This window comes from Podarcis filfolensis, assembly GCF_964270895.1.
Source record: "Podarcis filfolensis genome assembly, chromosome: 8".
In the NCBI taxonomy this organism is placed as follows: domain Eukaryota; kingdom Metazoa; phylum Chordata; class Lepidosauria; order Squamata; family Lacertidae; genus Podarcis; species Podarcis filfolensis.
In genome coordinates, this window is record NC_139611.1 from 40,481,008 (window position 1) to 40,616,843 (window position 135,836).

At 45.3% G+C, this 135,836-nt stretch overlaps 1 protein-coding gene and 1 long non-coding RNA gene across 7 annotated transcripts; one reads left to right on the plus strand and one right to left on the minus strand.

The window, feature by feature from the left end:
- Nucleotides 1–6,638: 6,638 nt before the first annotated feature.
- ACSF3 (acyl-CoA synthetase family member 3) lies at nucleotides 6,639–76,203 on the minus strand. 6 transcript variants are annotated; one of them, XM_083626290.1, is made up of 10 exons: nucleotides 75,944–76,172; nucleotides 71,748–72,476; nucleotides 70,410–70,565; nucleotides 59,335–59,489; nucleotides 57,061–57,206; nucleotides 51,886–51,998; nucleotides 33,885–34,011; nucleotides 11,987–12,121; nucleotides 11,155–11,266; nucleotides 6,639–7,001 (listed from the first exon to the last, which is right to left on the minus strand). In XM_083626290.1, the coding sequence occupies exons 2-10, from the start codon at nucleotides 72,444–72,446 to the stop codon at nucleotides 6,884–6,886; spliced, it is 1,761 nt and encodes a 586-aa protein (XP_083482416.1). In that variant the 5' UTR covers nucleotides 72,447–72,476; nucleotides 75,944–76,172; the 3' UTR covers nucleotides 6,639–6,883. The 6 variants fall into 6 exon arrangements, 5 of the variants coding, with proteins under 5 accessions (XP_083482416.1, XP_083482417.1, XP_083482418.1 ...); XM_083626291.1 differs by having other exon boundaries at nucleotides 75,842–76,172; XM_083626292.1 differs by having other exon boundaries at nucleotides 75,716–75,949.
- A 23,414-nt stretch (nucleotides 76,204–99,617) lies between these two features.
- Nucleotides 99,618–114,037, plus strand: LOC310768004. Its single transcript, XR_014551158.1, has 2 exons — nucleotides 99,618–100,732; nucleotides 112,611–114,037. It is a non-coding gene; the product is annotated as an uncharacterized lncRNA (long non-coding RNA).
- Nucleotides 114,038–135,836: the final 21,799 nt, after the last annotated feature.

Below are 135,836 nucleotides of genomic sequence, written 5' to 3' on the forward strand. Positions count from 1 at the left end.
CTCTTTGGTATAAAATGACTGATAAATGTATAGAGTGACCATAATAACTAACTAACTAACTAACTAACTAACTAACTAACTAACTAACTTTGACGTCTTGGGTCCCTCTGTACTTTTTAAAAACCAAGCCGCGGTATCCACCCGGATAATAAGGCAGGCTTGATAGAGAATGGCACTGATCTGCTAAGGGGGGAGCGATTTGGGAGGTTGGCATGTTTTTAATTGCTTTTATTGCATGGTGTCACTGAAGACTCCTGCAGGCAGCAGTGAAGTAGACAGATGACTTAATAGCCTGTCGACGTTGCAGTCTAAGGGAAGGGCTGGCTGCATATGATCCGACTGTCAATGGGGCACATGGGTCACAACTAGAGAGGAGGATGGCAACAAGCAGGAGGGAGGAAGAGGAATGAGCTGGTGGCTAATGGCAACAAGAGTTCATGGGTCATGGCTGCTTCCAAAGGGGCAGCTTATAGTGCTACCCAGGCTGCAAGTGGAATTGAACTCTACACTAAGGAGAGCACTGTGCTCTGAGTGTAGAGCCCACTATGTTCCATCCACACGGTGTGACATGGGGTGTGTGCGGGCACTTGAAACTCAGCACATAGTCACTTTCAGCCCTACAACCCTTTTATCACCCCATATATATTTAAATTCCATCTTGTAATAAAAGGCTTATATGTTGTTATGAGTTTGCGGGGGAAGGAAGTGGGCCATTTGTGAGAACCTTCTAACCCCTGGATCCAGCAGGTATTAAAATATAGGCCAGGCTAGCTTCCCGTGTTGAGGAGATTGCCTGGGTGGTGGGCCATTAAGAGAACAAAGGAAGGGGTACTGCGCAAGATGGCAAATTAGGGGGCTCCCTCAACTCATGGATAGTTAGAAGGAAAAATCCAGAGTTCATAGCTGAGTTGAAGAGATGTCACCTAGAAGTAAAGCAGCAAGCTGGAGGGAGAGTCAGAGCAAAGTATGAGAGCTGCGTTTGATGTCTGTTTGAATCACGCTTTGGGGTGTTGATGCTGTGAACCCCTCCATCACAGGCTCAAGTTGTATATATGTGCATCATAAAGACACAAGTGTCTCTGTTGGGCTTCACTTCAAAGGAAACACAAACTCTGAGTAAGTGCCTGGAACCCCAGGAATCTCACACCTCTCAGAGATTGGGCTAGTGTGCAGTGATATGTGTGTAGCAGTATAACACCATAACAATATAGTGTTAATTTGTTGTGTTGTGGTGTTACGGAGTTATATAGCACTATAATGCTAGAGTAGAATAATGTAAATTTAAATTTATTTATATACGGGGTGTGTGTGTGTGTGTGTGTGTGTGTGTGTGTGTATGTGTGTGTGTATATATATATATATATATATATATATATATATATATATATATATATACCCCATGTACACACATTCTCTGGTCATAGCAATTTTATCCACACTATTAATGGGGAGATTGGAAAAGAGAACTTTTAAATATAAGATTAACATGATACCCTCATGGTGTTATTTAATTAATTACTAAAGCAAGAAATTGGAGCTAATAATAAAAAAAGATAATAAATGGGGGTCCTAAAAAAATGGTTCCTGTTCCAAAGGTTACACTTAAATCTGTTCTGCTGCTGTGGTAGGTTCACTTTTAGAGCTATAATTTCTAGAGTGTTTTCAAGGCCTCTCCACAGGGAACTCTAGAAACTGTTATCTCAGTGCAGGGAACAGGGGTCTCCTAACAACTCTCAGCTCCCATAATTATTTGGGGGAAGGCATGATTGTTTAAAGTGGCACCACAGTGCTTTAAACGTATGGTGTGAATGTGGTCTTCATGTCTGGCCAAGTCCCTCATGTCGTCTGCTCTGGAGATGGGGAAGCCTGTGGTCCTCCCATTATTCCTGCCAACTGACTGTGCTGCCTGGGACTGCTGGGAGCTGGAGTCTAGCAACACCAGGAGAGCCACAGACTCTGGCCAGGACTCTCCAGTGCCTCGGGCAAAAGCCTTTCACTCACCTTTTACCTGGCAATGCTGAGGGTTGAATCTAGGGGCTTCTGCAGATGCCCTTCCACCCAGCTACTGCCTTCCCCTAGGACAGCAAGCCCAGCTGGACACAGCTGCTGTCCCTTTTGGCACCTCCTACTGCAAGGAGTAGAAATGATAAGCAGGGGCAGAGACAGGAGGGAAGCTCCCTCTCCTTCCTGCTTTAACTACAACACTGTCCCCTCCCCGCCTCACTTGGCACCAGCAACAGTCTCCCACCCAGGCAGGGAGCTCAGGCGCTGAGTTCAAGTGTTCATTGGCAAACGCTGAATGGCCTTTAAAGATCTTGTTTTTCCTCCCTTTCAAAAGAAAGCCCCAAGGAAAACGGCGCAGCCTACCAGCAAGCCCCCTTGGCGGAGCTCACATCCCTCACCCAAGCATGACAGGCAGCTGTTTTACTGTATTTGCTACCTGTGCTCATCCATCAAACCCATCGATCGGGCAACGGCGGAGTTTTATTAATGATCTTGTCAGTGGCCTGGTGCAAGGTGCAGAGGCTTGTCGGGAATGATAGATCACGGAGCGCACCGGCTGCTATTTATTCTCCAGTGACCTTGTCTCTCCCCATTGTTGCTTGCTTAAGAGTTATGAACGCGAGACATGATAATTTGATATTGATCTATATGGTAAGTGAAAAAATTTACTGCGTCGTTGATGTTTTAACCAAGGGGATGGCACGATAGCCCCAAACAGAGCGCTCCTTCCTGGCACCCATGGCTTGGTGATGTGCCCCAATGGGTAAATGGGGGTGGGAGGAGAGGAACTAAGGATGCTTGGCTCCTGACCCCCCACCTCCCCCATTTTTCACAATAAGCTCTATGATGCCGCTGCGATCGGCAGGATCTGTTATAGCTTGGCAACAGAACTGCAACAGAAGTCAAAGGGAAACCTGGGATCCCCCCCATTCTGGGTTTTTGGAAAAAAAATGTTGCCTGGGAGAGGGATTCCCTCCCCCCCACTTTTAATTATTTTTAAAACTGCCTTCTTCTTGCAGACCATATGCTGCAGCTATGGTTCCAAGATTTTCTCTACAAGCAGAAAAGCTGGAAAAGGGGCTGGAAACAATCTGCCATTATCTTTTTCTGCAGAAAGAACCCCAAGAAAATGAATGGTCTCCCCACAGCCCTGGAAGATAATAGGAACAGGGAGGGGTTAGCGTTATGGCAGGGAAGAGGCTAACCTTTGGGGGCCTGGGGGCCACATTCACCATTGGCCAACCCTCAAGCGGCTGCGTGGAAGCACTGGGTGCTTCCGAAAGTGCATGTGGTCCCCTCTCCCCCCCCCACAGAGCCCCCCCTCTGTTCATCAAATGATCACTCCAATATCTGGCAAAGCAGTGATTATTTGCATTCAGGAGGCTGGGCAGGGCAGATAGGTTTAAACCTGCACCATCCAACACAGCACTCCAATCTGTTTATTTATTGCAGCTCTGCCAAAATCATTAGGGTCTTGGGGTAAAGGGAAGCAGGTGGAAACGAAAGGCATCTGGTTGGCCACTCTAAGAACAGGACTCTGGACTAGATGGGCCATTGGCCTGATCCAGCAGGCTCTTCTTATGTCCTAAAAATTTTTCTCGGAGGCTGGATCAGGTCCCTGGACCAGGAGCTAGCCAACCCTGCTCTATGGACCCTAGAAGAATGCAGCTACACCCTGATCTAGATAGGCATGAATAACTGCTGGTGTTGGGGTTGTAAAAGGAATCAGGAGAAATCTATGGAGCAAAATGCGTTTCAATGGCCAGTGTGGTTTGAATCCCTACTCGGCCATGGCAGTCCCTGCCTCTCAGCCTGTCGTACTTCACAGGGTTGTTGCGACAATTACACAAGGAGGGGAAGAACCATGTACAGCACCTTGAGCCTCTTGGAGGACTGAAAATTTTGAATATATATATTTTTAAAGAGCCTCTTGGAGGAAAAAGCTGAGATACAAATGTCATCAATAAAATAAATATTGGCTGTGGTGGATTGACAGGTGAGGGCTATTGCTCTCATGTCCTGCTTGTGGTTTCTCCTGGAGGCAAAGGCTCGTCTGCTGAGCTCGACTACCTGAAACCTTCAGATTGAACCACAACGGCTGTTCTAAAATTATTTTGCTCTTAAGTGTTTCTGGGTTATCTCAAACCAGAGTCATCCTTTGAAATCTTCCGAGTATGCAGACTGAAGTGGGTTGTGGATTGGCCTTATCTTGGCATGTGCATTAGCTATACTTGAGCAACACTGGCAGGAAGCTCATGTGTGCAGAGCCAGCCCCATGGATGAACACTAGCATGAGCAGGTCTAGGCCTGTGGGGTCTCCAGGTTGAATTGACTCACCCTAGGAAGCCTGTTGGGAGCAGCGCAGAGAGAGGGGGGAGAGAGAGGCGTGCCTGGGTTATTAAGAGAGGCTGACATTTATTTGCTCTTCCCTAATGACTACTCCCTCCCCTCCACCACCCTGCATCTGTAGCCAAACAGAAGGAGAGTGTGGCAGAGCGTGCAAAAGGACAGATCGCAATTTACGGTGGGTTATTAGCCGTCCTCGCTCTGAGATTACACTCCCCTAATGAAGGACTCTTTTACGGCACCATAAAAATAGAGGGGGAAACCCCTCAAAAAGGAGAGAGAGAGAGAGAGAGAGAGAGAGAGAGAGAGAGAGAGAGAGAGAGAAAAGCAGGGAGCGTTGGCTGGAAAGAGTGGAATGAAGAGGGGCAGGAGGGGACCAGGGTGTGGAGCAAAGGGTGTTTATATGCATCTGTGATACCTGCTGAATGAGATATTATTTCATCTGAGATGGAGCCGCATGCAGGGTGAAGGTGAAGCGGATCGAGGACTGATGACAGAAAAGGAGACCAAATGGAAGAGTCTCCCCGTGGGGAACATTTTCAGCTGTAGAAGAATGGGAACTGAGTAAAAGCATTTTAAAGCACATTGGTCAGAGAAGCAGAATCCCCAATGATGCTCATTCCACAGCACACGCGAGAGCTGCGATGCTCGTCTCTTGTGGAAGCACATGATAGGCAGAGCCACTTAGGTCCTGTCCACACTTCCGCATGTGCCTAGAAAGAACGGGTCTGATAGGTTTCCCCCTTGTTCCACTCCTTTCCAAGGGAAAATCGCTCTTTAGTAATAGATTGGGACAAATGGCAATCGGGGGAAACCAAAATTTCTGTTTGCTGAGTGCTAAAGAGCTGTTTTCCCCTGAGGAATCAGCAAGAAAAGAGGAAGTGTGGATGAGTGCAAATTGAGATGTTGCTTTAAAACAGAAAAGCAAACAAAAGTGGATAGAAAAGAGTTCAGAATTAAGTAGAAACTGCCAATTTCATATGGGGATTCTGCACCCCCCCCCCCGGTTAATGTTGCAACACCCGAATTTGTAACACGGAATTTGTAACACGAAAGGTTGCAGCTTGCAGCTTTGTCACTTTGTAACATTCAGTTATGGAAAGCATATGAGCATCAGTACAATGGGCTCTCATAACATTCCAGCTTTCTAAACCAAGTAAGGTTCACAGTCTGAAGTAGGCTGCAATCCTGCACATATTTGCTAAGGTGTAGAAATTGTGCGGGGGGGGGGGAGGGGATTGATCTGGTACCTCATTTGCAGTTCTCAAACTAATACACAAACTGAATTGCAGCTATAGTTCTAAATTCCCACTTCTCTGAATTCTGCAATGCAGTTCTCCATCAAAAAATAAAATACGTAAATAAATGCAAACATAAAAAGCATATATTTAGTGGGAAATGTGCAAGAAAAAATTGTTTATAGCAGTGAAAACAAAGCACAAAAATGCATATTAGGAAAAACTGTTTTTTAAAAAGTGTGTATATTTAGCAAAAATGTGTCTATTAGACATGTGCATGAGCATGTACACATGTTCATGCAGACTTTTAAAATAAAAAACTCAAAATGATGCAGAAATAGGGCAAAGTGAACTTAAGATGGAAAAAACGAAAAACTGAGAGAAACTGAAATTGTTGTCAGATGCATCCACCCCTAATATATCTACTTCTGAGTAAATATGGACAGGGTTGCATTGTTAATCTCTTCCAATTGTGCCATACAAGCCAACACTTTCTGGTGGCTGTTGTAGCACAAACGTTGCCTGCATTATACATTGGGGGCTTGGGTGGATGCTCAGCCCCACAGGTGAGATTGCTGAGGAGGAGAGAAGGGGTTGATGGAATACACCCTCTTCTGGACTTCAGGATGTGTGTGTGCACGCATGTAGGAGGGAGGGAGGGGATAGCAACAATTTTCATTGTCATTCCCTTTTTAGGAACCCAAAAGTATACAAGAACACCTAAAGATGGGGGTGGATGATGACAGGAGCCACTGGTTTGTTTTATAAAGTCTAAGTAAGTCCATGTTTGCAGAACAGACAATCAGTTTGCTTGTACATGTAATTGTTCAACTGATGAAAACAGGAGCCTTCCGTGGGTAGGGGTGTGTGCTCTTGGGTGGGGCCCAGAGCTTCTGTTCAAAATGCCTTGAGTTCCCACAGGCCCTGGAAGGTAAAGCCAGCAACCCTGATTGACATGGAGCTCGAAATTGCATCAGTGCCAAACCCTGAACTCGCTGCAGGAAGAACATATTGCCAGCCAGAAACAAAAAAACAAAAAACAGACCGAGCAAGAAGAAAGCCAGATTTTATGAGACATTGATTCACAAGTTAAGAAAATAAATCGCAGATCCTGTCAAACCTTACTCATCATGAGATAAGGACTTGTCAAAATGCAAGGGTGGCACCAGGGAGTTGGAAAACAGAGCACTCAGTCACACTTTTGGAAAAACCTCACCACGCTGCCCCACATTTCCCTGCCAGGGTGTTGTCACGAAGCCTCCCCGTCCTGCGTGACTCCCGCCAGGCGCCCATTGCTAGGCGGAGTAGAAATGCTTGAGAAGCTGCTTCTTGTCCACTTTGCCCATTTGGTTTCGCGGGATCTCCTCCACCACCAGCAGTTCAGAGGGGATGGTGTAAGGTGCCATGAACTCTCTGGGACACACAAGCACATGTTCTGGTTAAGAGACTGCTGCTGCAAATGTCCATCTCCTCTCTACTCCTGCCCAAGCGCTGAATCATGGCTTCCCTTGTGATACAGAGCTGGACAGGGACACTGGAAGGTGCCTAATAACAAATCAGACCCTTGATACATCTAGCTCAGTGTTATTTACTGGCAATGGTTGCCCAGTATTTCAGTGGTGAGTCTCTCCCAGTGCGGTATACCTGGAGATGCTGAGGATTGAGCATGGGACCTCCTGCATGCAAAGCAGTACCTTTCCCACAGAGCTACATCCCTTCTCCAAAATACTCTCAAGGAAAGGACTGTGCACCCCTCAGTATAAGAGTCAACAGATATAAACTATGCAAACATTTGAGCCTGGAAATAATCCAGTGAAGTCTTCCAGTCATTAAGAGCAGGGAGACACTGCCCTGTTCAACTTGGGCCAGGTGAAGTGCTCACGTTTCTACTTTCCCTCCCTACAAATATTCCGTATATACTAGAATACAGATCACTGTGTCATGAGGCCTATGGCCCTCTGACCAGAACAAGCAAGGACAGAAGTGTTCAATCTGGAATCAAAGCAAGAAGTGGGGCAGATGAAAAGAATGCACTTCTGTGCACAGTGCAAATTCCACTTCTGTCCTAATGGCCACTGGCATAGATGGGCAAAGGAAAGAGTCTCCTATAATAAACGTGTGAGCCTTCAAGGTGTTGCAAGACCTTTTATAGCTTTAAAAGGGGATTAGAGAAGGTTAAGGAGGAGGAGGAGGAAGTCTTTCAGCAGCTGTCAGCCATCATGGCAAATAAGAATTTTCATGTTCAGAGTCAGCGTACCACTGTTGTGGATGATCAAGGGCTGCTGTTTCTCTCATGCTTGTGAGCTTCCAGGGGAGGACATCTAGCTGACCACTGTAGGAAGCAGAACGCTGGACTAGAAGGCGATTTGGCCTCATCCAGCACAGCCCATGTTAGGCTCCTATGCAATCGGTTGTGCCTATTATGATGGAACGCTGTCCTTCAACCAGGAGGTTTAGATCAAGGGTGGCACAGGAGGAGCAGCAGCTGCTTGGTGGGCATTCTGTACCCACATATTGCTCTGGGTCACCCAGCCATGCACATGGATGCTTAAGGCTGAGTAACAACGTACCACAGTGGTGTGTGTGTGTGTGTGTGTGTGTGTGAGAGAGAGAGAGAGAGAGAGAGAGAAAGTGCCCAGACAAAGCACCTCCAAGAAGCAGAATGGATCACTTTTAATGGGTTCTCATCAATCCTTGCAATTAGATATGGCAGGAAGAGCAAATGACAAATTGTCAACATAAGCGCTAAGGAGCCTTGCAAACTCCCGGCCCTCCACACAAGCCCCCCTCCCATGTGCAACCCCCTCCCCCCATTCCTCTTGATCACAGGCATGCATGATGGGGAGGATGCCAAACAAGTTCAGCTTCTTATTAAAGCCCCACAAGGGGACTGTCTGAGCACGAAAGAAAGTCACCTTGCCCACTGCAAAGTGTGCGTGATCATATGCATGTGGAATGCTTTCCCTCACTAGACCACTGGCTGCAGGGCATGCCCTGCTCTGACGGGTACCTCGTGGGCACAGAGTCTGGAGTGACATGCCAAGCCCGCCCAGCATGTCAGGGCTCTTCTCCTCCCTCAGTGCCTCCACTGTTTTCAAACTAGCGATGCCTTTCTGCCATGTGGAGGAGGCCTCAAGCTCAGGACTGGCTTGTCACCGGGAGCAGATTGGAGGCGAAAGCCACAAAATGAATCACTCTGAAGAGGGACATGTGTCTCCTGCCAGAGAATGTGGCGGGGGGACGAAGGGAGGCAAGTGGCGTGGAAGATAAAGAGGAGAGACAGGACGAGCGGCAGTGGAAGAAGCCGGCAGGGGTGTGAGACCCGGGAGGCGGCGTGCGGAGAGAGCGAGAGCGGGCCAAGGACCCTTCCCGAGGTGCTCAAACGCTGTTGCTCCAGAGAGACGCATTGCATTCAGGCTGGATTTCTCCTCTCGCAGCCTGCCCTGCAATCTTGGCTGTGGGAGACAGGCAGGAAACTGAGGCACAAGGGCAAAGAGGGGAGATGTGCAAGGGGATAGCACTTGTTCCCCTGCTGCCACCACCCTAACAGCTCTGACTCGAGAAGTGATGGAAGTGAAGGAAGTTAAAGGCTTGATAACAGCTATGCTGGGCCCTCTGCGCTTGACGCGGCTGGTTTTCAGCTTTCGCGCCCTCTTACAGCCTTTATGCAACACACCTTATTCTCCCTGCGCAGCCTGCTGAAGAAGCTTTGGTAACACTGGTATACCATTCCCTCTTCTGGCCATCACTGGGCTGTTCTTTCTATTGAGGAGCTGGGCCTTTATACACAGATAATCTTTGCTTGGGAGAAGGAAGTGGGGCTGTATGTGAGCACACATGTTTGGTGGTGATGGGGAACCCACCTCCATAGCACAAGAAGCAGGAAATGACCAATAACCAACACTGCTGGGCTCATAATCAGCTCAACCAGTTTCCAGGGCCACACTTTCAGATGCCACATATACCAGTTCCTAGGAGAACGCTAACGTGGGCATGGTGTAGTGAGCACCCCAGGTTGGTTGCAGCGGAACTATGGGAAAGTAGGAACCTCATTTACACTGTCCGTCTGGCTCAGCACTGTCTATGCTGACTGTTGGTGGGTCTCTAGCGTTTCAGAGAGAAGAGGTCCTTCTGCATACAAAGCACATGCTCTGCCACTGAGCTACAGTCCTTCCCTAGGGAAGCAGAAGGCTAAACTAGATGGGCTTTTGGTATGACCCTTTAGGGGTCTTTCTATTTTGTTATGTTTTTAAAAAAATGTATGGGTGCTGTGCAAGTGCCCAGCTAGCCTCTCAAGTGTTATGCGAGGAAGCTGGCATGCAGGCAGGGGAGTGAGAGGCCAGGGCTCAAGGCCTCCACACCTCTGGATTTCTTTGTGAGTTTTCTTTGCTGTTTATTCAGAGCAACAGAGGCTAGCAAGAGTATTCCTCACATTTGCTAAATTGCAAACCTCCCACTGTGATTTTTGCAAATCCTGGGGACTGTTTAATTGGGCAGCTGTGCAGCCCTGGATGAAACAAGAATGCCTGTGGTTTGTGAATAGCACCAGTTTCACATACCCTCTAAAAAAGCATCCAATATGTTTTTGGGAGTGGGGGGTGGAGTAGCCACCTGGGACAAGGGAACCCTTATTCAATTTGTATTAGTTGAACTGATGAAAAATGGTGTGTGTATGTATTCTGCTTCTATCATTTCAGCACACCTTGGAGACTAGCTCTCTAATATAGGCCCAGCTTGGTAGCAGGGGAGGTCAAGAAAGCGCATAGGAATACCATTGCACACAAAAGATCTAGACCCATGTTTGTAGCCTCATGAGTCAGAAGGAATTAACTGTGTTGTTCCAGACCCATTGGCCTAGAGGGAAGTAGCAATAGATAGTCCAACAGCAGCCCAGCCTATACTTGAATAACATATACAGACTAAATAGCTAGGATGCAACCAGCAGCTTTATAGAACCAAGTGGACCCCTATTGGCTCCTGGTGTCACCTGACCCCCTCTACTAAACACTGATAGCTGCAGTGCCACCCTCTGGTCAGTGATGGCATTAAACTGCAACAGAGGACAACTGTCCCCTCTTGGCTAGATAATCGAAACACAGACTTCTACAACCAGATGAAAGTCTGATGTTCTGGACCACAACTCCTATTAGCTTCAGCCAGCAGAGTCATGGTCTTGCTGGCTGGAGCTGATGGGAATTATAGTACAAGATATCCAGCGGTCACCAGGTTGGAGAAGGCTGAAGTAGGAAATTCACATTGGAGTAAAGTAGAGAAATGAATGGCATTCTACCAGGATATTTACTTTTTCATTTACCTGCTGAATATATTTTCATTCTTACCGTAGGAAAAATATCTTAAAATGTTGGGAAGTTCGGAAACCAGCTTGTAAATAACCTTAGTTTGTATCCACTGGTTTGGCTACTGTTCATCCTGCATTTATTCATTTTACTTATTTAATATATTTATACCCCGCCTTTCTCCCAAGTAAGTATTCAACTGGAATAGACAATGGCCTGCCCTAGACCTTCCCATGACACCCCATACCCAGTGGGTGCTGCCATGTTACCTTGCCCATTCCTTCAGGTCCGTGAGAGACAGTGCCTGGCCCTCATGCAGCCTGACCACAGCGCTGATCTTCTGACCCCACGTCATGTCCGGGGCACCAATCACAGCCACATCTGGAGAGGGGGAAAGTGTGAAAGAGTCACACAGAGAAGGTGGGAAGAACTCCCTCCTACAAGAAATTCACCTGGCTCTGCCTTTACTTTGTCCAAACTTATTTTTGGTCTTTGTGTTAAACTTGGTGCCTGTTTCAGTTTGGTGGGCAGGCTGCTAGAACTGTTTTAATCTGAGATGACTTATTTAATTTATTCATTATGCTATTATTTATTTCAAAAAATTTATATACCACTTGATAGTAAAAAATCAAGGAAGATTTACAACCCTACTTTAAAACATATTAAAATTACCTAATTTGCAATAGCTGCACTATTTTCTCCCTCTTTCTTTAAACACTCTGCAATATTTTGCCTTAACTACAGCTCGTTAGCTGCCCTGAGTGCCATTTATGGGAGAATATGTCTCAGGTTCAGGTCCTGATGTCTTCAGGTAGGGCTGGGAAGGACCACCTAAAACCTCAGAGAGCCACTGCCAGATACTGTTTACAATCCTCCAAACTGTCTTTCTCAGTATACAGGGCAGTTTCGTTTGAGATGGTGGGAGAGAGAGAGAGATTGATAGTGTGTGTGCGAGTGAAGGAGGGTGGGTGGGTTTACCTGGAATGTGGAATGCCATTGGGGGACCTGTCAGACCTTGCTGCGCGTTGTAAAGCGCTAAGTACATGAACTGAACTATGTTAGCAAATCAATAAGTAGCTGCAGGGCGTGGCTAGGCTTTACCAGCAATGCTGGGGTGAGCCAGCAGGTGGCGCTCGACTTCCAGGGCACTGATTTTGTAGCCACCGCTTTTGATGATGTCAACTGAGGTCCGTCCTCTGATCCAGTAGGTGCCCTCCTTATACACAGCGGTGTCACCTGGAAAAAGAAAGGAGCTGGTAAGATGAGGCAGGTGACATTTCTAGGGGTGGAACAGCAGAGCGGAGATTGACACCTGAAAGCCACTAATAATGAAAGAGGAAGAGGTGTGGCAGCAATGGCAGAGAAGGCAAAGACAAGAGGCAATGGCTAGCGAGGGCAGCTAATAGGATGAAAAAAGGAGGGATAAAAATAAGAACGAATGGATGTTGTGCCTGTAATATATTAAAAGCATTTTAATACCAATTAAAAACAATGCATGTCTATGACAATGCACATACAATATTTGACTTATTATTTGCTGTACTGTAGTTATTTGTTCTGACCAATCAGGGATACCTCGAGTGAAACATATTTGGCTATGGTAAACATTGCTAACTTATTGGTTTCGTTTGTTTTCATTCTTTTATTTTATGACAGATTATGAGCCATACCTAGCAGTTTGTGGACACCTGGCTGCTCTAATTTGGAAACTTTTTTTTTATAGCAGCTGCTGATCCATACCAACTGGATGGCAGCACCATCACCAAGGAAGACATCACTTGCCAACTCTAAAGCCTGAGATGGTTGCATTGGGGAAATGTGCTCTTTAGGTACTTGGGTCTCAAGCCACAGGACTTTACACACTAGAACTAGCACTTTGAATTGGGGTTGGTAGCTCAATAGCAGCCAGTGAAGCTTCAGGACCAGTGTGACGCATGGGACCTCCATGTTCACAGCCAATATGCCACTGAGTACTTTCATGGCTTGCCTGTTGGGCTTCCTGGAAGAATCTGGTTGGCTGCTGTGGCAAAGAGGATGCTGGACTAGATGGATCTTAGGGTTCTCATCTAGAAAGGATTGGTTTGGTTAGATTAGATGAGCTTGACCAAAGGCTTACCATTGTCCTTTCCGCCATGAGGGAGTCCACCCTGGCCCTGACCAGGTTTCCTTTTGTGGCTTGTCTCCCAGATCCTTCTGCCTGCTCTCTCTCTTACCCTCCCCTCACATCCTCCAGGGCTCTGGGAAGCTGCAGCCTCCTAGGCAAGAGAAGCACAAGCCCCTCTCTCTTGCCTGTGCCATCCGCTGCCATTCTGAAATGTCAGCTGAACACAAGGCTGTTCTCTGAAACATCAGCCCAGCGGAGGGTCTGCCCTCTGCGGACTGGTCATAATGGTCCTCTTGCCTCAGCCTACAACTGGCTACAGCTTGTTGGCATTCGAGGTATGAGGCAGCAGAGAGAAATGGGATGAACTCACTAGGGCCAAATCTGCACAGTACATTTCAAGCATCATGTCACCATTTCAAACAGTCATGGCATCCCCCAAAGAATTCCAGGTGTACTTTGTTATGGGTGCTGTTAGGGGGCCCCTGCCACCCCTTCCCCAGCTACAATTCCCAGAGTGGTTTAACAATCAATCTCTCTTCATAGGGAACTCTGGGAACTGTAGCTCTTGGAGGGGAACAGGGGTTTCCTTACAATTCTCTGCACCCTCAACAAACCACAGCTCCCAGAATTCTTTGGGGGAAGCCATAGCTGTTTAAGGTAGTACAGTGGTACCTCAGGTTAAGTACTTAATTCGTTCCGGAGGTCCGTTCTTAACCTGAAACTGTTCTTAACCTGAAGCACCACTTTAGCTAATGGGGCCTCCCGCTGCCGCCGGAGCACGATTTCTGTTCTCATCCTGAAGCAAAGTTCTTAACCCGAGGTACTATTTCTGGGTTAGTGGTGTCTGTAACCTGAAGTGTCTGTAACCTGAAGCATATGTAACCCGAGGTACCACTGTATCATAATGCTTCAAATGTATGGTGTGGATGTGGTCTAAAACTCTAAATTGCCTTATACTGAGTTGCATCACTGGTTCATTTCACTCAGTATTATTTGACTGGCAGGGGCATTCCAGAGTCTCAGGCAGAATTCCTTCCCTGCCTTCCATTGCTTCCTCTGGAACTAAACTGGCTATCAGGAAAAGCTCCCAGACCACATAGTTGCATTTCTCCCTGCTGGTGCTCCTGTGGCAGCTGACTCAGAGCGCTCACTGCTGGCCTCCTTCACCCTGGGTGGGGGAAGGACCTGCCATGTAATTGATGTGCAGGACAAAAAGGGGTTGGATTGTGCTCATCTCCCCCTCATTATCTTAAGGGGAAGGAAGCTGTGGATGCAGCAGTGTTTCCAGAGTGGCTGTTTTAAAATTCTTGCAGGTTTTATTAAGAGTGCCTGAGATGGAATTTGCATATGAAGATGCAGAGGTGTCAAGTAGTATAGCTTTGTGAAGGAGAGGTGTAGAGATGGCAAGCGAAATCTTCTTCCAAGGAAGGGTTGGGGAGGTGGGCTAGAGTACTTTCCAACATCTTTCTATGCAAGGCATCTTTCTAGACAATTACAACAAAAATAGCATCTAAGCACTTGTAGCAATCTCTATTTTTATGAAGGCCTCCCAGAACAGAAGCTTCAACAGTGAGGTTGTGTAGTGAAGGTACTGGGGGATATTTAGTTCAATCCTCCTATTGAACTGCAGCGTTCAGTTAATTGCTTTGACCTTATTACTGGACTGAGCATAGCTGTGCAGATGCACCCCTGCACCTCTTCATTCTCCCCCAGTGCTGCTACATTTTACAGGCCTCTTGTCATTACACTGGTGACATGCCTCTTTGAACTTTTTACACCTGAAAATTTGTGGGTTGCTTTTTTAAAATCAAAACAAGAGAGGGAAAGGGCTGATGGCTTCTACATGATCATAGTAAAAGGCTCAATAGTGCCTAATGAATACCCTCTTTTTCTACCTAGTTCCTTGACTAGGTGCAATCCACATACACCTGCTATATTCTGTCAAATATATTCCTAGATGTACCAAGCTTCAACAAGCTGTGCAACAGGAGAAGTCACAAAGATTCCAGTGCAGGCCTGTGATATCATTGAAAGCAGATGTGATCTGCTGTTGCAACTTCCTTCCTTTAGAAACAACGACACTTTGAAAAGGGCTCCCCTCTCTGCTTCTTTGCACCTTCCACTCTAGGCTCCAAAGTGTTGGGCGGTAGGAGCTTCCCTGGAAGCGAGAGAATTCCAGGTCCCTCTTCGACTTCTGAGAATGTCTTCCTTTGCTTGACAGACTCTCCCAGGGAATTCCCAGCTGCCAGACTCTTTCAGTAGCACAGAGATCATTCACTTTGAGCAGGTACAGACAGAATGAGGCATCTTCCCTACTGGATTCCTTTGCAGAGGCCTGCTACTTGGAGAGCTCCCTTGCTCTCTGAACTAGCATGTTGACAGGATAAGGCTGGGCGTTTCAGCACAGAGACATCTCCCTTCCCACCCCCACCCCCTTTGGGGAAGGTCTCCTCTGAAGCAGTCAGAAGCAGAAGCAGATCTCTGTGCTCCTCTGGTGGCTTTCATCAGAGAGATATTGAAATTATCCCGCAAATGCAACTAATTAGTCTGAGAGGGGAACAGCTGGAGGGGCAGCTCGTGGAGGATGTGATGGGTGGAGAACAGACTCCTCAAGTCTTTCATGGCACCAAGTGAAGGGCATCCAGCGGTGTGCAAGATGCTTTGAACTGGAGAAACATTCTGGTTCTGTTGGCGGGTGGAGGTGGGGGAGGAGAAAGGGTTGTTCCTTTTGTCTTTGCCACCTCAAGCACCTGCCTGGGGGCAATGGTGACTAGTTCCCACTGGGACAGGTAGGGCAGAAGACAGGGAAACCAACAGTCAGAGGAACCAAAGAGGCTGCAACAATTAATTCTAGTTTTCTCCTCCTCTTCCTTGTGGAATTCTAAAAAAGGGCAATACTGAGACTGAGGAGGAGGAAGTTGATGGGCCCTGCCATCCCCTGGACTGGTTGGAAGAAAGAAGGCAGGCAGGTGGGGCAGGTTGAGGTCAAAGGGGCAGTGACCATTCATCCAAATGGATCAGCCTCCAGTGAAGAGCAAACCCTGGGCAGCAGGACAGTGCTCCAAAAGGGATCCTTTGCCGGGGTTATGCCAGCCTCCTGCTGGACTTGACAACAACCACGGCTGAAAACTGCCCCAGGAGGTGTTGGTGCCACACTCTGAAAATTCCAGTGCAGGGGCAGAGTCTCAGGGCTCACATATAACACAGAGAGAGCAGCAAAGCCCTTGGATAAAAGGCACTCTGTACAAAAGGAGGCTTGTGGAGAACAGGTGCGGGAGGGGATGCAGAATGACAAACAATTAGAGGGAAGGAGTAAGAGATTAATGACGGGATGGGAATCGGTTGTCCCCACAACAGCCATGCGAGGTGCAGAGTTTATGGCATGCAAGGGTCTGTGATGTGTGTACGTGTGTGTTACGGACATAAACCTCCCCACACTCCCCAAATGAAAGCTGCATCAATAGTTCCCCATCTGCTCACATATATCACACACTTCATTCCAGTTTATTAGCCGGAATAAATCATAAATATTTCATTATACATCAACGGTGCTCGACTCCGGGAAGGCACAATCCATCACCCCGATGCTCCCCGCGACCCGCCACCGCGCATTAAGCTTTCCAGTCTATTAAACAAGATTGATACAGTGTGCTGGGATGGACTGAGGGAATGTATTTATAGCACACTGGGGGAAAGGGAGGGCACCGAGAGCACGCAAGCAGCCTGGACAAGATGAAGCTCCCCTCAATGGTACGTGGGCCACGCAGCTGCAGGAGAAAGTGCAGCATCCATCAGGGGCCGAGTCTCCCAGGCACTCGTGAATGATTGCATCAGCCTGGTTTTCTCTAGTGCCATGTTAATTAAATTGTGGGGCACACAGGACACCCCCCTGACCTGTCAAGAGGCTGTCACCTCATGCTAAAAGAGAATATGGAAAAGAATTGGGGAGGGAGTGAGAATCCAGTGGACTTTCCCTCTCCCAGTCCAACAGATGTCTGGTCAACTTTTCCATCAAACAAAAGCCTGGCAGATTTTGTAACAATAATTTGAAATGAAATTGGTCCTATAGCAGGGAGGTTCTTCCTTGCATTTAATCTCCTTAGGGTTCAGAAAGCAACATCTTATTTATTAGTGGACAATGTGAACAGCCATAAGTAAATATGTAGGGCCCTGCTGGGTCAGCCAAAGACTCCATTACTCTGTTCTCCAAGTGGCCACCCAGATGCCCACGAGAAGCCTGCAAGCAGGATGTGAGATGCAACACTATATCTCACAGGAGCGTGTTCCATATTTTACCATGTGCTTTGTGAATAAGTCTTCCACCAGCTGCTTCTGATCCACAACCCTCTTGAATATCCACGAGACGTTTTTGCCTATGTCCTCTTTTGCCCTCCTCCAGTACCCCAGTTGAACTGTAACTCGAAATAAGACCCAGCAAGCCAAAAGTGAAACCAATGTTCACTGTGTCAAAAGCAGGGGACCATGTGATGTTGCATCTCCTGTTCCTGTGCATCCAAGTCCCGAGTTAAAATCCAAAATAAGTGAAGAGGAAGAGGGAAGAGAAAAACTGACAGATCTCTGCAGGTGACGACTATGCCTCAGAATAAGAAATTATATCACTCATCAATTTGCAAAGCTCCAGACCTCTGCAGGTGACACAATGCCTCAGACTAAGAAATTATACACCACTCATAAATTCACCAAGATCCATTTTAATACTAATCAGACTTCTTTGCTGTCCCCTGACTATCTCTGGGGCAGATTTTCACTCCCCTGGTGGTTCAAATCTTCCTTCTAATTGCTTAATGTACATTTCCTTTAAGATTAAATAACTTACTCCCACTCCTGTTCACAGTTCACCTCTACCCCTAATATGTCTAACTATGGATCCCCATCATAATTCCTGGCTCTGGGTGGATGACACAGTTTATATTTCATTTATGCAGGGCCAAATGTTTGCTGTAGAAGACAAAGAACCAGTATGGTATCTGCTTGGAGGGCTTGCAACCTATATTGCTGGACATGGCAGGGAAGAGAGAAGTGAGTTGGCAGGGAAGGAGATAAAAAAAAAACATTCAGGAAAGGCTTAGCTAGGCAAGCAAGTCTTCAGGGAGAGGGATGTAACTGAACTGGGAGTGCAGGGAAAACGAGAGATGAGGAATCCAGTTTCTTAAGAATTTGAACAACAACTTCTTCTTCCTCCTCCTCCTCCTCCTCCTCCTCCTCCTCCTCCTCTTCTTCTTCTTCTTCTTCTTCTTCTTCTTCTTCTTCTTCTTCGCAACTAATATCCTAGTCCTTCTTTAATAAAATTAACTCTGAGATTACTGTATGGAGGCAGAAAGATTCCTACATGCCCCAAGGAATGCAGCTCATTTTCAGTAACACCACTCTGAGAAAACAGCCAGTGTTACCAACTGGGGCTCTGATTCCTTCCTCCTTGAGGAGAAAAAGAAAAACTCTCAGGAGAGGATTTGACTTTCCAAATAATTCCTGATACCCCTATTCTCCTCTGAACTCTCGTCACCAGGAAGGACCATGAGGCCAGCCCCATTTTGGCCTGCATTCTGTCCTCAGACTCCTGCTCCAAATTCACCACCACGCTGCAGTCAAAGACTCCCAGAGCAAACAAGGTCCCTTTAAAGGTGAAAGCCTCATTCATTGTGGCAACAGAGCCAACACCCTGAAAGAAGCCAAAACCCTACTCAAGGCTCAGTCAGAGGAGACTAGTTGCTGGAGCAACATTCAAATATAGCTTGACTAGCTTCTAGTCCAAACTCCACTTGGAACTCTCCATGGTGCTGACCGTCTCCCTGCTCTGCATATCTTAGATAAGGGGTTCCCAGCTGTGGTCTGCTGAGATGTCCATGAGGGTAGTCTGTATACACACAAATAAAAACAACACAGCATCTAGCACCGTGCAATACAATGATTACAACAGGCATGAAAATCCACACAGATCCTTAGCAATTTTCAAGTGGTCCATTGTTGGGGGTGTGGTGGGAAACCCGGTCTTAAACCTGACTTTCCAGTTTGTCTGAACACGTATGTCAGAATCTGACTCCTGTCTGCTAATCAGCCTTGCTGGACTTTGACCCTGGCCTGACCAGACTCTGATCACCAGACTGTGGATCTCCTAGCTGTATCCCACCTAAGCAGCAGGCACTGCTGCCTGAAACATAACACACTGTAAGGAAAGTTTGGCTTGAGGTGGCTGCTAGAGATTCCCTCTACATCTCTTCCTATAGACTCTTGGTGTCTTCTGGATTCCTACTGCTGCAACGACTAATAAAGCATCAAAGGCTTCTGTGGGGAAAGGAGACAGGACAAAAGGACAGTCCAAACCTTCCTCAAAACCTTGCCATCTGCTTATTATCTATCAATACTTATAAAGAACTTGATTCTCCATTGTAGTCGTCCATCCTCTCGTAGTATCTAGGTTTCACCTTGCTGAGACTCACTTCTGGCCAGCAGGCTGCACAGAAGACACAGCCATTCACAGGTTCCCCCAGATTTTAGGCAAGACGAACTAGGCAGGATTATCAGCTAGGAGTGGGCATATTTTTTCCCCTTTCTTTGCGGTGTGGGGGGTGCATGTCACCTTTCTATAGGCTATGAGATATTGAATACCAATCACAATTGGCAGGTGGGACAGTAAGGCCTGTAGGTTTATTATGTATTTATTAAAATAAAGTTTATACTGCTTAACATAATAAAAATCTTGAGGCCAAAGACGGGGAACCTGCAACCTTTCAGATGTTTTTGGACAGAAAAAAGAGACACCTCTGACATATGTCCTGGTCACAGTTTTTCATTTATGAACTCTATCTAATCAATAAAGCTGTGACTGTATTTTAAACCCAAAGGCTGGTGTCCACCTCTTCTATGCCAACCACATATATTTATGAGTGCCCTGTTTTTCCTTCCATTTCTCACACTCTCCATGAGGAGAAGCTGTGCTCTGCTGCCCTTCCTGGATGTCAGGACTCCGTGGCCAGGAGAGAAGGAGTTAACCAGGGAAGCGGATCTCAGAAGCTCTCGCAATGGAGGACCCTGGAGCACACAGCATCCTGCCTGCCTGCAATGGAATTCTTGTCATGCTCCGAGCTCCGTGAGTTTGTTTGTATTCTGTGCACAGCAGCACAGAGCCTGCTGTCGGAGTCATGCTGCGAGAAAGGGCAAAGCCCTGCCGAGATGAAAGAATGCGAGGCGCTGGTAGAGCCTCCCCTGGCATTTACACCTTTAAAAAAGAACAACAGAAAGACAGAAAAGGAAACCCACTCAAGAGCTTCTCTCTCTTTTTTTTTTTTTGCAGAGAACTCTGCTAATAAGCTCTTCCTCAACAAGAGGCAGGATGGAGGCAAGCCAAGAGTTCTGGGAGAGGCTGCAGAGGAGCTCTCTCTCACACACCTGCTTCAGGTACCTAGGAGGCAGGAGCCTCAGCAAAGGTAGCCTTCCATTGACGAATGCCAAGCCACTCACTCCTACATCTCCATTTGGCTACTAACCACTAATAGTGCTGTTGAGGGACCTGCATGGCAAGCTCCCTGCGCAATAGGGTTTGGGCACACAAAAGTCAAGCTGGTAATTGAGGAAGTGGGCAAAGCAAGAATACCTGCCTTGAAGCACAGGTGGTTTTTTATAATGTGCCAGAGCCTTGATTCCTTGTTGTGCAGATCGTACTGGCCCTGTCACCTCTCCCTGAAGGCAGAAAGGACAGATCAGTCACTGGAATGTGCAGAAATCTCTGGTGTGTGTGTAGACTGCAGACCTTAAAATTAGATCAGGTGCAAATCTGGTATCCTAAAAGGATGGGCCTCCAAAGGGCTATACCTGCACTGGGTGTTTAATGCACCCCCATTGTTCAGCCTGGACACTGAGGTCCTCCTCCGAGGGTCTTCTGTGGGTTCCCTCACTGTGAGAAGTGAAGTTACAGGGAACCAGGCAGAGGGCCTTCTCGGTAGTAGCACCCTCCCTGTGGAACACCCTCCCTACATATAAGCAACTATCTGACTTTTAGAAGACATCTGAAGGCAGCCCTGTTTAGGGAAGTTTTTAATGTTTACGGTGTTTTTACTATTCTGCTGGGAACCGCCAAGAGCGGTTGAGGAAACCCAGCCAGATGGGTGGGGTATAAATAGTAAAATTATTATTTTTATTCTTAAGCGAGAGCTGACTGAACTGCCAACTACCCAACCCTCCTAGGAATGCTACATGGTGATTTGTCTCTTAGCTGTAGGGCAAAATATTTTACAATCCATCTCTCCACCCCCCATTAAGCCATATCCATCCATAGAGGCACATAGCCCTCTCTTCAGACTAGCTGTTGCTCCCCAGCAGCATACTGCCTCTAAACATGGTTCCACATGGCAAACTCATTCTCTGAAAGAAGCCTTATGCAGTCAAGATAGCACCATACAAGCACAAAAAGATTTACAGAAGTACATTTTTTTGGGCGGTGGGGGTCTCTAAGGAGAGGTGGGTAGGAGACCCAAAACATCCCAGGCCTGAACATACACAGGGGCCATGGAATGCTGGCTGACTTTTAGAACTTAAGGAAAGGAAGACTGAAAACAAGCAAAGAGGTGGAATGGAATGGACTATTCTGAAAGAAGACATGGCTGGCTGGCTAGCAGGCTGAAAAGGAGTACTTTGCATTGCAACATTCTGTTGCATGTCCCCCTTATGATGACTAACAGCCACCAAGAGATCCATCCTCTATTAATTTGTCTAATTCCCTTCAGAGCCACCTAAGCCAGTGGACAAGACCACATTTTGTGGCAGTGAGTTCCATAAATTAATTATGCAATGTACTCTGGGATGCAGATAATTTTGGGCAGTCCTGAAGTTCCAGCCATCTGATTTCATTGCATGACCCTGAGTTCTTGTATTATAAAATAAAAATGTTCCTCCCTGTCAACTTCCGTCAAGGTGCTGTGGAGAGTTTCTAGAGAAAAAAACAGGTCACCATAAATAGGAAACTTCCTTCCTTCCTTCCTTCCTTCCTTCCTTCCTTCCTTCCTTCCTTCCTTCCCTCCTTCCCTCCTTCCCTTTTTCTACTTTCTCTCACATTAGCATTTAAGTATTTATAGGCATCCCTGCAGATGGTGAAAAGGAAAAAAGAGAGTCTGCCATGCCACTCAGCAGCTTGAGAGGCTGAAGCTTGGCAAAAAGTAATTGCAATAACCAAGATGCTGGAGTTAAAACCCCTTTGCTCCGCTCCTGCCCTTTGCAGAACAGCTCCGGGATCAATTACACGTCTAGCTAAAGCAAGCAATAACTCTCTCCCCGCTACGCCCATGCAGTGACCTTCCCGTTGTCTCTCGTGAATGAGCAGGATTGTTAAATAGTCCACCAAGGTAGCAGCGGGTGGGCATAGTGGCAGCGGTGCAGAGGATTCCCTGCAAAAGGTGTCCAAGTAGCCCTTTTATTTAAAAATAGAGAAGCTTCCTTCTCAACCACTGTAAGCAAAGCGCTGCAGCCACCCTCCCTCCTCCCCCCCATTTCTGCTTCCATCACAATGCCATTAGTTCTGAGTAAATATGTTCTCAATTGTCTTGAGTGAAGCCCACAGGGAGGCTTCTGTTGAAAGCAAAGAGCCTGGGGCTATCACTCCCAATGATGTTATCTGCCCAGGATTACAGAGTGGGAAGGAATTGGAAGCCCTTAGAAGTCAGAGGCTTCTTCTTCTTCTTCTTTCACATGTCCTTATCAGCTGGCTGGGCAAAACACAGAGTTAAATAAAAGGCTAACTGCTTACAAGGCATTTGGCCTTGAACTGGGGAGGTTGCAAACAAAGCCACTGCTTCTGGACACTGGGGTGACAGAAGGCAGCATGGGGAGGAGGGGGAGAGGGGATGAAAGCTTTAAAAACTGAGAAAACAAAGCCCTGGATACTGTGCTATTATTTCTTATCAGATTCCACCCCCACCTCCATTTTTGGGATGCTGTTTTTCCTTACATGCAAGGAAGAGGAGGATCAGAGGATGTTGCCTGCTACAGAGTTGGCTCAATATTCTTTACAGTGCTTTCCAAGAGTTTCAGACTGGGGACATTCCCACCTCTACCTCTGAGCCACAGTGGGCCCTTGCCAACCAACCTGCCAAGTCTTGAAGATATGAGTGTGCTACATGAAATAACAGAAAATGAAAAAAGAAAGAAAACCTTTATCAGCTGTATGAATGGAACTCAATGTGTACGGTTGTGTCATGACTCCAGAATACTATGGATTCAGAGGAAGTTTCTGCATGGAGGAGTGAAACACCTTCAGAGCCAGCCCCTGAACTATCACGTTCTACAACCCTAAAAATGCTGGCACAAAAGCAGCCCATAGCAACAGTGCCTTTCTGGCTTGAGGAGATTCCATTGCCTTTCTCTGACTCCAGGCCAGAGGCCTCAGTGGAATCATGGTCACCTCTGTGTGGCTAGAGTCAACACACGTTAAAGCAGGCTAGGTAATTTAACTGATGAGACTCCTCTCACCAAAGGCACAGCTGGAGATGGAGCTGTGTTTCATGTTTCTTTTGGGGTTGCCTGTTACTGAAGCAAAATTTGAGTCTTGCTCAGCTACCTAGTCCTAAGCTCTCAGTGGAGCTGTCCAAAGTGCTATCTGCATCTTGCTAATTTCCTTCTAACGTGGAGAACCTTTGGCTCTTCAAAAGTACACTCCCATTAAACAAGTTAAAAACCAAAGTTCTTGAGAAAAATTTAACACCGATTGAGAAAGAGAGGTTTCAGAAGGAGACAGGTTTAACACTGGTCAAGAAAGTAAAATACCTGGGGGTTAATATGACTGCTAAGAACTTAAACTTATTTAAAGACAATTATGAGAAATGTTGGTCAGAAGTGAAAAAGGACTTAGAAATATGGTCAAAATTGAAGCTTTCCTTGTTGGGTCGAATTGCTGTTATAAAGATGAATGTATTGCCAAGAATGTTATTTTTGTTTCAATTATTGCAAATTTTGGACAAAATGGACTGTTTCAAGAGGTGGCAGAGAGACATTTCTAGATTTGTCTGGCAGGGCAAGAAGCCCAGAATAAAATTTAAAATATTAACTGATGCAAAGGAAAGAGGTGGATTTGCTCTGCCAGACCTTAAACTTTATTATGAATCAGCAGCATTCTGCTGGTTGAAAGAATGGCTGCTTCTTGAGAACACAGACATTTTGGATCTAGAAGGTTTTAATAATGTTTTTGGGTGGCATGCATATTTGTGGTACGACAAGGTTAAAGCACATAAAGCATTTAAAAACCATATTGTCAGGAAAGCATTGTTTAATGTCTGGATAAGATATAAAGACTTACTTGAAAATAAAACCCCAAGGTGGTTGTCACTGATGGAAGCAAAGGCTCAGAAAAAGCTCAATATGGAGGCCAAATGGCCGAAATATTGGGAAATTCTGGAGCAAGAAGGAGACAAATTGAAATTGCAGAGTTTTGAGAAATTAAAAGACAAAGTGCGAGACTGGCTTCACTATTATCAAATAAGGGAGGCTTATAATTTGGACAAAAAAATTGGCTTCCAGGTGGAAAAATCAAAATTGGAAACAGAGCTGTTAGATCCCAAAACTAAGATACTTTCAAGAATGTATAACTTGCTGTTGAAATGGAATACGCAAGATGAAACGGTTAAATCTGCTATGATTAAATGGGCACAAGATGTTGGACACAACATTATGTTTGCTGACTGGGAACAGTTGTGGACCACAGGTATGAAATTTACGGCATGTAATGCCTTAAGAGAGAATATTATGAAAATGATATACAGGTGGTACATGACACCAGTCAAGCTTGCAAAAATATATCATTTGCCCGATAATAAATGTTGGAAATGCAAAGAAAATGAAGGTACATTCTTTCACCTTTGGTGGACGTGCCCAATGTTAAGGCTTTCTGGGAGATGATCTATAATGAAATGAAAAAGGTACTTAAATATACCTTCCTGAAGAAACCAGAGGCCTTTCTCCTGGGCATAGTCGGCCAATTGGTGCCAAAGAAGGATAGAACTTTCTTTATGTATGCTACAACAGCAGCAAGAATACTTATTGCAAAGTATTGGAAGACACAAGATTTACCCACCCTGGAAGAGTGGCAGATGAAGGTGATGGACTATATGGAACTGGCAGAAATGACTGGCAGAATCCGAGACCAGGGAGAAGAGTCGGTGGAAGAAGATTGGAAGAAATTCAAAGACTATCTGCAGAAATATTGTAAAATTAATGAATGTTAAAATGATGTTGGATCGAAATTAAGTGGCATTAGCAACAAGGCCAATAAGAATATGTAAAAATGGACTGATAATGGATGAAAATATACAGTTATAATATGTTAAGATATAGAGTTAAGATAAATGAAAGAGGGTAAGGATTTGCTGAACTGACTATGTGAGCGGGAATACAAAAAAGGGAGGTGTGAGGAGGTCAAGGAAACAAGCAAACAAGCTTAAAGATATGAAAAAAAAATGGATTTGTTTTTAACTTTTTCTACTTATTTATTTTTTGTATTTTGTATTTTCTTTTTTTATGTATTTTTGTATTTTTTGTATTTTTTCTTTTTTTTCTTGTCTTCTTTTTATTCTGTTAATTTTTGCTTTTTGTAAAATCCTAATAAACATCTCACTCCCATTAGTTACAGCAAGAATGGCCAATGGCAAAGGATGATGGGAGTTGTAGTTATCAAATGCCAAAGGTCCCCCACACCAATTATATGTGAACATAAAGGTAAAGGTAAAGGGACCCCTGACCATTAGGTCCAGTCGTGACCAACTCTGGGGTTGCGGCGCTCATCTCGCTTTATTGGCCGAGGGAGCCGGCGTACAGCTTCATGTGGCCAGCATGACTAAGCCGCTTCTGGCAAACCAGAGCAGCACACGGAAACACCGTTTACCTTCCCGCCGGAGCGGTACTTACTTATCTACTTGCACTTTGAGGCGTTTTCAAACTGCTAGGTTGGCAGGAGCAGGGACCGAGCAACGGGAGCTCACCCTGTCACGGGGATTCGAACTGCTGACCTTCTGATCGGCAAGTCCTAGGCTCTGTGGTTTAACCCACAGCGCCACCCGTGTCCCTTATTATGTGAACATACCTGGCTTCTATTACTAAAACCTGGGAAAAGTAAACATGTCTTCTTTGACCCTGCCTTGTTGAAACCAGAACTTTGCACTGCTTTGCCCTGCCTGACCCTGAACTCCTGCTTGGGTCAGAACCTCCATGCTGCTGTGGCCATTGCTTGGAAAAGAACAGCTGAGGTTATGGCATAGCTGGTTATAACCTAAGTTGGAGAGAGAAGACCATATATTCTGATAGCTGGCTTTTGAAAACGTAAATATAATGCACAATCTAAACATAAATTTGTGCTTGCTAGTGCATCAAAGCTTGAACAGTAAATGAGGGACAATTACATTTTCTTTGTGCAGTAACTACCCATACTATCCTGAGAGACTGGATAATATTATTCAATGAATTCCAATTTTGCAGCTGCTCATTTCAATGGTCTCAGGGTTTCTTTTGGTTGAAGTACAGCAGCTATAAGGCCAAATACAGATTTGCCCAGGGAATGTCCATCTTTAATGTCCTATTTAGGAATGCAGGGAGCTGCCTTATATTCAGTCAGACCATTGATCCATCTCAGTGCATACTGTATACACTGACTGGCAGCAGCTCTCCAGGGTCTCAGGCAGGAGACATTCCCAGCCCTACTCAGAAATGCCAGGGATGGAACCCAGACTGGTGGCCTCTTATGTATTTATGTATATATTTGGGCATTTAGAAATGGCTTCCAAGACAGTGATGTCCTTCCTGTGGAACCGAGGAAGCCCTGGTGTTGTTATTGGCCCAGTAATGGTATTCCTCATTTGCTTCTATCATATTCCCTTGCGAGAAATCTATTGGGGACTGTGTGCCAGTGATGGACAGGGGCAGAGTCAGTGGTGGGCAAGCCCTCCCCATTCCTGTCCCTCCCCCACAACCAACAGGAAATTAAGCTGAGGTCTGCACGTGACCCCTAAGCCAGATGTTCCCATCCCTGGGCAAAGCTAGAGTTCAGTTCCTTTCTGCTGGAGCTAATTAAGTTAGGGGACCATCCATAGGCAAGGATATGTCAAAAGAGACATAATCTTAGAGGTCAAGGCTAAGCAGATCTTCCCAGTCCATCTGAGTTAATCACATCATCCCACCAGGCCACTCTCTGGATCTCAACCTCTAGCTACTAGAAAGCTCCCCCTCTTCCCAGCCTTGGGCGTGTGTATTTCATGCAGCAGGCTTACCCTGCTGATAAGTCATATGCAACATTTGCAGGAGCTCATAATTAAGCAATAATTTAAAACAAAAAATAGTATTAATCGAATTTATGACTGGGAGAGACAATGTAAACAAACATGGGGAAAATATTGCATGCTAGGATTTTAATTAGACATGTTCCTATTTATAGCTTGTGCCGAACAGGCGCAAGTGATTTCTATCTCAGGTGTGAACGCCCATGAATGGAAACAAATGCCCACCCCGGAGTGGGGAACACCTGCTTCTCTCTGGGGATTGGAAGGAGCCAGAAAAAGCCACTGCCAACTCAGTGTAGTGCCATCTGCTTAACCTTCTCTGTGCTAGCTGGCATTGAAGGGAACAGAACAAGACCAGCCAAGCTCAAGTGAAGGGGTGTTTTTGTTTTGTTTTTTTGGTCTTCTATCCTCTTAGGGTTGAAGGGCAAAAGGACTCACAGGGGAATGAACAGAACCTTCAGGGCTAACCACAGAACAGATTGAAATTCTGTGCCAATATGACATCTATTCTACACCTGAATGGATTCTGCAAATCAGGCACATCTGCAAATCTTGCATAATTTATCCTTCTTCTATGAGCCATTGGGGGAGGGCCAGGAGTTTAGCAGAGCACTGGCATTCTGCCCTTGAACCGCTAGAAGTCCTGGTCGGTTACCTTCAAAGGTCCAAACATTTTAAAACTTGACCTGCCAGAAGGAAATCCATCAATGATTGAAGTGGATACTGCCAAGTAGTTCCACAGGTGAGGATAATTATGTGGACTCTACCAGATTTACTTTCCTTAGGTGAAGGGGGAATTATCTGCTGTGAAAATATATTCTGAGGCTCATGAGGAATACAGTGACAGCTGTTTGCTTTAGTAGTTCCTGAACTGCAAAGTGTTAAGAAATGTTAGATTTTAAAATAACTATCATTGCACATTAGTGCCATGTTCATGATTTGAAAATCCCCCGCTGCCCCCTTTTTGGTATTCTCTCAATTGTGCTCACAGTCCACCAGCAGCAGGCAGCATCCAAATTTGGAGAAATGTGAAAAGCAACAGACAGAACCTGCATCCTACCTGAACAATGGAATCATCCACACTGCAATCCACACTCCAAAATGTGTCTGATTTACAGCTGTGATCCCTAAAAGCAATGATATTCAAGGTGCTCTGTAAAATGTCAGAGAGTGTTGGGTAGAAAAGCAGAAAACTGCAGAAATAGCAGGAAAAAAATTCTCGCATCCTCTGGGTGCCTTCGCTACTTAGAAACAACAATTAAGATTCTCAGAATGGTGAAATCAAGCAGTCTGTTCTGTGTGGTGCACAATGCATTTGCAGAAACTTGCCAGGCAGCCCCATTATTAGGCAGAGAGAGGTAACTGCTGCAGGCTGCAGAATCTGGGCAGTGGGACGGTATCCCCCTGACTGGAAGACAGATCACTGTGTGTTATACAATCTGTCTTGGGCCCCTTAAACTAGCTTGCTACCCTCAGGTATCATGGACAATGTTGTCTCATCATCTGTGTTCAGGCAAGATTCAACCACAAGTCCGGTCAACTCCCCTGTGTGTGCATGCACCATCTTATCCTTTGCCTCAGGCTGCAAGATGTCTTGGGCCAGTCCTGGAAGCGTAGGGTATGCAAATATTTATTTTGGACCTAAAAGAAATGCATTTGAGAGGTAGAAACAGGGACTTCAGTAAAAGGAACTGTAATATAAACTCTGAATACCAAAATACAGGATTTGGTTACATGCAAAAGAGCAACATTGATCGCATTTATGTTTTCTGCACAGCTCAAAAGCAGGGGAGCTTAATAGAAATGAGTCATCGGTTTAAAGCCCGCATCAAACAAGTTAAATAACTCTTACTTTCTTAACGACATATTAATCAAACTGCATTGATTCTTGAATCAGATTCCGTTACCAGCCAAGGCCTCTATCTTCCTGGCCCTGATGCAGGCATTAAGGGAGTTTTATTCTGACAGATACAATATAGCAATCAATAAAGTCTTATTATATGGAGCTGATATACATGGATTTGCTTGCAGGATTTATGCACCACTTTCAAAGTCGGCACTATTTCATGTCTCTGCCTCAACCTGTAATTGAAAATAAATCTCACCAAATACTCCCAGGTTCTACTTTCCTAGACGTGTGGGCAAATGTGAATGGAGCGAGCCTATCCTCGGGGAGAACATAGCTCTATGATCTTGCCTCTCCCTGCCACTCATGCTGCACAGCGTGCTTTTCCTTTGGGAGAAATCCTTTGCACAGCGGGAGGGGGATGCACACAGACACTCAAGATGAAAGCCCATCTTTCAACCAAACTAGTGTAGCCACTCTGCGCTCTTATATTCACTTCCACAGAGTTACAGCAGGAAAAGCTCCTGGCAGACCATGTCCGTATTTCAAGGTACTGGGAGAACACAAAAGCAACAGCTGGATTTATGAAACCGTGGACATGATGCTAATGCACAAGGAGTGCTGCTTTTCACCCCACCATTTCGTAGCACTTTGCAATTTAGGAAGTACCATACTCTTCGTGAACTTCAGAATGCTGCATGTAACTGCTTGAGTGATTTTGTGACTACTTACACTGAATTCACCTGGGTCACTTCTTCTTGTGGAGAACAATGGTCTTGGTGATGTGGACTGCATTTATTCCATTTTATGGGGCTCATGTATAAAGGTCTAGCTGAACCAAAGTGACCTTTCACATCCCTCACAGGAACACGCAGTTTCTCATCATTCCATGGATAAGTCAGAGTGTTAGTGAACATTTCATGACACCACAGAAGCTCAGCCAATGACAGGGAGAGTGTTGTTCACGCACAGCTAGGCAACCATAAGTTTTTAGCCCATCATATGTGGGATTGTTTACTGGCATGTCAAGACACAGAAGAAGATGCTTCTTTATATAAGTAAGAGCCTGAACAGTTGCAAGGTGAGCCAAGGCCAGCTGCATTATTTCCTTTCATAAATAAGCACACACAGACACACATCATTAACAGCCCTCCATTATATCCATGGGGCATTTGTTCCCACCTCTAGCTCTCTTTCTGACCCTGACAGACTTTAGCTACCCTACCTGCCTAGAACTTTGGAGCTCCATCTTAATGTGGCTCAATTCATCACCAAGTGCAGCGTGTTAGAATCTGCATGTGCTTTCTCTGCTAGCGATTATTCTTCATTTGCTGACCTGCTGGTTTCTAGGATTGTCATTAGCAATAAGCAAAATGCTCAATTATGGCTCAGAAGTTATTAGAGGCAGAGCAGCGCACCGTCGCCAGGTTTACTTTGCTCCAGTTGTGCTCCCACCCCAACTGAGGGCCAGCTTCCACATGCCCTTGAAGAATGCCTCATCAGCAGCCTTGCCACATTGGGCCCCATGCCCAGGATGGGAAGGGGGGACATAAGTAGCCATATTCAGACCTAAGGTGGGTCTGGTGGGCCCAGGTTGCCTTTTAATTGTGCTTGGGGGTGGGTAAGAGTACAGTTCCTTCCCTTGTTCACTGCTGCCTTTCTCTATCTTTTCTCTTTATCTGTGACTAGGACTGGAAAAATCCTGAGTGCCTGGTTGCACGAGCAGTTAAGACTCTAATGCTGGCAAGTAGGATTTTAAGGTATTTTCCCCAAGCCATGATAGAGCTGTGTCAGTAAATGCCCCTGTTGCAGTTATAATCTGCTTCATTTGCATTCTTTGGAACACCATGGCAGTAATTAACTCTGTTTAACTCATTCAAATGCTTCCTCTAGAACTCATTTTGCTGCTGCTACAAAATGCTTTGGAGTAGGTACCTCTCTGGGATTCATAAAGATAGAAGAGGAAGAGCATGCTGCTCCTTAGTCTTTTGTGTGTGGCTAGGTATGTTCTGTGCACCCACAGCACAACAGCAGAATTCAACCTTCTCAGTATTTGCTCAATTTCTTTTTTAAAAAGTTTGTAGACCTCATTGCTACGGGGATCAAGTTTCAAGACACAAGGACAGTATCTACTAAAACTGCAGAATACAAGTGGGGAGCACAGGACGACTTTCAGTTTGAAGAGCTGGTCTTTTCTCGGTGAAGCATTTGTGTACCGAAGGACTGTGATGCATGCTTTACATGGAAAAGGCCCCAGGGTAAATCCCTGGCATCTCCAGGTAGGGCTGAGGAAAGCTCCTGCATGAAATCCAGGAGACTGGCTGCCAGCCTGTGTAAACAATACTGAGCTTAATGGACCAATGGCCTGGCTCAGTTGAAAGACAGCTTCCCTATATTCCTTCCTATGCCTCCATACAAAATACATAGTTTTCTGAATAGCTAACAAGGCAGTCTCACCTGCAAACCTGCATCTCACTGTGGATTAAGAGGTGTCAGCTCTGGAAATATGTTGCCTACCATATTCCCCCCCCCCAAAGAATCCAAAAGGGGACAGGAGGAAAATTGGGGGGAGGGGAAGGTGGGGTGCAACCAGAGGGAAACAATCAAAATGCCATCACTCTGTGTCAAATGAGATTAACAGTGGTAGGACGGAGGGTGGCTTCTGAGGCTTCTCCAACTTGCTTCTAATTCAGAAGAGCTGTCATTTTCTCCCACCACCGCCCCGCTGCCAGCATTTCTTGCTTGGAAGTTAAAATTTGCCCAGCGAAAGGGTTAAGTTTAATTTATACTGATTTCCATTTAATATCATTCTCTCCCCGTAGGAGCCAGCAGCTGTGAGCTGATTGTAGTTTCTCATTATGCAGTCTGTATCGCTAATGGTCTGTGACAAAGGCATGGCATCTTCCAGGCCATACCCCCGAGAGCCAATTAAACACACATACTCCCTTCCTGTTTGCAATGCATTACAATGAAATTAAACTGAATTTCAAAATCATTTTCTCCTAAAGACATCTCTTTACAATAATTAATGCATGCCATTCGTTTGCATCTGAAATATTCATCAGGAGGGTCAACTTTTAAAAAATCCTTTCGTTCTTTTTTTTTTTTTAACGGATTGCCCCACAACGCTGCATTGCCCACTAACATCAAGCCGCAAAATCTCGCTGCTCACAGGAGAACTGCGGCATGAGCAAAACTTGCCAAACTGCAGCTCTCATTTAAGTCACAAAACCAACCAACCAACCACAAAATGAATAGAATACACACAGTAAAGCCACAGAGAAGGCACCAGAAAGTCAGGTTGAAACACTTAAGTCGGTTATTAATGTTATTATCATATAGCATTTTACTGTCCAAAGTGCTTCACATATCTTATCCTGCTGTAATCCATACAACAGGCCTGCATGGTAGGCTAGCATATTATTCTGATACTGCAGATGAGACGCTGAAAGCCACTTGATCTAGAACACTCAGCAAACTATCACAGCGATGAGATTTGAACTGGGGCCATTGTTGGTTTGCAGCTCATTTTATTTGGTGCCATGCTGCATGATAGTTGTCTTCCTCTCACATTCCTCCTCAGCCCAAATTACATTAAACAAGCAGCGATACAGAAAGGAAGTGCCCCCTGTGTGCAAACAAAGACCTGGGCAGGGGTGGGAATAGACTGAGTGACAGGAATGAAATTAACCAGACACCCAAGCTTTCTGCAGCCTACAAGATTAATGACAACCAGGGCTGAACGAAGAGAGAACAAATGTCCCATGTGTACACACTTACACTGTCGCTAGTAACAGGAATAGGAAAGAGTCAAAAACAAGATGGCTTTGGGTCAAGAGACTTAAGAGGCCAAAATGTAACTCTTAACAGGTCCCCCTACATTCCAAGGCTCTGCTGAGGGATGGAGAGGGATGGAGGAACCATTCCATTTTTAGGGAACAACTGTATGGCGTCCCCATCAGGGAATGGGCATATTTAGTTCCTGAGACTCAGCTCAGCCAAGGGTTCATACGATCAGCAGAGAATCCTTGACTGAACCCTATGAGCAAAACACCACTTAACCATATTACTGCTGCAGACAGAACACAAGGAGGTCTCAGCAGGGCTTGGGTTCAAATCCCTGCTCAACGTGGAACAGGAAAGGTAAGTGGACACCGAATGGGAACTATGCTACTCTTGACTTGTTGCAAGGACAAATTGAGTTAGGCAAGTCCAGAGTTATTTGCATACAAGAGATATAAATGATATATTAATTTATGCTTAGCTAACACTGTGAACTGCAGATGTTGCTGAATTACAACTCCCATCATCCCTGACCATTAGTGACGCTGGCTGGGGCTGCTGGAGATGGAGGACACCACAATGTTTACTCCTGTATTAATATATCAATATTACTAACACTAGTCCAGTAACTCTGCCCGAGCAGCAGCCAGGCACAAGTGCTGCATCAGCTCCTGGTCCCCAGCCAAACAACCAGGGCTGAAGATCTTTCCCATAGTCTTGTGCCATGAACCAATATAGAGGAGTCTTGCCACAGGGCACACTGCACTAAGACTCTCTCACTTGGGGGTCCTATAAAAAATGTAGTTAGTAGTCTTATGTCAGGTCAGTTACTCTGTCCATCTCATCTCTCTGACTGGCAGTGGCTCTCCAAGGTCTCAGTTACAGAAGGGACTGCCCTACCACTGGCTACCTGACCTTTTTAACTGAAGGTGCTGCCAGGGATTGAATCTTCTGCATGCAAAGTGAGGCAGTCCAGCACCTCCCCAATCAAGGTACCTGTTTTAAACCAGCCGTCAGGAGTGAAGGCATCCCTGGTCTCCTTAGGTCTGTTCCAGTATTCCAGAAATACCGTAGGCCCCTTCACAAAGAGCTCCCCTTCTTTGTCGTCCAAACCTGGGGTCACCTGGGGAAACAGAGATGCCATGTACTCCACTGCTAGCACAAGTTGCTTGCACCCATCAACCCAAAACAGCTGCACTCTAGCAATGAAGCAAGGGGATCCTGACCCTCCCAAGGCACCTGCATGACGGAGCAACTGCAGCCTTCTCAGACCTATCCTGCTTCACAATACTGGTCCTAGAGCAAAGATGGCAGGTCAGCGTCCGGATGTGGATAGCCAAGTCCCAGGCTGCTGACTCTTCATGACAGGGCTGATGTGTGCAGAAGATGACCAGGCTTCAGATCCTGCCTTCCCCAGCTCTCCTGGAGTTTCAGGACCTAAGTGCTGCTGACCTACATAATGTGTCATCTTGCACTGCAGTGAGCAGAACAAGCTGACCCTTTCATTTTCATTTTTATTTAAATGCAGCATGTCCTATGCCCTGGGAATATGGTGTGGGGATAGTGGTAGCAGCAGCACAATTCCCCAGCCAGATGGGCAAAAGGGAGTTTCAGCGGAGTTTGTGCACCCCTGCTTGTCTGAATCAAAAAGCTGGATGGGTTCCAAATTCCTTATCACCTGAACTTGGATACTAGCAGAGGTTCAATGCTCCCCCCCCCCATCTTATCTACAGCACGGCTCCTTGGCAGCAGGCACCTCCCTGTTGTGCCATTTTGCGATACTACAGCTGGCTTGCAAACAGTAAAACAGAAAACCCGTGACGTTATCTTAATAGGATTTTGCTTCTTGAACTCGCAGGGTTCGTAGCTGTGCTCCCCAGTGCCTGGGAACATGTGGACCAGTTTGGCACTATCAGCTTGCAATGCCTGAACACTACAGGCGGTGGCAGGGGGTGGGGTGGGGGGAGAGGCAGAAAGACCGGGGTGTGTGTGTTAAAATGGAGGTTCAAGATGCTTGTGCATCTATGGCACATCCACAAACTTGACATCCCTTCAAAACAACAACAACAACAACCCCTTGAAGTTCCCAATGGAGGGCTTCTTCTGCAGCCAGTAAGCTTGCTTTCCTTTCTTCTTCAAAATCTCCAAGGTACCCTTTTGTTGATACACCGGATCTAACTTACAAGCAGCTGTTGAAAGCATCAGATGGCTAATTGCATAGATATCCTATTCTCCAAGTGCCATATTTTAATGCACGTTTCAGCTGCTTTAATGCGTTCAAGCAACTTTAACATGCAGACACGGTGTGCCCTGGAAGACTGGCGTTTGATAGCTTTCCGCCGCAAAACGGATTCAGCAAGCTGAGCTAGGCCAGCCGGCGCGCCAGATAAGATTACATTTGCCACGCATGAAAATAAAAAGGTTGTAATAAACTCTCTGAAGGAATAAATCCGGGTGATTATAAAATGCATATTTTCAATGCTTCAATTTTACCTCTCTATTAGCAGGCAGCCAAGGTGGCTAGTAGAGAGGTGAGAGCTTTTCTCTGATACTTTCCCCAGGCAAGGCTCAGTTGTTTACGGGTGAGTTCCAGGATAGCCCTAAAGCCTGCTGCCCTGAAAAAACCGCAGCAGAGGAACTGGAGATGGACATCAGTGCTGCTGGAGGCAAAGGACTTGGCTAGACAACCTTTGCTCTGGCCCAGGAATGTTATGGTCTTCACTTGTTTTACAGGATGTCTATGTCTAAATGTAACATTTGCATAAGCCCAATATTCTTGTAAGTTACAGTGGAACAGACTCCATTGGAAAGTGGTAGACTCTCCTTCATTGGATGTTTATAAGCGGAGGTTGGAAGGGCATCTGTCAGGGCTGCTTTAGTGGAAATCCTGCATTGCAGGTGGGTTGGACCAGATGACGCTTCAGGTCCCTTCCAACTCTATTATTCTATTATTCATGCTACTCAAGGAACAGATGAACTTTTGCCAAGTCATTTCATTGGTCTATCTAGCTTACTGAGTGCTAGTCCACAATGACTGGCAGAGGCTCTCCAGGAATTCAATCCGGGTTCTCAAGCAGATGCTCTACCACTGAGCTATGGCCCTTTGCCTGAGGCCTTGGCTAACACGCCCATTCACTGGCCAATAGATGCTCTGAATTTGCGTGCTGACACTGCTGTATCCATCAGCTGCAATAATTAAATGGAAATTCTGTGCACCGAGGAAGTACACCTTGGGATTCCAGATATCAGAAGCAACTAGTCAAGCTCCTTGGAGGAAAAGGTGAGATATAAATGTAATCAAATCAAATAACTATTAGCTGTGATACCTATATGGCACTCTGATGTACATCCAACATTGTGGGCTGACAGCAGGAAAGGGCTATTGCTCTTGTGTCCTGCTTGTGAGCATCTTGGAGGCACCTGTTTGTCCACTGTGTGAAAGAGGATGCTCAGCCTCATCCAGAAGGGCTCTTCTAACATTATTTCAGGCAGTTCTCATTAAAGACTGAAGCATACCTCCTCTGGGCAACAAATGATGGAGACAAACCAAAGGGAAGCCCTTTGTGTCCTGTTTCATGCTGACCATTACTGGAGAGAATGCTAGAGGAGACTGTCAGATCCACCACCAAGGAAATTTGTATGTTCAGCAGACCATGGCCTCTGGGAACTCCTCTGGTTGGGAGATGCTGCCAGTTGCCAGGTAAAAAGCCCTGTACTGAGGTGGGAGAGTCAAAATAGACTGCATATCATGAAATTTAGATAGCCAAGATCACTTACTGTCCTTGGACGTAACATGTTGGGCACATCTCCTGTGCAAGTCCCTTTGAAATCCACGAGAGTCCCTCGAAAATTCATGGCACCATGGGAACTTATGCCATTTCCTTACACAGGAGATGCTCCCTATCGGATTGTGCCCTTGCTCTAGAGAAGAGTCAAGCTTAGGCACCATGCATGGGCACCAGCATTCCCTGCAAAGAGCAAGCAAAGGCAGCAAAAAGTTTTTTTAAAAAATGCTAATCTTCCTAGTGGGACGTGGTTGTAAACGCACCAGCTGTGCTCTCCAAGATCACCGGCGGCGGCACGCAGAAAAAGCAATAAAATTTAAATTTTAAAGAAGCACTTCCAGAATGGCATATTCCCACTCCCACCATCATCACCGCCTGGCACTGGTTAAAAATGCAAAGGGTTTGCACTGCTGGTTTATATTTGCAATTAAATGATTACCTGAATCAAAGTACTTAAGGAATACTAGGAAGTTTCTTCTTGGCGGGGGGGTGGGGAGTTAAGCAGGAGAAAATCATTTCTGCTTGTGCCGTCTGCATAAATGAGTCATTTTATTAATCCATTTGCTTAACAAAAATCAGAAATCTGAATAAACAATTTCTAATCAGAGCGAAAAAAACAGTAGGGAGCTCTTAGTCGGCGCCCCCCTCCTGGTTTGACACGGCCACGTGACACTGGCCATACAGCACCTGCCATGCTGTGGAACAGGCACAGTCAGTTGGGCGCATAACATTCGGTATATGCTATTGATGCCAAGGATGGGGGGTGGAATTGACCAGAGGAGAGAGGTTAAATTCACATTAGCCAAGGGCTCACCAATGACAAACCACAAGGCACCACCACCACTGCAAAGGTCCAAATTCCCAAAACTGTGTGTGATCTATTTATGGAATTCACAGGCACAAAGTGTTATGACTTCCAGAAGGTCAGATGGTTTAGACAAACTCATGGGCAGCAAGTCTTATTAATGGGAGGAAGATACGCTGCAATATTTGGGTTGCAGGTCCTCACCTCTCATGATAACAGCAGTGCTCTCCTTCTAGGTTCCAGCCAGCCACGGCCTCTTCTAGGACGTCTTTCTTTGTAAATAGACACTCAACATTCCTTGGCTGCTCAGTCCTTCTTGGACTGTTTTTTTTTGGGGGGGGGGCTAAAAATGGTTTGTTTTTTTAAAGTAATTTTTGTACTTCTGCAAACTTCAAGAGTTCTCCCAAGCAAGTTGGCACCTCCTTCTAGTTGGCCCCATTTTGGATTAATTTCTGTTGGCACTCACCACCTGAGTCTGCTGTGAGGGGGAGGAATGGCTGTGTGGAACTTCCAAGTTCCCCTTAATACCAGTTGCCACAGTGCTTTCATGCCCTGCTGGGAGATTCCCCAGAGCAATCGAGTTGGTCCCTGTGGGAAGCAAGACACTGGACTATATGGGCATTCGGAACTGACCCAGCAGGACTCTTCTTATATTCTTGTGCATGCCTTGAACAAGAGCTGTCATCCAGAGGATGCTGTCCACAGAAGTCATTCAGTTCAACCTTCTGTACAAAAGGAGAACCATTTGCCTGCGTCAGGACCTGTTCATGCCCACCTCATCTGTCGGCATCAGGCCTATGCAGAAGAACGAAGCAACAACCAATCAACGCGTAATCTGGATCAGGATACTGCTGTTATTCCACAACAGGATGGGTGTGACTGGGCAAGTGAATAAATTGGTCACTTGCTGCCTGGCTGTTGCTGGTGTGACACCTTCTTCTGCCCAGCCACCTGCATTCCAACATGACTTCTTGCTGGATAGCTTCCCTGTTAATTCAGGACACTTTGCCTTTAACCTGCCTTTGCCTCGCCACACAGCTTCCTAGCCTCAACAGAATGATGGGGAAACCAGTCATACTACACAAGCTGGCAGAAACGGGACCCTCGCTTGCCAGCTCCCCACGGGGAAAAGTAGTAGCAGATGAAGGCAGAGGCAGCCAGCTTCTTTTTGACTTCTACAATAAACACACCTCACCTGTGCCCTGGGGCACAAGCGCCACTTGGCCAGCGGCATCCTGCCTGCTGCCGTGGCTCTGCATGGGGTGAGCTAAGAGCAAAGGGGCTTATTTTTCACAAGGCCACCAATCCAGGCATCAGATAAAGCAATAAACTTTTAATCGTCTATTCTGGCAGATTTGCTAGTAGTAAAACGCTCAGCAGCACATTACCCATCTCCTAGGCAACCTGGTCCCTCATACCCATTTGTAATTAAAAATTCCCCCATAAGCCCCCTTTCCGCACAAGCGGCATTATCTCTGCTACGAGCTGCGTGTCCTGCAGCAGAGGCTACAGAAGGCAATTGCAAGGCAGCGCCATTTCCCTCCTGCTGGAGAGAAGGCAGATTTCAGCTCCTTGGGGAGACAACACCGAGGATGAGAAGAAGAGGGAAGAAAAAAGTCACCCAGAGCCCAGACTGTAATCTGCAACAGCCACATTTCACATCTGGCTTTGCAACGGTAACTTTTCATAAAGGAGGGTTAGAATAATGCAATCAATTCGCTTTTCATTTTGGGAGGTTTCACATTTTTAAAAAATGAAGGGAGAAAACGAAATGAGAAGAGGAGGAGGAGAAAGGAGAGGAAGCATACGGGAGAGAGATCCTAAATACTTGGCCCAATCTGTAAATCATCAATAATGATTTTATTTGCATGGGTAAAGAATCTGTAATGCAATAGCCAAGTGATCTAGTTTTTGTATGTTTGTTTGTTTGTTTGTTTGTTTGTGTTTGTGTGTGTGTACACACACACACACACACACACACACACACACACACACATCTAAAAGCAGAGTCCAAAACCCAATTTTTTGCTCGTGGAACTGAACCAATTTGCATTCCTCAAGACATTCAGTGCTCACAAGTGGGGAATTGGAGGCAGTTGGAATGACCCAGAAATTCCCATGCATGGTTTAAATCATTGTCTATTCTGTTTTAAAGAGGTGATTAATTTTAATTCACAGGCATGCCTCGGAGATGAGAGAGATCAGAAGAGGACCTGTCATACTGGGAATTCAAAAGCCTGCCTATTCTTATGCCAGTCTATCCTTTATTTATTTATACTCTACTTTTCTGCTTAAAACACACACACACAATCACCAAGTGGCTTATAAAAGGTAAAAACAGGCAACCCAACACAGCAAATGGTCCTAGGAAGAAGAGAAGAGAAGAGAATACAAACATCTGTCTTCAAATATCTGAAGGGCAGAGGATGAAGCAGAAGTGCCCTGTTGCTCCAGAGAACAAGAGCAGCTGAGCGGAAATTTGTAGAGGAAGCGGAGTTAAACATTAGGGTTTTGTTTTTTAAAAAAAGCCCTAATGATAAGAGCTGTTTGACAGTGGAACTGCCTGCCTCAGGAGGTGCTGAGTTCTCCTTTGCAGGAAATACTTAAAGCAGAGGATGGACAAGCTACCTGTCAGGAGTTATATAGTTATATAGTTGCATCCTGTGTAGCAGATCCTGCACTGAGCAGGGGGTTGGATTAGGCGAATCATACTTCTTATGATTCAAAATCCCTGCCATAAATGAACATACAAAAACAAATCCCAAATACAGCAACACCCCCAAAAAACAGCAGAGCAGGTTAGCAGAATGAAATCATACACTAAAAACACACTGGAAAAACTAATGGCCTATGCCAATCATAAAGACAATACCCCTCTGCATCATTTGTGGTGCCTCCTTCTTAGCACCCACAAAATCACCAGCCCCACAGAAAATGGGCTCTCCCAGAGGGCACAAGGCCAAGTTTTGGCTCTGGACCAGCCTGCTGCTACTCTCTCCTCCATCCACCCCTGCAGGGAAATGCCATCTGCTGAGTAATGCAAAATGCAGCAGCCTTTCATTGGGGGGAAAAGTCCACTTTGCTAATCTTTCTAACCAGCTCACCACTGGAAAGGAAACATTCCGTGCACTCACAATTTGCTAAATATTTAATCCAGCTCCAGCGCAGCTCTTCAAGATGCATCTTGGTGCATCCATTTGCACTGGCCTTGAAAAAAAAAATAATGGAGTCCAATATGAGGTGTGGCAGACCTGGGCTCCTTGGAAAAGCATAGTTTCCCAGAGGGACCATAGCTGGAGCAGCTGCCTTGCATGCAAAAGGCCCCAGATTTTATTTATTTAATATTACAATTATATCCCAACTTTTCCGCCAGAAGCTCAAGGGGGCATGCACTGTTTCCCCCCTTCCCCGTTCTATCCAAAAACAGCCCTGTGAGGTAGGTTATCCTGAGAGTGTGCGACTTACCCAAGGGCACTCAGTGAGCTTCATGGCTGAGCCGGGATTTGAACCCGGGTCTCCCTAGTCCTAGTCCAATACTCTAACCACTACACCCCACTGGTTCAATCCTAGCATCTCCAATTACGTAGGAAGTAAGGTCAGACTATTTGCACATCTCAGTTGGGGCGGGGAATAACGTGTGGTCCTGCGCCCCACATGGATGATGAGAGTTATGCTCCTGCAACATCTGGATGGCCACAGGTTCCCCAGCCCTGATCAAAGCCAGTGCAGTCTGTTCTGACTGATAGCAGCTCTCCGGGGGCTCAGGTAGAGAGAGGCCTTTGGTGTCACCTGCTCCATGGCCCTTTCTTCTTCTTCTTTTTAAAAATGGGAGATGGCATGAATTAAAGTCGGGAAGAGTGTGCTCCGCCACTCATCTAGTCACATGTTGCTTCCTCTCTTCCTGAAGCCCCTGTAGCAACAAAACTGCTCACTCTCAAAAATCTCCCAGTTAGGAGACGTGGCATTTCTGTGCAGCTGCAGAGCCCGTTTTATCTGCTGACAGCGCCCCACTGCCAAGGCTCAGAGTTCGGCTCTTGGATCTAAGCAAGTGCTTCTTTTCTTTTCCCCTTTTTAAGGGGAGGGGGAGAATGGTGGCGGAGTTTGGGGGGGCGGCTTTAAAAATAAACAAACAAACAGACAGACAGACAATACCCGCTATGCTCCAAGAGTTTGCAAGCTCCTGCCAGCTGGGAAGCTACAGCCTATGAAATATGCATCCCAGTGAACAAAGCAAGATGAAATATCCAGAGCTGAGCAAGAAAGAAGAAAGGGGGGATTAACCCTTTCCTGCCCCTCAATGCTGATAAAATTAGAGAGCCCCTCCAGATGTCCTTTTTATTGTGATTTTGCATTCACAATGATTTGCGCTCACGATTGTACTGGGGCCAGGGCAGTTATATGTCATGCCGTTTACAAAAGTTCCACAGCAGTCATGCCACTTCATTTCCAGTTGGGGAATGACTAGTGATTACCTGCTGAAATCCTGTACTTTTTCATACCACAAATGTTCTGAGTTATGTTTTATTACGTGTTTATATGTGTTGGAAGCCGCCCAGATGGGAAGGGATAAATTATTATTATTATTATTATTATTATTATTATTATTATTATTATTACTATTACTACTACTACTACTACTACTACGTTCCGAGGCACCGCACGTGCCAGTGAAATCACTTATATTTGAAACATCACTGAAGAGGCCTGAAAACACACCGTTCTGCCCCAGCTCCATTCCGTCCCTTTATGTGACTTTTTGGATCACTTCTGGGTTTGGTGTGATGTCCGTGTGTGTAGTCACACACATACGGAACGTGTATAAATGGGGGGTGGGGTTTGACTGTACTGCCTCTGTGATAGGAGGCGGAGCACAGCCCTATCATGGGCTTATCCTCCATGAAAGTGTGTCAAATCCTCTTTTAAAGCCATCCAAGTTGGTGGCAATCACTGCCTCCTGCAGGAGTGAGTTCCATAGTTCGACTATATATTGCGGGAAGTACTTTCTTTTGTTTGCCCTGAATCTTCCAACATTTTGCTTTGCTGGGTGTCTATGAATTTTACTGAGAGAGGGAGAAAAAGTTTTCTCTGTCCACTTTCTCCATGCCATGCATAATTTCCTCCTACTCACCTTTTCTCTAAACTAAGAAGTCCCAAATGTCCCTCATAGGGGAGCTGCTCCATTCCCTTGAGCATTTTGGTTGCCCTTTTCTACTTTCAATTGCAGTACACAGAGCCAACATTTTCATATCTCCCATGACTCCACGAGCTCTTTCCCTGGCTAGTCACCACCAGTTCAGGCATCATTAATATATAGAATAAAACCATTTTAAATAACCATGCTTTATATAATATATGTGTGTTAGGAAAAACCAGGTTCCAGGCTAATAGTTATCACCCACTGCTTCTGTATTATAATCAAAAGAGTATTGGGCACCTTAAAAGCTGACAAATTTAGACTTCCGGAGGCGGCGCGACCGGTAATGGCTGCCTTCTCCGAGTAAGGAGAAGGGAGCTCCGCTGTAAACGGGTCGTCCGCTACGGCGAAGCGGAGACCCATTCAGGAAAACCACAGGTGGCAGAAGCCTGTGGTCTCGGGACCCGGCGGGCGCCAGAAGCAGCCCCCAAAACGTTGAAGGGACCCCGTAAGGGGCTCCGGATCGCGGAGGGGGTAGCGGCGCTGTGGGTCGTTGCGCAAACAGCGAAGTGAAGCCGCATTGCTGTTGCCGGTCAGCGCTGTCCTTTCTTCCTGCAACTTTTCTGAACTTTGGAAACTACAACCCGTGAGTAAATTTGGACATTGAAAACTTTCTGAAACTTTTGTCAACTTTCTGAAACTTTTTGAGAACTTTATGAAATTTTTAAAACTTTTTTAAAAAGTTGAAATCTGGCTGAAAACGGAGTGAGGATAAGCAGGAAGCCCATCTCCCGCTATACTGAACTTTAAGCAAAGAGCAGGAGGAGTGGAGACAAAAAGTTATGCGTTAACTAAATGCTGGCACCCTGTTAAAGCAGTTTTCTGAGTGAAAGACTTTGAGCTATTGACTTTTGCTGGTCATATTCGGGGTGCACTGATATCCTTCTTCTGTGGCACCAGTGGATTATAAAATAAATAAGAATCTCTGGTGCTGGAGCTGCCTGGATGAGCACCAGTTTGCAACTTTGGATACATTGAATTCAGGTTTTGAAACATTCTGAGTTGGAACTGGATACTTTGAAACTGTTGCAGTCAAGGCACTGTAAGAAACACTGTTTTGCTTTAAGTTTTACTCTGCTAAAAATAATACATTGTGGAGGCGATAGACATGGATTTAAAGTTATAAGTTTAACTTGGATTTGATCTTTTCCCTGAAGACGTATTAAGCTCCCTCTAGAGGATTTTGGACTTACAGCAGTGACTTTGTTTTACTTTCCCTTTCCCGGCCTCTGTTTGACTATTGCATCTGGGACTCTGCTTTCTCATGGGAACAACTTGGATTGACCTTGGATTACAGATAACTTTGGAATGAGTGGCGCAAGGAGAAGAGGAAGGACTAAACAAACAACTCTAACTTTATCTGCAGCCTCACAGCGTAGATCTTCTGTGCCGGCCTTGCCTTCCACTTTGCCTCCAGACATAGAGGCGGCCTCCCTAACACAGGCAGGGGAGGGTGAGACAGAGGAGCTGCACCTGGGAGATATGGCTTCAGGGACAAGTAGCTCTGTCTTGGAGAAAATTTTGGAGAAACTGGAGGCTCTGGACAAGAAGGCTGATTTGCATACAGCTAAAATTGAACAGAACACAGAAAGCTTGAATAAGCTGACTGGACAAGTTGCACAGAATGCCCAGTCTATTGGAGAATTAAAGGAGGCTGTAGGTGAAAATCGTAAACTGGCTGAAGATACTAGTCAAAGATTGGAAGAACTTGAGAAAGAAGTAAGACCACTCAGCAAACAAGTTGGAGAACATCAGATTTACTTTTTGATGACAGAACTGCGAAACAGGGAGACCAACTTGAGGATACGGTCAATACCAGAGGTGGAAGAAGATAATTTTATTGAATTTCTAACTAAGGAATTTGCCAAGTTTTGGAAGTTAGAGGAAAAAGACTTTAAAATTGTATCTGCTTTCAGGCTTGGCAGAGTCAGAAGGACAGAGAAGCCCAGAGATTGTTTGATAACACTGAGATCAAAGGAGGAAAGGGACAAGATTTTGGGCCTGCACTACGAAAAGTCACTAGACATTTTGGGCAAGAGAATTGAAATCTATAAGGACATTCCTAAGCAGTTGCTGGACCTTAGATCTAACTACACGGAATTGGCAAGACTGTTGAGAAGCAACGCAATTATCTTCAGGTGGGAGTTTCCACAAGGATTATCCTTTACCTACAGAGGGAGAAAGATCAAAATCAAAACAGTGGAAGGTAGAGACAAGTTTTTGGGAGCACACGGAGAAGACCTCCACAAAGGACTTGGATTGCCAGCGCCAGAACTTCCAGGGGAGCCCGCCCCCTCGGATCCTCAAGGACCGGAGAACAAGGTACCACCCCAGAAAGAATAACCAGACCTATCCAGGATGTCTCTGCAGCTTTTGAGTTGGAACATAAATGGCTGTAACAGTCCCGAAAAAAGGTCTAAAATTTTTCATATTTTAAAAAAGGAACAATTGGACATTATATGCTTACAAGAAACACATGTGATTAGGCTCCATAGAAAGGTGTTAATAAATAAAAGGCTTGGTCAAGAATTTATATCATCGGATACAGTTAAAAAGAGAGGTGTAGTGATCTATGCAAAAGAGAGCCTTTCACCAAAATTTCTCTTTAAAGATGAAAGTGGAAGAATCCTCGCAATAGAAGTACAGTATCAAGGAGAAAAAATTTTGATATTAGGAATTTATGCTCCAAATGAAGGAAAATCGGATTTTTATAAGAAGTTGCACGAGATCATGCTGGATTATCTGGATTACAACAACGTCATCATGATGGGGGACATGAACGGGGTCGTATCAACAAATATGGATAAGTCACAGAACCAGAACATTACTAAAGAGGGAAGACTACCTAAGACCTTTTTTGAAATGACTGACAATATGGACTGGGTTGACATCTGGAGAGTTAGAAACCCCCTGGGAAGAGAAGGAACATTCTTTTCTGAAGCTCAATTGACTTGGACACGAATCGACCAAATATGGATAACTAGAAGTCTGGCACCTAAGGTGAGGAAGGTGGAAATCTGCCCCAAAACATGCTCCGACCATAACGCCTTGAGAATGGATATGACATTGATCCCAATCGGCTCCTTTAGATGGAAGATGAATGATGGCCTGTTTAGAGATCAAAGAATTGTAAAGAAGGCCCAAAAAACCTTAAAGGACTATTTTGAGATTAATTTGAACACTACGGTGGAAAAAAGAACTATCTGGGATGCAAGTAAAGCTGTGATGAGAGGGTTCTTGATTCAACAGAATTCCTTAAAGAAAAGACTGCAAAATGAAAAGAAAGATAAAATTCTGGAAAGTATCAAAGAGTTGGAGAAGAAGTTAAGATCTAACCCGAAGTCCCAACCGATTCTGAGAGAAATCAAACTTTATCAGGCGCAATATTCCAAGCTGATAAATCAGGAAATAGAATGGAAGATTAAAACAATGAAACAAAAAACTTTTGAATCGGCAAATAAATGTGGGAAACTGCTAGCTTGGCAGTTGAAAAGGAGACAAAGATTAAATACAGTAACAAACTTAGAGGTTGAAGGAAGGAACATTCAGAACCCGGGAGAGATTAGAAAGTGCTTCCAGAGGTATTTTAAAAAGTTATATACTCAAGGGCCACAAGATGAAATAGAGATTACACAACTTTTGGAGAGAAATGGATTAGCAAAGCTGTCAGAAGAAAATAGAACAATTTTAAATGGCAAAATAACACGACAAGAGATTGAACAGGCCATCCTGAGTCTGAAACAGGGCAAATCACCAGGGCCAGATGGACTGACCTCTAACTACTATAAGACATTGAAGGATTATTTGATACAACCTTTGTTGGAGGTCAGTAATGAAATAATGGAGGGGAAGAAGGCGCCTGAATCGTGGAAAGAAGCATTTATCACATTGATTCCAAAGTCAGAAACTGAAAAGACACAACTCAAGAATTACCGTCCCATCTCCCTTTTAAATGTGGATTACAAAATATTTGCAGATGTTTTGGCACGAAGATTTAAGAAAGTTTTAAGTGAGATAATCCATAAAGACCAGGCAGGCTTTCTCCCGGGCAGACATATGTTTACTAACACAAGGAACATCATAGACATATTGGAACTTTTACAAACAAACATAAACACTAAAGCAGTTTTAATTTTTATAGACGCGGAGAAAGCCTTTGACAACATTTCTTGGAAATTTATGAAGGGGAATTTAAAAGAAATGGGAGTGGGACGGGGGTTTGAGAACGGGATTGAGGCAATATATTCAGAACAAAAGGCTAAACTGATAGTTAACAATGTGGTTACAGAAGAGTTTAAAATTGAAAAAGGTACACGACAAGGCTGCCCGATTTCCCCATTACTGTTTATTTCGGTTCTGGAAGTGCTCCTGAATATGATTAGGGGGGACCGGTTGGTGGAAGGGATTCAGGTCGGAGCGAAACAATATAAACTTAAAGCTTTTGCAGATGACCTAGTTCTGACATTACAGGAGCCGGAGTCTAGTTTGAAAAGAGTACTACAACTGATTCAAAACTTTGGTCGAGTGGCAGGATTTAAGTTAAATAAGCAAAAAACTAAAGTTTTGGGGAAAAACATGACAGATATTGAGTTGGAACAGCTTCAGAAAGAGACAGAACTAAATGTGGTTAAAAAAGTTAAATACCTAGGGGTAAACATAACAGCAAAAAATCTGAGTTTATTTAAAGATAATTATGAAAAATGTTGGTCAGAGATTAAGAGAGACTTGGATAGTTGGTCAAGACTAAAACTTTCTTTGTTAGGCCGAATAGCTGCCATCAAGATGAATGTATTGCCAAAAATGTTATTTTTGTTTCAGACACTGCAGATTGTAGACAAGACAGAGTGCTTCCGGAAGTGGCAGAAAGATATTTCTAAATTTGTCTGGCAGGGCAAAAAGCCCAGAATCAAATTTAAAATACTAACAGATGCGAAAGAAAGAGGGGGCTTTGCCCTGCCAGATTTAAAGTTGTATTATGAAGCTGCAGCTTTCTGCTGGTTAAAAGATTGGTTACTTCTTGAAGATACGGATGTCTTGGATTTGGAAGGTTTTAATAATGCGTTTGGATGGCATGCATATTTATGGTATGATAAAGCTAAGATAAATAAGGCCTTCAAGAACCATATTGTCAGAAAATCAGTTTTTAATGTCTGGACAAAATATAAAGACTTACTGGAGAATAAAACTCCGAGGTGGCTGTCACCCCTGGAGGCTAAGGCTCGGAAAAGAGCCAATATGGAGGCCAACTGGCCAAAATATTGGGAGATAATAGAAAAGGATGGTGACAACTGGAAATTGCAGAGTTTAGAAAAGATGAGAGACAAAGTGCGAGACTGGTTACACTATGCTCAGATTAAAGAAGTGTTTAAAAATGACAAAAAGCTAGGATTCCAAGTGGAAAAGTCAAAGTTAGAAACTGAACTGTTAGAACCTAAGACTAAGGTACTTTCAAGAATGTATAACTTGCTGCTGAAATGGAACACACATGACGAAATGGTAAAATCAACAATGATAAAATGGGCGCAGGATATTGGGTATAATATTATGTTTGAAGATTGGGAAAGGTTGTGGACCTCTGGGCTGAACTTCACTGCATGTAATGCGTTGAAGGAAAATGTGATGAAAATGATGTATAGATGGTACATGACCCCTGTTAAACTGGCTAAAATATACCATTCGTCTGATAGCAAATGTTGGAAATGTAAGGAAAATGAAGGAACATTTTTTCACCTCTGGTGGACCTGCCCTAGAGTGAAGGCCTTTTGGGAGAAGATATATAATGAATTAAAAAAGGTGTTTAAATACACCTTTACTAAGAAATCAGAGGCCTTTCTCCTGGGTATTGTCGGCCAGAGTGTGTTAAAAGAGGACAGAACATTCTTTTTGTACGCAACAACAGCAGCAAGAATATTAATTGCCAAGAATTGGAAAACTCAGGAGCTACCCACTGTGGAAGAATGGCAGATGCAACTGATGGACTATATGCAATTAGCCGAGATGACCGGCAGAATTCGAGACCAGGGAGAAGAAAGGATGGAAGAAGATTGGAGGAAATTTAAGATTTATTTACAAAAATATTGTAATTTGGCTGAGTGCTGAATTGGATGCCAGTGCAGACAATTGTCTACCATTAAATTAGATTTAAGGCTGAATTATATGTCAAACCAAATTAAGATTATTAATTAAGATGAGTTAAATGATAATTTGTTTGAAATTAATTTAATAATGATGTAAGTGTATGCGGGAGGTGTGGGGGAGTCCCATGTAACAATTGAGAGATGTTAAATGGACAATGATAAGTGCTTATCTAATATATGCTTTATTTGAAAACTTTAATAAATATATTATAAAAAAAAAAAAAAAAAATAAAAGCTGACAAATTTATTACCGCATAAGGTTTTGTGGACTCGAGACCACTTTGTCAGAGACATAAAATGACATCTTAGTTGGCAGGTATACAAAGGAGAAAACGGTAGGGCAGGAGCTGAATGGCAATGAGATGCAAAAATTACAGCCAGTGATAATTAAAGCTTAAATATCTGTTAAACTGGCACACTTGTAACCTTTTACAACAGCAGTGATAATTGCTGAAATGATTATATTAACACCTTCAGTGAGGCAGGGAACCATTCTCAAGAGTTAAAGATAGTCATCTTAAAGGTGCCACAAAGCTCTGAGTGTTTTTGCTACAAGACACTAATGCAGCTACCGCTCTGGAAATTTGTGCATTATAGTTTTCTTACTTGTATTATAAAGGCACTAAATCGCAATAATATATAATATCACATAAAATATACTTTAAAAAGGAACTATTAGCAACAGCGCAGTGGGGCTTGATGCTGATCCTTGCCCTCCTTCAAGCGTATATCAAGGGCAAAAGTATGGGATGGAGGTTAATAATCACTGAAGCCAAAGAACCGCTGAAGCCAAAGCGGAAACTGTGGATGGTGCCGAGGTTCAGAGTGAGGTTTCTCTAATGAAGCAAAGTGGGAGAAAGGAGAGAGAGGCAGCGCCAGCAAACTTCCCGCTAAGTAGCTTATTGATCTTTGGGCTGCGCCAGAAACTAGCTTTGCAAATGACATCAGCTCTTTTGGCACACTATCGCACGGCTCTCGGACTTCCAAGTGCGACTTTCTGACATGACTGCAAGAATCTTGTCCATGGAATTTAATCCTGTGGGTTAAACTTTCTATCTCTATCTCTCTTTTGAGAGGCAGGTTTAATTATGGCTCTCATAAACTGGAGGCAGGAATTACAGAAGCAAACGCTCAAGTAAGTTAGACCACGTCCAAACATTGGAGTTCTAAAGAAAAAACCTCAGGTGGAGGAAGGAAGTATTCTAAGCAACAACTGGTCATTCATAACATTTTTGAAGGACCACCTTCTTCCACATGAGCCCATCCACTATTTAAAATCACCATCTGGGATGCTGCTCCAGGTGTTCCTTCATTCCTCAGGCAGCAACTAGGGACTGGACCGTTTCTCTGCAGGTGTCCCAATTATGAGAAAGAGCCATGGGAAGTGGCAGAGCACCGCTTTTCTGGCATCTCCAGGTAGGGTTGGGGAAGACTCCCTGTTTGAAACACTGTAATGCCACTGCTGGTCAGAGTTGATGGTGCTGAACTAGATGGACCCTTCAGAGTCTGACCAGGTCTAAGGCAGCTTCTTCTGATCCAATTTTGAAATTTCCTTTGCAGATATATTTGCCAGGTGCCTGCTTTTCTGTAACGCACCAAACCCCAAACCTGTTATTTTCTTGTGCTTTGGGCAAGCAGTAGTATAGCAATAAGAGTTCTCTTGCTATTATAAAGTTGATGCATTAGTGATAATGCCCTCTTGTGGATGTGGCTGCCAGGGGCAGAATGAAAGGGGAGAGAGTACGAATTCCACAACCAGGAACTCCAACTTTTTCAAAGAGAAACATTTTCATCACTTTGCATAACTTATTTTGGTTCCAGCCTTTAAAAAGAAAATGCAAAAAAATAAAATTGATAGGTTTAGGGAGGGGAGCAGCAGCGAAGCGAGGAATGGGCAGCCTGTTAATGTCAGCTAGAATGAGCACTGCTTCTGTCTGGAAATCACCCACAGCACAACCTCCAGCTCAAGTGGACCTGGAGAAATGCATGATTGACCAAACTGCCTTCTTGCAAAAGAGATAAAAGATTAAAATCATTGGCTAAATTTGTAGAAATTTGTTCTGCCATGTATGGCTTTCTTTACTAGAAAAATGTTTATATTTATATTTATATTAGATAGATAGATAGATAGATAGATAGATAGATAGATAGCTAGCTATAGATAGATAGATAGATGAGCATGCCAAGCCAAAGACTAAATAAGTGATTTATGCAACCATTTCTTTCATGGCCAAGCTCCTCTGAGTTTACTTTCCCGGTAGATTCTAGAGTGCTCAGCTAGTCTTCTGAATGTGCTGGCATTTGTCCAGGTTGGGTTGAACCAAGAAACCACATTTTGGAGGTTCACCACTTGAATCAGTACAGTGGTGCCTCGCAAGACGAAATTAATCCGTTCCGCGAGTCTCTTCTTCTTGCGGTTTTTTCCTCTTGCAAAGCACGCTATTAGCGGCTTAGTGGCTATTAGCGGCTTAGTGGCTATTAACGGCTTAGCGGCTTTAAGAAAAAGGAAACAAACTTGCAAGAACTCGCAAGACGTTTCGTCTTGCGAAGCAAGCCCATAGGGAAAATTGTCTAGCGAAGCGACACAAAAACCGAAAAACCCTTTCGTCTTGCGCGTTTTTCGTTTTGCGAGGCATTCGTCTTGCGGGGCACCACTGTATTATAGTAGGAACAGAGGAAGCCGCCTTCTAGCAGAGTATTGTCAGCTCTGACTGGCTGTGGCTCTCTAGGGTTTCAGGCGGATAAACCTTTCCCATCACCTCCTGCTTGACCCACTTTTTAACTGGAGATACCAGGAACTGAAGTGGAGGCTTTCTGCATGCAAAGCTGGTGCCCTGGCTTTCAGCTATGGCCCCTTTCCAGTATTCACAACATGCATTCAGGGGGCCTAGGCCTACTCAGAAACATAAGTTGAGTTTGCCTCTCCACCTAACAAAAAGAAGAAAACACCAGCTGCCCCCAAAGTAGCCTCAGTGATACTTCACTCCTCTTGGCAAGGGGACCAAAGCGGACAGGAGAAAATAACTCTTTCCTAACCTCTTTGCCCTTCCTGTCCTCTGCACAAGTTTGTTAATACCTTTGTGCCATTCTCATCGCCTTCAGCATGGATGGTGTAGGCAGGGCCTTCCTTTTGCGAGCTTTCTGAGGCTATGCGCACTTGCACTCCGGGCAGTGGAAGCCCCACCGACCCTAGGGGGAAAAGAAAGAGGAAGTTGAAAGCCGGTGGGTGGAGCAACTGGACAGACACCAAGCCCAGTACCAACCGCTAACAGCAATGGGTCAAAATGTGAGCTATTTAGATCAGGACATTTGCAGAACATTTCCAGTGGAAATCCATTTTCAGAGTTCTCTCAACTGTGGCTTTCCATAAAAGCTCACACACACACACACACACACAAAAATCCTAAGTGTTTACTATTAAAGAAAAATTGAACAGCTTTTGCCCAGTTTGGTTTTTTAATTTGAATCAGATGGCACAGCGTAGCTATCTTGGCACAGAATTTGGGAAGTAGTACAGCAGCACAGGCCTGGGTCCAGGGCACAGGTCCAGTTACAAAGGGGCAGGCAAGCTGAAGAGGGCCCCAAACTGTGCAGAGAAACCCTGCTGGAGCTGGGAAAGTCAAGAGGGTAAAGGCACAGCAGCAGGAGAAAGGCCACACACTTCTCATTTCACCCGGAAGTCATGCAATGCAGAGAAGAGGCAGGATAGCCCTGGTGCTGGAGGAGAGGAGTATGCCAGCTTGCATCAACACCATGAGGGAGGATGCAATGGGGACACAAAAGCCCTGACGTGACAGGGGAGAGCACCAAGCAAGAGGCAGAGGCAGCTAAGGACCAAGTATACTGCATACTAGCAGGGACCCAGCAGAATTATTATGCCAACATTTATCAGTTGCCTTATGCAAAAGAAAAAGTCTCGAAGCAACTTGATAAGATAAAATGCAACACACAAAAGCAATTTAAAAATCTGAAAATTTTTAAATAATCAACACACACCCAAAAATCAAATTCCCATCCAGTAACGTAATAATAAGGTCAGGTCCTACCCACCTCACTAAAAAATGACCACCAGCATAGCAGGCAAAGGCCCGAGTATACCAAAAGGTTTTAGCTTGGTGTCAAAAGACTGGCAGGGATGGTGTCAGGTGTGTCTTCCTAGGGAAAGGAGAGGGGGGGAGGAGAGGGGACACACTACTGAAAAGTTCTGTTCTGGTGGCCATCCTTTGTACCTCCCTTGAGAGAGGCAGTCCTTGAGGTACTGTATTCTGAGCTGCATAGGGCTTTAAATAGGGCTGCCATATTTTTTAAACCCCCCAAAATTGTTGAGTGATTTTCCTATTAACTTGCCTAAGATCCAGGACAAAGTGCCGCCTTTCAGAAATCCCCCCCCAGAAGTCCATTCCACCTTTGAAATCCTGGTAATGTCAGGGAAGGTCCAGACATATGGAAGCCCTACTTTAAAGGCCCAAACCAGCACTCTGTATTGAGCACGGAAACTAACTGGTAGAATGTGAGCTCCAACATCCCTATTGGGGTGTCACCAGTTGCATCCAGAAGACTGGAGGGGAGAGTGCTGGCCTAACAGCAGCTTTTTCTGTGGCTGCCTCTGAAGAGAACGACCATTTCAAACTTGCCCTTTGACTAACCTATTGACAATTGGCTTTGAAGCTGCTGCATCAATCAGAAATGAAAGAACTCCAGCCACCCGCACCCAGGACCTGAAGACACTGCAGTGTTTTGACAGAGATTCCTCCAACACCAATTTACAAAAGATGGAAACAATGGATGGTGCATCTTCCTGAGTGAGCTGTACATGTGTGCCTGATTCACAACCACTGCATGCGCTCTGAAGACATGACAGCAATTTAATTATTGCAAAGATAAGGAGGTCTCTGTACTCAGACTATGCAACAATCCCCCCTCCCGTGCAGAGGAAAACCAACCGCAAGTCTCCCATACTCCCATTCAGCCCCTATATTTCCAAAATAAACTCAATGTATAGATATATTTTAAAAGGAAAAAGCTACCCGCTGAGAGCTGACTTATCGCACTCTTTCCAGAAAGGGTCTATTTTTTTCCCTCCCCTCCCAACCCAAAATGACAAACCTTTGAAAGCAGAGGTCTATAAAAGGCTGGGAAACACTGACAACGTTAATTATAGCGATACCAGCACGACAGTGCAATTAAAGTCTTCATGCAAAGACAATGACTCGCGCTCCTCGGGGCCGAGTGACATATAAAAATTAAGTCTGTATGGGTAACAGAGGGTCCAATTCGGCTCCCCGGTGATGCCAGGCAAAGATGGCCAGGGGGTGGGAGTGGAAGAAGAGAAAGGAAGATTCAATCCTATGCAGATGGAGAGATGTTTTGGTTGTTGTTTTTTTAAGCAGCCTTGGCCTCTTCTGATTCTTGCCCGGAATCTCACCATATAAACCAGGGGAGAGGGGTCTGCGCCTGTCCCCTTTTAGTTTGTGAGCTCCTGGACTTTTGGCAAGCTGCCTGCCAAGCTAAGCATCAGCCCCGGCAACCCAAGACAGGCAGCCGTCAGAGAAGGGAGCAACCCTATTAGCCCCCCACCAGTTCTCCCCCCACCCCTGTTTAAGTTAGTTGTCAGTTCTTCCCTGATAAATTTAATTGGCCCTGCGGTCTGTGTCCTTTGGTATCAGGGGACCTGGATGCTGTTATGTGTGGTGGTGTCCTCGGAGAATTGAAACAGGCCAACGATAAGGCTCTCAGCACTCTCCCTGTCAACAATCTATGGAGTCCCCGCTGTAGGAGCTATTAGCCGCCTCTGATCTAAACCTCCAATTAAAGTGGTGATTAGGCCCAGTGAGGCATTCGCTGGCCATGAATTATTCATCTCCCTTCACAGTAACAACACCGGGGGGATAAGAGAGAGAGAGAGGAGGAGAGAGAGAAAGAGTGTGTGCACACTGCAGAAAACAGAAGCATTTTAAGCAGGGTTTTAACCATGTACGAGCAAAGCGCTTATCTCCAAATCTTTCATCTCCTCTTCTTTCGGACGGAACCTCTCCTATACTTTTAGATCTCAGCACCTTGAGAACAGAAGTGTCAGGGCTCTACAGATGACAGGACATGGTCCCTGGAGCTAGGGGTGGAGGGTGGAAAGGAGACAACTGGGAGGCAGTGGAGAGGGAGGCTGGGGCGTAAATGCCTCTGCAAATTGCAAAGGCGGCAGGAGGAGAGGGGAACCCCCCCTCCTATTTTGCCAGCACTCTAAAATAAACTCGGGATGAAAAATATATTGCACACATATGTTACATGTGAAAAACTGGGCAGGGGTATGAGTCCTGGCAGCAGAAGACACAGGCAGATCTGCCTGCACACAACAGCTTCCCCTGTCATTCCAACAGAGAAAGCAGATCTGTGGGGAACATTCCTTTGCATGTGCAGAGCTGTATACCTGCCTTTGGAATGAATGAGACACCCTGTACACATCTGGGCACCCAGTTGCCAGCCAGGTTCCTGAGAGAGGTTATCCAAGGGCACAGGCCACAGGTTTCTTTGAGCGCCTCCTCTATCTGCTCACACTCCTTCCAAACAGAGACTCGCTAGAGTTGTTCTTTTAGTATGGAGTTCAGAAGTCCAGCCTTGCGTGGATTTGCCCCCATGGTGAGGCTCCCTGGGAACTGACTTGGCAATACGTTTTCTCATGCTGCCTGACGACTCCATACCCCGCAGTGCCAGCTGTCCAGTCCTGAAGCTTTTGGTTGTTCTAATTATTCTCTTTTGTCTGTGTTGTGTCAACCTCAGCATCTCGCTCCTTTTTCATCTTTGTCTCTAGGGAGATTCTTGGCATGCATCCTACTACCGAACACAGCGCTGGAAGAGCGTCATGGCGCTGGAGCACTTTGATCGTGCCACTGCTGCTTAACACCTTAAGCCTGAAAAGCTGCAATCACAGAGCCCAGGATGCTGCCTTTCACCACCTCCGCTGGGCAGTTCTAAAGAAACCCTGTTCTTTGGGTCTGCTACGACACGGTGGCTGAAAGAGTCTCTGGGGAGCAATATCCGCACACATAAGCTGAAGATGTCTTTGAGGATGAGAATTTTGCTGGCCTGGGCTGCAGCATTTGAGGTTTTTCAGCTCACAGAAGAGGAGGAAAACTTATAGAAGCATATAAAAAATATACATGGCATGGAGAAAGCAGATAGAGAAAAGTTTTTGACTTTCTCTCATAGCACTAGAACTTGTGGACATCCAATGAAGCTGAATTTTCTGGGAAAACCTAAGAGCTCAGCACATAGTTAAACTACGGAATGCACTCTCAAATGAGGCAGTGATGGCTACCAAATGTGTTGAATCCTCTTTTAAAGCCATCTGACAAATTCATGAAAGCTGCCAATGGCTACTAGCCCTGACGGCTATGCTCTGCCTCCATGGTGGAGGCAGTATGCTTCTGAATACCACTGGGGAGGGGAGTGCTGTTGAGCTTGGGTCCCACTTGTGGGTCATTAGCCAGATCAGCAGGGCTCTTCTTATGTTCTTATGTCTAAAGGGGCAACAGAGTTCTGCTCCAGGTGGAAATAAGCGATACAACAGGCCAGGCCAGCCTTCCCCAACCTGGTGGTCCACTAGTGCTTTCGACAGCTCCCATCAGAACCAGCCAGATCAGCTGTGATGGCAGGGGTTGATGGAGTTTTACTCCAAGACAGCTGGTGGGACACCAGGTTGTAGGAAAGAGGCTGGGCTATCCTATAAGTTTGTGGCCTCCGCACCATCTAAACTGGGCCTCCAGAAGTAAATAGAATAGATGATAGATCGATAGATAGATGATAGATAGACAGACAGACTCTGATGCAATGGGGAGAGAGCTGAATGAGCACCTGGGAGGTCATACCTCAGAATCACAGTGTGGCCTTGGAGAAGTTGCTTAGTCTCAGTCTCTTGCCTGTTCATCTACTGGAAGGATGGGAAACCTATGGTCCTCTAATGTTGTTGGACTCCAACTCCTGTTGGCTCCAGATAGCACAGCTCATATGTCAGGGATTATGTGAGCTGGAATCCAACAACATCAGGTGAGCCACAGGCTTTTCCAGTCCTGATATACACATTTAAACAGCAGTAGCAGCCTTATTTGTGGATTTAAAGGGACGAAGGTTTAACTGCCAAAACAGACCCTTAGTACAGTCCTGATCTGAAAGCACCTCCCCCTTCTTCTCCAAACGTACAGCACCTAAAGCACTTTAATCATTGTAGGACAGCTTGCAGCCCTCGCTAGATTCTTACCTGGGATACGAGCGCCATGGAGTGGGTTTGAAAGCACCATCCCAACCTCCGTCATCCCATATCTCTCCAACAGCGTGTGCCCAGTGATGCTCTTCCACCTTTCTAGGATAGGGACTGGGAGGGCTGCAGACCCTGACACCATCAGTCTGCAAGGAGGGATGCCAGCGAGAGTTAAGTTGCTTAACAACTGCAGAGCAGGATTATTGCCACAGCCATTCAATATCTATTTAGAACCAAGTGCAGGGGCCTGCCGGATTCTGCTTTCAGCAGCACTACCTAGAAAAGGGAAACTCAGCATCATGCTACCACTCCCTTACACCTTAGGATGGATTCATACAGAATGGACATGTCTGGGTGGGTAACTGAGTAGGATATTAACTGGGGGTGGTCAGGGAAAAACAATTTAAGATGACTTTGGTAGAGATAATGAATGGGGGTAATTGAAAAGGAATTGAATTGATTTGGAGCAGGATCTGTTGGGAAATTAAGTTGGGGTAAATGAATGGAAGAGAAACTGATCTGGAGTGATCTGTGGTGGGCTGCAGGTTAATTGAAGAATTGATCTGCGGTGATCTGGATGGGAAATCAGTTGGCTTGCATTCTGTGATATTAACGTTTTAAATGTGAATCTCGGCCTACAGTTTAGAATATCCATGTTTGTCTCTTGGGCCCTTCCCCCAAAACTTCTGCGTAACTAAGTAATGGACCTGGTTTCCTGCAAATGCAATACAGGTTGCAAGAAGTGCTGGTCCCCCGTGAGCACAGGAACAGCCTCTGGACAAAATGTAACCAAGAAAAAACACCTACATGAGACAGCCACCAGGAAAGCAAAACGTACTGGACAGGCTACTCTCTAGGGCCAGTCTTGCCCCGGAGCAAGACGTTCCCTGGCAATCGCCCCACAAGCAGAGAAGAAAACAGGGCGGCATTTGCTGCTGCAAAGTGGTGACAGCACGATGAGGGTTGGGCACCTGCCAGAACAGAAAAAGGGCTTTGCATCTACATCTTGGAACCCAAACCGAGAGCAGAGACATGACAGATGGTTTTTAACAAGATAGTAGGAGGTTAGCCTGGAGAATAAGCTGGATCCCTGGCTCTTGTCTCTCGGAGGGCAAGCTGTACAGAATCATAGGCTCAGCGTCACCAGATTGGAAGGCGACCATCCGCCCCAGAAGCAGAATATCCTGTCCCTGAAGTATCCCCTGCCAGGTGCCTGGTTCAGCCTTCTGAAAGCCTCCTTCCGAAAGAAGGAAATCGTCTGTGGTGCGCAGTTTAATTCACTGCACAACTGCAAACCTCCTTGGAGAGCTTCTGAGTGGGGGCCAAAAGAAGCGCTCATTGGAATCTAGGAAATCAGATTCTGCAATCTGCACCGCAGCTCCATGGGTCCCTGGACTACCCTTTCCCACAGCTCTCAGAAAGGGCCTGGCAGGGGCCATGGAAGCATTTTAATTAGTTCATTTTTTAAAGGAAAATCTACCTAATACACCCTTTCCTAAACAGTATGTGAGAACTGAAACATTTGCATTTTTCCATATTTTGCAATGCAGTTCTCTAGCCATGTAATGTGTACAAAAGTGTATATACTGGGGTAAAGTGTCCATAAAAACCCCATATATTAGTGAAAATAGCATTATTTTGGGAAAACAGCATTGCAAAAACGTGCACTGCATAGAAATGTGTACATTATGAGAAATGTGTACATTTAGTACATTCTTACTAAAACGCTGATGAATGTTCATGATGATGCATTTTTTTAAAAAATCACAAACCGAAAAAGAGATGTGGAGAACTGAATTTAAGATTGGAAAAAATGAGAAGAAAGGAGTCTGCTAATTGGCACGCCTCCCTCCCATAATTTCACCCTCTTTTCCAACTTGAAATCAAGATGATCTGCCTGCTGTTGGAACTGATCCCTTGCCCATGATGTGGACATCACCCACCCTCCAGTAAAGGTAGCGTGCCTTTGCTAAATTGAAGGAACAGCCTACATGACCCATCAGAGTCAGATCTGGGATTTGAGCATGCGTTGATGCGGATTGTCCTCTGTGCATTCAGAGGGGCTAGAGGTGACCTTAAGCACATGCAGAGAGCCTTCCTTTCAACTGCAACAAACCAGTACCAGCCTCTCAATACAGAATAAATTAGCCCATTTCTGTGATCGGGTGGGTACCTAGGAAAGGATAAAAAGTTACCATTATGCAACTAAATTCAAGTCAGGGGAAGAGGGAGAGGAAACGTGGCTGTGACTTTGGCTCAGGTAGGACCACCTACCTGATATTTTCCCGGCAGACAGCATGAATGAAATCTTGGACGTGAGGCTGTCGGAAATGCTTGTCATAATGCTCCATCAGCTTGGCATAAATGGTGGGCACTGCCATGAAGACATTCACCCGGGGAGCTTGGGGTTTCAGAAATGCCTCCCAGACCTGGAACAAGGACACAGAAAAGCCACTTGTAAAGGCAACTCAACAAAGGTAAACAATGCTTCCTGCAAGGGTCTCTCTGTCTCCTTTATCCCGGTTGAATGTGTGGGAATCCTGCCCCAGGTCATTTGGAGCTTTCAAGGTTAAAACTGGCATATAGTTGTGTGTGTGTTTGTTTGTTATTATTGTTTCTGTTATGGGGATTTTCACTTTTTAATGGTTGGATGAGAATCTAATAATTTTTTTTTTAATGGCATTTTGAATTGGGTCTGGAAATGCACCGGAAGCCAGGGCACATGCGAAGCACTGGCACCATGGGGTATCAGCCTGTTAGGAAAGCTTTTTCCATCCCCCTGCAGCTGAGAAGAAGACTCAAAAGGACCAGGCAGAAGCAGAGCGACTTGCACTGAGAGCAGAACCTGATCAGCCATATCTAAGCTCTTTCGGGATCAAACTCAGAGAATGACAAATAGCCACTTCACATCCAAAAAGAGTTAGAGAAACATCTTGCTAACCCACAGTGCCCCACAACAGGCACAAAGTGGGTCAGACTCCCACATCTGGCTAAGCGGACTCCGGGGTCTTTGGGCTTGACTGAGCAGCCAGCCTCGAGAGCATCGGGAGACCAAGTCGTGAAATGAATATTTAACCTTGGCTAGTGTGCCCCCAGTGCTGTTGCTCGTCTCCCTCAGTGCTGCCAAGCAAGAGGGAGAAACCCCATAAATAAATAACGAGACGGCCCTTGCCTGTTCTGTTATGGTAACCTTCCTCCTCCTCCCCTTCTTCCCGGCTCCTGCCCCATTGCTGACAAATGTATTCTCTAACAATTCATGACACCATGGTGCTCCCCCCCCAGCTCAGCATGCTCAGGCACAAAGAGGTGCATGCAACAGGGAAGGAAAGCATGATATGACTGAAGGTGATCAAGCCACTCTCTTTCCTAAACCAAGCTCCCTTCTTCTGACACCAGCTCTGTCCATCAGCTCTTTGAGCCACAGAAATGCCTTCTAGTACATCCAAGAAAAATGACTCCCACATCTAGAGGGTGCTCTGAACAAAAGAAGAATCTTCTGGGTCAGGTCAACGGCCCATCTAGTCCATCACCCTGTTCTCACAGTGGCCAACCATATGCTTATGGTAAGTCTGAAAGCAGGACCCGAGGGCTACAGCTCTCTTCCCACTTGTGGCTCCCAGCAATTGGCATTCAGAGGCATCTGTGGAGGGAGACCTTCCTTACGATCCCTTACGAGGAAGTGGCCATGAAGAAACTAGCTGCGGGTCCATGAGGCTCGCCACCCCTTCTGAGAACCACAGGGGTTCTGGAAGTCGACCCGTTCCGGAAGTCCGTTTGACTTCCAAAAGGTCAAAAACCAAAGCATGGCTTCTGATTGGCTGCAAGAAGCTATATTGGAATCCCACTGTTGGCCCTAATTTTCCGATGTGGGCAACCCTAGAATATATGTACATAGCACCTTTGGTTGGTTGAACAATACAAGGATCAAAATATATGAAATATATGAAATCCCAGGTGACTCTGGAAACAATTACATCACTTAGAAAAATGGAATATATTGATTAATAAAAACAAATTTGATCCATTTTCATATGCTAAACTTACTTTGTGGGGAAACCCCATACTAAGAATTGCAAAAAAGATTGTGATATGAAAAAATTGGATGGAAGAAGAGAAGAAGAAGAGTTTGGATTTGATATCCCGCCTTTCACTCCCTTTAAGGAGTCTCAAAGCGGCTAACATTCTCCTTTCCCTTCCTCCCCACAACAAACACTCTGTGAGGTGAGTGGGGCTGAGAGACTTCAAAGAAGTGTGACTGGCCCAAGGTCACCCAGCAGCTGCGGAGACGCAAACCCGGTTCCCCAGATAACGAGACTACCGCTCTTAACCACTACACCATACTGGCTCACAGTTGTATCGACATTGGACCAACTGATAGATGGGGAAGATGAATTTTATGCTTTTGCTACTTTAAGACAAAAATTTCATCTATCAGATGCAGCCCAATGGCAATATCTTCAATTACAACATCTACAAGTGTGTTTGGGCTGCCAGCTCTTTCAGCTTCCGAGATACCTGAGATATTGGAGCAATTGGACATCTCAATTCAAAAATAAAAAGCCAGCAAATTACTTTCTATAGATATCTATTAACAATACACAAGTTCAATATGCAGACTGCAAGAGATGACTGGAATAAAGGGTTGGAACTTTCATTATTACCCAGACAGTGGGAAAATGTATTAGCTTCAATACCTAAGGTGTCATTAGATTTAAAATTAAGACTAATACAACAGAAAGTAATATTCAGAGTTTATTGGACTCCTTTACAGTTGTATAAAAAAGGGTTAGCTAAGAAAGCTCAGTGTTGGAGATGTGGCTTAGGCAATGCCTCTCTGAAACACATACTTGTACAGTGTTCTTTACTTAACAAGTTTTGGGAGAAAGTGCTGGACTGTGTAACTATGACTGTGCAGAAAAAGTTAAACCTTTCATCAGAGAATATTTTATTGAACTATATCCCTGCAGTATGGAAATTATCAACAGGAAAACGGAAATAGATTTCCCGTGCCCTAATGGTGGCCAAGAGATTGAAATTGAGGAATTGGAAAAATAAAGATATGATACCCTTCAATCAATGGATTGACGATATGACATCACTGGCAATTTATGAACGGACTGATTACAGGCGCAGACTCTGTATAGATAAATACTATAACATTTGGAATGAGTTTATACTAAATGTAGTAGGCTATTAACATTTACATAAGCACTAGGACAATAACACTATACCAATTTATACATGAATTTATAGGAATATCGTATATTGCTTTTTGTGTGTGCATATTTTCACTTTTATACATATCATTTTTGTTGTTTTCCTTCTTCTAACGTTCCCTTCTTTTTTCTGCATCACTTTATTGCTTTTAACTGAAATCACCTTAATAAAATATATTTTTTAAAAAGGATTTGATCCCTGATACAAACACACAAAGGTGCACAATAGCACAAGTTAATACAGAAATTCCTGAGAAATATATCATGGTTTCCATTCAATCTCTTCTCTCATGCTCTCTCATCTAAACAGCCCCCCCCCCAGCTTTCCCTTTGGAGTGTTTCTAATTCTCAAATCAGATTTCCAATTAAATAAAAACAAAAACCAAAGATGGAACCCCAACCTCCCTGCCCTAAACAGATAACTGTATCTATATGCAATCCACAAGGGCCTCTTTGGTGAACCAAATGCAAATTGGCGTATCAATTCATGTTGTTACCCAGAAAAGGGAAAAGGGGCCTTTTCACAAGTAACAATCTTCTAATGCATGTTAAATCATCCCTTTACTTTTCTTTTGATCTCCAAGGCAGCTTTGTGTTTCCGTCTTGACTGACAGGGTGCTGGTTACATCGCCTGCAAAGAAATAAATAAAATGCTGCCAGGCTTCTCTCCACACCCCAGCCCACCCCCAGCTTCTCTAAAGCTTTCAGTCTAATCCAGATAGCTGAGCATCTTCGTGTCCAACTGAATAGTGCTACTTGGTGGTGTTCTGCTTTGTGGGATAAAAAACTTGTGCAGAGACTTTCTTTTTGAACTTGGTTCCCTTGAGCAAGGATGGGGGGAGAAATCTGATTCAGTTCGCATCTAAAATTTCACATTTTATCCTTTGAAATTTGCACTTTTCCAAATTCTGCAATGGAGCTCTCCACGCAAGTAACACGTATAAAAGTGCACACGCCAGAGTAAAGTTTGTGAAAATACTGGTGAAAATAACACACACAGATTCAGTAGGGAAAACTGCTTTGCAAAAATGTATATATTGGGAAAAAGTGCACCTAACGTGTTCAGACGGAAAAAAAACCTTGCCCAAAACTGAATTTTCATGACCAATGTAGAAACGTGAAGAACTAAACTTAAAATTGAGAAACAAGTAACTAAAAGTGACATATTTGCCCATCCCTACCCTTGAGTCACCTAATGCTGTCTTTATCACACTGCTACACAAACACTTTATTGCCATTCTCTGCTAATGGATTTTGGTGGGGAGAGATGCCTCAAGAATCCAGTCTTGAAGTTGGATTCGGCATTTGGCCCTTCTAACCCACCCCAATGTATAGTTAACTTATGGAACTCACTGCAACATGGTGTTAGAAGAGAAGTTAACACCAAATGGTTTTTAAAGGGTTCAGATAAGGGGTGGGGAAACCTGTTGCCCTCTAGGCATTGTTGGACTTTCATATACCCACCCAAGACAACACAGCAAATGGCCAGAGAGCATTGTAGTTGGAGTCCAACATCTGGAGGGTCGCAGGTTCCTAACCTCTGGTTTTGGTGAATACATGGAGAGCAAAGTTCACTTTAATTCAGATATGGGGGACCTGTGGATGTTTTTCTTCTGCAACTCCCATAATCACTGACCATTGGCTATGCTGGCTGGGGCTGATGGGAGTTGTAGTCCAGTGTTGTCTAGAGGTCCAGATGTTCCCCATCTCTCTCTTGTCATAACAGCCAAACACACAGCTGCTGGGCTCAGAGGCAGGTGCCCTGGCTCCCGCCTAACACACACAGACAGAGGCTCTTACATGTAAGTAAAGGTACCCCTGACCGTTAGGTCCAGTCGCGGACGACTCTGGGGTTGCAAGCTCATCTTGCTCTATAGGCCGAGGGAGCCGGCGTTTGTCTGCAGACAGCTTCCAACTCATGTGGCCAGCATGACTAAGCCGCTTCTGGTGAACCAGAACAGCGCACAGAAACACCATTTACCTTCCCGCTGGAGCGGTACCTATTTATCTACTTGCACTTGACACACTTTCAAACTGCTAGGTGGGCAGGAGCTGGTACCGAACAACAGGAGCTCACCCCATCGCAAGGATTTGAACTGTTGACCTTCCAATCAGCAAGCCCTAGGCTCAGTGGTTTAGACCACAGCGCCCCCCGCGTCTAAGTAAGAGATCTTCATTCAGGAAAGTAACAGTACAAGCTCAGCAACAGATACAGGTCCCAGGAGTCACAATTCAGGATTTCAGGAGCAGGAAAAGGAGTTCCGAAATGGACAGGGGCAACACAGATATCCCAACAAGTTCCCCCATCCCTCCCACCAAGCTTTTAAAGATGAGGCATGGCATGCTCACTCGCGATACTCTCTTGCCTTGTGGGAATATGAGATTGCTCCATTGGGGCGGGTGGCTCTGCTCCCATCCACAAAGGCATTGCTAAATTCTAGGTGACAAGACTGCACCTGTCTGTTCAGTCGCTGCCAACTTCTGTTCAGACTCCCCCCACCTGGTTGATCAAATCCCGATATGCTGCTACTGTATACCAGGTACAAATGACAGGGCAGGGATACCACCCTGCAATGGCTGGCTTGGGAGCTTCCTGCAGGAATCTACCTGGCTGCTGTTGTGAAGGCAGAATGCTGAGATAGGTGGACCAAGGATCTGGTGCAACCTAGCAATTCTTTCACCACCCCTGCCCATTGAGTCTCTACTGACTCCTTGGCTAAGGCAAGAGGTTTTCAGCACAGAGGGGGAAGGAAAAACCTCCTTCTTCCAAAAGCGGCCTGAGCTCTTGCTGTTTGTGATACCCTCCAACTGTTTGTGTGCTCTGCATGATTCTGTTTTAATCACTTATTCATCTGCAGGCTCTGCTGTTCCCTGAGCATCCCAGGCTACAGCTTTTAAACCCTCGCTACGCTGCGGGCATGCTGAAAGGAGCAAACACTTTCCCCAGGACCCAGGAATCTAACAAAATATGACAGGCTCCAGTTTCCTTTCTTCTTCTTCTTCTCATCATCTCCCTCCCTCCTGCCTCTCCCTTCTCCCCCCTCACACTTCAAAAGGCATTACTCTGCAACAGATGCTGAGGACAAATGGCAGATCTGGCAAGAAGGAAAAAAAGATATAACTTTTTCTTTCACCCGTTCCCCAAGCTGAGGATTGTGAAAAAGGATCCAGTATAAAGTGTTCAATGGTGATGTGCCCCTTCTATGCTCTTGCCAGTGTCCTCTTTCAGATGGGGTAGGGGGGTGGAGGGTAGAGAATGAGATTTAAAGAAAGTGAAGGGATGAAACCACCAACAACTTTCTCCAGGAAATATAGGATTGGGAAACCCCCTCCTTAATAAAAGAGACCTGTTTCCTAGAGCCAGGGTTTTTGCCCCAGACATATGCCATGAAATATGCCCTGGAATTCCATTTACCCATTATCCAGTCCATACAGCTGGTGAATTCGAAACCCAAACTGGTCCTTCCTCAGCCATAGAGGACAGGCAGGAGCTAAGTAATTTGCACACCTGGTTCCCTGGAGTGACTGTAGGGCAGTCCCTGGGGGTGGGGAGAGCAAGTGAAGGATGGTAGGGATTGCTGCCTTTCCCACAGGCATATCCCACCATTGTACCAAGGTTCCTGCAAGGCCAGGAGGTGAGATTCAGGAACAGGAACTGAAGCACCCAAAGGAAGCTGTTAGAACAAGTGCAGAAAGGAAGAAGCAAGCCCCAACCAACCAGCCAGCAGTGTTCACACCCGGAGGGTCCAATCCCAGGAGGAGGACCCCTCCAGTCTGGTGTTTTACCACAGGTGTATTCTGCAACATATTATTGACACAATAATAATGCATTAGCACCAGATTTATTCTGTTAGAGGAAGTAAACCTCTGGATACCAGGTGCAGAGATCGCTGTTGTGCTCAGGTCCTGCTTGCTGGCTTCCCATAGGCATCTGGCTGGCCACTGCGAGAAGAGGATGCTGAATTTGAAAGCCTCCAGCAGCCTCTTCTTATGTTCCGATGTACTTCCTTGGAAGCTTTCAAGAGGAGCCTGAATGATCATATTGTGAAGGTTCCCCATATACAAGATATCCTGCTTTCCAGGGTCCCTTCTGGCCTTGCAGTTTGTCGCTGTTGCTGCTTCTATTTGACTTCAAATAAACTTTTGCTTAGAAGAGATGTGCAGCACCCCAGCCGGAGGAGATTTTGAGCATTTCTGATATTCTGCTCACAAGGGCATAGTTCCACTGGGATCCCACCAAACACTAATGCCAAATTCTCTGAAAGAAGAGGAGGAAAGCAGCCACTACAAGCGTCTCTTGGGGTGTTCTCGCTGTTTCCCTTGGATGCACAGACTGGCCACAGGGAAAGATGCTACAATGACTCGTGACCTAAGGGCACCACTGCGCTGACCCTGCGAGGAGCCTATTATCACAAAGACCAACCGAACCAGGCTGCCACATGTACGTGTAACTGTAAAGGCACGTCGTGAATTAAGTAATCTAATAAACACTGTAATAATAAAGTATTTATTGCGCATAATGAAGTGTTAGTGATTAGAAAGGTTGGGCACACTGCTGCGGTTTCTCCTGAACCCTTGCCAGTATTACTCAAAGCTGGTTCTGGAGGCAGCAGTAGCTTTGGAGGAAAGGTTCCCGGCTTTGTTTTGATCGGCGTGTCGAGTGTTTGAGCTGCCATTCGGGTTTCTTTATATCACCCTGTAATTGACTGCTCTCTCGAGGTGCAAAGAAACAGAAATACAAAAGGCGGAAGGAAAAGCTCAGGCTCCTTCTGCGAAATCCGCCGCTGAAACTGTGCTGCTTTCCCGAGAGCCGATTTCGGTAGCAAAAGGGCACTTTGTAAACAGCTGGTGAAAATAGACTGGAACTCAAAGTCGGCTTGTGTTAAACTCCACAAGAAAGCCCGATTTACCCTCCTGCACCTCCTTTGTCATGTCAATCAAACCACTTTCCTGCTCCCTCGGGAGGCGCTCACAAAAAGGATAGAGAAACAGGGGGGAAAGTAAACAAAAATAAAAAGGCACATAAAGTCCTCCCAAGGCCTTTACTGCACTAGAGAGCTTGTGGAAGAGAACAGGCCAGGCAGCTGGTCCCTGGCCAGCCATTCTTGGGCCAAGGCAGGGCAAGTGAGGGCATCCCTTAACCATCTCAAGTTGGTGCCCTCTCTTGCCCTTGCTTGTCAGACTCCACTGAGCTCTCCGGTCAGCACACATCAGTTTGGACTCCCTCTCCCCACCCACCAGAACACAGGCTGCAACATGCAGATGTTGGGAAGGAGATGCAGAAAAACTCAAGTGTGTAAGGGGCAAACAGTATCTTAGTAGCACAGGATTCACATACACACAAGGGGGATTACTTCAGAAACACTGGGTGGTACTCAACTACTTAGAGGAGACGCACTGAAATGAATGAACCTAAGTTAGTCATGTCCATTAACTTCAATGGGTCTATTCTGCCTAGGCCTATGGTTGAATGGCACCTGATGTTCTCCTTGGACCCCTGCCAACGCATACCTGTTCTAGAACAAGCGTCTGTGCAATACACTGCAGGCAGGCAGCATTTGCTGAAACTGTTTTGCATGTTAGAAGGAGGCAGATTACATTTCAGTGGGGCTCACCCAGAGGAGCTGATGCTCCTGTGATTAGAAGGGGGAACCCACAGCTCTGTACACAGCTACATCATGTGATGAACCACCAGGGCTATAGGCTAGAAATCTCGCTGGCTTGGCCCAGGGGGTGTGTGCCACCCAGGCTGGCCATTGGCTTTCCTCAACAGGAAGGGCTATAAAAGCTTCCAGTTCAGTGTAGGACTTTGCCTGGGCTAGGATAGTATTTCCTGGGTCTGGCTTGGCCTGGCTATTAGTTTGTTTCCTAGCCTGGTCGCCAGCTGAACCTCCCACAGATCCTGAGTCCTGACACTGGCAGATTGTACTTGCTGGTTATCAGCCTAATATTGCCAAGTTCTCCAATCAATCCTTAAAAACGATTTGGTCCCATACATTTTATCACCCTTGCAATTCTCCTTTGAAGCCTGTCAAATTTATCAACCTCCCAGTACTCAAAGCAGAACATTTAGAAGGCATCAGGTTGGGGAAGGCTGGCTAATAACTTTAAGAAGAGTGTTCATATGCCCCTCTTCCCAACAACAGTAGCTCTGGCTGGGAATTCAGATAGCAGGAATGAAATTTTCACTGTTCCTAGAAGCACCTGGATTCCTACCTGACAGACAGATCATTTTAAGAAAACAACCCCTTTCCCCTCCTAAATAATCCAAGCGGGTTTGGCTCCTTGGTGTAAATGCCATCGCCAAATGCTCAGGCCTCTTCATCTCCTTCAGTACCATCTCACATCACAAGCGCTGATGAAGGGGCTGCTGGCGTGCTTTTCATCTGCTCCACTGTGGCGCTGTCTCCAGGGATGGAGAGCGCGCATCAAAGCTGTCTCCTCTTGCAGAGCCATGATCTCAACATCTGGCACAGAGTTTCCATCATCACAGCAATGGGTGACAGAGGGACAACCGTCTCTGGGTGTGAGAGAGGCCAACCAGTACAGGGTGTCCTTCCTGTTAATCACCCCCCCCCATCACCACAAGGCACTGAACTGGCTAGAAAGAGCACATGGTGGGACTCACTTCTTCCCTGGAAAATTGTCAAAAGCATGGGGAAGGCCATGCCAGCAGAAGATCAGCCAGACTTGTTTGTCTCTCTCGCTGAGAAATATACATTTCTAGTGCATATTTCTTTCATAATGTTTATTAATGCTGTTCATAGCTTTGGGGAGCCTTTGGGCCCCAAAGCAGTAGATAAATAAACTATACCATACCATTAAAAGAACAACTACTCTTTGAGGAATTGCTGCAATATCTGCACTTCCAGCCAGAGGGAAGCAAAACACAGGCACAGAAGTCATGCTAGCTGAACTTCCTTGCTCCTGAGCTGGCAAGGGCAGTTTGACTTTGCAGCCCTTTATTCTTTTGAAATTCCAAAGGCGTCTCCATTTTGCTAAACCTCTCCCCTATTTGCTTATTTATTTATTGGCTTATATACCACACAGTGGAAAAAAGCATGTTGGCAGTGAATGTAACACATCCGTAAAGCAGCATTTTTTTTTTAAAAAAAAGCTTTATCAACATCTGGACAGTGATATACAATAACTGATGCCAGAGCTGCACATCAGAAAAGGGTTGTGTAAACAGAACGGTCTTGGGCGGGTGTTGAAAACTAAGCACTGCTGGTGCTTGCTTGATAGTAGCAGGCAAGAAGATTCACAACTGAGTCACAGATGCACTACATATCCTCTGTATCTTAAAGAAGCCAGACATATATCATGGGCCACCCTTAGCTGTGCCATTCCAGTCAAATGTAATAATTGGGCTGGTATATGTGAGGCAAGGCTAAGCTATTAGGAGCAAAGGAAAAGATCTACTGCTTAGTCTTAGCATGGATGAATGAATAAACATTTGCAGAACACCTCAGAGCCAGAAAGCACAAAGCACCAGAGACAACCAGCCAATCTTACCTAGGGCAGCAAGAACTCTGAAGCCTTTAGGACTCGCCACGTGACACATGGCCCAAGCCAATCAGAGCATGAAGTAACAACATCATTCTGAAGGAAAACCACAAAAACTACCAGAAAAGGAAAGATGGGAGGGCAGCAAATGAAGGGATGCAGAAAGGAAACCTCAAAAGGTGCCCAGGTGATGGGTATGTGATGGGAAGATGTTTTTGGTCATTTGTTGGAAAAGTCAAATTACTGTAGTTACTCCAATGAAGAGAGACAATGGACTCAAAACACATTTGGGCCAATGAACCACAATCTGTGCACCTTTGAGGTCATGACACAAAAGATACTGGACCACTAAGACTTTCTTTAGCCTCCCACAAAATTCTTATATTTATCATTCATTGCACACTTCCAGTCTAAAAGAAAAGATCCCATTCTTGTTTATTTTAATTTACAAAGGCTTCCCGTTTTGCTCATCTGGAAGAGGTTGTTACCTGCTGTGAGAGCCTATTTACAGCGAGCCTCCCCCCACCCACCCCAACCTCACTCTAATATGCAGTCTCCTGCCGCACTTCATCTGAAAGGTTAGCAGACAAGTGGCAGCCCCCCGCCCAGCAACCCTGGCAAACTTACCGCCTTTGCGCTGAACTCAGGAAGCATGATGCATGTTGCGCCAACCCAGAGGGGACATAGCAGCTTGTTGACCACCCCGTGGACATGATGCAAAGGCAGAACATGGAGAATAATGTCATCCTTTGTCCACTCCCATTTGTTAACCAGCCCAGTTATCTGCAAGGATATTTAAACAAACAAACAAGCAGCATTAGGAGTAGAGGCTACAAACAAGCATGCACACCATTTGTTTCAAAAGTGAGGGCCCCAGAGCTTAAACTACTGTCAGTGGGAGACATAAAAAGAACAGAAGAGGAAACCTTTAAGGTGTGTTAGAAATACAGTTTATCCAGCCCGACACGTTTAGAGGGCATCTACAGCATCTCCTTCTGCATCAACCTGCTACCTCTTTGCCATCCCCTCTGAACAGAGCTTTAGACTAAAAATTGGCAGGATTTAAACTGCAGCCGGTGTGTCTGCTTTGAGCCCTGTTCTACAGCAGGTCTTTGTTCAGGTCCTTGTCAGGAGGGCCAACAGCCCATTTTACCACGAGCCACAGAAAAAGCAGGCATGTGATTGGTGCTTTTTTAAAAAAAACCTGTTAGAATTTAGTTGCTATTGTTTTTGTTATTATTATTACTGCAGAGAAAGAAAAGAAATGTGTTTCTTAACCATGATCTGTAAACAACAGAAACCCACAGACTGTGGAGCATGTATGAGCATGTATGGAGAAAAGAGCTCCAAGCTCTTTGATTTGCTCAAGCCACAAGGTCTGTGTGTTTCTCCCTCCCTAAAGGTACATTTTTATCCACTGCAGGCAGAGACCTTGTGCTGCCATGGCAGTCAGCAAGACTCCAAACTTCTAACTTTTTTTTTGCTCAGGGAGCTAATGGATTTTTTCTGCCTTGGGGATACACAGCTAAAGAGTAAACAGACTTTTCAAGATGCCTTTGTAGTCATCTTGTAGCAATGCAAATGGGTAAGAGAAGAAACTGCTCCAAGCTGGAACTGTCACCTCTGCTCTGCAGGGGAAGAAATACAGCAGAGTACTGGGAAGTGTCTTAAAAATTAGAGTGATGGTGTTTAAACCTGTCCTAGAGCTCTGCTCCTGATCCTAAATACAGGGATGATGGCTGTGATTAAAAGAGGTTTTTTTGTTTTTTTACAATCAAACAGTATATAAATTGTACGAAACAAATAAATAACCAAACAAACATCACCCCACACAGACTCAAAGGCACCCCTCTCTTTTCCTACTACTACTACTAATGTTTTCCTACTACTACTAAAGTTGAGCCCATCCACAACAAAACAGGTTCCTAAGTGAGCTGCTATTGAGTAGGTGAAGAATAAACTCACCACAGCTTGGACATTCTGGTGGGTGCTGAGGACACCTTTGGGTCTCCCAGTTGTGCCACTTGTGTAAATGATCATGGCACCCCTGCCCTTCCACTCTGAAATGGGGCAACTGGCTTCGAAAAGGGATGCATCCACTTTTGAACCACATCTCCCAGATTTGGGAAGCGAAAGCACAGGAACCCCAAGTTTCCCAGCACTAGGGGTGATCTTCTCCACATACTCTTCCTCTACAACAAGGAGAGCACTTTGAGAGTCCTTGATGAAATACTCCAATTCCGACACAGGGTGTTTTCTGTAAAGAGGAACAGCTGTGCCTCCACTCATCCATGAAGCCCACTGTGCAGTTACATAGGAAGCATCATTGGGGCACAAAAATGAAATCCGTTCACCCTTCAAGTCTCCGCCTGAGTTCCCGAGAGTCTTGCAGATCATCTGAGATAGATGGAGGCTTCGAGCGTACAGATCTTTGTAGGAGTGCTCTCCATATTGGTCAACAATGGCAATTTTATCTCCAAAGGCCAGTGCTCTGGTGAAGACAGGAGCAACCTGTCCATGACAAGGTGTCCTGCTAGTATGCAGGCCTTTAAAGATGCAGTGAGCAGCCCTTAGGCCAGAGGAGTCCCAGCCTTGAAGGCATAAGACACGAACTAGACATTTTGCCAGATAGCTCCTATTTGAAATTAACAAGGAGCCTAACATTTCTCTGGTGCCTCCTGGCTAGCTGTGGTGCTGGAGAAAGAAACAAAAAAACTCAGTCAATATGCAGAGCGTGACCAAAAGATCAGCTCAAAGACCATAGGAAGGGAGAAAGCTGCTGCGCTTCAGTCCTGCCTGTGGGCTTCCATTGGATATCCAGTTGGACACTGTGAAAGCAGGGTGCTGGAATAGATGGGCCACTGGCCTGAGCCAGCAGGCTCTTCTTAATTTTTTAAGACACACAAGAAGGGCAATGGTATCACCCTGCAAGACATGTTTCCTTTTAGATCAAAGACTGCCAATGGCAACTTTATTGTAAAGAAAAAACATGCAGCATTCTGCAGGACTGAATAATAATTTCTCATCACAGAAGTGCTGCCAGGAAAATATCATGCACCCCAGTGCTCTGGTCTCAAAGCTGACTTGGCCCTTCAGGATACAAGATGGGCCATGAAGTATACTGTGTTCTCAGTTTAACAGACATCGGTCCAACAAGAGAAGTGACCTTGCCGGATCTAGAGATGTGTTTCATCTTGAACATTAAGAATGGGAAACCCTGGGGTAGGAGGTAATTAGGGCTCAGCAGTACTGTTGTAGTGATGTAACCCAGCGGAAAATGTTGGCACAAAACGGCAAAAATGTGAGGTGTTTTCATGCATCCAGGCGATTCACTTAAGGAACACTAAGCCAGAGGATGTAATAAAGCTGAAAGTTTAAGCAGGAACCAAGTGGAAGGGAAGAGTGTAAGATGGCATGTTGGGGGGCTGCTCACAGGAACTGAAGCAATTTATAGGACTGTTTATAGCCACCTCACAATTAAATTTAAAAGCTCAAAGGGAAAAACTTTCCAAGATTCAATGCATTAATGAACAAGGTGTGGTTTTAATATGAAGCCCAGCTTGGCCAAGTTGTACGCACTGATGTGCACAACCGCTGACAACAAGCTTAATTCTCTCCACCCGCCTTAATTTCCTCTAAGCTAAAAGCCATAAACTTTTTGGCTTCAACATTCTCCACTTTTTAAACCACTCTGAAAGAAGCTGCTGATTTTGCGTGGGAAGGGCTTTTAACCAAATGTGTCACGCACCAGTGGAAAAGGAAAAACACATCCGATGACAGCAGCTTACCCTCTTTCCATTTCACACATTCCTTCCTAGCCTAGCAGAACAACTTAAAAAAGGTGTGTGTGTGTGTGTGTGTGTGTGTGTGTACCTAACAATGAGGTTCGTTAGCAAAAACCAAATCACCTTCTTTATAACTTTAAAGCCCCCTCCCCAAGACAAATTCTTGCTGCTGAAGGTGTGTGAGAGAGCTGTTAACAAGGGTGCTAATTGGGAATGTGTATATCTTATATATCTTCCACATGCATGGAAGCAATCCATAATAGGACACATATTCTCAGCAGAAAATACTGTGGCGTGAGTTGCTACACTGGAATGGAATTATCAAAGGATTTTCTGTGTATATACACAAACAGCACAAATTCAGGAAATCTGGCATATATTAGATACCCTTTTATACATATTAACCTTCTGTTCTCACAACCAGAGTTGTGAAATGATGCTAATTTCCCACCCTTTTCATAAGAATAGAACAGCCCTACTAGATCAGATGTAGACCCATCTAGTTCTCACAGTGGTGAATAAAATGCCCTAATGGGAAGACCACAAGCAAAAAATGAGTACAGCTGCATTCTCCCATCATATTCCTGAGCAACTGGTACTCAGAGGCACACCGCCTCTCATACTGGACAATACATAGTCATCATAGTTAGTAGCCATTTACAGCCTTATCTTTCATGAACGTGCAGCAAATTCCATAATTTGACTGTGCGACAAAATCTTTCTTTTTGTCTGTTCCGAACCTCCCAACATTCAGCTTCACTGGATGACCCCTTTGGGTTCTAGTAATATGAGAAGGGACATAGCCTTCTCTGTGTCCACTTCATGCATAATTGTACATACCTCTATCATGTGCCCCCATATTCACCTTCAGTCTAAACTATTTAAAAAAACCCAAATTTTGTAACCTTTTCTTAAACACAAGTTGTTCAAGCTATTGGTTGCCCCTTTCTGCATCTTTTCCAGCTCTATGATACTTCTTTTCAGACCAGAACTGCATTCCAAGTGTGGTCGCAACTTTATCTCTCCCAAAGGCTCATCTAGTTCAGCATCTTGCTCTCACGATGTCCAGTTGTTTCTGGGGGAAGCAGGACTTGAGGGAAATATGACCCTCTCAACTTGTGATTCCCAGCAACTGGTATTCTGAGGCATTACTGTTTTTGACACCGGAGATAGAACATAGCTATCATAGCTAGCAGTCATTGATAGCCCTATTCTCTATCAATTTCCCAAACTAATAACATCAGCACAATGCCTGTGACAATATTTGCCTTGCTTTTTTTAAAAGCCATTCATGTTAGTGGTTGTCACTACTTCTTGTGGGAGTTTGCCAACATTGCAGTCTCAAAAGCTTCAGGAGAAGGGAATTCAGTTTCCTCTTCCAGTTTACCCATGCTGTGCTTTAAATGTGCATCCTACTTTAAAAGCAACTAGCAAGACCTGCATTGTAAACAGTGATCATGATGCTGTAAAAAACTAATGTGACCCCCAAGGAGGGTCAACAGGCAAGAAAGTGGGGGTACCCCTACTGTTGGTCTACCATTTTCATAGAAACAAAAGCACAGCACAAAATATAGCACTGCCATCAGAATAGATACCCCCCATAGAGACAAATAAATAGTTCCTACACAGAGGGATAGGCTGTGGGTTGCCACTTTCCTCTACCACAACCAAGTGCGGTGTAGCACTTAAGATGGTTGGAAAAGGACCTGGGAGAACAGGGTCCAAATCCCAGCTCGGCCATGAAGCTCATTTTGAGTGACCTCAAGCCAGTCACTGTCTCTAAACCTAGCCTGCTTCATAGGGTTGTTGTGAGGATTATTTGTTTGGGGAGGGCATGCATGCCATCTTGAGCTCCTTGGAGGAAAATGTGGTTTAGAAAATAAATAAGCCCTGTTCCTGCGCAATTTAACTGCAAGGGTTTAGCAAATGAAGCCTTTCCTGGAATGGAGAGAGAAATGGTGGAGGGAGGGGGACTTTAGCTGCAAAATGTGGTCAGGCAAGAGCAGTGAGGGTGCTGGAAGATGGAGGGTGTGGGAAAGGAAAACCCTACTAGCTCCCCGCCCCCACGCCCTATGTGTAGAGGGGGCAATATTTATTTATTCCATTTATATTTGCGAAGGAGCCCAGGACGTCAACTAACTAATGCACCTGAAGAGACAGGAGGTGCATCGCCTGGGCTGGGGAGGGGGTGGGTGAAGGTGGAGATGAAAGGTCCCCGCTTCACTTTCAGGGACCAGAGAGGGGAAGGAAAGAGCAGTGACACCTTCCTCTCACCCCGCCGCCGGTCATTATTTCCACTCCCCAGCAGAGAAGAAGACGGAAGCCCCTTCCCTTCTCCGGGTCAGCCTCCGCTTCCACCCCCGCTTTTGTTCTCACCCGCAAATCAAGACGGACGGACGGCGTTCGTGCTTCGGCCTGCCGGTCCGTCCGCCAACGACGTCCCCCGTGCAAATGAGGAGCGGCCACGCGAGTTCCGGGGCATGCGTGGGACGGCGAAGGTGTCGGGGAAGGAGGGCAGCTCCCGCGCGCCTGACGTCGTTGCAGAGCCCTGACGTCGTCACTGGATGTTAGGGTAGAGGAGTCCGATCTGATGTCATTGGCGTCCTGTGATGACGTTTTTTGGCAACATTGCCTATGACGTCTTCATGTGTTGAGCCAAGAGGATCAGGGTCACAATTCGGGGGTTCTCAACATGCAGAATTTGGTTTGCAGCGAAAACAAACGCACCATAATAAGCATAATAATCACTCAGACCCTCATCGTTGTCTCATCATATATAGTTTTGCTGCCCCCCCTCCCCACGTCATCGGACCTGTGCCTAATATTAGAATTTACTTGCCATCTTTTACAGTTTGGTTGGCACAGCTATACTATAGACTCGTAAGTGTTGACCATGTGATCTGTGCACAGTCATCTATTTGAAGGGCAGCTGGGTTTGAAGGACTTTCTGGTCCAAGTCTCATTTAAATATAAATATGTGGCCAGGCACCTTGAAGCTGTCCATCCACAGTTAGCACCTGGCAGGGGAATGAGCAGGCACACAGATCACCTGGTTGTAGTTGTGCCCATTGGAGTGATATATGTTATGTTTCTATTTAAATTATAGCAATTATTACTAAATTTGCATATATGCAAAGTTTATGCATCTTCGTACACTATTTTTAAGTGACGTTTCTTTGTTCCAAGGATACATAAGAGATCAGCCCCATTGCCTCTCTGACATGACACTTGAAACACAGAATTTGCTTATGTTCATTAAAATCTGAATTTTATGTAAACTCTGGATTGTGGTCCTGTTTATGTTTCTGGAGTGAAATGATAATAGCGGGATAATAAAAAATCTATGAATTAATGATGTCTAAATATTAAGGGAATCTTTCAGAGTTGTGGAACTATTTGTATTCTGAACTTTTTATTTTAAAAATACATTCAAGCTGAATGAAGATTTTCACTTTTGTGCTTTGTTATACGCAGTTTACTCTTTCAAATATTGATAGGTACAAAATTTTAATGCGTCAGCAATGCGTGAGCTGCCACAGCAATATATATTTTTAGCCTTGCTCCTAGGTCTTCACAAATTTAGAGGTAGGTGTGTTTTATTCATTTATTTAAATATTACTATTTTAGTAACCCACCGCTCAATGGTTTAAGAGTACTTGTCAAAAAGAGAGGACAGAAAAGGGTTTCATCCAGAGGCTTCCCTGAATTATGTCCTACAGAAGTCTTCCAGAGCACAGTTTCATCTTAAATCTCCCTGTTTTTTGTATCTCAGCTTTCATTTAAACAAGGTCTATGTCAAGCCCATCACAAATGCACAGAGCAGCTTGCAAACCTGACTGGAACAGAGACCCTAAAGGCTCAGAAACGAAAACGCCAATTAAGCAGGCCCCTAGAGTATTCTGGTATAAAGGCCTTGTGATCTTTAAGTCAATGTCATGATTTTTTTCTTCTTCCTGGAGGTGTGATGTATAATTGATCAGCCTTTGGGACTGCCAAACCCTTGTTGCCCCTTCACACATCTGTGAAACACTGTACACTTGTTAGGGCCCTTTACGTCAAGCTTAGTCTACGCACACTTCAAGTACGAGGTGTTAGAATCCTGAGGTGGGAAAATGGACTGTGTCACCAGACTAAAGATGGGAGGTCTCATATTTAAATGCTCCCTTATATTTAAAAACTCGCTGTGAATTCATAAAAATTACACATACAAAAAAAAAGCAGAGACATCACCTTGCCAACAAAGGTCCGTATAGTTAAAGCCATGGTTTTCCCAGTAGTGATGTATGGAAGTGAGAGCTGGACCATAAAGAAGGCTGATCGCCGAAGAATTGATGCTTTTGAATTATAGTGCTGGAGGAGACTCTTGAGAGTCCCATGGACTGCAAGAAGATCAAACGTATCCATTCTTAAGGAAATCAGCCCTGAGTGCTCACTGGAAGGACAGATCGTGAAGCTGAGGCTCCAGTACTTTGGCTACCTCATGAGAAGAGAAAACTCCCTGGAAAAGACCCTGATGTTGGGAAAGATGGAGGGCGCAAGAAGAAGGATGGATGACAGAGGATGACAGAGGATGAGATGGTTGGACAGTGTTCTGGAAGCTACAAACATGAGTCTGACCAAACTGCGGGAGGCAGTGGAAGACAGGAGTGCCTGGCGTGCTCTGGTCCATGGGGTCACGAAGAGTCGGACACGACTAAGCGACTAAACAACAACAACACACATACAACAGCACAGCCACCAAAGGGCCTTCCTAGAACCTTTCTCCCTGATGTGCTAGCTCTCTATTTGCAGGGAGGTTATTTGTTTTTTTAAAAAAACAGACATGAGAGAGCAATTCACCTGCATCCTTAAGCAATACAGTCCTTTTTTCCACTGGGGCTTTCTACCTTTTAAACATTATTTATAGAGCATCTTCAACCCTTGCCACTTGAGATGAGGTGGGTGGTGAATGGGGATGAGGGCTTTTTCAGTGGTGACACCCAGCCTATGGTTTCTCTTCCTTGAGAGGCATGTCAGGCACCAAGCCTACTGCCTTTTCAGTACCAAATAAAGACCTTTTTATCTACCCTGGTCTTTTTAATCCTCTATTTTTTCTGCTTTCATTTTTTTAAAAAAAATCTTACATTCGTATCCTACATTTCTGGGATGCAAGATGGTATATAAATGGTTCCCAAGTGGTTTCCCATCAGCAGACTCAGGCCTGCTTAGTGCCAGCAAGGCAGTGGGCTCTGTGAATTCAGACCTTACCCTGGGATATTTTTGTACTGTTGCGGTTCCTCCTTTGCACTTAGGTTAATCTGCTGCTGTTTTTAGATCACACCTCATTCTCATCATTCCACACAAGTGTAGACTTAGCTCAAGTTTTTAAAATTATATTGCATTTTATGGATAATTTGTTCAGTTCCTTTTTTTTTAGATCTGCAAGCCACTCTTCAAATTCAGAATGACACTGGAGGGCAGAAAATATTTAGCTTCTAGTCCTGCATTCTCTTCCCAAGAGTGGCCATCTAGATGATCCCTTAAGTGGGGCAGCAAGATACTAGACTTCCTTGGTTATTTCCACCAGCTTCTGACATTTGGAGGTATACTGCTTCTGCACACAGAGCCAGAGGCAGCTTCCCAACACCTGGGATTGGAGATAGGTCCTCAAGTCAGGGCAGAGACAGCTGAGGCCCTGCACCACTGCAGGCTTGCTGGCCAGCCTGGCATGGAGAAAGCTTATTGGACTGTGCAGAAACTACGAGGGGATTCCTGCTGCACCAGAGCATGTGCGTTGTGTGGCAGACGTGCGTGAGCGGCCTTGGCACAGCCCTGTGCTTTCGAGACTCTGGCTCTGCTTTCAGACACATGGCAGAACGTTGGGCGCATCTGCCAGCTCCAAAAGCAGCTGCAAAGGGGGCTTGCCTCTTTGCCTCCACTCTGCCACTCTGGTTGAGGGAAATCAGGCAGTGTAACACTTTGTCAGCTACCTGTGGCTGCGGCCGTAGCACCAGGCAGCTGGAAAACGGATTTGTTTCCAAATAGTGGCACATGCTTTCGGAGCGTGCCTTTTCCGCTCGTTCTGTTTATTCGCTGGCTTGTTTTTAAATCCCACTTTTTGGCTGACGATACCGGGGTGGCAGATTCCGGTTAAATAATTCAACAATGCTTCATCATTCTCCAGCAACCTGTCGTTGCCTTTCCCTCTGCCATATGTGAAGCAGTAACCATCAGTTGCTTCAGACATCTTGTAAAGACTCATCTGTTTGCGCCAGCCTTTCCTGGAACCGTAAGATTAGACCCTGTTTTATTTGTTTGAATCACTCAGTTACATTTTTTAATGCTTTTTTGTAGCACTTTTATTGATTTTAGGTTGTATTATTTATTTCATAAAATCTATGCCCCACTTGATTGTTAAGAAACAAGTACCTCAATGGTTTACAAAGACATTTTAATGATGGTTCTTTTTGAAAGAGAGAGAGAATGTGTATATAGTACACCGCTTAGAGATTTTTAAACTATTAAGCGGTTTATAAATGGTTTTAAATAAATCAATAGGCTACGGTTAGCCTATTGGAGTCTAGCCAAGAGTGCTGGATGCATTAATGCTCCTAAATACCTGCTGTTGGGAATTACAAGTGACTTCAGACCCTCCAGGTGTCTCTGTTTTCCAGGGACCATCCAGGATTTACAGAAGCTGACCCGGTTTCTGATTTGATCCAATAATGTCCCACTTTTCCTTAGGCATTCCCCATTTTCATCGGATAAATGTTGGGGGGCATGCAAGTGGGAAGGTTCTGCTTATGGGATTCCCTTTGGAGTTTCCGGTTGCTGAACTAGATGGGCCTTCGGTCTAAGCCAACATACGAGACTCTTCTTGCATTATAATGTTCTTAAAATTCAACACTACTGTTCCCAGGAAGGGGAGGGGGCAATGTGCTTTAAAGGTACACAAAGTTAACCAAAAATAAAGCAGGATTCTGAGCCTCCTCACATTCAAGCAAGACAAGCATGTTTCTGGCTGAGCAGGCCCGTTTCAAAGCCCCTCAGTGAGTCAGGTGTCAGTGGGAACCATAAGTGCATTGCCCCTAAGCAGGCAAGGAGGGAGCTTGGTTCAAGCTAGAGAAGCAAAAGGAAGCTGTGGAATCAAAGAGTAAGAGAAGCCCCTTCAAACAAGGAGGCAGCATCAAATGGGCAATTCTACCTGGATGTCTGAGGCTGCCTAAGCACATTAAAGGATAACCCTGCCATCCAGCAGAGGGCAGTGGTGTTCAGTGACAATTCCCAGCACATGGCTGGGCTCTGTGGGTTGTGAGGACAGTTGCATTGGCCAACTCTTTGGCTGGTTTTTAGGGGCTGTCTCAACCTCTCCACCACTGCAGAATTTGGCATAGCCTGCTTTATCTCCTGCTTGTCCCTGTCTGTTCCCAGCAGTGGCAACAAAATATTTTGCTCAACTTCCATATGAAAGGTATAAGCAAAGTTTTGCAATGATATTGTGGATGAAAGCCAAGGCAGGATACTGAAAGAGTCCAGCTCCTCTGCAAATAAAAATGGGGGAAAGGAAATGCGATTTACAAAGAGGGTTTGCAGGGTAGCTCTTGGCTCGGAGCTTTTGCACTAAACCAGAAGTGCATAATACGGACGCGGGTGGCGCTGTGGGTAAAACCTCAGTGCCTAGGACTTGCCGATCGCATGGTCGGCGGTTTGAATCCCCGTGGCGGGGTGCGCTCCTGTCGTTCGGTCCCAGCGCCTGCCAACCTAGCAGTTCAAAAGCACCCCCGGGTGCAAGTAAATAAATAGGGACCGCTTACCAGCAGGAAGGTAAACGGCGTTTCTGTGTGCTGCGCTGGCTCGCCAGATGCAGCTTGTCACGCTGGCCACGTGACCCGGAAGTGTCTGCGGACAGCGCTGGCTCCCGGCCTATAGAGTGAGATGAGCGCACAACCCTAGAGTCTGTCAAGACTGGCCCGTACGGGCAGGGGCACCTTTACCTTTACCTAGAAGTGCATAAAGCAGAGCAAAGAAAGGAAATCACAGTAAAAAAAGACACAATAAAAAATAATGAAACAAAATGCTTGCTGTGTTACCCAGTTGTGGCAAAGAAGGAGAGGGGTGGTGCAACTGATGGCCCAGACTACTCCAGCAGTCATGCAAATGTTTTCAATCCACATGTCTGAAAACTTCCTGGTTTTTTTTGTAGTGGTGACAGGTTAGCTTTTCATATGTGGCCACAAAGAACCATGGGAACTGTACTTTGATGTGGGTGCTGGGAATTGTAGCTCTGTGAGGGGTAAACTACAGCTCCCAGGATTCTTGGGGATAAGTCATGAACTTTAAATGTGCTTTATATGTATGGCACAGATGCAACCTATAGGACCCTACAAAAGCAAGCTTTAGAACAAAAGCAAGCATTTTGCTCCTGTGTAAATGAGGTCTGATCAGAGAAGCCTTAAAAGGATTAGCATAATTTGGTCTGGCTCAGGTCTCAGGCCAAATTATGCTAATCCTTATGCCAGACCTGAAACTTTATTATGAATCGGCCGCATTTTGTTGGCTGAAAGAATGGCTGCTTCTTGAAAACACAGACATTTTGGATTTAGAAGGTTTCAATAATGTTTTTGGGTGGCATGCATATCTGTGGTATGACAAGGTTAAAGCTCATAAAGCATTTAAAAACCATATTGTCAGGAAAGCATTGTTTAATGTCTGGTTAAGATATAAAGACTTATTGGAGAATAAAACCCCAAGGTGGTTGTCACCAATGGAGGCAAAGGCACTCAAAAAGTCCAATATGGAGGCCAAATGGCCGAAATATTGGGAAATACTGGAACAAGAAGGAGACAAATTGAAATTGCAGAGTTTTGAGAAATTAAAAGATAAGGTGCGAGATTGGCTGCACTATTTTCAAATAAGAGAAGCTTATAACATGGATAAAAAAATAGGTTTCCAGGTGGAAAAATCAAAATTGGAAACTGAATTGTTAGAACCCAAAACTAAAACACTTTCAAGAATGTATAACTTGCTGCTAAAATGGAATACGCAGGATGAAACAGTTAAATCTGCTATGATAAAATGGGCACAAGATGTTGGTCATAATATCATGTTCGCTGACTGGGAACAGTTATGGACCACAGGTATGAAATTTACGGCATGTAATGCCCTAAGAGAGAATATTATGAAAATGATATACAGGTGGTACATGACACCAGTCAAGCTTGCAAAAATCTATCATTTGCCCGACAATAAATGTTGGAAGTGTAAAGAAAATGAAGGAACATTCTTTCACCTTTGGTGGACATGCCCAAAGATTAAGGCTTTCTGGGAGATGATTTATAACGAAATGAAAAAAATATTTAAATATACATTTCTTAAGAAGCCAGAGGCCTTTCTCTTAGGCATGGTCGGCCAATTGGTGCCAAAGAAGGACAGAACTTTCTTTATGTATGCAACAACAGCAGCAAGAATTCTTATCGCAAAGTATTGGAAGACACAAGAGTTACCCACCCTGGAAGAGTGGCAGATGAAGCTGATGGACTATATGGAATTAGCGGAAATGACTGGCAGAATCCGAGACCTGGGAGAAGAGTTGGTGGAAGAGGACTGGAAGAAATTTAAAGACTATCTTCAGAAATACTGCAAACTTAATGAATGTTAAAAATGCTTGGATTGGTAACAAGTGGTAATTAGTGACAAAAGTTAGTAAGATTATGTAAAAAAGGTATTGATAAATGGTTAAAAATATTGATGTATAATATGTTATGGATAAAGTTAAAATATTTGAAAAAGGGTAAGAATTTGCTGAATTAAATTTTTATACGGGAATACAAAAGTGGGGAGGCGTGAGGAGGTCAAGAACATAAGTATATGAATTTGAGATTATTGGGAATAATGGATTTGTTTTTATTTTTGTGTTTTTTGTTTAATTTAACTTTTTTTTTTTTTCCTTAAGTTAAGGAGATAGGTAAAGTACAGGAAGAATTGTTGGATAGTATGGCAATGACCCAGTTGAGACAGAATCAAGCAAACCTGAAATTTAGAGGGTTCCCAGAGGAGACAAATGAGAACATAAGATTTAAAATGGTGAAAGAGCTGGCAAGCTGGTTAGATAGAAAGGAAGAAGAGATAAGCTACTCGTTGGCAAATATTTTTCGGATAAAAACAAAATCAGCTAAAGCCAGGGGGAAAAGATTGCCAGGAGATGTATTAGTTATGTTCAATTCGATGGATATGAGAAACGAAATACTGAAACAGAATTATAACAAAAGGTTATATATTGGAGGAAATCCAATTATCATATACAAAGAAATTCCTTCGAGATTTCTTCGAAGGAGGGATGCCTACAAAAAATTAACTAACCAACTGAAGAAAAATGGGATCCTATATAGATGGGAATTTCCGGAAGGAATTTCATTCTATTTTAAGGAAAAAAGATTCAAACTGTCCAACCCTTCAGAATTAGAAAAATTTGCAAGAAGATATGAGAAAGAACTCGGAAAGATGGTGGGGGGGGAGGAGGAGGGTGAACGATCGGGGAGTGGGGACGGAGGCGGAGAGAGTGGAGAAGGAGAGAGGGAGACAAATTCAGGACAAGAGAGGGAAGGAGAAGAGATAGACGATAAAAAACAGTAGATTTAATTTAGACTTGTTATCTTATTATTTGCATATAAGTGATGGCTCTAAAAGTTCTGACCTGGAACGTGAATGGACTCAACAATAAAAATAAAAGGAACCAGATTGCGCATATTTTACTAAAAAAGAACCTCGACTTAATCTGCCTACAAGAGACTCACGTAATAAGAAAGCATGAGAGAATTTTAAGCAATAAGAGATTAGGATTGGATTTTGTGGCTTCAGATAGAGTTAAGAAACGAGGAGTGGTTCTATATATAAAGGAAAAACTTGATCCAAAATTACTGTATAAAGATGAACAAGGGAGAATGATTGTAGTACAGATTATGTTTCAAGGAGTAAAGATTATTGTCGTCGGACTATACGCACCTAATGACAGAAAAGCAGTCTTTTTCTCTGAATTAGGTATTAAGTTAACAGAGTGGATGGATCAAAAAATGATAGTGATGGGTGACTTTAATGGGGTGGTGTTACCAAATCTGGATAGATCAACAAGAAAACAAGAGATTAAGGAAGGCAAGCTACCACAGACTTTTTTTGATTTGGTTGATAATATGGGACTAATTGACGCGTGGAGATTCAAAAACCCTACTGTAAAACAATATACTTTTTTCTCAAATCCTAACCAGAGTTGGGGGAGAATAGATGGTATTTGGATCACTAAGGAATTGATACAGAACTTAATCAAATCTGAAATTCTCCCACAGACTATATCTGATCATAACCCAGTATATTTAGAGTTAAAGGGTAAAGAGGCTAGAGTACTTAGATGGAGAATGAACGAATCTCTATTTAATGATCAAAAGATAGTGATTAAGGCAAAAGAAACAATTGAAGAGTACTTCAAGTGGAATTTAAATAAAGGGACAGCTTTAGAAACGGTTTGGGACGCAGGGAAAGCCGTCATGAGGGGTTTTCTAATTCAGAAAAACAGCCATCAAAGAAAAGAAAAAGAGAAAAAGAAGGAGGAGATTTTAGTACAGTTAATGGAGAATGAAAGACAATTAACTATTAAGCCAGGTGATGAGACTATAAAACAAAATATAAAGTTATTACAAGCCCAATTTTCTATGATAGTAAACCAGGAGATTGAGTGGAAAGTCAAAATGTTGAAACAGAAGAGTTTTGAATCCGCTAATAAAATAGGGAAATACTTGGCCTGGCAACTAAGAGAAAGGAAAAAACAAAATATGATCTGTAGGATAAGGGATGGAGATAAGATAGTGGAAGACCCAAATGAAATAAAAAGGGTGTTTCAGAAATACTATAAGGATTTATATAAAAGAGGTAAGGAGACAGGCTATGATATAGAACGCTATCTGAAAGAACATCACTTACAACAGATATCAACCGAAGAAAAAGAATTATTAAATCAGCTGATTACAGAGGAGGAGGTAAGGAAGGCAATATCAAAGATGAAAATCGGTAAAGCGCCGGGGCCAGATGGTCTGTCAGCCAAATATTATAAAGTACTAAGTGATCAAATAAGCCCAACCCTATGTGAAGTGATGAACAATACTTTAAAAGAAGGGAAGACCCCGAATACCTGGAAGGAAGCCTATATTACATTAATTCCTAAAAAAGATGTGGATGCCTTAGAGGTGAAAAACTATAGGCCAATTTCATTATTAAATAACGACTATAAACTGTTTGCGGATGTAATGGCAGAAAGATTAAAAAAAGTATTAAATAACAGAATCCATAAAGATCAAACGGGCTTCCTTCCAGGGAGACAATTGAAGGACAACGTAAGAAATGTGATAGATATCATTGAATATTTGGAAACTAGAATAGACAAACAAGCCGCTTTGATTTTCATTGATGCCGAAAAGGCCTTTGATAACGTTTCTTGGTGCTTCCTGACAGAAAATCTAAAAACGATGGGGCTGGGTGAAAGGTTTAGAAAAGGTATAGAAGCTATCTATAATGAACAAAAAGCTAAGCTAATAATAAATAACTCAACATCAGAATTTTTTGACATATCTAAAGGGACTAGACAAGGCTGCCCCCTGTCTCCTCTGTTATTTATAACAGTACTTGAAGTACTTACTAAGAGACTGAGAGAGGCAGTGGAAGTGAAAGGGATTAAGGTAGGGATTAAAGAACATAAGATAAAAGCTTTCGCGGATGATATTGTATTAACTCTAGAAGACCCAAAAAATAGTATGAAAGAAGCCTTGCAAAAATTTGAAGAGTTTGGAGCGGTATCAGGCCTCAAGATTAATAAAAATAAGACTAAAATGTTGACTAAAAATCTAACTAAGGAAGATATTGTAGAACTAGAACAAAAGATGGGAATTATGACAGCAAAGAAAGTGAAATATCTTGGAGTGTGGATATCAGCGAAAAATATTAACCTATATAAGGATAATTATGAAGTCACTTGGAAGAATATTAAGAAAGATCTTGAAATCTGGGAGAGATTGAGGTTATCTTTTCTGGGGAGGATAGCAGTTATCAAAATGAACGTTCTCCCCAGAATGTTATTTTTGTTCCAAACCATTCCGGTACTAAAAGGTCTAAAGCAGTGTAAAGAGTGGCAAAGAGCCTTAGCGAGATACATCTGGCAAGGCAAAAGACCACGAATAAAAATGAAAATATTGGTGGACAAAAAAGAAAGAGGGGGATTCTCTCTACCGGATCTAAGTTTATATTATGAAGCGGCGTGTTTATTGTGGCTGAAGGATTGGATAAGATTGGAAAATAGGGACATCTTGGATTTGGAAGGTTTCGATAACAGGTACGGGTGGCACTCGTACCTGTGGTACGAAAAGGTGAAAGTTCATAGAGGCTTTCTAAATCATATTTTTAGGGGACCACTATTCCAAGTATGGGAAAGAAATAAAAATATATTGGAAAGGAAGACACCTTGGTGGATTTCACCAATAGAGGTGTTAACTATAAAAAAAATAAACATGGAAGGGAAGAATGCCACCTATGAAGAACTAACTTGGAAGACAGATAAAGGGATTAAACTTAGACCATATGAAGAGATCAAAAATTTATTTACAGGGTGGTTGCAATACCACCAAGTAAATGATCTGCTAAAAGAAGACAAAAAGAAAGTAGGATTTGAAGATAAAAAATCTAAATTTAATGTAGAAGTTATAGAAGGTAAGAACAAAACACTGTCAAGGATGTATGATATTTTGCTGGAGTGGTATACAAAAGATGAGGAGGTGAAGGAGGCTATGACTAAGTGGGCGATAGATATTGGATATAACATCGACTTTGAGAGGTGGTTGGAACTATGGAACAAGAATATGAGATTTACGGCATGCACGGCACTAAAGGAAAACCTGTGGAAAATGATCTACAGGTGGTATCATACACCAGTGAAATTAGCGAAGATTTATAAGTTGAAGGATAAAAGATGCTGGAAATGTAGAGAGGTAGAAGGTGACCTCTACCATATGTGGTGGTCGTGTTGCAAAGTGAGAGGCTTTTGGGAATTGGTTTATAATGAACTTAAAAAAATCTTGAAATATACATTTCCCAAAAAGCCAGAAGCTTTTTTGTTAGGAATGGTCGGTAAAGAAATTAAAAAAGAAGACAAGACCTTGTTTCTATATGCTACGACAGCTGCAAGAATTATGTTAGCACAAAATTGGAAATTAGAAGTAATACCTAACATAAGTGATTGGCAGGTTAAAATGATAAATTATGCTGAGCTCGACAGAATATCAGGAAGAGTAAGGGACCAAGACGAACAGAAATTTCATGATAATTGGAAGAAATATTTAATGTATATGGAATCTAAATCTCAGGTGACACTGGCGGGGTTGAAATAACTCTAACAGCGGGAAAGGCCTATGTAAAAGAGTTAAAAAGTACGCGACTATATAATTTATTCGATACTTACCAAAGGAGTGGAGGGAAGTCCAAGGCTCAGTTGAGACTAGTTCAGTTATGTATTTTATTTATGATTTGTGAAGTGGATATAATTTGTATAAGGTATGTGGTGGATTTTTTGTTTATGTTTTTTCTGGATATATGTGCAAATATGAATAAAAATTTATAATTTAAAAAAAAAAAATAACTTTTTTTTTTAATTAATTGTGATTCTTTTTTTGTATCTCTGTGTGTTTTGTTTTTTCTGTAATGTATGGCTTTTTATTTTGAGAATTTCTATCCTTCCTTTTTGTAAAATCTTAATAAAAATTTATTTAAAAAATAAAATAAAAGGATTAGCATAATTTGTAAACTGCAGAACAGCATAGATTGAAATCTGCTCTTCAGTTTTAGAATGGGGCAAGCCAGGAGCAACTCTTACTCCAGTGACACTCCCATGTCGCCTGCTTCCATTCTGGAACAATGGGCTCAGGTGATCTTGGGGTTTCTCCCTCCTACTCTTCTTCTTTTTAGGCATAGTGATTACTTGGGAGGGGGTCTCACCTGCCCCCTTTTCTTAAATTTGGACAAAGTGGCATCTTCTGCCATGGTGGGTAATGAGGGAGGTCTCCCTCTCCCTCTCTACTAGGGTTCCAGGAAAACGCAGAACAATTCACTGAGTCTTATCAAGTTCCTTGATGCTTTGCATGGAGAAGATCCCAGACTCAATCCTGGCATCTCCAGGCAGGGCTGGGAGAGAACACTGCCTGAAACCCCAGAGAGTCACTGTCAGTCATGGTAGACAGGACTGAGCTAGATGGAGGAGAGGACTTTCAATGGCTCCTATTGATGATGGCTGTGTTCTGCCCCTGTCGTTGGAGGAAGTAATGCTTCTGGGTGCTAGCTGCTGGAAACCACAGGAGGGGAGGGTGCTCTTGTGCTCAAAACCTGTTTGCAGGCTTCCCACAGGCAATGGGTTGACCACTGAGAACAGGATGCTGGGTCAAATGGACCATTGGCCTGATTTAGCAGGCACTTCTTATGCCCAAGGATCTGACTAAGGCAGCTTGCTATGTTCTCTATCTTACTATAGTGCGCTGATAAGAACACTTGTTTTGCATGCAGAAGGTCCCAGGTTCAGTCCCTAGCATCTCCAAGTGGGGCTGTGAAAGGGGACACATACACACTGGTCTAAAGCCCTGGAAAGCTGCTGCCAGTCTGTATAGACATTGCTGAGCAAGATGGACCAATGGACTGGCTCCTTATAAGGGAGCTTTCTGTGTTCCTTTACAATGACCTTGCAAGGTCACAGGCACACTGCGCATCCGTATACCTCCTCCCTGGCCTCTTCCATGCACACACGCTTTCAATACAAAGGTAACATTATCCCACAGGCCTTGAAAAGGAAGGAGCCTGTGAACTGGCAATAACGCGTTTGTCAAGTGGGAGACAAAACATTTCAATCAGAAGCTGCCATTGTCAGTGGGGAATGCTGAAAATGCCAAGCTCCCCTTCTGCATGGCTTGGGGTGGAATATTAACAAGTGCCGTGCTGTGCCATGCCATGCCTCTGCTCTTCTTCCAGACTCAACAAGGATCCCAAACTCTTGCAAAAGTCAGGAATTCACTTCTGCACAAACTGCCCAGGAGACCAAAGGGAGCGGGTGCTGCTGGAGGAATGAGCAGTTTTTGTAGCCCTGAACTCTCTCAACCTTTGCTGGGTGCAAAGTGAGCATGTGACATACCAAGAAAAGGCAACTCAGAAGGAAAACAGAAAGCGGAAAGGGGCAGTAGGAGACCCTACATAGGAAAACGCTGCTTTCCTTTGCATGGGTCAGGGAAACCAGGCAAACAGCTTTGCTTTCCCAACTCACTCCCCCCTGAATGCAGAGCTCTCTGCTGGGAAGATAGGCCCACCTCCCAGTCTCTCAGTCAGCTTTCGGAGCTCATTCTTGGGACTCCCTAATCGACACTAATATGACACCTCTGACCCCACTGCATATTTAGCCTCCAATATAAAGCAGCAGCTTTTATGCCATGTTTGTAATGACTTTTAAAAAATAAATAGGGACACTGTCACAAGTAAACTTCAGTGCAATAAAAGCTTCTGCTTCAATCTATAATTAATCAAGGAGCTGCTTAATGTAGGGGAAAGAGAGGAAGGAACGGTGAGAAATCAGGACTCGGGATAAGCGTAAAGCACCACTGGAGGCACGTGGGGAAGGAGGCCACAAATTTCAGTGAGGCAAAAAATGGGGAGGGGGGAGCATGAGTGGTTAGGTTTTTGCACAAAAACAAAAAACAAACAAACAAACCCAAGAACAAAATAACAGTGAGGCTGATCAGGGGCACAGGAACATAGGAAACCCCCTATACTGCATATTTGTGCAGCTAGCACAATATTATCTACACTGGCTGGCAGCAGCTCTCCTGGGTTTCAGGTTGGGAACACTCCCAGCCCTGCCTGGAGATGCTGCCAGAGATTGAACCTGGGACCTTCTGCATGCAAAGCAGGTGCTTTATCGCTGAACTATGGCCCTCCCCCACCCATATCACATAATTGCTTGCTCCTTAAACAAGGCACCGTCAAAGCAATAATATAGAGGATAGTCTTGCAACAAATAATTCTTTTGTGACATGAGCTTTCATAGGCAGGAGTCTCCCTCTTCAGGACCTGTGACCTGCTTGCCACATCACATTGTCTTGCATTAGGCTGTAGCCTAATGAAAGAAACTCCTGCTTTCATTTCATTTCATTTTATTACTTAGTTTTAAAGTTTCAGTCACCAGCCAGACTCTTCCTTCCTAGTACACCGGCCTCCTTTTCTGGAATTTATCCAGAACACCATAATTCCCCAAGGAACTGGGCAGAACTGCACTGCAAAATTCAGAGAGGTGTGAATTCTGAAGGATGCTTTTGTTTCAGTTGCTGTATTGTTCTGGAAAGTGCACATTAGGGAGCTTTTCCTTCTAAATGTGACCTGAACTGAATTTCTCCCCTATCTCTAATAGATTTGGCAAGTCATAGGCACATCCAGAAATGAGCAATTCAGAGAAAGCACTTGTGGAGTCTTGAGTGCACCCCTTTTTCTTTCAGTGATAGACAGAAAGGTCCCTTTTCCAGGCCCTGTCAGCAATTTACTCCTTCCGGCTGCATGGAGTGGGGAAAAGATGGGGAACAGACCCATCTGGAGGAAGATACAGGGGACTCCAGATGGACCAAGCTCATGCAACAGGTGCATGGATGGGGTGGATTGGATTTTCCAGGCTGCACAAATGTCTCTCTGTCTGGCAACCAACTATCCATGGGCCAAGGGATACAATCTGTCCCTTTAATAACACAGCCTGGGGTCTATCACCACCCTGAACAACCATAGAGGCCAGCTCCTAAGAGACAGATGGAGGGCAGTTTAATCCAATTAATCAGAGAATGTTGGTTCTTATTGTGCCAAGAAACTGGCCCGTCTGCTCTGATGTCCTGCTCTGAGACCGGGGGTCAGCCCAGAATGCCTCCTGCCATCAGAACAGTGTGCCTCTCCCACCTCTGAGGCACAAAGCTCCTCCTTTCTCCTCTAAACTAGGAACAGGGAACCTTTAGCCCTCCAGATTCTGCTGAACTACAACTCCCATCAGCCCCAACAAGTATGGCCAATGACCAGGGATGGTGGGAGTTGCAGTACATTGACATTTGGCAGGCCAAAGATCCTCCGTGCCTCCTGTAACTGCCAGGGGTGGCCCTTCCACGAAGCAAGGTGAAGCCATTGGCTTCAGGTGGCAGATCTGACCACTGCTCCTGCCGTTGCACTGCTGCCAGCCCTGCAGGGACTTCGCCTTGCCACTGCTGCAGCACCAACATCCTCGCCACTGCCACTGCACCCTTGCCACTGCACCCACTGTGCCCTCACTGCTGCTGGGTTTTGGTGGCAGTAGAGGCTCAGGCAAAGTGCAGTGGTGGTGGTGGTGAGGCTGGTGGCAGCACTGGTGTGATGGGGGGGGGGAGGGAGTGAGTCTGGATCCGCAGTGGGGTATTGCTAGAGAGGCAGGGATGTCGCCAGGGCATTTTGCCTACAGTAGAAAAATGTCTTCGGCTCTGCAGGGATACAGGAAGTTGCTATATCCCAAATCAGACCATCGGCCCATCTAACTCAGAAGTGTCTGCACTGACCAGCAGTGGCTTTCAAGGGTTTCAGGCAGGGAGTCTTTTCCCCAGCTCTATCTGGAGATGCTGCTGGGGATTGAACCCGGGACCTTCTGGCTGCAAAGCAGATGCTCTGCCACTGAGCTTTGACAGAGATACCGTACTGAGATTCTGTGAAGCAGACCGATCCAGTTGCCCTGGAAGCAGAACCAAGGTGGGTTTCTAATGCCGGAGCCCTGGAAGGAGATGATGACCAGCTCGCAGCCAATGAGCCTCAACTCCTCACTTTAAAACTTGCACTCCAGACCCAGTCTAGGCCAGGGGTGGCCAGTTTCTTGCCTGCCACATATTGCTGGACTACAATTCCCATCATCCTTGACAATTGCCCATGCTAGCTGGGACTGATGGGAAGTGGATTTGGAGAGCTCCAGGTTGGGGAAGGCTGGGTTGGAGTTTTGGACTAGAACAGGGCAAACCTGGGTTCAGATTCCCACTCAGCCATGAAACTTGCCAATCACCAGCTCTCAACCTGACCTACCACACGGGGTTTCTGTGAGGATAACAGGGAAGAGAGGGACCATGTATGCCTCCAGGAGCTCCTTTGAAGGGAAGCGTGATATTATTACTAATAATGCCATTCATCTATTTAGGAAGTGTGGATATTTATTTATTTATATTCATATATATATTCCACCTTTTCCTCCAAAGGGCTCAAAGTACATAATTCTCCCCTCCCCCTTTAGTCTAAGAGACAGTGACTAGGTCACCCAGTGAGCCTCGTGGCTGATTGGGGATTTGAACCCTGGTCTGTCCAGTCATAGTCCGACACTTTAACCATGACACCACACTGGTGTAATGTTACACCACATCGTCCGCAACTCTAACCATTAAATACTCTGTCGCTGCAACAGAAGAACACTATAGCAAGCAGGGTCATTTCTTCTCTCCCCCCCCCATCCCACGCCTCAAACACAAACACAAACACAAAGACGTTTTCCTATGTCCAACAGCTCCGACAGCTGAATTCCTTATGGTGCTTGCAATAAACACCGCAGTGTAAAATATTCCCTGTCTCCCTCCTCCCTGCCTCCATCTGCCAGGGGTTCTAATCTTTAATCCTGTCCTAATCTGTTCCACAGAAGGGACCCCCACCCAGTTGATATCTGGGGTCCAAAGAGCTGTCTCCTCCCCCATCCTCCCTTTTCCCCTGGGCGCAAAGTAGTGATTTAATCAGAGTAGGTGGAGGGCCGAGGAAAAGGGCAAAAGTCAGTGTCAGGCTGCAGCTGGGGGGTGGCTGGGCAGGAGGGTCAGGCAGCCATATGCTCTGAGTCAGGAGAAACCCAATTCATTAATTTACCATTGCAGAGCCTTCCTTCCTCATATCTTCCAGAGCTCAAGCAAGTGGGATTTAACCCTTTGGCCTGTGTGGGGAGTGAGCCTTGCTCTGTTTCTCTCCATGGTAGGATCTAAGCTAGATAACATTGTGTGGATATGAATCCCTATGGGAAACCTTCTTTTGGCCCAAGAGCCACTTACCCTTCTTCCAGGGCCATATGCCAGAGGCAGGTAGGGCAAAAGGCTAAGGTAGGCAGAGCAACAAATGCACATTTTACCTTTGTAAAGTAGGCTAGTTTCTGCACACACTCACACACCCATCTCTATCCCCCATCCAGACAAGCAAGAGGCACAGCCTTGGTGTTGGGCATCACTGTGGGTCTTGACAATTGCCTAACGATAGGGCTGGCCCTCTGGTTTTGTATGAAAGATACTTGGGACATAACCCCTGGCACACACGGAGCCCTGGGAAACAACAGCCAGCTGCCATCCACTGGGGATTAGGACCAGTGTTTCCAGTCTGAGGACCTGATGCTGCCGCTTCCCCTTCCAGAAAGCAATTGTGCTTGGATGGGATACAAAAGGTAAACAAATAAATGCAGGCTTTGAAATCCCTCCTGGCATAGCATCATCTGTGAAATTGATAAGTGTACCGTTTGCTGCTTTATCAAAGATATTAAACAGAGCCCGACCCGGGAGGAAAAAGCTAGAAATTCAAAATGAATAAACTGCAGGGCTGAGAGACTGATAGCTGTAAAATGAAATTCAGCAAGGATAATTGTAAAGTGTTGCAGACTAGAGAGGAGACGAGCAAAAGTCGCTAGTATAAGAGGAAGATGAATCGGCTCGGGAAGAGCCTGTGAAATAAGAAAGGGGCTGGTGCAGAAAAGCAAAGCTCGGTGCTGAGGCACAGGTGCCAAGAAAGCCCAGGTTGGTTTGTTTAGGGAATGCCCCTTTCGGAAATTTGGCTTGTTGCAAAGCATGGGGGGGGGGTGGACAACAACTAGGAGGAAATTTTATAGCTCAATTTGAATGAGTTAAATCTGAAGGCAGCCTGGCTCCCTGGGATTGTTTGAGTTCATCTCTAATTATTAGCTGAAGCCATAACAATGTGAGTCCTGCTAAGGGAAACGGCTTCTGCTTTGAAGCCTGGGCAGGAAGGCACAGGATGCCTGTCAGCTTTACAAGGAAGATCAGGACTCTCCCGCTTTGCAATCCCTCCCAAGCTTAAACGGCTTGGCTGATGAGGCACAATGGCAATGGATAGGAGTGGAAGATATGCCTGTTCTGTGAATGTTCAGCTCTTGCTGTTTGGCCCCGGAGATTAAAGCAAAATGATGGCCCAGGACTCACAATTTGTGTTATAGAGGGGGTGGTTGGATCTTGACCAGGAGTGGGAGGAGCTTGGGGATTTTGGAGCTGGGAGACCCTGGCAGAGGTGTAGCAAGCCCAGGTGGTACCCGGTGCGAATTTTTTTTTATCACCCCCTCCCATTGACAGCTTGTATAGGTATAGGTAGGCTTGGGAGTCGCAGGCAGGTGCCAAATGTCACCCCCTCAGCAATTACACCTGTGGTGGTCCGCCCCCTTCCTACGCCTCTGCACCCCCACCCCCGTGACCCCCAAGTACCCCGAGCCATCAGGGGAAGTGGGGAGCTATGCCGCTTTGCCGGGGCATTGGCAAAGCTGTGTACATCATCCTCTTGGGAGCCATGGCTCCTGTCCGTCCCCCTCCCTTCCTCCCCGGCTCACTGTAAAGCAGCAAAGTAGGAGCTGCTTACGGCGAGCTGGGGAGGGAGGGAAGTTGGGAGGGGGGCTCCTGTTGGCCGCAGAAGGATCCCACCGCCGTCCGTACAGCGCTCCAGCAGTGCCGGCGACAAACCGCTATGTACAGCACGTGTGTGGCATCGCTATGTACAACGCATGCATGCAACACTGCACATACATTGTACGTAGTGGTTTGCCGCCGGTGCCGCTTGAACACCATATGGACAGTGGCAGGATTCTCTGCTCATGGCTGCAGCCACGAAAGGAGGACCCTCCACATGAGGCTACGGTGGCACGATGGCTGCTCAAGCTGCCGCGCCCAGGCCGAGGCAGCAGGGCAATCACCCCATGGGGTTCCTTCTTGTCACCCCCCAGACATGGAACCCAGGGTGCACAGACCCCCCGCCCCCACCTTGCGACACCACTGGACCCTGGGGAGGGTCCTAGAAAGATGGGAGAGGTAAAATTGGGTCCCCAAGAAGTGTCTGAGCCTGGGAAGGGGGCCAGTAGCCAAGTGGGAGAAAAGTTGGGTCCAGGGGAGCAACCAAGAGGGTTGGCAAAGGAGTGCTCAGCCCCTGTGTTGTGACCTCCATGCCACATACTTCCTGCTGTGAGGCATCTCCCTCCCCCTTTTTGAGAGGCAACTGAGAGTAAAACGGATGCTGACCCCAGTGCCAACACTAACTCCATCTCCAAGGATAGGATGGTAGCACAGACTTTGAAAACACCCCCCCCAGGAGTACCCATTTGCTTGCCCACTCCCGGGACTCTGGCTGTGCTAAGGCTGTGCCTGCCCTGTTCTTCAAAAGGAAGATGCAGGGGGTGTTTTGCTTGTTGGATCAAAGTCTTAGCTTATGATTATCCATGCATCTGTAGCTCTTATTTACCTGCTGCACCTTGTAATCTATGCCTTGCCTATGCACTGGTCTGATTTATCCATTAAAGGCTTTGACAGAAACTGGACTGTGAATTCTAGTTCTTTATCTGGCAGTGAGTGCCAGGACAATTTGGCATAATGTGTTGGGCACCACATGTAATCGGGGATGGAGGGTTACCTTCTTCTTGAGTTAGAATTCCACCCTGGTAGAATTCCACCTGCCTCCCCCCTATGGTTGGAAGGTTTGTTACCTTCCCCTGCACTGAGGGCTCTCTCTTTTTAAGACATTGCAGGGAAATCACAGCCAGTCATTTTACTAACATAATGCATAGCTAGACCTCTGCAAATACATTTCCCAGTCACATTATGCATTTCTGGCATCAGCTCTAGCCCACAAAAGCTTATACCACAATTAAATCTGTTAGATTTCACACATCACAGGACTTTGGGTTGTTTTTGCACAACTGATGAACATGGCTAATCTTCTAAGATTTGTTTATATGGAGGAGGCACCCATTTCATGGGTTTTTCAGAGACTGCGAATCTAACTCAGGGCTTGCATTAGAAGTAAAAGCTGTTTTTGTTCTCTTATACATTTGAGAATGCAGATGAGGAGGGTCCCCTAATATTAAGAACCAGTATGGTGCAGAGGTTAGAGTGCTGGACTAGGAGCAAAGCAGAACCAATTTTAAATCCTCATGTAGCTGATTTGGTGGCACTGAGGTAGTCACCTATTCCTAAGCCTCACAGAGTTCTTCTTAGGAGAAAATGGAGTAAGGAAAACCTGTGTGTCCCTCTGCACTCCTTGAAGGAATGCCAAAATGATGATGGCGGTATCCTGTTCTTGTCTGGGACCTCCAGGAGGTAAAATCTGGCAAGCGTTCAGGTTAGTTCCCAGGAGTTTCAGGACCACGGTCAGCTGCTTGCCTCAGGCTGGACACAATTCATGCATAAGCATCAGGCTTGGAATGCTGCTCCAGCAAAGGCCTGGTCCCAACTGAGTAGTCCTGCTGTCAGGTTGGTGTCCCAAACTCTAGCCATTTTGGTCAGTGGGGGTATTAAAGGTGCTATGCCCTATTCCTCAAGCCCTGCCTCCGAGGGAGATGGAGAGAGTTCTGGGGAAGGTGATCCTCATCATTACTCTGGTTGCCCCTTTCTGTGTTGGCAAAGGTTCAGAAAAGGGCAGAAAAAGAATAAACAAGGGACTGGAGCAACTTCCCTATGAGAAAAGGTTACAACATTTGGGTTTGCTTAGTTTTCAGAAAAGGCAAGTAAGCTGCGACATGTGTATAAAAGTATACATGGCATGGAGCAAGTGGACAGGAGTTCTTTTCCCACTCTCATAACACTAGCGCTTGGGGACATCCATTGAAGCCAAATGTCATAAGATTCAGGGAAGGCAAAAGAAAGCTTCCCCAAGAGGTACTGATGGCCACCAACTTGGAAGGCTTTCAAAGAAGATTAGGCAAATCCATTGAGGATAAAGGTATCGGTGGCTACTAACTCTGATGGATACATTCTTCCTCCACTGTCAAAGGCAGTGTGCTCCTGAATAACAGTTGCCAAGAATCAGGAGTGAGGAGAGTGCTGCTGAATTCAAGTCCTGCATTCAGGTTTCCCATTGGGGCATCTTGTTGCCTGTTGTGAAAACAGAATGCTGGACTAGATGGGAATCTGGCTCTTCTTATGCTCTTAACAATCCAAGGAAGAGGCAGGTTGACCTCCATAAGCTGTGCAAGTGAAGGCAGAACTTACCCGGTTCTCCCTCCCCATTAAGAGGTTGTTGTTTTTAGGAGTGGGAGTTACTTCTAAGGTTGTTGCCCCCAATCTTCCCCATTGTCTATGTCATCAAGCCCTTCCTTTGAGAGCAGGGAATCTGAGTCCTGAGCCATGAGCCATGATGAGACACAACCCTATCTTCTACCAGTCCTTGTAAATGCCAGTCCCCTCCCGAAGACTGGAAAGATGTAGCTATCAGCATGAAGTCCCGGGAGACCAGAGCACCTCAGTGTAAAGTGCTTGCACCAAGTGGCTGCCACATCACTTGGAAGGAGGAAGAAGAGCAAAATTGCCCCATTACCATAATTGTATCAAATGATGATTGATGAAGATTAGTTCCTTGTTCACAGAAATTAGGCGAATACTTTTGGTGATGCTTGGATCTCAGCTGCGAACTGCAGCCACATGTAAGATGCCATCAAGCCCTTGCAGTCAAGGAGCTTCTTGATGCAGGACTTGGTCAGGGAGAGAAGCCCAGAGGAAGACTTTTCTCCCTGGGAATATGTCTGAGATTCAGAGGGCTAAGCAGCCAAACAACCCAAGGTGTCCAGAACTGTCATCAAGAGCTGTCAAAGCCATAGCAAGTGAAGAACAACTCCGTGTGTGTGCGCGCATTTATTTATTGTTCTGGCTATTGCTGCTGTTGGATCTCCTGCCACCCTGGCTTATACTTATTTATTTACAGATTTCATAAAGTTTCATAATATCTGTACACTTCAATTTCATGAAAAAATATAAATGAAGTTTACAATTATAATACGATAAAAGGCACACAGCCATTAAGCAAAAGACTGTTGGGAAAGCAGCGAACCAAACCCTCAAAGCTAGTTGCAACTCATTTAACATTAAAATGGACTTGGAAGTATGGAGCAGGCCCCTGCCCCCAGCTCCATTTAGGACAGCCTTCTTTAACCTCTTGCCCTTCCATCACCCCCTGGCTGCATGGGGCAGGTGAGTAACTCAGCGCAGCAGCGTCTGCCCTGCGTGCAAAAGGTCCCAGGCATTCCAAAGTAGGTCGGGGATGTTAACTGCCTGAAACCCTGGAAAGCTGTGGCTGGTAAGTGTGGACACAACTGAGCTAGATGGACCAATAATCTGACTTGGCACAAGGCAGCTTCCTATCTATCTAACATCCAAAAGGCACCAGGTTGGGAAGGATGCTTAGGATGTATGGCTTAACTAAATAGCTGTCTACTGCTCATTTATTCATTCACGATCCTTGTCTGCAAAAACTGGGCTGTTGCCATGATGCACATCCCCAAGAATGCAGATACAAAGAGCTTTTTGTACATGTTCAAGTCTTTAGCGGAAGATCCCTTCTCATATGCTCCAGCATTGCAGGCACTGCAGCTTCACGGCAGAGTGCAACCTTTGCAAATTTGAGGGACCAACTTAGTTTCCTGGTCTACCCAGTCTTCAGATGGTTGACTGAAATCTCAAACTGAGTTAACAGAGGGGTGGATGGGCCCTTGTTGCTGACTTGATAACACCTGTTGCCTGCCCACCACCCTGCAATGTCCTAAACACACAGGAGGCCTTTTTGGGGTTCTTGTGCAGTTGGCAACTTTGTCCCTGAGGTAAGAAATGTATTGCCACCTCTTGTCTACAAACTCAGACTTGCTTCTGGTGGCATTGTGGAAGTGTGAGTGTGTCTTAATATTCACAGGGATTGGCTGCCAGAGGCACATCAGCTGATCCCTTCCAGTGGGTCATGTGTCCAACCTCCCTGGGGGACATTCCTGTGCCCTGGCCTGGGCTAAAACTAGCTGCCTCCCCAATCCTTCAGTGCAAAGACTCTTCTCAGCGCCAAGGTCTCTGCAAACCTGAGGCACAGAGGAACGATGGGTAAGGGGTGTGTCTTCGGCAGTTCCTGTTGCAATGCATCAGGAGGACCGATGTTTGTTTGTGAAAGTAGCCAGGGATTGGGCTGCTGTGTTACTGGAGCATAATTTCCCCCTACATACACACCTCTTTCTGCGCAGCAAGAGAGGGATGGAGATGAAAGCAATGGGGGCAAATATTCTGCTCAGAAGCCCGACAGGTCTCTGGTGACCTCCATACCAAGAGAAGGATAGGAGGGTAGGAATTGCTGGAACGTGCCAAGAAGGACGGCGGCCTTTTTGTTGAAAATCTGGGATGCGAAATTGATCAACGTTCCTTTTTTTCCTCCCTCCCCGCCTTTCGTTTTTGGCATGAGCAGGGAAAAGCGGAGCTGGTGTGCTTCTTCCTGGAATACGTCTGCCAAGCCCACCGCAGCCCCCTGTGCCCCCCAGCCAGCTTGGATTCGGCATTTGCTCCAAACAGAAGGGATGTTCGTGGGCTCCTCTTCTTCTTCTTCTTCTTCCTCTCCTTCTCCTTCTTTCTTCCCCCTCCTCCAAAAATATGTGGCTCCACAATCAGCTGCTGAAAGGATCACAGTACTCTGGGTTTGTTCCCTGCCAATTTCTCTAAGAGCTCAAGCTGGCACTGCAGGCAGCTCCGGTGGCAACCAAAGGAAGAAGCCGGGGAGGCTGGATCGCAAAAGGAGGGGGAGAAAAAAAATGGACCCATGCCATCGACAGAGCGGTGTTCTCTGCCAGGATGCCAGAAGGCAGCATGGGGCCAAAAGGAACATACGAGGCTGAGAAGCTGGCAGCCCACTGCGAAGCAGGTGGCAGCTGAGTTGGCAGAGGTGCCATGGAGGATGGGTTGCCGAGACGCGGCAGCCCAGGCGAAAGAGAGGGAAAAGAGAGAGAGAAAGGAAGAAAGGAAGGAAGGAAGAAGCAGGGAATCTGGAAAGGCATGGCAGGTAGCGAGCAGGCAGTGAATCCGGAGGAGGAACGAGAAAAAGGTATTTGCCTTCCTTCTTCTTTTTTTATCCCAAGGAAAAAAAAGATTGTTTGTGTGCCTGTGTTTGTGTGTCCATCTGTGTGCATGGCTGTTTGCCTGCCAGCAGTGCGCGAGTGTGCAGTGACACACCGGTGTGCCTTTGTGCATGGTTATACCTCTCTAGCAGAAGAGAGCTTGGGCTGCTGGGCATTGCTCCCATGGAAGAAGCCACATCTTGCAGCCTGTGATATTGCCTGGGCTTTCTACCTCTCTTGCTTGTGTTGCCTGTGCCTACAAGTCTAACCTTGCCTAGGTTTGTCTTCAGCGCCCATCCATTTCCCCTGGCAGTGGAAGGCTTTGTCTCAGTCTGGGCAGGGGGCTGGATTTTGTAGTTCCCCCCTTCAGTTTGGGCCTCAGCAAGGCTGAACAGACCTTTTGATGGCGCAGCCCCAAATCCAGTGCATTAGTCTTGCTCTTGGAACAAGCTCAGTGAATGGAGGTGGACTAATCCACTCTCCAGCAATGTATGGAGTTGGACTGGCCTGCTCAGTGTGGGGTGGAATTGGGGGCTGGCATCCATAAAGATAAGGCAAAGGTGGGACACACCAGTGGCTGAAAGCCTTGCATGCTGAGCAGAGGAACATAGGAATCTGCCTTGGTCCATCTAGCTCAGTATTGTATACTCCGACTGGCAACAGCTCAAGATTTCAAGCGTGAGACACCAGGGATTGAACCTGGGACCTCCTGTATCCACTCTGGGCCTTCCACAATAGATTATGCAAATTGGCATCCCATGGAAATCCCAACAGCGCTCACAGCCAAAGGGGTAAGAATTTGCTTCCTGCCTTGAGCCAAAATGCAATGTTGCACAAGTGCAAAGATGGGACAAAATTCCAAACGTTGAAATTTCACTTTGGAAATTCAACATTGATACTTCCCCGGCAACCCCAACCTCTGAAACCTGGCGGATTACAGAAACAACATTTGTTGGCCAAACTCAATATTTGTTTTGCCTAAAATGCCTAATTGCTACAGAATTTGTAGCTGGGGATGCTTAAAGCCATTTCAGCTCAGGGTAACAGAAATGTCAATTTTGCAGGCAAAAATGAGATGGTTGAATATTGCTTGAGAATACACTCTCTCTCTCTCTCTTACACACACACACACACACACACACACACACACACACACACACATTTCAGCTTTTCTTCCCACACATATCAGGGAAATGCCGTCAAATAATGTAGGACAGCGAAGCAATTGAAATCGAGGCAGCTATGGTAAGCATAGGCCTATTAGGAAAAAAATAACTGCTTTTCCTGAGATTTTCTCACTGTGAGAGAGAGGGCACTGAAACAGGGTTGCTTCAATGCAGGTTCAGCAATTGTAAAAAATAATAACAATAAAATCCCTAATGGATTATCCTGGCTTGGCCTAGCTCTGTGTTAGTCGTCTCAAGTCTGCCGTGATGTTGCAGATCAGGCCAGGTGGAAATGGCCCACAGAAGACTGACTTTGCGGTCTGACTTTGGTGAAAGACATATCTCTGGCACTTCAGGCTCAGCCGGGAACAGTGGGAGGAAACAGGGCTGGATTAAGACCTTTAGAGGCCCCAGGCACCAAAACAGTTTTGATGCCCACCATAGGTAATACAAGATAAAAACAATAATGAATGGCACAATAAAAATTTAAAACAAACAAAACATTTATTGCAACACATGACAGGATCTGATTGCCTTGCGTTATTTTCATTTAGGTTAGCAGGATGCCTTCTGGATTAGGTAAGGAAGAGAATTTTTTTAAAAAAACAGAAAAATGAAGGAAGACTGTATAGTGGAGTATAAAGATGTCCAAGAAAGTTCTGATTTTTCCCATGATGACTGCTTCAATGCTTTAAAAAAAATATCCAATGTCAAATTATTTCAAAAATAACAATAATCTCATTATTATTTTTTTATGTCTCTGCTTTGCTGGTGTCCTAAACACATGATTAATTTGCCTATTGGGTAACCCAGCACTGGAATGAACCCAGACTATTATAAAGTTGTGGAGCTGCCTTTCCCCCCATCCCACATGATGATTACATGCCATGCTGGAGAGATGCCGAAAGAATAACCAGTGCACTGGTGCTGGATAAGGGCCACCAGTTTCTCTCTGACTGGTTCTCAGCACCATGTTAGGGCAATATCATTATTTGGTAGGTCAACCCAAACATTATCCAGAATCAGGCTCGGTGGAGGACAGAGCAGGAGGAATGAGTAGGGAGAGATTTGGCTGGTGGTCTCATCTGCTGAAAGTCTTCAAGGCAGGCTGTGAGAGGAGGAAATGCACATTACTGTACAATGAGGCTGTTTTAGATGTCTGTGCAGGTATCAGGTTATGTTGCAGAAAGGCCTACTGTGAAGAAGAAGAAGAAGAAGAAGAAGAAGAAGAAGAAGAAGAAGAAGAAGAAGAAGAAGAAGAAGAGGAAGAGGAAGAAGACATAAGAATTGTGGATTTCCCATCTCTGGAATCCCAAAAGCCAGCTGATGAGGAGTTCTAGAGGGCTTTCGGTTGGCCTAATGACCTAAGAACGGTCATGTAATTTCCTTATGGGCGTTTGCTTGAAAACCAGTGAGTTGCAGAACTGGTGTCATTTCGTAATGTATTTGGATCTCTAGTATTTCCTAGAACTCAGGATCAGTTGCATCATCTTTAAAAAACTGAGGTGGGAGGATGGGGGATCTCTGAAAAAGGCAGCAAAAAACCCACCTAAAATCAGAATAAATTCACAGCTAATCCTTGCACCCAGTTCCAGCTTGCCAGCTCTAGAGAGAAGGAGCTACCTCTGAGCATCCTGGTACCACACTTTCCCCATGCTCCATGGCTTTGCATTTCAACACGGTCTCTCTTTTCCTTGCTCACAATTTCCTGGTTTTTAATACTTATGAGTATTATACCTTGATGGTGTGTGTGTGTGTGTGTTTGGGAGAATATAGAGGATCTTGAGATATCTCTGAGATCAGGAGGCAGCTGCAGTTGTGTGTTGTCATAAACAGCTCCCACCCATGCACCCAAATTGAATTATCAGCTGTGATTAACCAAGGTGTCTGGTAGTGAATGGGTGGCTTTGTGTGAAAATTAGCTTGAGATCAGCAGCATTGACCTTAGAGCACATAACTAAGCTGAAAGATAATAGATACACAGGGGGAAAGAGAAGGAGTGAGAGAGCTGGTTTTTAATGGACTCCCTTACACATACTGGGTATTTGTTTTACAAACTTATGAGTTGTTACAGAATTGCAACCCTTGGAGGTTTCCAATAAAAAGCAAGGTAGCTGATAGGGATGGGCAAATTTGTCACGTTCAGCCCTCTCAGTTTCTTATTTTTCTACGTTTTTCTATCAGTTTGTAATAAAAAAGAAGCCCTCATTAAAAAATTCACCAGTATTTTAGTTTGAATTTCTCCTAATACACACACATATATATTTTTTGCAAATCATTTCACATAGTATCATGCATTTTTGTATGTTATTTTCATTATATATGCATTTTATATGCACTTTCCCCTTATACATGGATTTCATAATCTAACAGTTGTCTTTTCCCAGGGCACCCTGAGAACTGTATTTTTGTGAGGGGTATTGGGTTAGGCTTGCAGGAACAAAAAAAAGTATTTGTACCCCCAGCAAACCTACATTTCCCTGGATTCTTTGAGGGAAATCGTATCCGTTACATGGGTATAAAGCTAATGCTTTATTGGTAGAGCTCAGCCCTGTCTCAGTGCATAGAATGGCCCACCAGATCCCTTCTGTGCTACTCAAAACACATCCTGTGCTCTGAAACAGCTCCTCCCTGGCTGGTCCAACTGGGTAGAAGCCATCTAAAGTGGTTTCTTGGGAGTGGCATACACAATACTTTCAGGGGCCACAAATGAGACAAGGTATGAACCTTTTGCCATGTCACAAAAGGTCCACTGGAACAAAAGACTTGGATGGTGCAATGATCACAAATACAGTGAAATTCAGAAAACCAGGCTGGCGAGAAGACTGTGGCATTATGGCAACTCTTGCCCTTCCAGCATTATCTCTCTCTGTGTGTCTATTGAAAATGCAAATGGGGGAATTCAACCATGCAGCCAGCCCAGTCCCAATCCCCATGGCATGGTCCCTACTGTGGGGAAGCAAGGACATCAGGACAGGCGTGTAGAGCTATGCAGGCTGGGTTCTCTCCTCCTGCTCCATTTCTCCTTCCTCCTCTTTTCTAACCCTCTCTCTCTCTCTCTCCCTCTCTCCCTTCCCTTTCCATATTTCACAGTCCCTGCTTCCTGCATAAAGCCTGGAGGTCTCCAGAGACCCCGGCCAGATGTTCTCTGCAGAGCAGCACATTGCTTCGCTAATGAAATATTCATAGAGCCTCGCTGCCTTTTGACATGAAAACCTTCTGCAGCTTCCCAAACGATGGAGACCGGCCCTGCGCAGGCTGCATTCCGATAAAGGTGCAAGTCCCAAATGCTTCTTCCAATGCTGCTGCCACCAGCTCCTGGTTTTTTAGCAGGGAGCAGACCACAAGCCCATGCAGGCTGGTGCTGCCGACTGCTTTGGCATGGAGGGCCTCCTTCCTTCCACTGCCTCCCCCCGTTCTGACCTTGGCACCAGCCAGCCACACACCATCCCAGGGCAGGCAGCCATTACCTCTGGGTGAACAGCTTGTCAGTCAGTTCTACCATATACCAGCTTGCCCTGTGGCATTTGGCACATGCAGATAGGCTGCTAACTTTGGGTTTGGTGGCCTGGTTAGACATTTTGTGCTTTGCTGACGGGTAGATGTATCAATCCAAGTGCTTATAGGGTTGTGTCTGGCCCACGAAAAGGAACAGCAAGGGAAACATTAGATTCAGTTCACATCAAAAGACGGATTTACCTAATTTGCACGTTGTGAAACAATGTGCAGATTGGAACGTAGCCATCTTTTGAAATTCGCATTTCCTTGAATTTTGCAGTATAGTTCTCCAGCTAAGTAATGTGTACAAAAACGCATATGCTAGGACAAAGTGTGAATAGTAGTGCATATGTGTGTGGGGGGGTTGGACCTACAAATATACATTATATTAGGGCGAATGCTTTCCAAAAATTAGTGTATTGGGCAAAATTGCACATACAAATGCGTATTGTAGGATGAATTTTCATGAGAATTTAATATTTCCCCCCTCCCTGCAAACTGATGTGGAAATGTGGGGAACTGAAATTAAGTCTGGAAAAAATAAGAAACTGAGAGAAACCTAAATTGACTTATTCACTCATCCCTAGCCACAAAACGAAGAGCGAGTGAGACATCAGTACTGGCTCCTGGTAGTCGATCGCTTGATGAAGATGTCGACCCAGCAAATGCCACGCTAAGGATCGTTAGGAAAGGGACTGATAATAAAATTGTCAATATCATATTGCTATTCTGCAAATCTGTGGCTAGACCTCACTTGAAATACTGTGTGCCATTCTGGTCACCTCAACTCAAAAAAGGAGGCGTAGAGAGGCTTCTAGTGGCTCAGTTGGTTAGAGCATGATGCTGGCAACAGCAAGGTTGCAGGTCCAATCCCTGTACAGGCTTGCTGCATATTCCTTCATTGCAGGGAGTTGGACTGGGTGATCCTTGGGATCCTTTCCAACTCTACAATTCTATGATCAGAGCTGGGAAAGGTTCAGAAAAAGCAAATAACCCAGAACTGGCCCTACTAAACACCTTCCAAGATAATAATGCCCACTTACGATTGTGGAGAGCAAGAGACCCTCTGTGGATCCCCTTTGTCTGAAAACTGAGAATTCTCACCTTCTGCTGACATCTTTGGGTGCTCTACACAAGGCAAGGACAGCAACACAGTAGAAGTGGGTCTCTTCCAGCAAGACTTGGGGACCCCAGAAGTTCCTGAATCTGCTGCAGTCTGGAGCTATCCCTGATTTTATTACAGTAGCAGGCAACTTCTGTTTTTCAACTTGTTTTCTCCCCTTGGACAACTCAAAGCCTTGACCAACGTGAGCTGATAGTAACCGCGTTACAGACTAAGCTCTGTGTTGACATAGAAGATCCAATATGGGATTGCTTACTTAAAAGCTGCCTTGATGGGCTCCAGTGCAGAAGCAGTGTGTGTGTGTGTGTGTGTGTGTGTGTGTGCGCGCGCGCGCACGCACGCACGTGCATTTTAAATCCTTTCTCCTTTTCACTATTTTCCTGATCCAAATTGCCCACCCCCCCAGCAAAGCGACTACAAGTCTCACTGAAGGTGTGTGTGAAAATACCAGTTTCCCACCCACCATGCTAGTAGTCACTTCAAGGGATGATGTAGATCAAGAAAATGGTGCCGGGGGGCAGGGGCGGGAAGAGTTAACCACCATCACCCTCTGTGACATGTGGCGTTGCTTGCATGCTTCAGGTCATAGCCTCTGTCTTGAAGGCATGTGAGAGAGCTAAGAAGAAGCAAGGAGGGGAAGAGAAAGCTATCTTGTTTATCTATTTTCGTTCTTTACATGCCGCTTTTCAGGTGGACGTCACAAAGTGGTTTGCATAATATTATTACACCAACACACATCATTTTAAACAAAAGTTACGAAATAATGGGAAATACAAGCGCTATGATTAGAAAAAAGTGATCACTGCTTCTTCTGAGCCCCCCTCAGGCCAAGATGGGCCTCCAGACATGCCTGTGATTACAGTTGCGGGGAGGGAAGGACCACTTGGTAGTGACAGTTCCTCAAGCTTTTTTCTCCTCCACTTTTATATCAGGTGAGATTATTGCTCCATCAAGACTATCCTTCCTTTACCTACTTACCTGGTAATAAATCCCACCGAACTCAGTTGGGCTGCCTTCCGAGAAGAGGTCAATAGTTCACAGGCAAGGTTCATAGCTCAGTGGTACATATAGCAGCTGCTTTGTACACAGAAGGTTCAATCCTTGGCATCTCCAAGTAGGAGAGACGCTCATCTGAAATCTTGGAGAGCCACTGCCAGTCACTGTTGATTGTATCACTGTTAATTTCAACAGGCAGGGCAGCCCCAAGACATTTTAGCACCTGAGGCGAACCACCCTCTTGCCAGGGAAGAGGAGGGGAGTGAAGAGCTACATCAGGAACAGCAGGAGGGAATAAAGATCAACATTGGGAACAGGGGGTGGGAGGAGACCAGCAGGGCCTCCTAGTCACTGAAAGCCCACTGCAAAGGCAGCATTGGGGCAAGGGCTGCCAAGGAGTTCCAGATCTGGCCTCCAACAAGGAGTGTGTGGCAGCTGCTGTCGGCGCCACCTTGAGCTCCTTGGAGAAAAAGGTGGGGTATAAATGCATTAAAAATAAAAATGAATACCAAGCGAGATGGACCACTCAGTATAAGGAAGTTTCCTTTGCTCCAAGCCACAGACAGGACTTCACTGGTAGCCCAGTGTTGCCTACTGTGACCTTGCATCAGGCAGCTCTCAGACAGAGAGAGGCCCTTTCTCTTTTGCCTGCTGCTCCCTGACCCCTTTTAACTGGAGATGTGCAAACTGAGCTTGAGACTTTACGCATGCAAAGACAGGAGCTGCAATCCTTCCTCCTTACACCACACCCCGAACCCCTTTTGTCTCATTGCCCAATCCAGTCTTTCCTGCTTTCTCTAGGTTTCCTAGTTTTCCTTTTAAAAAGTAAATCTTTGCCCCAGAGAACCAGCTGAATTCCTGCCTGCTGCTCCATCCAAGGGGGGGGGGGCTGCCGGTTGGATTCCTGCACTGAGTCCATGAGGATGCATGCCAGGTCAGCCTCCAGGGACCCACTAACCCTCTTATAAGCAGGGGCTGTTTTGAACCCACCTCCTCAAAATAATATTCCTCCCACCATCACCCCTGAAACAAACAAAAAAAACGGAGCCAGACCTAAGGGAATTGGCTGGCTCTGAGGAGTGGCTGGCTAATCAAAACATATGCCACATTGCTGGGAGAGGCTCCGCAACTTGCTGGCGGTGTGAAAGGGAAATTAGCATAGCAGCAGGCCTGTGAAGAGCCCCAGCGTGGATGCCAAGGCAAGCTGCCCAGCCAGGATCAAGGCAATCCGCTGGCTGGTGCCTGCTTCATATAGAGTGCTGGCCTAGAGGGTCATGAAGCTAAGCCAAGAGAACGGAAGGTCCACGACTGAGCTAAATCCGAGGTCTCTATCATGGTGTCCTTGGTGCCCACCTAGGCTCCATGTCCCTCTCAGTTTTTAATTGTAGAAGCAAGGGGGTGTTGTGGCTTTTTCTTTGGTGGGAGGGTTGCCTGATTGTGGGGAGAGGGGTGGCCTGCATTTTGTCTGTGTTTTGTTTGTTTTGTGTGTGTGTGTGTGCGTGCATGCACGTGTGTGTGTGCCGCCTGGCTCTTTTTTTAAGCCGAGAGATCTGTGTACCATCAGTTTCCTTCTGTGAAATGGGTATCTGTGAGAGTTTTGTCTGTGAAGTGGGGTCTGTAACAGTTTCCTAGACTCCACATGTGCCCCCAGCACCAAAGGGGCCATCTAGCCCAGCACCCTGTTCTCACAGTGGCCAACCAGGTGCCTCTGGGGAGCCCACAAGGGTGACCTGAATGCAACAGCTGTGTTCTCCACACTTGTGAATCCCAGCAAGTAGCTCACTGTCTCTGCAAAGGAACATAACAAGGGCCTGCTGGATCAGGCCAAAGGCCCATCTAGTCCAGTATGCTGTTCTCACAGTGATCAGCCAGGGGCCTGTGGGACTCACGTAAGCAGGAGCTGAGCAAAAGAGCAGTCTTCTCTCCTGCGGCTTCCAGCAACTGGTAGGCAGAAGGATGTCTCTGACGTGAAGACAGAGCAAAGCCAACATGGCTAGTAGCCATTGATAGCCTTCTCCACCTCCATGAATTTTTCCAGTCCTCTTTTAAAGCCATCCAAGTTGGTGGCCATCACTGCCTCCTGTGGGAGGTGATAAACTTTGTTTTCTGTCCTGAACCTTCCAACGTTCAGCTTTACTGAATTATCTACAATTTATAGTGTGTGTGTGTGTGTGTGTGTGTGTGTGTGAGAGAGAGAGAGAGAGAGAGAGAGAGAGAGAGAGAGAGAAGATAGAGAGAAATTTCCTTTATCTGCTTTCTCTTTGCATTGCTTATTTTAATAAACTTCTAACATGTCACTTCTTACCTTTTCTCTAAGCTAAAATGCCCCAAATGCAGCAACCTTTCCTCCTAGGAAAGCTGTTCCATCCTAGTGGAGGTAGAGCATAGCCGTTGCAGCTAGTAATTATTGATAGCCTTACCCTCCACGAATTTGTCAAATCCCATTTTAAAACCATCCAAGTTCTTGGTCCTCACTGCATGGTGTGGCTGCAGATTCCATCCTTTAGCCACGTGCTGTGTGACAAAAGTCCTTCCTAATCTAAATAAGGGTGTTCTTTTTCTCTCTTCTGCTTTTTCTCCAGATGAGATGCAAATTTTATAGCGCACCTGAAATTGAATACACATCTTCCCCCCACTCATATGCATACCCTCTAATGGCAAGATGACAATTAGTCTATATGTGACTGCAGCCCATTTAGGGCCAGAGCCTTGCAATTCTTTCTTCTGTGAAGGGTGTGTGTGTTACCAGAGAGTAACTCTCGGGGAACGGCAACCTCTGAGTATTGACAGCCCCGCAGCTGCTATACCAGCAGCCACCAACTCCCCTCCTTCCATTTTCAAACAGACAGGATCACACAGGGAGAGAAAATGGCTGAAGTTCTGATTTGCAAAAGGCCCTGAGCGCAAAGGCTGCCATACAGGGATGGTGATGGTAGTGATGGAGGAGGCTGACGTTTGCTCGCCTGTCCTTTCTCCACAGGCCAGATTGAGGAAGGGACAAAGAAGGTGGGCGGGCGAGATGGATTTGATAGCCAAACCCGGGAATAGGCACCCCAACGGCCAGGCTCCCCCAAGCCGGCCGGATGGTAATCAGCTATGCATGTCGTGTAGAAATAAAAACATGTTCTGGAGAACAAATGATGTTAATTTGCTGAGAGGCTCCGAAGCCGCGTATTAGCAAGGTGCCTTGAGGGAGGGAAGGAGGGAGGGCGCAGCAGCTGTGCTGGAATTAATGGCAGTACGCCAAATTAGCTCTACCATGCATCATAGTCAGAGGGAGAAATACCAGCTGAAGGAGGGAGGGGAGGAGGGAGGGGAGTGGGAGCACGATCCTCCAGGAAGTTCTCCTGTGCAAGCCGCACTGAAGTGAACAAGATATTACACTATTTAAAGAGAGCAAAGGCACATGGGTTGTCTTTCCACAGGCACCAGATATGCATTTGTACAGCAGTCCTGTCTGGGATGCCTTAGGCTGGGCACACATCAGCCATGGACTCTGGCTTCAATGCAACCCCCCCAACCTGCTTTTGAATCTGTGCACGCATGACATTACACACGATGCACAGCCATCCTCTAGGTTCCTGAGGAACACGGCTGCTTTGATGCATTTCCCCTCAAACCAGCTTCAACCCAGAAGGAACGCTTAAGCCACATGCACTTAACAGTGAAGATGAGGTGTGCACATTTGAAAACAGCCATTGAGCATGTGCAGAGGACAGCTTCGCCAAATAAGAGTTTGGAGGGTTTGCAAGGGTAGGAAGTAAAACAGGTAGTGTACATCAGGTGAAGACATCGCCGCCGCCCCCCGCCCACTCTCTGTTGTGTACAGCAGTGTGCAAATCTGACTTGGAGAAGGGCACAAGGGAGGATGATGACCTTGCTGTGTTTTAATCTGCTAATATGTACATGTAGCCTTAGTTTTGTGGATTCTGGGTACTGGAAACACAAGAGGATGCTTCTGTCCTGGATCATGGCCTGGGGAGCAGGTCCTAGGAGGAAAACGTCACCTGTTTATTTATGCATTCACACACAACCTTTCTGCCCTGGCACCCAAGGCAGTTTATAAATTTAAAATTTTAACCCAAACCAATGGTACAAAATATTCCCAGGTGCTGAAGGTCTGTGCTCCCTGGCTTGGACTTCCTGGCTTCTACCCTCTCTCTGGGCATATACAGTAGGTCTTAAGCAGACCCAAGAAAGGTGGAGAAGGGAAGGCCTCAACAGGTTGGAAAAGATGGGCATGTGATTGAGTGATAATATAGGAGAGCCATCTTCAAATATCTGAAGGGCTACTCTATAGATAGTGCAGCAACTTATTTTCTCTTGCTCCAGAAGGCAGGAATACAACCAATGGGTTCAAATTACAAGTAAAGGGATTTAGACCTGGAGTTCCCAAACTGTGGTCTGCAGTGTGTCTGCAGATATGTGGTTGAAGACAAGAGGCATCAAATATTCATATGAACTTTTAATTCTGTTGTTATGGCTTTTTTTATTACAGTACTTTCATTGTATGACAATTTGAATTCTGCAGCATCTAGCACAGCGCACTGCAATTGCTACAAGAGGCAGGAAAAATCATTAAGTGGTCTCCCGAGATCCTCAGCAATTGTCATTTGGACTGTGGGGCAGGGGGGAGTTTAGAATGAAACATTAGGAAGAATTTCTTCATGGTATGAGCTCTTCAACAGTAGAACAGGCTGCCTCAGAAGGCAGTAGACTCTCTTTCATTAGAGATTTATCAGCGATGTTGTAGTGTGGGGCTTCTTGCAATGGGAGTGGGTTAGACTAGGTGGCATTTGGGGTCCTTTTGAACTCTGGGATTCTATGTCAAGGTATCATAGGACTGGTTTGTGCCCTTTACTTGATTGCTCAGCCCTTGTGCCAAATGTGCACTCTCTCTCCACCCCAAAGCAGAGTGTCTGATGTGATAGGAACCTCATCTGAGGCTCATTCATGCCTGAGAAGTCATCACTTGATGACGCTGCAGTCATCAAGGGATGGACCGTGCTCATGCAATATGTGGACCCGCCTTAACTCTATATTGCTCATATCTAAATGCCATTGTTTTGATATCCCCTGCAGGTACTCCTCTTCCATTGGATCCCAGAAGACTTCTTGTCATTCATGACTGGAGTTGCGTCCAAGCTACCTAAGGAAGAACTTCAGAACTGCTTTGGTGTTTCAAACCAAAGGCTCATTTGGCCCTCATTCCGAGGATTCGCAAGATGCTTACAAAACCCCAGCCACAGGGCACACCACCTCTTGTTTGTCCACTTCTATCTCATCCATGAAGATGGCAATTTCTTACAAATGAGATATCTAATGAGCCTCTTCAACTATTGCTGTGTGGCTTGCATGATCCCGAACTACTTCCAAAGCTTGGGTTTCCTAAGTAGTGCTTGCATTTCCAAAGGCACACAGAAGGGGAAATCAGGCAAAGAGTAGAGCTCTGAGAAGGAACTGTTACAAACAGGCTCGACGTTCGGTCCATAAAAGCAAAATAAAGTTCACTAGTTCTTGGCACCCTCTAAAGAAGAAAGGGATGAAGGAAGCCTAACCCTTTTGAGAAACTGGGGAGGGGGGATTTGTGGGGAGGAAACAAGCAGCAATGCATGGTGATCAAAAGCAAGGAAGATCTATGTTGCTTGGAAGAAGAGGACATCAAGAGGGCTGGACAGCACTAGAGAGCTTGGCCCAGTCATAAAAGTGGGCAGGAGTTATGGAATTTCATATAAATCAGTGCCCTGGTATAATGCTATGGGAGCTAGCTTCCTATAATACATGCAACCCACACCCATCACCTTCCAGGTCCAACGTAAATGACCTCAGTAGTGAACATGCAGTTCACAGCAGCTCAAATGTTTGCTGCATAACACCGTATCTTATTCTAAGAACATGAGCAAAAATGTGGATTTGGGAACCCAATGACCACTCAAGATTGAGCCAGTAATCCAATGGTTTTTGTGTTTTGGTTTCTGTATATGTTAGGATACGGGTTATCAGAAACGCATCCTTTGAACCAAAAGCAACGGAGTGTTCTTGACGATGCTATGAGAGTGTGTCATCCATTTGCTAATTAACCACAACCTCGTTGGATCAGAAGCATTATTGCAAATGTCTTCAGCTGAGCATACCCTATATCCACACGCCATGGGCTCTTAAGTATACATTAGGCATACTTCTTATAGATGCCATTCAGGACTTCCATGTGGATGTTTTAACAATAATTGAAATTAGGAAACAGAATGGGTTGTTCAAGCAGGAGGAGTGGGTGACTGGGTGGCAGACCCTGCAAGTGAAACTTTACTAAGGAGAGTCCAAGGCCTCTCAACGACCTTTGGAGGATTAGAATTATCTTGGATCTTACCAGCTGGAAGTAGAGAAAGCATGTTACATCTGTATTCTATTATTAGACAATGTGGGAACAACAATCTCTCTCTTACCACCGGAGAGAGAGAGAGAGAGGGAGAGAGAGAGAGAGAGAGAGAGAGAGAGAGAGAGAGAGACCCCTTCTCTCCTACCTTCCCTCTGTGTTTTGCTATGGTTGAATGTCATGGTCACTCAAGAGCAAAATTTGAGTGCTCAGAGCTCATGGAAACGAAGGTACTACCATCCTAAGAAAAGCATCTGTTGGTGGTTTTTCAACACCAGTGAATTTGGCTGCTCTTAAAGTTTCTTCTGGCAATTTTGGGAAACCTTGCCTTGGGACGAAGGTGTAGCTAAGATGCCATTTCCCCCCGTCTTGAAACAAGACAGGTGCTAACAATGATGGTTATTTAAAGAGTGTTGTCATAAGTGTATCCGGGGTTTCAGTCCAGAACAGAATATTGAAAAGGGATTCTCTCCATAGAAGTGTCAATAATGGAGTACATTAGCAAGTACAGTAGAAAAAGACCTCTAAAAAATAATAATTAAAAAATGGGGGGAGGGGGGGTCTTTGGATGGCACACAAAAACCCTTGGAGGGCCAGATAAGACTAGTGGGTTGTGAGTTAGCCAACCCAGCTGTAGTCTGCACAAATGCACACTGAAGGGTGAGACAGGAGGTGAGTTAAGCCTTCACTCTGTGATTTGCACTACAGTGCTCAAGCCTCATACAACAGCAGATGATGTAAAATATACTTCACCAGTAAGTGAATAAAAAAAAGAAAAAAGAAGAAAATTCCTCAGAGACACACAGACAGTCATGGAATCAAATGTCCTTATACCTTGTTCCTGAAGAGGTAGGTTGGTGCTATGTGTGCAGGTGTGCTATTGTACACAAAAGGGCAAAGGGCATTTCTGTGGCTGCCTGGATATGCCACAGGCCAAAGGGGTGTGTGTGTGTGCTTGTGTGCGGATGTGGGTGTGTGCAAAGTGTGCTTCCTGGCAGTCCCTGTCTGGTTCCATGTACTGGGACATGCAAGAGCGATTCCAGATGCACAGAGAGCACCATGCTTGAATTTCAATTTCATCGCCTCACAATCAGCTCCAGCCTCCTCTTAGTGCCACATTAACGAAGCCTGCTCGTTTGAGTGCATAATTAGCCCAAGTCTTCTACCTCGCTAATTTTGAAGCAGGAGGAGAGTGGAAGCAGGAGGGGGGGGGGAAATGGGCCTTGGAATTTGCATATTAATTTAGCAGAGGGAGGAAAAAAATTGTTTACCACTTGCTTCTCGGTGTTGATCACAGAGGACTTAACTCTTTCACGGGCGCCATCTGGAGCTGTCGCGCTGGGTGCTGCCTGGAAACAGCCTGTGCAGCGAGGCTCAGGGGTTATCTGGGATCTCAAAATATTTCATGCAAGCCCAGCCAGGAACTTATGGAGGGAAAAGAGAACAGCAGCTTTAAAATGTAGTAACCAACACAATAGGTGTTTTTTTTTGATCCGTTGCATAGCATGCTGGAGGTGGAACAGAGGAGCTCATAGTGAGGAATCTGTGTGCTCCATGTGGGATCTGTCCCTCACACTGCTGACCCTCAGGCTTTTGCTCCTCTCCAGAGCCCAGTTTTACCTTATGGACTTCCCAGGGAAGAGACCAATTCCAAGCTGCCAGGAGCCCGTGCAAATGCAGCCTGCAGAGAAAGTATAATTGACGGCACATAGGAGGAAAACTGGGTGTGGATGGTGGTGGTGGGGGGAACGAACGGAGGGAATGCTTCATTCCCGTGCACACCAGGGAATCCAGGTCAGGAACAGTTAATGCTGCAGACAAAGGCGTTTGCTACATGATTTGTCTTCTCTGAAAACAAAGAGCATTAAAGCTCTTCTGCTTTGAAGTGTTTAAGGCAATCTAGTAAAGCGAGACTTCAAGGGGGCGCAGTGCAGGGGGACCGAACCTCTTTGGAACTCCAGATGCGCAGGGAGCATGAGTCTGGTGAGCTGAAAAAAGATGCACATTGAATGGTAGTATAATGTGATCTGAAGAAGCAGATATGTGGGACCATTTGGGGAGTTTCATGGGGGATAGGATAGGAGATTGAAGCGGGGATTGGGGATCCAGACAAGCCAGACACTAAGGGCATTTCCTAACAACTGGTTTTATTGAGCTTGCAGGGAAGCTAGATGACATTGGTTATTTAATGAGCACTCACTCTGGTCTGTTTGCAGGAAGATAATGTTGCATCAAAGTAAATGTTATCCCACATTTCCCATTGCATTTCCCCATCACTTATTGCAAAAAGCCCGATCTTTGGAGGGAGCCAGTTGGTAGTGCAAGATATATCGATCAACTATAACTATACCACCTCTGAATTTGAATAAATCCCACCTGAAAATAGTGAGTCTGGAAGCACCCTAAGTCTTGATGTAGTCTCTTCTTCCCCCCTCCCCATTATATTTATGACGCAGCCTGTACACCTCTGGAAGCAAAGTTAGCTCTCCCAGCTGCAAGCCCACACTTCCAGGGAACCTGAATAAATGCAAGTTACGAACACATGAATATGTTATATACAGAGTTAGATCATTTTTTGTCCATCTAGCTCAGCATGGCCTCCTTTGCCCATCAGTGGCTCTCCAGGGTTTCAGGAAGAGGAAAACTTTCTGCCTCAACCTACTAGCTGATCCTTTTAACAGGTGATGCTGCAGAGTGAACTTGGACCTTCTGCCTGCAAAATGTAAAAATAGTCCAGCTGGATCAGGGCCCCTGTAGTCCAGCATGCAGTTGCTCTGTGTGGCCAACCAGATGCCTGCAGGAAGTCTGCAAGCAGGACCTCAGTGCAACAGTGCTCTCCCCATTTGTGATTTGAAGCCATTGGCATTCAGCAGCATGGTGCCTCTGGCATTGGAGGCATCACACAGCCCTTGTGGCTAGTTGCCACTGGAAAGCCTGATTTATCTTCCATGAATAGGTCTGATCCTCTATTAAAGCCTTCCAAGTTGGTGGCCTTCACTACCCCTTGTGGGGGCACATTTCCTAATTGCAATTATCTGCTGTGTCATAATTTCCTTTGACTGCCCTGATTCTTCCAGCATTCAGATTCAGTGGATGTCCCTGAGTTCCGGTGTTAAGAGAGTGGAAGAAGAAGTTATCCCTATCCATTGACATCCTCCTCCTCCTCCGTGCATCTGTCTCATCCACTTTTAAAGCCATCCAAGGAAGTGGCCATCACTATTTATTATTGTTATTTTTAAATTAGATTTATATCCTGCCCTTCATCATAAGATCTCAGGGCAGTTCACAGAATAAAATACAGGATTAAAAACAAGTAAATGATTAAAACAAAACAGCAAAACAATGACAATAACTACGCTCTATCATCAAGCCTTACAAACAGGCCTTACAAACAGCTCATTACTTTACTTTCCACAGGGAGAGAAACCTTTTCACACCCAGCTAAAAATGCTGTGCTGTTAACATCTTGTTCTTAATGGAGCTCTTGGACTCTGTTCACATGTTTTCTGGAATTCTCACAGCCCAGAGGAGATAGAATTGTTCCATCACCCTCGAAAGTTCAGGGGATGGTGGCACAGGAGAGGACATTCTCTGTGGCAGCCGCTCACCTGTGGAATTCGCCTCCCCCCAGAGATGCATCTGGCACTGTCATTGTGTTGCTTCCATCACATGCTGAAGACACAACTCTTTACCTTGTCCTTTGATGCCTTTGAGGTGTATGTTTCTTATGAATGCGGTTTGTTTCAGGCTGTTTTAATTACATTTTCAACTGTTGCAACCCTCCCTGGGACCTTAGAGGGAAGCATCATTAGCAAAGTTAAAGAACACCCCTTGTTAACCTGGACAGACACTTGCTCAGCCCTCTATAGCGATAACTTTTGCGTCTCTAAAATGGTTCTGAAAAGCTCTGAGACTGCCAGCGCTTTCCAGGGTCCTGAATTTCACCAAATAGCTTCATTTAGTGGAGATACCTGACCTTAGCTTGGATGTTGTTATATCAATTCTGGGGAAACACTTTCTCTACAGAAGCAGTGAAACAGTATCAGAATAAAGCAGATGGACATCCAGTAGCTTCAGCACTACTACCTACCTTTGAAGGGAGAAAGGAATTAATTTGGATTTATAGTATTCATATTGCAGTTCAGAGACTTGGGTCCACCCAATGAATCCATAGGATTCACATGTCAGTATCCAAATAACAAGGAAGACTACCTAGTTTCAGGCACAAGTGACACAGATCAATCACCACCCAGACTTCTAATCTAGTCACAATTCTAATGGCTTCATCTCCAAAAGGATATAACAGAGTTAAACAAATTTTAGGAACCAGAGGTGATATGATAGCTATATTCAAATAACTGAAGGGCTGTCACATGGAAGACGGAGCAAGCTTGTTTTCTGCTGCCCTGGAGAGTAGGACCTGAACCAATGGATTCAAATGACCAGAAGGAAGACTCCAACTTAACATTAGGAAGAACGTTCTGGTAGTAAGAGCGGTACATCAGTGGAATGGAGTACCTTGGAAGGTGGTGGACTCTCCTTCATTGGAGGTATTTAATATCGGATAATATAATCAGGGATTCTTTAGCTGTGATTCCTGCATTGCAGGAGGTTGAACTAGAAGATGTTTGAGTTCTCTTCCAACACCACAATTTTCTGATTCTATTATTCTGTGGACATCAAGATTGTATGGCGTCTTGGTGATGGGCCATGACTCATTGAAAAAGGGCACATCCTTTGTATACAAAAAGTGCCAGGCTAAATCCCCAGCATCTCCAGGTACACTAGGAAGGACTTCTGCCTGAAACCTTGGAAAGCCACTACTAGTTAGTGTCAGCAATACTGAGATAGATGGACCAATGATCTGACTCAGTATAAGGCAACTTCGAATGTTCATGTGCTGGCTAAAAAAGGGAAACAGAGCAAAGCAAACCAGACTAGCAAACATACTTTTTTTCAGGATGGAAGTCCCTGGAAAAGCATGGCATCACAAAAAAATGCAGAGATTCTTAACTATGATGCCAACCCAAAAATGTCTGGAAAAGTTCTCAATTTTTCCTTTATTTATTTTTTTACCTGCAGAATGAAGCTGATGTCTGTATTTTAAATATTTTGGCTTACAAAAACTTTGGTGCTTGTTTGTATGTATGTATGTATGTATGTATGTATGTATGTATGTATGTATGTTTTGCTAGGTGATCTTTGGATCTTTGGGATTTCAGCTACTGTCAGAAGCACTAATGGCAATCTTCACATCTTGCAGCAGCGAATTTCCAAAATTGATTGTTTTGTGCGAATGACTTCCTTCTGCTTCTCCTTTCATTTCCCCTCACCGCAGATGAAACAAATCTCAAACGTTCCTCACACAGAAGGTGTTTTAGTCTTTGATAATTTTGGTTGTCTTTTTCAGAAACTTTTGCAGCTCTACAATATCCTCTTTTTTTTTTGCCCTGTGGTAACCACACCCAGACACAGCGAGACAAATCTGGTTGCACCATGGATTTACAGAAAAGCATTATGATACGGGTTGTTTGACTTTCAACCTATTTCCTAGCTATCACCAGCATGTTATTTGCCTTTCACCACTGCTGCTCATTGGGTCGACATTTTCATTTTTGCCCCAAAATCTCTTGCCAGATTAACCACTACCGTTCGACATGCCTGTGAAGTTAGAATTATTATTATTATTATTATTATTGCCCCAGATTGCATCACACTTCCTTTACATTGAACCACACTTGCCATTTCTTCTCTTCTCCAGACCAAACATACCGGCTCCCATCATAAGGCTTAATTTCCACTCCCTTGATCATCTTGGTCGCCCTCCTCTCCACACCTTCCTCCTTGTCCATATCCTCCTTTAACTGTGGTGCCCAGAATGGAACACAGTACACCAGGTGCAGTCTGACCAAAGCAGAACAAATGATTTGGGGAAAGGGCCATAGCTCAGTGACATAGCATCTGATTTGTGTGCAGAAGGCCCAGGTTAAGGTACCAGCACCCTCTGTCTGAAAAATCCCAGAGAGCTCCTGCCAGTCAATATAGAAAATACAGAGCTAGATAAACCAGAGGTCTGACTCAGTATAAGGAAGCTTCCTGTGCAAATGCTCGCTGTGCTTTTGGCCAGGCACTTTCTGTTAGAGGGGTGGTGGTGGTGCAGAAAAGGCCCCGTTGGCTCATTACAGAAGATAAGGCACTGCTTACAGTCTGGGGCTGTTTTGAGCTGCATGTGATGGAGAGGGTAGAGAGGGGGAGAGAGAGAGAGCAGAGCCTGCTACACAGCATGGAGCTGGTTTGAGGGAGCTGCAAGCAGGGAGGGAGCACAGCAGCTTGTCTCCCAGGCTCCCCGCTGTCTCTTGCTCATCCGAGTGAGCCGAGATGGCTCCCTTTGTTTGGAATCTGTGGGCGTCTCAAACTGGGCTTGGCAATAATTTGTCTGTCTCCTGCAGCTGGCTGTCATTTCACATCTGTGAACCGGTTTCATTTGCACCGTCATTAAAAAAGGAAAAGGAAAAAAGAAAACCCACCACCCAGCAATACATACACCAGGTTTGACAGGTAGTTTTTAAAAAAGAAAAAGCAAAAAAGCTTCGGCTTCCGCCGCTTCCCAAGTGAAGCAAAGGAAGAGCCAGGAGAGATCTCAAGGCAAGGAGTGGGGAGCGTTGGTTGACAGGGCTTCAGAGCAGGCCTAGATTGCAGAGGGACCAGAAACTGAGGCAGGTTCCACTCATGGGGATGCTGGAGACTTTGACAGGTACTGAGCAGGCATGGGCAAACCAGAAACATGGGAAAGAGAAGGGAAGAGGGGCAGGAGCTGCCACTAGAGAGCAGCAGAGAATCAGGACCTCTCTGGACGATGTAGGCACAAGCAGGCAGCGATCCGATGCTTTCTTTGGGAATAAGTCCCACTGGACTCAGCAGTGGAGCCATTGCAGGACAGAGTGCTGCAGAATAAATGGATGCAGTTAGGAGAGCCTTTAGCAATGGAGGAGGTGGTTCAGGTAGCCGTCCTTCAAAGGTATAGGGCAGGGGTGGGTAACCTGTGGCCTTCCAGATGTTGCTTGAGTGGGAGGGGGGCACTCACCCAGAATCAGTTTGCTAGAAACTGCAGGAAGGGAGGGTGCACTTGTGCTTGGGTCTTCTTCCCAGAGAACAGGATAAGAACAGGATGCTGGCCTAGATGGGCCCTTGGCCTGATCTAGAAGGCTCTTCATATGCTGCTGCTGCTGCAAAAATTGGAGTACAGTGGTACCTCGGGTTAAGTACTTAATTCATTCCGGAGGTCCATTCTTAACCTGAAACTGTTCTTAACCTGAAGCACCACTTTAGCTAATGGGGCCTCCCGATGCTGCCACGCCGCCGGAGCACAATTTCTGTTCTCATCCTCAAGCAAAGTTCTTAACCCGAGGTACTATTTCTGGGTTAGCGGAGTCTGTAACCTGAAGCGTATGTAACCTGAAGCATATGTAACCCAAGGTACCACTGTACAACTCCCATCAGTCCCATCCAACATGGTCAGTTGTAGTCCATGATGGTATATTGTAGTCCAACAGCATATGGAAGTCATCAGGTTGGGGGAAGCTGCAAGGGAGGGTCTCCTTGTTCCTTCCAAGGACATCCTTAACCCAGGAAGACTCTCCTTCTGCACTACCCTGCTGACTTAAAACCCCTGGTATGGATATTTGTGCCACACTGCTTTAAAAACTGACAGCTGCTCCAGTTTAGTGTTGTTTTCTCCTGTTTTGCTTAATTGTTTGGCTTAAACAGAGTTGTCATATAAGCTTCTATTTTTACAGTGTCGCTTTGCAGGGGATGCTTTTGGCCAGAAAGCAGAAAAGACAAATAATATTAATCACCAAACATATGCAGGGAGGAGGAGCAGCTTTACCCAGGCTGCTCTTGATTTCCCTGGGATGGTTCTGCAGGCACAAGGTTGCTCTGGGAATTTAGACCTCCCACAGGAGCTGAGTCCCAACAGAAAGTCAAGCATAGCTGGGATGGTGCATAAGGAGCACACCATCTTGTCACATAAAAAGCATGGTGGATACAAACTGGCTATGGAAAGCACCTGACAGAGGGCATAGGGGGCAACCACAGTGTTTGGGAAGGGGCTGCTCTCACTTTTGATGCAACTAGGGAGGGGCAATCAATCAGTTGCAGTTTCTCGCATTTTAAGGCAAACCCACTTAATCTGCACGTTCTAAAACAATGTGTGAACTGAAACACAGCCATCCTTCAAAATTTGCACTTTTTCAGATTTTGCAATGCAGCTCTCCTGCTAACATACATGTACAAAAATGCATTTAACAGGGTAATGTGTGCATAATAATGCATGCATTAGTGAAAATTACACACAAAAGGGGAAACTGCTCTGCTTAGGGGAAAATTGCACACAAAGATGTGTCTAGCTGGAGAAATTTGCATTAAAATGCTGATGAATTTTCAAGAGGTTTTTTTTTTTTTAATTGCAAACTGATGTGGAAATGTGGAGGACCAACTTTAAGGTTGGGAAAATGTGAAACGGAGAGAAACTGAAATGGACAGATTTACTCATCCCTAGGTGAGTGTGCTATATAAATAAAGCCACTGCCACCACCTGCCATCTGACCCTTTTCATTAGAGGGGACAGGATCTGAACCCAGGCCTTCCTGCCTGCAAAGCACGTAGGCTGCCACTGAGCCACAGGCCCACCCTGAAGCACCACATAACTTCTGCAGAAATTAACCCAGCACAGCAGAAGACCAGGCTCCTGGTCTTTCAAGAGCTGATCAGGAGAGTGAATTTTGGAAGGTGCAGCTTTTCCCACAACCGCAGCGCTACGACACAGCAAGCTGCACCTACCAGAATCCCCTCTTCTACCCTGTTGCTAAGGATACAGCTGTCCGCTGTTGCTAAGGAGACATTGTTGCATCAGTCCATCCTACCATTGCAGCTGACAAGCAACAAGCCCTTCCGTGGCTTCATTAGCCCCTTTCTCAGTGGCCCTTTGCTCCATCGCAGGCTTGCCTGCCAGACACCACCCACGGCTTCTTCTATGCAGGCAAAAGCGTCCCGGCTGCCCGCCCTGTTGAGAGGGCCTTGGCCCACCAAGGGTTAACCAGTGATTACTGCCTTTGTCTCTGCATCAGTGTACATAATGCACTGCTCATTTGCATACTGCAGTGTGCGCTCAATTAAAATGAACTTTTAATTTCTTCTAAGTAAATTACTTCTTCCCGGTACGTGACGCGCACAAATGTCAGAATAATGGGGGAGCCTTGATGAGTTTGGGAAGCAGAACGAGGCAGGGATACAAGCTGTTTTTAAGGGGGTGGGAGGTAATCTCCCTACCTCTCTCCCCCCCATTTTTTTTAATCCCCACATTGTAAAGTTGGGGAACAGCTGAGTGTAGCAGGGGGGTGGAGGGTTTGTGTGCAGCCAGCCTAGTAACTTTCTTCTCTTGCATTCTGCTGTCGTGGGGTTTTATAGGAATCTTCTGCAGGGCAGCGAAAGAAGAAGTGTTATTACACGAACATATGTGCCTGCCTCCTGCAGGAATTTATCCCCAAGCTCTGAGCATAATTTCAGCACATGTCTCTCTGCTCACCCACAGAAAATCTCCCCGCTGATTTGAAGGAATGGTTCCAGGGAGGTAAGGGGAGGCAGGGGAAGGCAGAGACATCGAGAGGCAGCTGGCTACTAGACCTTTCCACTGGGGACTCCTTCAGCCTTCACTGGAAGGCCAGTGAAAACAAGAACAATCCCTTTCCAATGTACCATCCTCTGGCAGCAACAGAAGAAGGTAGTCACAGCAAGCTTCAGCAGGAACACGGGGACCTGCCTTGGTCCATCAAGCTCTGTATTGTCTCTACACCAGAGCGGTCCAACGTCTCAGATCAAGTGGGCCACAAGAGGAACCCACGAGCTGCACTGAAAAAACTTCCATATCACAAATTAAAGTGTTCCCAATATAGCTAACACACATGGCTAATATAGATTTAATTGAATATATATAATTAAATACACAAGTAATACACTCAGTGTATTTATTTATTAAACATGCTTTCGTTAGCAACACAGACATTGAGTCCCTGTCAGGATGAAAAGGTGGAGTATAAATAAGCACAGCCCGTGAAGAAGCAGAGAGCAGAGAGTGGGTTGAGGGCTGTGGCCACCTCATTCTCCTCACCTCCCTGTTCAGACTGGAAGACTGAATCTGTTCCAGAGAGGGATGCCTTCAGCTGCTATTGGGGCCTGTTGCTTTGCCTTTTATGCACAACTGCCCTTGAGTTGCTGATAGTTGTAGGCTTTAGTTGTAACTTCTCTCAGTCTTATAAGGCATTCTCAGATTGCCCCAAAGGGCAAGAACATGCAATATAACTGGAATTAATAACAAAACAAGTTTTTGTTTTTGTTTTTGTTTTTTACAACACCTTGAACACACATATTAAGGCAGAAGCTGCCATTGACTCTTGAGCATTATTATTCACTGGTGTCAGAGGCATACTGCGTCTGAAAGGGGAGATACAGGTCATAGCCATTGGTATCTACCCCTGAATTTGTCTATTGCTCTTTTAATTGGACATCTTGTGGGACCAAATATCATAGTTTAACTACGTACTGTGTGAAGAAGTGCCTTTTTTTGACTGTCCGGAATCTTCCACCACTTCATTGGATGACCCCTTCAGGTTCTGGTATTCAATAAATAAAAACAACAAGAAGAAAACATTCTCTTGGTCTACTTTCACCAGACATGCATAATTTTATACACCTCTCCTGCTTCCCCTCTTACCCTTTCCCCCAAACCTGAAAGCCCCAAATGCTGTCACTTTTCTGGGGACTCTCAGCCACTTTTGCTATTCACTAGGCAGAAAATGTCCCATGACATTCCCACTGAAACAACTGTATCTGTCTTTCTGTGTGTGTGTGTGTGTGTGTTTGTGTGTGTGCATGCACATGCGTGCGAGTGTGTGCTCACGCCTGCTTGTGCCCATGCCCTTCTGTATGCAAGTGTGCTCCTGTCTGAGTGCCGCAGACACGAAACCAGATGGCAGGCAAGATTACTGGAATTTGATTTCCAGATAAATCGCAAGGCAGGATGAGTGAATGGTATTCCAGATGCATTATCCATAATCCTCTGGAAGGGAACCTTTCCAAACTAAGGAGGCCCTTGTGCTACCTCCGATAACAGCTGGGTAATCCTGTCCTGTGGAGAGAGGAGCTGTTCTGAAGCCACGGAGAAGGTTTAGTGATGCTGCAGGGCCCAGATCAGGTGGTCTACAACACCAGCAATTCTTCTGACACACATTTGAATATAAATATGAGGCCTGGTGGTGGGAAGATGAAAGCTTATCAAGCTGAGGCCATCAAAATGGCATTCTTTGATGACATCAAGCCACATGATGCTTTTAACATGCATGGCGTGACTACTTGGAGAATGTCTCTAAGAAGCAGGGTGATGCACTGAGTAGGAAGCTGCATGTTGACAAGGAAGAGTCAAGTTCAAATCAGAAGTGTCAAGAGGAAAAATGATTAAGACAGCAAAGCTTTTTACACATTAGGAGTGCAATGTAAACCCTGGTTGGAATGTCTGCCGGTGCTTGTTAAAATTACTAGTTGGCATACAATTGCATTCCTCCTCCTCCTCCTTCATTTTTTGCTCTTCACCCTGAGGTCCCAGGTCGGGTAACAACAATTTAAAATGCAGCATTCAAACCAGTTTAAAACAACTTAAAATTACGGAAATAGGGTGGCTCCTAAGAATACATATCTCAAGTGTCAAAGGGCAGGGCAAAGAGATGTGTCTTCGACAGGAAAACTGCCTAATGAAGGTGCCAAATGCACCTCTGTAAGGAGAAAGTTTCACAACTTAGGGAGAGAGAATAGCCCCTCCTGGGTAACCGCCACCCCTAGCTTCTCAGGGCTACTAAGAGGGTTCCCCTCTGCTGATCTTAATACCCAAGAGGATATGAAGGGCATGAGGTGGTCTTTCAGATATTTCGGGCCTAGGTCATTTAGGGCTTTAAACAGCAGCATGAGTACCTAAAAGGGGGTCTGGAAATGAACTGGTAGCCAGTGCAGCTGTTTTAAAACAGAGCTTATATGGACCAATTGAAGTTTCTGAGCAGTCTTCAAGGGTAGTCCTATGTAGGAGAAGCTTTGTCTATGCTTCCCTCCACTTGAAATGGATGGGCAGATTGCCAGCTCTGATACAATCTGGAAAGCATACAGTATGTTTGCCCTGCAAGAAACCCTTTGTTTGCCACATGTTGCAGAGCAGAGTGGGTAAACTGTGTTCAGTCCAAGGGCCTCATTCCCTCCTGGACAAACGTGTGGTTGATATCCATCTGTCTCAGGAGACAATGGAGGGTGCCTTTGAGGGTGAAGTCAAGCTGCTGGAAGGTTATAGTGCCTGCTATGGCTGTAAGGACCAATATGGAAGAGACATGTTTTGCTGCAGCTGGGGCAGATGAAGGTGTCTGGTTGTGGTGCTGCAGGTACACTACGGCATTTCTTCTCTCTGCGCTCCTCCTAGCAGCCATTCCTCCCCTGTTACAGATAGGTAGCCGTGTTGGTCTGCCATAGTCAAAACAAAAAAAAAAATTTTATTCCTCCCCTGGTCACTGCTCTGATCACAAACATATGGGGGCCATGGAAAAAGTGAGTCGGGCCAGATGCAATGAGACAACGAATGTGACTCTTACCTTTGTACACTAGGCTGCATTCCAGCCACACAAAAACCAGAAGCTTACACACACACACACACACACACACCCTGGATGAGGTGAATCACCCAAACCCCATCCTTATCTGTGCAAACAGGAACCATAATCATCATTCAAAGATACATTCTAGCAAAGCAAAAGCAATTGCAGAGGCTGCAGAGCAGGGCACTGGTAGGTGTGGCCTGCAGAAAGTCTTGAAGTCTGGATAGAGAGGGCCTGAGGGCCACATCCAGGTCAGTGGTTCCCCACTCCTGCCCTATAGCAACATAGAATCAGCTTCTCAAATGTGGAAGATGAAAAAGCTAAAACAAGGTACTCACAGAATTAAGGTTCTCAAATTAAGAGCTGATAGACATCAAACTAAGAGCTCTATGCATTCATTTTGTGGAAGGTCCTCAAATATAATAGTACAGAGGTTTTAGCCTGATGTGGGGTTGATGCATAATATCTGTCAAAGTCTGACTGTGCTTTGCATGTTCAATTTAACTCTAGTCTGGCAGCCTCAAATGCAAACCACGATGAGGTCACGGTGAGGGTGCAATAAGCCTTCAGGGCAACATATAGCTCTGTTTTAATTATACACATTGCGGCACTGTTAAATACTGACGATGTTGATCCATCAAGTAATAAGACTCTATCTCCTCACGTTCACTTTATTAATCAAGATGGGGAAATTGCTCTGGATAGTCACAAGCAAATAGAAAGTCTGCTCAGAGAAGGGGTAATTTAAGGTTTGGCATCTGCAGACAATTCCCACCGGTGCGATTGTGGTTCAGATGTTGGGGAGCTTTTCCACCTCCTGGAATTTGCAGAGCAACTACACATTGCCCCACGCAAACCAGCACTTCTCCTAACTCTTAAGATAATTTCATTCAATGTCTGGGCAGAAGAATTGGACACATTAGTTAGCAAACTGAGAAGTGAGGAAATGATGGTTAGGGGTTTTGTGGTTTTGTTAAAAAATCATTGTGCATCACAGGTAAGAATCAAATTTAATCAAAGGATACAGGCAGTCACCATGGACACGAGAGACCCCATTAATGTGGATATCTGTTTAAAGTCTCAGAGAAACCTCCTGGGAATATGGGACTAAAGAAAGAGTCTACTACACCTCTTAAACATCAGAATAAAGGGAGGGAATGGGAAATATAAAGGAAAGAGGATGGTTTGGGAGTCACCATTCAACATTTGAAAATTATCTAGGTATCAAAAGGGCCCCCAAAAGGCTAACAAAGAAAGGCAAGTGTGATCATTTATTTGGAAACACAGCCTTAATTCAGTGTAACTAAGAAGAAAACCTTCAACATAATGGCTGCCTCAAAGAAAAAACTCCTTGTGATCTTCAACAAATCTGAGGTCAGGCAGCCCCTTCCACTCTTCCAAGGAACACACACACACACACACACAGCCCTTTTTAGTAATCCGTTGAAGAATGACTTTCAGATGGCCCAACTTTGATTCTGCAATAAGTTCTAGAGCTACTACAATAGCAGGGAAATAAGATCTCTAGGCATAGCAAGATGATTTTGGTGCCACATGCAAGATTGTGCACTAGAAGACCAAATTCAAGGTCCTGAAAAATGGTGCTGAGGGTACTTCATTTCATTACCTCTTCTGTCAACATTTTTCCTGCCTTCAACCTGATGCAGAAGCATAGGCAGAACACCAACTTGCCCCAAACATTACATACAAGCAGGTGAACCAAGGTAGACATCTTCAATCTCCGAGTGAGTGATGCCCGAATAGGTGTAGCAGAAAAAAATGGCAGCCTGTAACAGCTCTCTTCTGTGGTGCTGACACAAAAATGACAGCCCTCATGTAGTGTGGCACAAGTGCAGCAGGATTACGAGGTGATACTTGTGCATGTTTGTGTCTGAAGTTTGTTTTCAAAAGTAATGGTTCTTGAGTGTTTTTAACTGTAATGCTTGTTTTTAGAATGTTTGCACTGGTTTGAATGTTTTTGCCTTTGTTTAAATGGTTTATCTGTTTCCCAGCCTTCAGAAGGACATGTAGAATATAAAGTAAATAAATAAAATAATTCAAGCGCCATCATTTTACAAAGGTGGACTAGCTCTGCTCAGTGTGCCTAAATCTAAGAGCTGCATTTTTATAATAAAAAAAATCCACATGATTAACAACCAATGTCCCAAGCTCGTGGCTTCCTTGTCTTTAATACTGATTTAATCAATTTCAATAACAACAAAAAATCAAAGTTCTGGCATCTTTAGACAGCTGCTACAGCTGGTTATAATGTCAGTGAACAGCTTTCCCTCTGGAGTTCAGCACCAGGGCTCTATGGACAGCTCCTCATCTTACGGCTTCTCAGAGTCCCTCCAGGAACTTGCAGTTTTTAAACATAAAATTTTCACCTGTTATTAAATTGAGGGATTGAATGTGGAAATGAATTGAACGTGGGATGGAATGTGGAAAGATCACCATCATCGGGTCAAATGTCCCTTTCTATCCAATGCAGGTTTTGCATTCACATCACAGAGCATTTTTAACACATGAACATATTTAAGTGACCATGCTTTTCATCACTGCTGATTGCAATGGGCTCAAGGGGACAAGTGGGTGCAGCAAGAGGGGGCAAAGGTGCTGGATATGGGCTGGAATCCATGCACATGTTAAAGCAAGGCTTTGGGGGTGGATGTCTAAGAGCCATCCCAAACCATGTGATGCTCTCCACACAAGTTGAGGGAGAAGTCTGAATTCCCCAACACTGCACTGCTAAGAAAAGGAAAACCAAAATGACTGAGGGGGATGGAGTGACTGCCCTATGAGGAAAGGTTGCAGCGTTTGGGACTTTTTAGTTTAAATGAAAGGTAAGTAAGAGGCAACAAAGTGGACATTTAGAAATTTGTGCATGGCATGGAGAAAGTAGCTAGAGAGAAAAAGTTTCTCCCTTTGCCGTAACACTAGAACTTGGGGACACCCAACAGAGATGAATGTTGGAATATTCAGGAGAAAATAAAAGAAAGCTCTTCTCCATGCAGCACATAGTTAAATTATGGGGCTGACTCCCACGGGAAGCAGTGGCAGCCACCAGCTTATATGGCTTTAAAAGACGATTAGGCGAATTCATGGAGGATTAGGCTACCCATGGCTACTAACCATGACACCTATGCTCGGCCTCCATGGATGGTCAGAGGCAGCAATGATTCTGAATATCAGTTGTCAGAAACTGCAGGAAGGGAGAGTGCTCTTGTGCCCAGAGGCATCTGGTTGGCCACTGTGATAACAGGATGCTGGGATAGATGGGCCTTTGGCCGGATCCAGCAGGCTTTCCTTATGTTCTTATGCTGTGGTATGCCATTTTAGGTGGCAGAGTGGTCAAATCTCCACCACTGTTGTTCCCCATGGGTTGATAATGGTATGAGAGGAAGGGAGGGTGAAGGAACCAGCCAATTTATTTTTAAATTGCCTTGTTAACGAGGTTGTCTTGACTTGTTCTTGCTCAGTATGTGTAGTGGTAGACAGTTGTTTGGATTTTTCCAGTTCTATTTGACCATCTCAACCAAAATTGTTACGTTCCTCAACACACACACTTCTGAAACTCCTACCTCCTATACTCCTCTTCTTCCTTTCATAGAGAGAACTGAGTCTACTTTCAGTTCCTCCCCCTTTGTTTTGGCAATCCAGCTTTACTTTCTCTCTACCCCCCACCCTCCAAAAAGAGTCCCTGCACCTTTAAGAGGATGAATTATTTCTCCCATTTCCTCTCCTCTCATTGTTTTTCATGCCCGTCTCTCCCCCTGGATACCTTCTGACAATTACCACTTCCCTGGCAGCTGGTGTGTGCTGTTTTGTGTGTGCGTGTGTGAGTGTGGGCACATGCTGCTATCTATGCGCAAGAGGTGATTGGAGCCACGCTTTTCCCCCCATTGCTGAAATTTACATTGAACCACAAATTAATTTCATAATTTTTTCCTCTCTAATTATGCCAACATCTGCTGCAAAGGCAAGCTGTGTGCATGCATTTTAATAACTCGCTTTCCCTGGGTTCCTTCTCTCTCCCCCTCCCTCTCTCCCCCTCCCTCCCTCCCTCCCCCCTTCTCTTTCTCTCTGCTCTGAACTTTCCAATAATTATCACCAAGAGAAGAGCTTTCTCTTTTAGACACACACACACACACACACAGAGAGAGAGAGAGAGAGAGAGAGAGAGAGAGAGAGAGAGAGAGAGAGAGAGAGAGACCCAAATAAGCAAACCTTACTACTCTGCCCAGAGATGAATGGGCCTGCATAGTGGTAGTTGGCCCATTAAGGTACAGTGGGGTACAGATGCACCAGCCTCAGTCTGCTGTCAGTCAGCACTACCTCTCCCCCAAAAAAACCCACCTTCTTGCCTTCTTACTTATACAACCAGTCCAGGTGTGTGTGGGGGGGGAGAGACACTGGCTGTCAGGTTCCTCCTCCTTAGTCTTAGTTTTGCCCTTGCAGGACTCAGCAGGGAGGAGTTGGGGGACAAAACTAAAATGAGTTGGCTCTTCCTGTCTTTGGCTCTGAATCTACCTCCTGTTGGGCTCCCTGCATTCTGCCCTGCCAGTCCTAATGGGCAGCAGACAACAATGGGGCCTGTGTGAAGTTATGGTCTGCCATGGAAAGTCCATAGCGGGTTTGAAGGCTTTGGGTAATACAGTCATACCTCATGTTACGTTTTTTCAGGTTGCGTCCCGTGGCGACCCGGAAGTACCGGAAAGGATTACTTCCGGGTTTCACCACTCGTGCATGCGCAGTAGTGCTAAATCACGCTTCGCGCATACGCACAAGTGCCAAATCGCGTCGCGCACCTGCGCAGATACGGCGCTTCAGGTTGCGGGCTTTTTACGTTGCAAACAGGCCTCCAGAACAGATACCACTGTATATCCAGGAGAGCAAGTGTGGGGCGATTGGGTATAAGCTCCTTCCATGAAAGGCCTGCTGCACTGTGTTGCTTTTTTCCTTTTTTTTTTCTTCCTTAACTCCTTTTCTGAGGGCCAGTTCCAGTCTCCACATTACCTAAGATACATGATGACTTGAGCTGGATGGTCTTCCTGCCAGCAAGGCTTTTCTGTGTCATAGAGGTCCAAGAGATGGCATGCCTGGGGAGGCATAACAGTCAGTTGCCTGCTCTGGATGGGGTTGCACTCCCTCTGAAGGAGCAGGTACATAGCCTGGAGGTGCTCCTGGATCCATCTTTGTCACTGGAGGCCCAAGTGCCTTGAGTCACTTAGGAACACCTTCTGCCACTTTGGGATGGCAGCTACAGCTGTTCCTGAACTGGGATAGCTTAGCTATAGTAGCCCAGGCATTGGTAATCTTCATATCGGATGACTGCAATGCATTGTATATGGGCCTTCCCTTAAATTTAACCCAGAAGTTGCAGCTAGTGCAGGATGCTGCAGCAAGGCAATTGAAGGGGGTGTCCTTTTGACAGTGCATTGACACCTGTGGTGAAATAAGACAGGCCAGGTTTCAGGTCTAGTAAGAGGCACATAAAGCCTTGCTTGTGGGAACAAGGGAAGCTGCCTTATACTGAGTCAGACTATTGGGCCACCTGGCCCAGTATTGTCTACACAAGGAGTAGGCAACCTAAGGCCCGTGGGCCGGATGCAGCCCAATTGCCTTCTCAATCTGGCCCACGAACGGTCCAGGAATCAGTGTGTTTTTACATGAGTAGAATGTGTGCTTTTATTTAAAATGCATCTCTGGGGCATAGGAATTCATTCATTTTTTCCCCAAAATATAGTCCGGCCCACCACATGGTCTGAGGGACGGTGGACCGGCCCCCTGCTTAAAAAAGGCTGCTGACCCCTGGTCTACACTGATTGGCATTGGCTAACAAGGGTTGTAGACAGGGGTCATCTCTAGCCCTTCCTGGAGATACCATAGGCCTTCCAGGAAAAGCAGATGCTCTACCACTAAGCTATGGCCCTTCCTCAAACTTGGGGCCATTGTTACCTCTGGGAATGCCTTGCTTGGTATACTGCTGCCCATTCACCTTGAGGTCTGCCTTATGTCCGCTAAGAACAGTGAATAGGAGCACTCCACAATTATTATTATTATTTTGCAAGTCCCACTTGTAGTGACTGTGATGCCCTAACCCAGTGTGCCCTCGGGAGAGAGTAGCCCAGGACATTTCAAACATATAAGAAAGGTGGATTTTGTGTGATGTCCCTAATAATTTGGCTCATGGCCTTCCACTATCCCATCCCCAGCATGAACAGGTGACACAAATGACTGGCAGCTACAACTGCCCCATCCTTCTTCACACCAGTATGTATGACTCATTTCCCTCCCTACCCAGCCCATATCCACAACTATAGGCTTGTCTCTTCACTGGGGATAGGTGAATCATTCAAGTTCACTTTCCGATCTTTTAATTTTTTTTATTGGGTTTTATAAACAAGAATAATGTTATACAAACAAGTATACCAAGTTTTTTCATGTCATTTGTATATCACAAACATAGCATAATAAATGTGGAAAAATATCTACATGTTTCATTATTAGTGGCCTTAAGTGGACCTAATGGTCAGGGGTCCGTTAACCTTTAAGTTCAGTTATCTGCATTTCCACATCAGTTTGTGTTTCATTTATTTTTAGTTGTTGTTTTTTTTAAAAAAAAATGTCATGAAGATTCATCAGCATCAGAGTGCGAATTTCTCCTAATAAACACATTTATATTATCCTCTATATGCACATTTTTTGCAAAGCAAATTCCCCTAATACAATGCATTTTTGTATGCCACTTACACAAATATATGCATATTTTACTCTCCTCTGTGCATTTACTTGACTGGAGAACAACATTGCAAAATTCAGAGAAGTGCGAATTTTGAACCTTGGCTGTGCTTCAGTTTACTTCTTCTTTCAGAAAGCGTGAATTAGGTAGGTTCGCCATTAAAAGAAAACTGAATTAAATTCCTCCTCCCTCGCTACTCACCACAGGTGCCTGTGAAATGTGTCCACCCTGTCATTTGGTCAGATCTCCACTAGGGACTAGGCTGAGACCATCCAATTCACTCTCTCTCGTCCAAGAGGACAGCTCTCTGAATTCACAGCAGGCAGCCTCATCAGAGGTCAGAAGTTACTTTCCTGCCATCTGCCCCAAGTGGAAACAAGTTTCTCTTTGGCAACCTGTGAATTGGCCCACACCAGTGCAGTGCAAGGAAAGAGATGGGCTCACCCCTGGCCCCTTGATATGTGAATCCAAGCCTATTACTGAGAGCCATGGGCTCACCTGTTTGGTTCAAACAGGAATTGAGCATCCCCAGCTAATGTGCTGCCCTTTTATGTTTCCTGTGGTTGTTAATTCCTTGGCCAGGTAGAATTACACATTGTGGGGAGCACCCAGCTGTTGCAAAAGGTCATCAGCAATGGGCCCTCCTGTGCTGGAAAAAAGGGATATTACAAGCTCCATCAATAGCTATCTGTCATGACAGCTATATGGGACCTCTTCCATGTTCAAGGGCAGTCTACCTTGACCCAATAGTCTGATCCAGCAGTCTCATCTTATGTCCATACTTGTAAGGTATAAAGTTGTTTTTTATCAGTGATGGGGAAAAGGGAATGGGCTCCTGGTCACCAAAATAGGCTGAGTTTCAAAGGCTCAGTGCTGGCTGGGTGTTCTTGGGGTGAACTTTGCATGAACCTTATCCTAGAGACTCCACAGGGCTGACCAGCAAATCCAAGCCCTGACCAGCTCATTTCTCCATTCCAGCGAACCTTGCTCTAATGACGGGAAAGTCTGCTCTGTCCACTTTTGCCTCTGGCCCCACCCACGACTGGCATGTGGCCCCTAGAAGTTTGCCCAGAAGGGAATGTGGCCCTGGGCTGGAAAAGTCCAGAGCTTTCACCACTGCTCACTCCAGAGCAACCCACTCATGCTGGCAAGAGCAGGGCGACTCTGAGCCTCAATATTCTGCTGGCGGTGCCTGCCTGCCTTTGCAGTGAGGAGCAGATGGCAGGTAACAGAAGCTTGTGATGAGTAATAGATGTCTAATGAGAACAGCTCATTCAGATCCTCACCTTTTTCTGCTCGCTCATGCACCCTCCCCCTCTGTCCTCCATACATTTTGTTGGCACCTTCCCTCACTCCTTGGAGCTCTCAGTTTGGCCTGATTCCCAAGAGGGCTTTCTCCCCCATTTCTGGGGTTCCCCTTTGCCTGCCTCGCTCACACAGACCTCTTCTCCCTCACTGGCCCCAAAGCTCACCATTCTCTCCTGCTCATTGGGCCTAGCTAGGGCTGGCCCTGCTATTGGGCAAAACAAGCTGTCCATCTCAGGCAGCAGTTTCTGTGTATCATGAAAGGGCACGATTTCATTCAGGTGTGGAGAACCTTTTTTGGTCTGAGGGCCACATTCCCTTTGGGAGGAGGCATAGGCCAGTGATGGGCGGGGCCTGAAGCAAAAGTGGGTGGAGCAATAAATGTAATTTTTACTTTTGTACAGTAAGTTAGTTCCTACACACACCCTCACCCTTTTCTTTCCTCCACCCAGGGAAACAAGAGGCGTTATCAGAGATCAAGGACGCTTTCCAGCCAGGCAAAAACAATTAAGGAAGGTACAAAGCAGAGCCAAAAGGACATGAGTCTGGGGCCAAAGAGAGCCTTGTAGGTCCTAATGTTTCTCATCTGTCATGGATAGGGTTGCCATACGTCCAGATTTCCCCAGACATTACTGGGATTTCAAAGGCAGAATTGACGTGGTGTCCGGGAGGAATTTCTGAAAGATGGCGCTTTGACCTGGATCTTAGGCAAGTCAATTCAATCAATTTTGGTGGTTTTTTTTAAAAAAAAGCTCAACAATTTTGGGCTCTTCCTAAAAAAAGCTCACTCCAATTTTGGAGTGTCCTGGTTTTTACTTTTTGAAATATGACAACCCTTGTCATGGACTGGCTGGACACAGAGGAATGGTGGGAGGCAGCAGCTGGGGAACTCCTAAGGGAAGAAGGCTCACAGTCTGGGGATTGGTGGTGGAATGACAATGAGTGGTCAGAGGGAGAAGCCTGGGAGGAAGAGGTGTCAGAAGCTGAAGAGGTAACAGGGTTTAGTGAGCAGGGAGTCTGTGGAAGAGGAAAGTCCAGAATCAGAGTCAGAAACTGAAGCAAGAGGAGGGAGGCCAAGAGGCAGAGATGAGTCAGGCTGGTGAAGAAGCCAGGGTGTCTACTTATCCTACTGCAACAAGCTCCCCTGACCCCTGGTCGCTGAGGACCAGAAGAGGTATGAAGAGGGGGAAGCAGAGGCAGGA

What these genes read in the sequence shown, in the direction of transcription:
- ACSF3 (XM_083626290.1), bottom strand. Translation starts at nt 72,446, where the DNA reads ATGTTAGGCTCCTTGTTAATTTCAAATAGGAGCTATCTGGCAAAATGT. An exon ending in ACCAGAATGTCCAAGCTGTG is followed by an intron (nt 70,566 to 71,747) that starts GTGAGTTTATTC and finishes ATATCCTTGCAG; the next exon opens with ATAACTGGGCTGGTTAACAA. An exon ending in GTCTGCCGGGAAAATATCAG is followed by an intron (nt 57,207 to 59,334) that starts GTAGGTGGTCCT and finishes CCCTCCTTGCAG; the next exon opens with ACTGATGGTGTCAGGGTCTG.